The following is a 144,179-nucleotide window of genomic DNA, read 5'->3' on the forward strand; positions in this document are numbered from 1 at the left end:
TATTCTCTAAATCTATTGATTGGTCTAATACTGAGTTCAGGTCAAATACAATGACTACTGATCCATTACGGAAATCATGTATACAATGTATTTTCAAATATGTTTTTATAGAAATTAGCATAGCCAATTTTTCCTGCTGAAAGAAAACGTGCAGGCGACCCTGACTAATGTCACGGAAGCAGATGGCGGCAGAAGGTTCAAGCAAAGATAACGGTAGTACCTGCAACATGTCTTGTTTTGTATGCAGTGGCAATGACGGCAGTGACAAATAGTCTTTACAAATAAGCTCGGACTTCCGTTTATAAAGTCTTACGGCATTATTACGATGCCCGGCGCTGCCCATAACCAAATGTTCAATTCTTTTGATCCAAACAGTCGATTAAATATTCGTTGAGTTTGAGTGAAATGAAACATTGTCCAAAAGAACGAAAAACAACGATGCTTAAACACACCAGCACCCATGTTTGATTCATCAGGATGGTGCATGTGGAAGACAGACTTCCCGTTCATCTTGTTTCCTTTAAGAGAAGATACATACAGAACCGAAGTCTCACAAATTCTTCACCATGCCGCAGTGCAAACAATTAAACGCCACCGACAGAAGCAGGACCATTGGGATATCTGTCTTCCATATGCAATATCACAGCAGGGGACATCAGAAATGGGCTTCCGAATTGTACCCATGTGGGGAATCGAACCCGGATCTTCAGCGTGAAGAGCGAACGGTTTAATCACTGAGTTACCCCACTGCTCCCACGCGTTCCACCACACTACAGAATCACATGCTCCCTGAGCGAGTACAGTGTGAGTACAGTGACATGTGACAGCTGTGATTGGATGGAATAGTATAAGATGTTTATGTTTTTGAAAACACAACCACCCAGTAATTAAAAATGACCACGATCTTAAAGGGGCACTGATGCGGAGCGAATAATGTTTCTCGCCAACGGTCTAATTACGAAACCAAACCGCAATTTGGTCAGCGCCCGCTCCTTCGACCGTGACGGACAAAGGAACTGGGCTCCTGTCCATATTAGCAGAATTTTTTCACCTAAACAGTCAGGAGGCCGGATGCCCATCATATGCCATTTGTTTAAAAATATCCATGGTATTCCTTGTCCGATCGTAACCAAATATCCCAGCAGTGTAGTACTTTTCGGATGCTTGGATGGTATAGTTACTGATCTAATTTGATCCTATTTCTGCGTTTTTAACCTCGATATTTAATCATGTTACATGAAAATATTATGTCTACATGCACGCAGCAAGCCATTTGTTTCAGTACGGAAGATTGCAAAGCTTTATATTTAGGTAGTTTTGAGTGTTGGTTGAGCTGTGATAGCAAATATCATACGTAAATTTTGGTAGCTATGGTAGCTACAATGGTTTCTTATTTATGATAATAAAAACACACAGTTGATTTATTTGAATTCGTAAACAAAAAACGATGACTTTGCCTTTGGTAGAGAAATCTGAAAATTTTCTTACGTAAAAAAACCCTTATTTCCCATATTTACCAAAGTACACAGCAAATGCCAGTGTGTATTCCTTATGTAACGAAATTCCGTTGGTATCCTCAAAACAGTTTCGGCCCATAAGTGTTTTCAGGCTGCATGCGACACAGAGATTACATCTTCCTTGCTGTAACTCGCGCTTGATGGTGTAAATACACGTATTATTTGTCATCATTCCCTGGATGGTCAATTAATGATTTTTTAACAGGTATAATTAGTAGTAACACCACTTCGGTTACTCAACAAAGGTTCCCATTTGGCATTTCTCCTGTCTGGAGTAAATACTCAACATTATAAATTAAGGTCTGTAATGGCAAATGTATTGTATGTTATGTAATATGTGCATGTAAGTGATGCAAGAGGTTTTATCAGCTGAGTTACAAAAGCAAACATCGATCAAAGGATTAACCGATAACACACTGATTGATTAATTACTTTTATCTTCTAGCGGATTTGTCAAAAGGCAGTGTGTGTAGATGACAACACCCTGTCGTAAAGTGTGAGTGCAAAAACAACATCCTCCCTTCAAAGAATTATCCACCCTTGCGTTGATTGATTGATTGCTCATTATTGGTTAATTAAATTACTTAGAATAGTGGGCATCCAACAATTAGTTGCCAGGTGTGCTATCTTGGGAGACCAATGAGAGGTTTATCTGGTTTTCACCAGTGTGAAAGACGTGAAACGATGTGTTACTTTTTCGCAAATGAGACAGTTGTAAGACACGCGACACAGAGCAGGATTATTTACCAGCTGCAGATGAATGGAATACGATTTCTTTTACGTGGATATTGATGGATACACTCCTGAACAAGGTAGTAGCCTGACATTGTTGCTATAAAATTAGTCTGTTTTACATTCATTATTTGCATTTTGTTTTAATTTATTTGTTGTAGCATTCAGCAGAATCTGTATGACAGAAAACAGACACTAGATCGCGTATGTGTGTGAAATAGGATCCACATTGGCAATCTATACAATGTATAAATGTTGCTGTTATCTTAGAAATTTACTATGAGTATAAGCAGATCGTGTGTTCTTATATTAATTTTCAGAATCATACAAATATGACAATAAACTAATTAGGGTTAAGAGGCAAAATATAGAGACGTACATTGGCTTCGTTTTTTTCCGTCCTAATAGTTTTTTACCATTTCTACCACTGGCAGATGATTAACCTTCAAAGTGTTTAATTTGTTTTCATAATACATTTGTAATGAAGTAAAAAATGACTTCACCTCAGTTGATCTGTCTATAATTAAACTATCAGTTGCGCCTACGGACTGCGCAGCAGAGGTCACGAACCAGTCACGAATTCTGGGATATCATCCGGGTACTCACGGGAGAAAAACAATAACAAAAGTTTACACCAGTCCACGGAAATTGCTCCGCATTAGTGCCCCTTTAAGCATTTAGTGCTGTCATTTTTATCACCATGATTTATGTTTTGGTGAGTAAGAAGGTAAGAAGCGGTTTCATTTGGTGCGGAACTGGGCTTCTTGTGCTCGAAAAGTTAGCTAGACAAGTTGATCACAAACTGTTATTGTATGTTAAGACTGACTGTACCGGTATATACATTGACTGGCTGTTGATAGCCTGGACAAGGTTTCAAAAGATATAAAGTTACTATAAAAGTCTATGGGAAAACATCAGGAGTTGAGTAACAAGTAGGACATTCGTTGAGAGCTTTTCAAGGGACATAACTCAGTTGGACTCGCTTGAAATAATGTTCTGACGGTAGTGGCCGCGAGAGTCGATTTAATTCAACGTTGCATTAATTCATTCAATTTTTGATATTGTAATCTAAATACGTATTTTTGTTTAATAAATTACATGGTACCATTCCGTAAGGGCTGACAGCAAGTATTAATAAGAGAAATATAGTATTTAATTTTAGAGTGAGTTTAGGTTTACGCCGCACTCCACCTATATGGCGGCGGTCTGTAAATAATCGAGTCTGAACCACACAATCCAGTGATCAACAGCAGGAGCATCGATGTGCGCAATTGGGAACCGATGACATGTGTGAACCAAGTCAGCGTGACTGACCACCCGATCCATCTGGTCTATTGTACAGCGTAAAACTAAGCACACTCACTCACTCGCTCGCTCACTCTGCCTCTACGTGCGATTAGGGGCGGTGGGTAGCCTAACGTTCGCTCGTCACACCGAAAACCCGGGTTCGATTCTCCACATGGGTGGAAAGTGTGAAGCCTATTTCTGGTATTGCTGGAATATTACTAAAAGCAGCGTAAAAAATTAAAAAACAACAACACAAAAACACCCTCTTTGTGTGATAGTGTGTCCGGCATTTGTTGACGACACCCCATCCAATGACTCCTGACGCTTGCCGACATCTGGCAAGTAAGGCCGGGCTGTGCGAAGAGCTTACAGTTGCTACATCCGGGGCTTTCGCAACGGGCGCACGTGCAGTTGATAGTTCGTTTACCTTCCCGATGTGTGCGGTTGTGTAGCTGGTCAAATTCGAAGCACTGTATTACGGTATGTTTAGTCTGTCAATATGGTCATTGCAATGCATTTTCGAGTATAGTTTAGAAGAATTTTTTTTTAAAATATGCGCGTTAGAGCATAGTTTACTGACGAAATATTTCCCTCGTGTCGACTATTCATATCAACAGGTTCTGTCTTCTTCAGACTTAATCATTTATAGACCGCGTGGAAAGACTTCCGTCCGTATTCCCCCCTTAAATTACATATCCCTAACCCTACCCAATGATTTGATGTCTGTATGTACAAAGTCATGATAAAACTTACTTTGTCTTCTAGCCAAATCATTATCGGAATATAGGCATATTTTGTTCCTCATCGTTAAAATTCACAAATAGTCGGATGATGAAAAACATAATGGCAGGAGTTGGGGCTGTTGAAGTTTATAGTTGTCCATTTCATGTACTATTTTCCAAAGAAAGCATCACAATACTTTTCGGGAAATACAACTTCATGGACTATCACATTTCAAGAGATAGGATTTTGTAATATCCCAAGCCTTTCCATTATCCATCTTTGGAGATAATCTTGCTAATATTACACTCAATCCATCCCATATTCCTGATCTCCAAGAGTTCCCCCCGTTCCCCCATCCCAAAAACATGGGTAAGAGTTCCTCCATCCAAAAAAAACATGGGTAAGAGTTCATCCCGTTCCCACATCCCAAAAACATAAGTAAGAGTTCCTCCCGTTCCCCCATCCGCAAAACATGGATAAGAGTTCCTCCCGTCCTCCATCCCCACAACATGGTTAAGAGATCCTCTCGTTCCCACATCCCCAAAGCATGGGTAAGAGTTGCTCCCGTTCCCACATCCCAAATAATATTTATAATTTGATATATACTAGAATTATTAATAAAATCTAACATAAGAATTACCTAAATTAAGTACAGCATATAGAGTTGAACAACGTAGTTTTAAAATGGTTAATCTGAAATGCGACATTTATTTGTTTGTTTACTTTACTGTCTAACTCTGCACACTGCAAAATTCTAGCTATATGGCGGCGGTTTGTAATTAATCGAGTCTAGACCAGACAATCTTGTGATCAACATCTTGTATGTTTTATACCATAAAACCCCTCCATTCTGCTTCAGGTCAGGCATGGTTGCGGCGGACGCCCTGCTCACTCTTCTCTATGCGGTAAGTGGACATCAGTCATGGCTATTTACTGGACATATGGGGGAGGTGGGGTAGCTTTGTGGTTAAAGCGTTCGCTCGTCACCCGGAAGACACGGGTTCGATTCCCAATGTGGCTATAATCATAAGTGAAACCCATTTCTGGTACCTTCCGCCAAGATACTGCTTAAATGTTGCCAAAAGCGGCGTACAACCACATTCACACACTACCCGAGAGAGGAGGACTGGAATCGTCTTGGAAAAATCAATCAGCCTCTGCAAATAATTAATGAAACATGTTTGATTATCTGGTTAGACTAGAATGAATGAATTGTTTCTTGACTCTGCCCGTGACACACCAAAATTGCCCTTGACACCTACCTACTTAGGAGGTACTTCCTGTTCAGTGTGGATTCGGGTTTGAATTGATCTTCAGTAACAATGTTTATCGTAAGAGGCGGTGCCAGCTTTGGAGAGCGATTTCGCGAAAAGGGTCATGTTTTCAGCATGACTTCATTAATCTGACTGATTCATAATCGGTGCACCCGTGAAGGACCGGGGTAGAATAGGCTTGCCGTAAAAGGCGACTATGCTTGTCGTAAGAGGCGACTAACGGGATCGGGTGGTCAGGCTCGCTGACTTGGTTGACACATGCCATCGGTTCCCAGTTGCTTAGATCGATGCTCATACTGTTGATCACTGGATTGTGTGGTCCAGACTCGATTATTTACAGACTGCTGCCATATAGGTGGAATATTGTGTGCGGCGTAAAACTTTACTCACTCGCTCATAATCGTTGATTATTTGCACATATTCCTGTGTAGAAAATCGGCCGAGTTTTCAAAGGTTGGCGTCCCTTTGGCACACCAGGAATCGTTTGCGGTTTAGAACTAGTTGGCTCTGGTGTATTTCGGTTTGTCAACACCATACGCAAAGGGGAGGTGGGGTAGCAAAGTGTTCGCTCATCACGTCCAAGACACGTGTTCGATTCCCCACATGGATACAGTGTGTGAGGCTCATTCCTGGTGTCTCCCGTCGTGATACTGATGGCTAGTGATCCATTCTGTGTAAAACAATACTCACTCACCATTCATAGGATTTCAAAAAAGAAAGTGGTAAACGGCAGTTATCAAGTCTGGTTTCTCTCTCACATATGGCTAACACACCGTGACATGATTTCAACACTATTGAAATATAAGTCCAGCTCGCTCATTTCAGTTTAGCAGTTGAACTTTCAGTGTGTGTTTCACCATTTCAGTCAACCGTCTGGGCCGCCATTCCCAAAGGTTACATTTTGAAAGGTAGTATGATGTGTTTTCTTATGTTTGATGCTCAAATGCGAAATATGTTGGCGGGTGTGACTATTTAACTGAATAATTCAAATTAAGAATCTCCTAGATACCTGTATTTGTCTCTGGTCCCTTTAATGTTGTGCTGTCTAGGTTTGTCTGCTGTGTCCACAAACTCAACTGAAATATTACTCAAAGTGGTTTTGAAAATCTCACAGCCGTGAACATTCGGGTTAGAATTGGTCTTCAGTAACCCATGCTTGTCATAAGGGGCGACTCATGGGATCGGGTGGTCAGGCTCTCTGGTTTGGTTGACTCCTGTTATCGTATCCTAACTGCGTAAATTGATGCTCATATTATTGATCACTGGATTGTTTGGTTCAGAGTCGATTATTTACAGACCACCGCCACATAGCTGAAATATTCCCGAGTGTGGCGTTAAACAACCAACCAACCAACAAACTATCCCACACATACCTAATAGTTTGATTGGATCTGGTACTTGCCGATCTCTGAAGTCGTGGATGATATGAAGACAATTGCAGATACGTAATTTTAGATATTTCCGGAAGTTTCGGGGATACGAGACTGCGTAATGAAGGTGGTTTCCACGTCTAATGAAGGTAATGATTTCAGCGAAGCCAGCCTGTGGGCCTGACGGGATTTCTGATGCAACAATAACTGTGACCTCAGACTTGGAGGTCAAGGCCAAGGCTAAATGTGCCGGTGGACTGGTGGACTTCAAATACGTTGACTTTGCCAACCTCCAGCTGGTGGTGTCATACCCAGGTCGAGGGTCATCGAAATGCGTCTTTAAGGTAACGCATTTTTATTTTATTAAAATGTCATAAGAATCACTTTAGCAATGGCCCGTGAAGATCCGGGCCAGATTTGATCTTCAGCAACCCGTGCTTGTCGAAAGAGGCTACTTGCAGGATCGGGTGGTCTGACTCGCCGACTTGGTTGACAAATGTCATCGTAACCTAATTGCGGTGACATGTGCTCATGATGTTGATCCGAGGTGGTCCAGACTATAACTACAGAAATACAGCTGTAATGTTGCCGGGTTTTAAAACGAGAAGACAAAAAAATCTGAAGTTATGTGCAGTTTAGGGAGTTTTCTCGTCAGGCTGAAAAGCCCGGGTTTGATTTTGGTTTGATCACATGGGTTCAGCGTACAAATCCCATCTCTCTCCCACCATTGTCTACTCAGGCCGTCAGCCGATATTTTCATGACGTCGTTATTTCACAGGCAGTATTGCCGACAATTCAGTGCCATTCAGACAAGCTGACTAACTGGGCTCCGCTGCCGCCATACAGCAGGAAAATTGCTGGGTGGCCCATTAAAAAACAAACAAAAACGTGATGCCGAATGATACAAGCACTAAACTAGTACAGTGTACCCTGGTTCTCATGCTACGGTTTGTCCAGGAGAGGAAATAGCATTGTATGCAGGGTGGCACTATAACCAGGTAGGACAATTTGAGGACCTCTACAACCAACCAAGTGATTGCGCTGATGTTTTCTGCAATAGCTGTTTGGAGAACACCAGCGTGTATAAGGGGTGCGGGCGACTTGTTGCAGGTGGTAGGAAGTGACTTTGAAAAAGACCTTTGGCAAAAGGCATTATCTCCATTTATTATATCCAAACACATTATAACCAGGGTGCACTGTACTTCCATTTCAGCAACGTCCTGGTGCCAAGGTGTACACAGTCGACGTCGTGATGTCGTACGGGGAACCAAACAACGTTGTTCACCAAAGCACCGAAGAAGTCACTTTCACCTGCACTTTTGACTCCAAAGGCAAAAGCAAAAGCCCCTCCCAGAAAATGGCAGAAAGGTTAGTCCAAGACTGGCAGGGAGAACGTGCCAGCAGCGTTAGCCTAGTGGTTAAAGTGTTTGCTCATCAGGCTGAAGATCCGGGTTCTATTCGCTACAGGAGTACAATACGTCAAGACCATGGTGATGTTGCTGAAATATAGTTAAAATATTGTTAACTCTTTCCATACGAAGACCCGTGAAGGTCCCGGGGTAGAATAGGCCTTCAATAACCCATGTTTGCCATAAAAGGCGACTCAGCTTGTCGTAAGAGGCGACTAACGGGATCGGGTGGTCAGGCTCGCTGACTTGGTTGACAAATGTCATCGGTTCCCAATTCCGCAGACATACTCGTCCATCTAATCCAGAGGCCGGAACTGGAAAAATCTGGTCGTATTCAAGGGTTGTAGATGATTGGACGTAATATATCTCGTCCTTGGGTTATATGTGCAGCTGTGACAAGGTTTCAAGAGTTAAAAGTGATGTTAAACTACTCACTCAAGGTGGGCTGAACCAGTGAGACCTGGTAGTCTAGACTGTAATTTTGATATTTCTTCGACCCGCACTAGAATCAGTACTTTAGCAAATAGACTGTTCGTCTGTTCCTCACGATTTTAAATCGACCCAGTGGTGATTCCAAGCCAGACATGAAGGATTGATGAATTATAAAACTATTCCGTTAATGTAATCACTGAAAATATGGTCTGTTAGTATCAAAAGATGATTGTGGAGGGCGTGTGGTAAGCCCAAAAATATGGTTCGATTCTTTTCGGATTCCCTGCCATGACATTGCCTGAATATCACCATAACATTTTACGTCAAAAACATGTTAGATTTCGAACGGGTTGCATGTTAAGACACCTTGCATAATGAAACCGAATGACAGTAAGCTACGCATGTAACGAACACGCCTATAGTAGCTGGACGGACAAAACGAACTGATTCTTTGGTCACAGCCACTCGCTGAATATTATAGTCGAAATATACTGAACAGCAAAAGAAACGCAACACCGTTTTTGTCAAGTTTTTAGTAAGAAGATTTCATTTTTTCATTTTTCGGTAGCTGTTCAGTCGACGTATACTGATCTACGGTTACAAGTACTTGTCACTAGTGGCTCCTTTGAATTCTTATCTGAGATATAAAAGACGACTATGTTTGTCGTAAGAGGCGACTGACGGGATCGGGTGGTCAGGCTCGCTGACTTGGTTGACAAATGTAATCGGTTCCCAATTGCGCAGATCGATGCTCATAGTGTTCATCACTGGATTGTGTGGTCCAGACACGATTATTTACAGACCGCCGTCATATAGTTGTAATATTGCTGAGTGCGGCATACAACTAAATTCACTCACTCGTTATCTGAGATCTGAAGAGCAATTCGTTTTAGGCGTCATTTGGTTACAACCCCGTACACGTCCACTTCAACCACGTCCGCTTCAATACGAGAAATATCCTCCTGAACGTTGCTTCTTAAATAGGAGCCATGAGATAGCCTAGAGGTTAACAGCGTCCGCTCTGCACGCAACGACCCCAGCTCTATTCCCATTGGGTATGTGTAAACCACGCACGCTCGCACAAGTCTTCCAGCATATATATTGGCTCACAAAGGAGCGGGGGAGTACCTCAGTGTCCTAAGAGTTTGCTCGTCACTCGGATTACCCGCCCGGGTTCGTTTCCCCTCGATTTAGTGAAGCCCATTTCGGATGTATCCCTGATACTGCTAGAAGGGGTGTCAAACCACACTGGCTAGCTCACTCACTTGACCTTGTCTGCCTTTCATCACTAAGCCATGTTGATTTGTTCTATTGCAGTCTGATTGCACCAACACTTCTGCAGCAGAACGTGGGTGTGGAAGCGACACAGTCAACATTTGCCCTCTATTTGACCGATCTTACTGGTCACCCAGTCCAAGACCCTGTGAGCCTAGGTCGGGTTGTACAGTTGTATGCTACAAGCAGCGGTTTGTATTCGTGGTGGTCAATTCCCGGGGTAGTCTAGTTGTTAAAGCGTTCGCTTGTCACACTGAAGACCCGGGTTTTATTCCCCACATGGAAACAATGTGTGAAGCCCACTTGAGGTGTCCCTCGCCGTGATATTGCCCGAATATGGCTAAAAGCGGCGTAAAACTAAACTCACTAAACTAAACTTAAAGCGTTCGCTCGTCATTTCTGGTGTTCACCAAAGTTGTAAAGGTCTCAAAGTTAAATTTCATATGCCTTTCCTTTTGCATTAAGCCGACATGAGCAACAGTAACCGCAACCTATTATATACATATGTATATTCGTGGAAACGAAAGAGGGAAAGTACGAAAGAACAATTGTTCCTTTAATCATTTCCAGATTTTCGCCCACAGTGCAATCAATACAATCAACTTGCATTTCCGCATTCCGTGTTTCTCTAATTCGTTTCCAAGATTTTGTTACGTATTACTTTTGTATTAATGCTTCTTTTCAATCGGGGGCCGTTTGGGTGGCTTAGTGGTTAAAGCGTTCGCTCGTCACGCCGAATATTTGGGTACAATGTGGGAACCCCATTCCTGGTGTCCCCCACCGCGATATTGCTTAAAGTGGCGTAAAACTCAAATTTCAGGCGGTATGAATGAACCGGGTTTCCATCCAACGTCATGTGATGTTCTGGGCTCCAAACCTGGTTCACGATATGCCGTCATCAGAGGAGGGTAAGGCTGGACACATGAGCTCAGCTCTGAGATTTTTAACTCGCATCTGATAACTTTTATTGTACTTTTTTGCCGAGATTCCTAGGGGTATCTCGTATCTCGTGATTCTAGTAAGATCCACACCGTTGTAATAAAATAAAATATAAAAACAATGCATAAAAAAATCCATAAGTATGTTTTTAAGTTGATTATGGTATTTCAAATAACTTCCCATTCCTACAATTTAACCTAACTTAGCTGGTAAGTGATATGGTTAAAGCGTTCGCACGTCACTTTCAACCCTCGGGTTGATTCTCCACATGGGCGTAATGTATGAAGTACCGTTGTTTGTTCCCCCACCGTCATATAGGTGGAATACTGCTAATGGTGACACTAGACTTACTTAACAGATGTTTGTGTGATATATACAATTTACCAAGTTTGACGGGAAATTGAAATACATTTTCTACAGGTGCGGCGACGGAATTGTATTTCCCAAGAATGCAGGGTTTTATACATTCGGCCGAGAAGCGATAAGTCCGTATTTTACAGCGTTGAGTATAGATGGCAGTACAAACGTCAAATTCGAGTGCAACTTTACAGTGTGTACATATCCATGTGATGGGGTAAGTTGAAGCAAGTTTAGATACAGCATATCCACTTGTCCAGTTCTACAGAGAAGTTGAGGGCCAGCCTATATATCACAGCTTGAGCGATTAACACTAGCAATGTGAACGAATACTGTGAACCTTAACGTGGGAGTACTATGTATCACTGTTGCTTGGGTGTAATCAACTTTTGACGTCATAAAACCGTGGATGATGGCATGAAAGGCAGAAGATGTCGGGAGCGATGGAACGGGGGTGCAACGAGTTCGATGTTGCGAGCTCGATGTCGGAGCTCGATGTCGGGGCCCCGCGTAGCGAGTTTTGCATCCAGTCCCTCGTCGCGAGTTCAGCCCCGCGTAGCAAGTATCACATCCAGTCCCATGTAGCGAGTTCCACATCAAGCCCCGCATCTGTAGCACGTGCAGTAACCGTTGTTCTTCCTACCATTGTCTAGCAGACAATTTGGGTACGAGGCATTCAGTGCCATGTACGATAGTGACACGTACTAGACTCTTCCCGATGTTTTAGCTGTTTTGAATTCATCTATATCATTTAGAAACAAACGGACTATATACGTGCATTGTGGTTTATCTGGAAAAGCTATTTGCTGTGCGTTGAATTATGCTTCAGAGTTCCTGTGATTCAACCCGAAGACGCAGACATGCCCAAGAAGGTATCATAAAATATGGACTTCCTCTCAGATATACTGACAGCAAAAGAAACGCAATTTTCGAAAAATTGAAATCTCATAAACGTGAACGTTCATGTTTGTCTTCTATTTTAAAATAGCTTGACAAATAGCCAGAGTTGCGTTTTTATTGCTGTTCAGTATATTTCCGATTAATGTCATATTGTGTTCAACATTTCTCAGATTTATCAGTACTAATTATTGTTTGAAAGTTTCGAATATTTATTTCCCCGATCACGTGGCAGTGACTATTGAGAACCATGCTTTTCGCAAAACGCGATTAACGGGATCGGGGTCAGGCACACTATCTTGGTTGACACATCTTATCCCAGCTGCGTAGATCAATGTTCATGCTGTTGATCACTGGCTCGTCTGGTCCAGATTAAATTAATTACAGATTGCCGCTATTTACTAGTAACTGGAATATTTCTGATGGCGGCTATTAACAGCAGCAGCCTATTTCTGGTGTCACCCGCCGTGGTATTGCTGGAATATTGCTAAAAACGGCGTAAAACCATACTCACTTACAGCAAACTAAAATGGCGTCAGAAAGGGTTATTTGATTGTTAAAACACCATTGTTAGTCTTATCTCATCAGTTTATTCCTTCGAGATGCTGGTCCGTGAAGGTCCGGGCTAGAACAGGCCTTCAACAACCCATGCTTGCCATAAAATGCTTGTCGTAAGAGGCGACTAACGGGATTGGGTGGTCAGGCTCGCTGACTTGGATGACACAATGTCATTTTATCGGTTCCCAAGTGCGCAGATCCATGCTCATGCTGTTGACCACTGGATTGTGTGGTCCAGAGTAGATGATTTACAGACGGCCGCTATATAGCTAGAATATTGCTAACTGCGGCGTAAAACTAAACTCATTCGCTCGTCGTAGGTGCTGGTGCTGGACAAATGGGTATGACGGAGACGAAGCTGTATAAAGTTGATACACGACGCAAACGCACCTTATCACGTCGACGACGACGCCTCCCTTGGACATTACAAAGAGTATTGAAGCTGTGGGTGTAACAAGAAATAAAAACTATTTAAGAAAATATAATGTTGTCTGTAAGTTAGATTACCTTTTAAAACGTTTCACTGAGTTTTCCTCGGACATGGTTTGTTGTGAATCCAGTTGGATTACCAATTTCTTTCTAGTTTTTATCAAGTTATCTACTGGCAAACAAGGATACGTTGAGCACCGATCTGACAATTGACGCATATTAGCTTGCCACGGTGAGCGAAGGGGCCCCAGGGATCCAGTGTACTGCGGCGCTTGGAATCAATTTCATCGTTATGTACTGCATGTGCACTAGCCTACATTTGCTCTTCGTTACTCAAACCAAATGGGTTTTGCTCATTGTCGTGCAAAGCCTTCCTCTCGTAACCACTTTCTCTGCGCCGGTCCAACTTAACCTTGTTTGCCAGTACAACTTATCCTTGTTTGCCAGTACAATCGGGCATTAACTAAACATGTAAACAAGGATGACCAGTGAACGGACGAATAGGATGAAGCTCATATATGGGTGGTTTGGCTCGAAGATACGGTTTAGTGTGATTAACACCACAGTCTGCAGTATGACAGTAGTGTTGAATGGACAGTCCAGGTGTTGACACGAGGATCTATCGATGAAACTGACCCAGTGAAGCCAGCGAGTCTGGACACCAGACTCCATAAACCACCGATTACGCAAAACATGGGATACAAACGATAACCTTCAGCAAAAGTCATCACAGTGATCAAGTAGGTCTTTACGCCACTTACCCGTGAAGGTCCCGGGGTAGAATAGGCCTTCAGCAACCCATACTTGCCATAAAAGGTGACTATGCTTGTCGTAAGAGGCGACTAACGGGATCGGGTGGTCAGACTAGCTGACTTGGTTGACACATGTCATCGATTCCCCATTGCGCAGATCGATGCTCATGTTATTGATCACTGGATTGTCTGGTCCAGACTCGATTATTTACAGACCGTCGCCATATAGCTGGAATATTGCTGAGTGCGACGTAAAACTAAACTCACTCACTCACTTTACGCCACTCCTAGCAATATTCCAGCAATATCACGGCGGGGACACCAGAAATGGACCTCGTACATTGTACCCATGTGGGGAATCGAACCTGGGTCTTCGGCGGTACAAGCGAATGCTTTAGCCACTAAAACTACCCCACTTCTAGAGAGAGAGAGGTGGGTTTGTACGATATGGGTACTGCGAGTTTGAGGTGACTGTAGGTTGATAGTATATAAGTAGGTCACGTCACTTCGCAAGACCTTAGTACTTCCGGTGGCAACTGTTTCCTACCTTTTCGAATTCTCTCATGGGTTGACAGTTGACACTAAGTTATCAATAATCCTCGCATGAATGACATTTCGTATCTAACCATCCGCACATCATCCAAGTATTACGACTGTTGACAGCATTCGTAACTAATCGCCTCTTTCCGTGACCTCATCCGGCTTGCCGGAATGTGTCGCGATTAGTTACAAATGGAATCACCTTTGACCCGAAAGCGTCTGAAAACACCTCGCTCACCACACCCTCTGCTCATGATCTGAATTGGTACGCAATGTAGCTTTGGTAATTGGCAAAATAGAATCCCATGACTGACTCGTGGCAACCGATCATCGAAAATAATTGGGTAGCGTCATTTATGAAATTTTCCCGGTTATTTTTGTTCATGCAAAACAAAAGTGGAGGCTGTCCAAACCGGCATCTGTCCAATCTGGCATGTTGTCAACACTGGCGTAGAATCTGTCCCATCCGTAGCTTGTGCTTTTATCACCAGTTCTTCAATCCGGCACATTGTCTAAACAGGACAATTTCGCCAGTCCCAGTGAGTGCCGGTTTAGACAGGTTTAGGATGTTTGTCAGTTACACAAAATGCATATGCAAGTTTCACATATTTAAAAAGGATTTCTAGCATGTTAGGAACATAAATGTTTTGGAGTCATTGAGATAAATTCAATCATGACTAAGAACGAGCATGTGGTACGTGAAAACTAACCTCGTGAAAAATATTAATTCAAATAAGTTTTCCAGAATTGTTTGTTCGGTTATGAGAAAACATGATCGATTGCTTAGTCTTTTAATCACTACGGCCGTTCTTCGATTGTTTCAATTGATCCGACCATCAATAATACGAGACCCGTGAAGGTCCCGGGGTAGAACAGGCTTTCAGCAACCCATGCTTGCCATAAAAGGCGACTCAGCTTGTAAGAGGCGACTAACGGGATCGGGTGGTCAGGCTCGCTGACTTGGTTGACACATGTCATCGGTTCCCAATTGCGCAGATCGATGCTCAGCTGGATTGTGTGGTCCAGACTCGATTATTTACAGACCGCCGCCATATAGCTGGAATATTGCCGAGTGCGGCGTAAAACTAAACTCACTCACTCACCAATAATACGATGACGTTTGATTACGACTGACATGCCGCTTATTTGAAAGATTCGTAATACTTTCCTGGGCCTAGATTTTTTAAACTCTCTTAGCGCTAAGATACCCGTAAGTTAGCTAAGATACATAGCGTTCACTACATGAACGCTATGCCGCACCTCCATAGGCCGCAATGGTTTACAATTTACACTGACTGACCCTGCTCTTTTTCACTTAGTCCAATCATTTCCATAACAACCAAGAAAAATAAAAAATGAAAAAGAAATCTGCAAAAGGCACCACTTTAGACTCTGATCCATATTTATTCCAATTTATGCTGAAAAGTAACAACCGGTTTCAGAGCGATGTACATGTACCATTTCATATACTTATCATTGTTAAAGTTCTCAATATAAGTCAATAAAGTTTGCACCTTGAAAAGCATACTTTTCTGAACTAATACTTCATTGATAATTTGGAAATCCTGCTATTTTTGCTGTCAAAGAGGATGAGGTACTGTCATATTGCAAATGGAGTTTCTTCAACCGAGACTTCATTGAAGTATATAAGTGACTTAAAAATAAAACCTTTTCAATCAATGATGTATGAACAAGAGTTTCAATATGATATTTGCCTTTGTGCTGTAATTTGAATGTCCCTTCCCCATTTAAAAATTGCTTCTTAGATGTATCCCCACATTTTGGTATTTGTTTATAACTGAAACATAACAAACACTGTTTTGCTACTTGTTTGCTAATATGGAAAAGAAGAGATGTGCAGCATGGATTGAAGCTGGGTGATTGAAACCTAACACAACATGGAAATATTAAAAGTAATATTTAAGGCAGTAAAAATGTGAACTCAGGAATGTTAACGTTTTTTGTTTTTGTTTTTTAAGCATAAATGGAATTTAGAGATAATTATTTCGATAACTCATTAATTATTTAGTTCCTACATTCAATATGTCTTATTAGTAAACTATGTTTTGTAGTCAAACTTTTAGGAGTAGTACAGAAACACCAATGCATTGTCAAGGTGGCAGCAATGATCCAATATAATGAATATTGTAGAAAGCTTTGAAAACTCCAGAGCAATTCCTTTCAAAACAGTTGTTGAAAGGGCTGGGTGGTCAGTCAGTCTTGATTGGGAAAGAAAGTCTCCACACAATCCTTTTAATTATCTAAAAATGTATGAAAATTTGTTATAAACAAGCACCGAGGTCTGGAACAGGTGTGTTACTATTTTAGGGAGGGAATCCCTTCGCGTGATTTAAAATGGCGCCGCTCATGCGATCGATCGACTGAGATGTTTGATGGCTTGCAAATATTTATATTTTAAGATTTTTATAACGAAACTAGGGCGCACATGTAGGTATAAGTACAAAGATGCCATTCATATAAGTTTTTCGTGCGCAATAGTCGTAACGAGTGCGCGAAAGTGCGACAAAGGATTTCCACCATTGAGGCCTATGGAGGTGCGGCATAGCGTTCATGTAGTGAACGCTATGTATGTTACAGGCTACCCGTAAGTGCCATACAGTAACATTAACCTACGACTATCTTAGCTCTGCGAGCTTCGGAAATCTAGACACACTTTCTGCGAACGTACGCGAGACATTTCCCGTGAAGATCCGGGTCTCGAATCCTAAAACTGGCGGGAAAATAGCTCGTATTGAGCTCTACAGCGGGATGTTTGAACACGCGAGATTCACAAGACATCATCATTTCCTAGACATTTCCCGTGAAGATCCGGGTAGAATAGGTCTTCAACAACCCATGCTTGCCAAAAAAGGCGACTAACGGGACCGGGTGATCAGGTTCGCTGACTTGGTTGACACGTCGGTTCCCAACTGTGCAGATCGATACTCATGTTGTTGATTACTGGATTGTCCGATCCAGACTCAATTATTTACAGACCACCGCCATATAGCTGTAATACTGCTGAGTGCGGTGTAAAACAAAACTCATTCACTCCTTGACACGCCACAACTGTCTTACAAACTTTTGCCTCAAAACGACTGAAACAGTTAATTTTTTTCACGGGGCAACGTTAAGTTAATCTATAAGTGATCTTTCAAATCTACCTTCTTGACACAGTCAGATTAATTATATAAATTGAGTGAATAGCGAGTTAAGGCTTACCCATCTTCCAGACATTGTGTACACATGTGGGGATTTGAACTGGGATCTTCTGCGTGACGGGTGCGTTAACCACTTCAACACAACTAAACTCACTCAACACTCACTAAGGCTAGCTTAGTGGTGTGGCATTCACTGGTCACCCCAAAGGCATTGTCTGTTCTTGACAGGTACAATATGAGAAGCAGAATGTGTCCCTTGCTGTAATATTGATGGAATGTTGCTAAAAATGATGTGACAGCCAATTCAGACTCACTTCAGTTGAAATTGTTTTTATATCAATTCTGGACGTTGGGTTCGCAATCTCTGGTCACGCTAAAGGTCCAAGTTCGATTCAGCCGTCCCACTCTATTCGCTCACTCACTCAGCATAAGAATTTAATTCCCCGAATAATTTCCTTCACATATTCAACTAGTACACCCCTACTTATGACAGAATAGTTCCTTTATATAGATCCGTGAAGAGTGAGTGAGTATTGTAACAGTATCTGCAGTGTGCAACAAACCAACAACACCGACTTAACCTGTGACCCTCACAGTGAGAGTATAAGGATAAAACTGCAGTTAAAGGTATACACCACTATCATAAGGATGAAAGTGTGCAGGCTGAATTTTTTACCACAACAAAGATAAAAGTGCAGGTTGAGTTATTTCTTTGAGAACTACACTCCCCACTGCTCTATACAATACTGCATATGAAAGAAAAGTACAAACGAAATTGCAAACATGTATGATACAGTTTATTGATCTTCATTGTAATTTCAACTTAAATATGAACAAACCGAGCAATATATTAACAACATTAAATAACATTGGTTTGGAATGGCATCAGACATCACAGTTTTGGTCATAAAACTTCGAATATGTAAAGTCATCAAAACCTGGTGCAAAAGCACATTCAAGTAATGCTACTTCCAGAACATGGACGGAAGGTCTGTTACAAGCCAGATGTCCCTGTCTTGCATCTCAAATATAACAAACAGATGTATGTAAAACAATGACATGCAACGCTAACATAGCTAGATGTAATACTGTGAAAAGTCATAATTTTGTTTATTGTAAAAATAAGTTGATTTTTTTCTAGTTTTCATACAATCTTTAGTGCACTTCAATGTTAAATTCAAAGCGGATTCATGACAGAAATGATCAATATTGTACATTGTGCCCTTTGTTTAGTTCCCAACATGCATTTGAATAACTGGACGGAAATATGATAAACATTCATATCAATTCTCTTTCATGACTTGTATTTCTGTAATTACTATAAATCATAATAAAACTGGCCTATCAGAGGTCTTCCAACTTGAAAAATGCCAGACTGAATGACAAATTGTAGCATCAGTCTGTTCCTTAACATCTGTTAGTTTTTCATAATATTTCGTCCAGAAATTTCACCACTTGAGCACAAGTTCATTAGATAGTTTGTCTGTCCCACGCATTTGTTCATGAATCAGTGTTCCACTTGCACAAGTGCCGGGAATGTCCTCATCCTGAGTCTCTCAACCTCAGCCCGTAACACGGCAACCTCTTGTGCTTGTGCTTTGGCAAGGTCAACAAGCTTTCTCCTCTGTACAATCTCCTGGTATCGTCTTTCTGCCCCAGTGTCCATCCGACGGTCAGCTAAAACATGAAAGCATAAGTGTCATTGGTGATGTGAAGACTTTTGGATTGTTTTTGCACTGACTTGGTTTTTGTGTATCCTTGCACTGACATCCACACCTCACCATTGTCTTCACTTATGTGACTCCTCCAAATGACACACAGACATGTACTCAGATCTACACACACCTTAGCATTGACTTGATTACTTGAATTCTCTCACTGGTTCTCAACTCACCCAAACATAACTCACCATTGACTTGATCAATATGATCCCTCTCATTCAGAGACAAACTTAACTCACCACTAACTTGATCAATGATATCCCTCTCACTGACACATAAACGTAACTCATCATTGACTTGATTGATGTGGTCCCTCTCACTGACACACAAATGTAACTCATCATTGACTTGATTGATGTGATCCCTCTCACTGACACACAAACGTAACTCATCATTGACTCTCACTGACACACAAACCTAACTCACCATTGACTTGATCGATGTGTGACACACAAACATAACTCACCACTGACTTGATCGATGTGATTCGTCTCATTGACACACAAACATAACTCACCATTGACTTGATCGATGTGATTCCTCTCATTGACACACACATTGATCTCCTTGAGCTCGATATCAAGTCCAGAGTTCTCCTTGTCCTTAGACTGTATTGTGTGCTGTAATTCATTAAATGTCCGCTTCTTCTCTCTCATATTCTTGTCATGGTGCTGAATAAGAAGAATATATTCTGACCAATGTCACCTAATGTTCACCATTAACTTCCCTCATGTGTGTATGAACCAGGAGGAGATATATACGTTGTCTGGAAGTATGCAACAATTTATAGTCCTTGAAAAACTTCATTATAGTGAAGGACAATAACTTTACCTAAATTTACAGTTTTTAATCAACATTTTCATTTTTATTGCAGGAAAACATATTTCTGCAATACTGCAATCTCAGTACTGATGAAATAAGAAAATAATGACTGAAAACGTACTTTCTTCTGTAATAATATGGTCTGCTCCAGTATGGCAATTTCTTGCTGCTTTTTGGCATCATAATCAGCTTCATTGAGGAACTGAAACAGGAACAAAAGAGAGATCTGACTTGAATATTGTGAGAACTGGTTTCTATATAATTTGATTAATTTGAATATGATGTAAACCAACTGTACTGTCATCTGCCAGGAATGAGATCTGCATGTTGTACAGATTGTGATCTGACTTGTTTATTGTGAGACTTGACTTCTTTATAGTGAAACTTGTAAGCAAGACAGATCTGATCTGCATGTTGTACATGTCACATTGTACATATTGTAATTTGTACGTAAGGGATTTGCTTCATCTGGTTTGTATGTTGTATAGTCTGTGATTTGCAACTTGTCTGAGTGGCATTTTAGAACAAATAATACTGAACAAACTATATGGATAACAACTTCTCTTATTTCATAAGTGCGATGTTTCGATACAGGTTCTGTCTGGTACTGTATGGAATTCCTGACAACAGTACAAGAATCTGTATCGAAACACTGAAGTTGTTATCCATAAAGTTTGCATCTATATTATCAGATTTGCATGATGGACAGACTGGGATCTGCCACACAGTGAAATGCACCTCCATCTTGGATACTCACAGCCTGTATTTCCCTGGTGACCTTGATGAACTGAATGTCCTTCATCTTGTTCTGAAGGTCAGTCATCTGCATCAGCATTCTCTTGTGTTCCCTGCACACAAAACCCAACTTCTTGAAAGCAAGATATCATCTAACATGACGAAAACTACACCTCACTCACATACCATCTGTCACTTCCGTCATCAGATCAGGCAAAACTAGGAAAACTGGAAAAGTCCTTACCTGATAAAGTGCATAAGTTGGCAAAAGTGTTCATTCGCAATCAATGGCTTTTGACCAATTTTTTCAGTTATGCAGCATGTAATTTTATGAGTAAAATTTGTTTCGCGTCTGGTGTCCTATCAATATTGATATGAACCCTGAATAGTGAAGCTAACTTGTTCATAATCCAGTGTAGGTACTGTATTTGTTTGAAAGGCACGAAGAGTTGCCGTAGGAAAGTACTAACCACTCCAGCTGGATGATGCCTTTCCTGAAGTCCTTGCTCTCCACCATACTGGTGATCTTACTCTCGCCCAGTTGCTGTAACAGAGTGACTCTCAGTAAACAGTATACAGTCCGTTTGTATATGAATTTGTTTCTTCATTGACAAACTCGACAAGTAAGACACATACCCACACTTCTTTCAGTGCATTGGTTGATATAGATACAGTTGTGGATGTGTGACCTCCAAGACTAATAAGAATAAAACTGTATGTTATATTGACCGATATATGTGGACAGTGTGGATATATGTCTTATATCCCTCTCAGCCAACATCTACAAAACCCAGCTTGTTCCATATCCAAATGTTCTTTCTCCTTCATACATTTGCATCCCTACCTTAAATGCATCCCTACCTTAACTTCTTCATTTGCGGAAACCAAATGGCAGTATACATAAAATGTGCAGGTATGTGCCAGAGTATGAAGTGACAATTAACATTTTGATGGGTCTTAGCTAACCACACTGACATCTGACATGAGCACTGCAAACTTATTCACTTTTTGTATAGCTGTCAACAAGCTGTTTGTTGAGTGATATGAAGTATTGCAAGTTATGTGCTTGATTTTGAATTTGATGCCATAAAGACTTAATTCATCCAAACAAAAAGTTATGAAAAGGTTTCAATATACTCTAAGAATAGAATATGTGCTGAGGTTTCAATGTTTCAACACAAGGTATACAGACAAGTGAAAGGTTTGAATTTGAATTTGAGCCGTTGATCTTACCCTGACCGTGCTGTTGATCTTACCCTGACTGTGGTGTTGAGCTTACCTTGATGGTGCTGTTAAGCTCTTCTACCACAGTTCTGTGAGTCAGGACACTATTGGTGTAGTCATGGACGAAGGACCCAGCATCCACCTCCACCTGCCCCTGCTTCAACATCAGCTGTACTTCCAGGTTGAGGGTGAAGCGCTGACGATCCTCCTTCAAACTAAACAGAGATATAGTGTGATTGTTTCATACTGGAACACGCTCAACAGAGATGAAAGATGGCTATTACTGTCTATTATCATGCTAATATTTGTGTAGTACCGATGTCCAATTCAGTTGCTCAAAGGCACTTTGTTTTCCCTTGATAACTGGATGTCCATCACATTTCCAATCTCAACTACCCGAGGAGCATATAAGTCTCACTGCCTACTCACAGAGTTAATGTGGCTTTCCCAATAAAGGAGTTCTTTTAGTTCAAGTGTGAATGAGGTAGTTTTAGACTGTTTATAGCTATATTCCGGCAATATCACAACAGGGGGCACCAGAAATAGGTTTCACACATTGAATCCATGTGGGGAACTGAAATGGGGTCTTCATCTACAACCCTTAGGCTATCCCACCACTCTAATATTTGTTCAGGAATGAATTAGCATGGTTGATAATTTCACAGAATTCAATGATAATAAGAAACCAAGACTCACAACTGCATCAAGTTTGAGATTTGCTGTCAGTCAGCAGATCTTGGCATGAAGAAGGGACATAACCTGCAGAGCAAGTTGTGAGGACAAAGAGACCTGGAGCATATTGCTATGGACCACAACAAATCTGCAAATTTTAACAAAGCAAGTTCCACACAATTTGAAACGATTAGGAAAGTGAGAAAAGTCAAATACCTACCATATATTCCAAAAGAACAATGACACACCCACCTCTTGATCTGTTTCTCTATATCTCGGATCTCTTCCTCCAGCGCCACGTCTTCATTCTTCCTTCTCTGCTCAAAGTCGGTCATCTCGGCATATACCAGTGATTTCATTTTCACCTGCAGCCAGGATCAAACTTATCCACGTCAGAAGATATACCAAGTAAATCCGAAATTAGGGTATAATGTCTTGTTCAAGATAACTTGAACTGCTTGTAGTGCTTGTACAATTCTGAATCAGTGGTATGCCAGCCTAGTGGGTAAAGTGTTTGCTCTTCCTGCTGAAGACCTGGGTTCATTTCATGACAATGGTGAAATGCATGAAGCCAGAGTCTGGTAACCTGCCAATACTGCTGGAATATTGAAGAAAATTGCAGACCTTATTCACTCACTCCTAGTCTGGGTAAAGCAGGTTCTCTACTGCAAGCTCACTGAGATTAAAAGTCAAAGTTTAGAAAGGATACCCACAGATATATACTAACACCAAACTGACCGTTGTTTTCTCCCCTTAAAGCTGAACGTCAAGCAGTGTTACTTGACATACCGTCTCATAATGTCTCGGTATGAAGGTAGTGAGGATGGTATCACCGACAAGTTCTCAGGGCAGTTACTCTATCTATTAGTCTGCAGTTACTCACATCTATTACAGTAACCACTTATCTCGTTTCACACCACGAGCCAAGTATGTATGGTTAAATAAACCCATGGATTATTAAACCAGAATAATTCAGAGAGAATAAAAGTGTCTTTATTACATGGTTTCACTGTAAAAGGTATCAAGAACTTCACTTTCAGACAAAAGGAACATAAATTGTAAACAGGTCACTATGTATGACAAACTAACAGAATAAATAGTCAATTCAAACATTTATTACACTAAAACTGTTTTCTCATAAATGTACCACAAGTCTTGGGACAATGATAGACCTTAACAGTTGCCAATTTGTGTAACATTTCAGAATTTATGAATCCAATGAAACATGTTCACACCAATGAAACATGTTCACACCAATGAAACATGTTCACACAATAATCCATAAGTGCGCCAAAAATTGAAGGGGAGATAACTCTATTTGAGAAAGAAAGTGAGTGAGTGAGTTTAGTTATGCAATATTCCAGCAATATCATTGCAGGGTATACCACAAAAGGGCTTCACACATGGTACCCATGTGAGTAACTGAACCCAGGTTTTTGGTGTGATACTAGCCAACCCCACTGCCCCAACTCTAGTGGAACAGGTCTGTCATCTAATGGTTGTTACACATACCAACTGTTCGCTGTAAATCTTGTCCTTCCTGTATGTACACATCCTCTTCCACACGTGACCCTCCAGACCTTCAGGCATGTTGCTCTCTCGGTCCATCTCCTCCAGTGCTGCATTGATGGAGGCCTGGGCTGCTGCGTTCTGTCGCGCAGTCGATGGCCGCTCTGTGAATGGGTTGGCCGAGTTTACATCAAGAACAGGGGTGTCTACACCCTTAAATTTTTGTCCTCTGAAAAGAAGGAATATATTTTGCAGACGTAATAATCAAACTTCTTCCAGTGTTATTTTAGAACAGTACAATTCAGACAAACTTTATGCATATAAACTTCTTCTGTTTGGTGAGAGCTACATTTTGGCACAGACTCTAATACCATTGTCCCTTGCCCCACATTCTTGCTTGACGTGGTATGTGAATCTATACTGAAATGTCACACTCACAAAATGAAAGAACTTGTTATCCATAAAGTTTGTCTATATAGTTACAATCAAAGCAGAAAGTTTGTCAGGGTCCTTCAGACGTTTTTGAAATATCTTTAACTTATCTGAAATGTACACCTGGAGACACTATACTCAGGGAGAAAAAATGTACAAACATGATAAGTTGGTTGGTTGGTTGGTGTTTAATGCCACACTCAGTAGTATTCCAGGCAAATGTCAGTGGTCTGTGAATAATCGAATCTGGACAAGACAATCCAGAGATCAGCATTGTGAGCATTGATCTATGGAATCAGGATGAGATGACAAAAGTCAACCAAAACAGTGATTCTGGCCACCAGATCCCATTAGTTGCCTCTTACAACAAGCATGGGTTACTGAAGATCAATTTTAACCCAGATCTTCACTGGTTCAGTCAGCAAGTGTGACCATCACAACAATTTTATCACCTCTTTCTTCCAGCACAGGCTGCTGAAGGCCTGCCCAACCCAGACTCCTGCTAATGATGGTGCAAAAGCATCATCTCTCCCCCTTAAACATTACCAACCTTGGTCTCTTCCTGAACAGGCGATACAGCTGATCTTGCATGACAGCTGACACATCAGCAAACTCTCGCTTGAAGGATCTGTCCATGACTTTGTCCTCTGCTAACAGGATGTCATACTCATCCTTAAACTTGGCCAGGTTCTTTGATGATTCGGAGGCTGCCTCACTAGACAGTTGCTGGAACATCATCATATCAGGAATTGGATCAGTTCTAAGTTCATGAAATATTCATATTAAAACTGTGTTTTTCTTAACTTTGGAACATTTTAAGAACATTCCAATTCCGCCTGTCTGTTTTACTAACTGAAAACATACCCCTTGTAGCTATTTTTCGGTAATAATTGTATCGGACAATTAGTAAAGCTTATACACATTCATCAGAGGTCATGCAGAAATTCTGCATGATGTATATAATATCCACAATGACAAAATGAAATTACATTTGGAACTTATGGTTTATGTTCAGACTTAATAATCAGACGATAGGAAATGCAGGTATCATCAGATCCCAGTTGTTGTTTGGTGTTTAACGTTACACATAGTAAAATTATGCACCCAACTATATAGCAATGAACTGTAAATACTCAAGTCTGGATCACACAATCCAGTGATGAACACCATGAACATTGATCTGGACTCCTTGTATATGATGACATGTGTCAACCAAGTCAGCAAACCTGTCCACCTCATCCTGTTATTCACCTTACTGAAGACCAATTCTAACCCAGTCTGCAGCCTCACCTTGAGCTTCTTCTTGTGCTGCTGCAGGCGGACCAGCTCCTTTTCTCTCACCTCCAGCTCCTCCTCCTTCAGGAGTGTGAACCGCAAACGCTGGATCTTCAGCTCCTCCTGCACAACACAAGATTGCAGAAGGTCTATGTCAAGCATTTAACATAATCTGAGAAAATGCACTTCAGAAACGAGGATGTAGGATTAAGGCCCTGTTTGTCAGCTGGAAATATCATCTTTCAAAATTACAGGAAGCTTGGAATTGAATGAAAGTTATCGGACATGTTTTAGTGGGTAACTGGCAGCTTTTTCTCTGTTAGACTTACTAGTTTTGGACTTTTGACCTTTTCATATACTTCAGCTGTTAATAATGTTGCTAATATTAGCTAAAAAAGCCCATATCCCATGATTCAAATAGAATGTATCACTATACACTTTTTGTTAAGTGTTTTTGTTCACCTCTGAAAATCAGCTTGGGTCGTAGACTTGAACCGATGTTAGAAACAACATTCTATGAAACCTACAAATTTGTCTGTTTTGACACAGTTCATTGATGTTTGATGTCATTTGCATTGTACATGCCGCTCCAAACAAATCATCATCACTACACCTAGCCATAAATTATGACCGATCCCTTAGACCTGCCCCTTTAAAGAGAATGTGAAATGTCCATTGCATTGTCCACTGACCTGATAGATGACCATCATGACCTTGATCTTCTTGAGGAACAGAGAGTTAAGTGTCTCATCAAAGCCAGACATCCCATCCTGGATGATGCCCTGCAGCTTCCGCAGCTCCGTCTCCAGTTGCTGGAACATATGGACCAGTGCATGTTCACCATCCAAATGTAAACTTTGGCTAACAGTGTAGTATATTGGTGTAAACATGGATGAAAGGGGGCATGGAGTTTGAATAAAAAATGTTAACAACTCCACTTCGTGTTATTTTTTATTACTGCAGAGAAACCTGTCTGAACTGGCACTTCACGGAACTGAAATAAAATGCTGGTTTAGACAGGGTGCTGGAATAGATACTTACGATCGTTTTTCAACATGGGTGCCATTAACACTCATCTATCATTTTACCTGTTTTATAATCCTGATTATGTTGATTACCTCCTGACTGAATCTGACCTTCACATGTTATCTACTGGACAAGGTTCTGACACAGTAGGCCATTATGAAAAATACCAGCTATTCACCTACCTTCCTGTATTTTTCCCTCTCCTCGTTTAGATCCTTGACCTTCTTCTCATAGTCACCAGCCAATTTCTTCTCCTCCTCGGACCACTCTTCCTCTGCCTTGTTGATCATAAAGTGTGGCTTGGGAACATCCTGTATGAAGCAAACAGATCTAGTTAGGAAAGATCAATTGTTTGTTTGTTTGTAAAGTTGTCCATGTGTAGTGATCAAATAGTTCTGCCATTGATGTAGTGATCAAACAGCCCAGCAACACATGTTAACTGAGAGCATCTTACATTAAGAGGATGATGAATAAAGGCAGAGTCAAAAACAGCTAGCTGTACACAACGATGTGATTTTTTGAAAAATGATGAATCACCAAGATGTTGAAACATCATTTTGAACATTCACTTATTATTTTACTGACCTTCTTGAGTTCATCTTCTTTCTTGATCTCAAGGACACCTCCCATCATCATATCCAAAGCTCGTTCCCGAGCATTATCTCCCCTCTCCAAACGTCGCCGCTCTTCCTCTTGCTTCTCCTGTTCCTCTAACTTCTTGCGCTGTTCAGCTGTCAGGAACTTCTCCACCTTCACCTGTGGGCAGAGTGAGTGAGTGAGTGACTCACAGGGCCAGTTGTAACAGAATTTTATTCAGAACAGGTTGAGAACAAAAAAAACAAACAATAGTCATCAGAAGATGACATATCCCCCTGGCCCCCACATATTTGTGTTTATAGACCAAGTCTGAATTGTTTCCATGGAATTCATGAAAAATATAAATGCCATATATCTGTAATCAGAAAAAGTCACCATTTCAAGATCTGACAAGATCTTATGAAAGATATGAAATGGTTTTCGAGTTGTGCTCCGGGAACGAAGTCAGCAAGGTGTTCATGGAACCGAGGAAATAATACATCAGAAAAACCTCTAAATAGCAAAAGGCACCACTTTGGTGTCTGCCACACATATCTACCGAGTAACACTGACAGATATTAAGAAGTTTTTGAGTTCTGCTCCGGGAACAGAACACACCTCTCACTTTTGAGAGTAAGTCCGAAACGTTTCCATGGAAACCGATAAAGTAATAAATCACAAAAACCTGTAAGTAGCAAAAGGCACCACTTTAGGTTCCGACTCATATATCTACCAAGTTTTGCAGAAAAATATTGAACGGTTTTTGAGTTCTGCTCCAGAAATGAAGCCCATCCATCCATTTTGAGACTATGTCCGAAACATTTCAATAGAAACGGAGAAAATAATAAATCCGAAAAACATGTAAATAGCAAAAGGCACCACTTTAGGGTCTGCCACACATATCTACCAACTAACACTGACAGTTATTAAGAAGTTTTTGAGTTCTGCTCCAGAAACGATACACACCTCTCACTTTTGAGATTATGTCTGAAACATTTCCATGGAAACTGAGAAAATAATAAATCACAAAAACCTGTAAATACCAAAAGGCACCACTATAGGTTTAGGTTGATACATCTACCAAGTTTTGCAGAAAAATATTGCATGGTTTTTGAGTTCTGCTCCAGAAATGAAGCCCACCCCACCATAAGACTAACACCAAAAGGTTCCATGGAAAAACAAAAAAAAATATAAATGCCAAAAATCTGTAAATAGCAAAAGGCACAACCATAGGCTGAGATTACTATATCTATCAAGTTTGGTCTAAAAATATTGCATGGTTTCTGAGTTATGCTCCGGAAACAAAATGATTATGGACGGATGGACGGACGGACAGACGAGGCGTCAACTACATCCCCCCGCATTACATGCCAGGGGGATAAAACGAAATGGAATTTCTAGAACAGAAAAGCTGAAGGCACAAGTCTGATTCTCAAACTATATACAAGCATGGGCAGGGAACAGACAAATGAAGTATCACACGCAGCTTGAATCTTGTGTTGATTCAAAAACCTTAGGATCCTGGCTGCAAAGGGACAGAACTCTTTTTTGAATTGATAATTCTGTTAAAGAAAGATAATCAGGGATGGATGTCTTGAGCACAACATAGCTCAAGATAGCTGCTTTTTGATTCATTATACAGTCATTTTTAAGGTCAGTCAAAGTTTTGGGGGTTTTTTTTACCACCAATGGAGTTTCCCTTCTTTAGCAACAAGAACTAAGATCAGATTTTCATGAGAATGCATCTTTATCAAAATGAAGAGGATATTCTCCAAAACACCAGCCTGAAGCACTACAAACATGGCTGCCCTGTTAGTTCCAGCAGCCATTCTACACAGAGCCAAATTCAGTAGGGATAATGCTTTGGAGATTTATAGAGAGACTTCTCATCTTTACTCCACAGATAATGTTATTCAGTAATTGTGATATTTATTGAAAGGTATGCAAGCAGAAATAACTTCAAGGGGTTTCCCTACCTCACTGTCATCAACTGTTAGAAGCATTTCTGGGTTCTCCAGGGGACCAAGCTCATAGTCCATAATCTCTTCTGCAAAGTCCAAGTCTTCCATGATCTTTATGATACGCTTGTTCTTGTCCTTGATCTTACTGATTTCCTGTTCTTTCTTGGCAAAAACTTCATCAAATTCCTTGTTGAAAGTATTCTTAATACGATGGATGGCATCCTGAAGGAATGGAGTTATATATTACCAGTTATTTTGTTATTAGCTGCCATACAGTCTTTGTACTCATACAATTACGGCATTCAGAGGTCAATTCAGGATTTTGACAAGGAAGGGTGTACATGATACAAAGTCATGAAGTGAGTTGGTCTGGAGTGCACTTAACATTCATCTTACTAGTATTATTGTTAGGAGTCTGTCAGAGGAAGGTTCACAAATGTGAACTGTATCTGCAACTTGCATTTGTCGAGACACTTCAAGACAAAAATGCTTTATGATAATATTCTGAGAAAAATTGGATGATACTGAAAAGGAAATGGGAAACGGTCTAAAACAAGCTTGAAAATGGACACTAGGATCCTGATCCTCAAAATGTGCATAAACTCAACAAAAATATAAACTTTACACACGTTTCAAAGTCAATAATTTGAACATTTTGGAAAATGGGTTTGAAATAACGATTGTATTCAATGTTCTTGTCACTAAAGATGCTATAGCATACTGATCATGTTTGTCATGGAATCGGTTCCACTGGAAATGCGACTACTATGTCCATGATTAAAAACTGTGAGTCACAACTCAGTGAAATCATGTCAATATCGGTTGTGTCCTCCATGGGTGTTCACAACTGTGATACGTCTCCTCATGGATTGGATGATGCATCTGAACACAGCTTGAGGAATGTGCCGCCATGTTTGCACTAACATGGCACCAAGCTCCTGCAAGTTCTGTGGAGATTTCCTCCCTTGACAGAGCCGCCTGCCTAACACATCCCACACATGCTCTTTGGGGTTGACGTCGGGAGATCTTGAGGGCTGCTCCATGATATTGATGCCAGCATTCCTGAGGAAATTTGTTGTGGAATTGGCCGTGTGAGGTGTGGCGTTGTCCTGTTGGAAAGTCAGACCTGGGCCATGAGCTGCCACGAATGGCAAAAGCTCTGGAATGAGCACCTGATCCCTGTATGCTGCCACATTAAGGTTTCTCTGGATGACAATGAGTCAGGATTGAGCATGACCGTTGATAGCACCCCAAACCATAATGCTACCACCCCCCAAATCGATCCACTTCCTGTACGCAACACTGGGCATTACTTTCTCCTCGTCCTCTCCAAACTCTAACCCTTCCATCAGCAAAGGTGAACCTTGATTCATCACAAATTAACAAACAATTAACCATAAAACCATGTTTTTCTGAGATGACACTCTATTCTGCTACCGTGAAATCAATTGCATGTGTATCAATAGGTCATGTGACTTGTGGCACATGGAAATGTGATTTTAGCATGCAGTGCTCTCGCCTGTGCTACGTAGGCCTGACCAGTAGAATGAATGTGTGACATGATGCCCTTGACAATGCATTTAGTCATGATCATAACAAGAACTCTTTCAAGAAAACTTTTAAAACACTATTTGAAAAATAATGAGAGTCAAGTTTTTATTTTTGCTGAGTATAGGTTTAGGGCCCATTGTAACTCGGCTTATGGATGACATAATGTTTTGTGAATTGGGTCCCTGATTGATGAGGTCTAGATTCTACAATAATTATAATGACCACTGATGCTTAGCTCAAATACTTGCCTCCAGTAGAATGATCTGAGTTATCTTCTGTTCTCGAGTGTGGAGTTCAAACTGGCTGTAGAACAGATCACTTCCTCCACCAAACTGTGCACCTTCAGAGAGAGAGAAGCTATAATTATCTGTTTGTTTGTTTTTAATGCTGCACTAAGAAATACTCCCACTATCAGCTGTCTTTGACTGTCTGGACCAGATGCTCTAGTGTTGGTAATATAAGCAACATTGTCAGTGTACCACTACAATGAGTGAGCTTAGCTTTACGCTGTACTCAGCAATGTTCCAGCTATATTCTGTAACTAATTAAGTCTGGAACAGTCAATCCAGTGATCAACAGCATGAGCTGCACAACTGGGAACCAATGATGTGTCACCCAAGGCAGAGAGCCTGACCAACTGATCCTGTTAGCTGCCTCTTACAACAAACATAGTCGCCTTTTGTAGCAAGCATGGGTTGCTGACAGCCTAATCTACCCGGGATCTTCAGGGGTTGTACCATAACAGCAATCACAGGGCTTGACTAACCAAAACAACAGCTAAACTGGAATCCACTTGAAGTGGGTTTTTTTTCAAAGTTGGAAAGTCGTGCATTTACAGAAACGCAGTTTTCTTTTGTGTAATAAGTTTCACATGAAATAATGACCTTAGTCAGACATGGCTTAAAAAATTTGATAACCCTGTAAAAAGACATGCCAAAATTGTGATCGAAAATACAGAACATATGGATGGCTGTTTTCATTGTTATTAGTGACAAGATGACGTTGTCACATTTTCTTATTACATCTTCAGATATTCTTCATCGGATTCTCTGCTGTACTGACCTAGACTTCCAGTTGTAGAAGGAAGTTCTTTGGCATCCTCTTCTCCTTCTTCTCCCTCTCCCAGGTCATCATCCTGTTACAACCAATTCACAATCAGCTTCTTGAACTTAAAACTCCATGGGGCTCATGTTAACAAGCTCAGTGTTTCTAATGTTCAACCTACAGGACTGTGAACAGTGTCTTCATCAGAAACTTCAGTAAAATAGTACGAGATGTTGTGTTGTATCAAAACATTAAGGTATGGTGAGTGAGTGAGTTTAGTTTTACGCTGCAGTCAGCAATATTCCAGCTATAGGGCAGCAGCATGTATGTACTTAAGCCTGCATCAGACAAACCAGTGATCAACAGCATGAGCATCAATCTGTGCAACTGGGACCCCCTGACATGTGTTAACCAAATCAGCGAGCCTGACCCTTTGATCCCATTAGTCACCTCATACAACAAGCAAGTTTGTTGGTTGCTGAGGACTGATTCTACCCCGGATCTTCACAGAACATGTGTCCAGGAACCTAATCAAGACACTATTTACCACTGCACGATGCAACTTCCCTAACTGAAATTTTAAAGATAATTCCAAGTTATAAGGCGTAACTTGTAAAGGATGCCACAAAAACTGCAATAAAATTGGAGGTAGAAAGTATTATGGTAACTATATAAAGATTATTTATTTGTTACATACTTGGGACTAAAAGGTGGAACTGAGAAAAATTCAACAACTGACCAATTTGTAGATTCTGTGCAGCTGGTTGTACCTTCTAATGGTATTTATTGATCCATGAATCAAATTTGAAAAAATGTCTTTCCCATTGAGGTTATCATTATTATTTTTATCATTTATTATAATCTATTTATATGTACATTATATTTTGAATTATAATAAAAATCCAAGTCAGTAATGGCATAGAAACTCTTCATTAATCATCAGAAAGCCATATGGACAAACAACTAAGCAGATTGGTTTGACTGTAATAACAGTGAATGACTAAATATACAAAGTTTAACCTTTAGCATTACTGCATAAATTTTAAAACCCAAAAAACTAATGACCAAATGAAGAAATATCTATAAAATAAACCATGCAAAGAAAATGTAAACATGAAAACAGAAACAGATTAGCTTCTCGCAAGTAATGTTAATTATATAATTGGCTCTGGTGTTTATCTGAGATTCAAAATGGGCAAATAGGCAAAATATCAAATTTTCTTCAATTTGTTTTTAGATTTGACAGTTTTTGTTGCCTTCAGAATCCAGAATAACAACAAATGTAATACTAACAATGAAATAAAGCACTGCATTTTTTACATGGCGTTCAAAGTAATAATGTGCAACATGAAAAATTCCTTTTCTGTTTTGGGATCATATTTTCAGTCGCAAACAAATGACCTCCACAAAACTATCCTAGTTACACATATTTAATCCCCAAAACATCCCAGGTGCCTAAAAAATTTTAAAATGTGGACATTTACCAAAACCATAAACAGCGAGTTAGAATGAGACATACTTGTCTGCATGCTCAAATCACTGATGTATTGAATACTATGTATGAGGAAAGAAATAATTTTAATAACTCTGAAAAACACTATTTGCACACAGGAAAAAATATAGATGTTTGATAGGCATTTAGAAGTTGGTAGGGTAATACAAGACACTTGATATGGATGTGCGGCTGTTTTATTCTTTACACACAGCATTTCTGGGGTAATACTTGTCCTTTCATCAGGTGATTTCTGAAGGGACAAGTACTAACTCAGAAATATTGTTTGTAAATAATCAAGACATTACACATTTATATCAGATATCTTCTATTAGGAAAAATATTTATCTGGATAAATAGTGTGGAGTGTTAGTAGGAATGACATTGAAGTTGGTGAAATCATACATGCTTGTGGAAAAACATAAAAATAAAGGAAATGAAATAACATAATCTCATAACAAAATAGAGTTGTCACAACAATGACTCACAAACTCTGAAGCTCCGGAATATGGCCTTTGTTGGTATTTCAGCTTCATGATAGAAATTGACAGATGATTGACAGATGATTGACAGGTGATTAACAAGTAATGACAGGTCAAATATAAACTGATACATTTCCAGTACTTTTGTCTGATTTTATCAGATGCTGATAAAGTCATGACTGTTATTCCTTCTAAAATGAATGATTGTAGAGATGATACTGACGATATAAATCATGAATTAAAAAATACAATACCGCATAATGCTGACATTTGCTAGTTAACTTGTAATAAATGTTCTTTCCCCCAAATTAATAAGTTTATGGAGTGAATAGAGACTGAAAGTCCTCAATGTTAACAGCTTAAGGCTTGAAAAGTAATTTTCAAGAAATGGACACAGTGTCCAGTTGACTACTCTTGTTCAATGAACAGGTTTTCATGTAGAATGTAACAGATTCCACATAATCACATGAGAGATAATTTCATTTTGAGAAATATTCCAACAATATTATGACAGGAAATACAAGATATGAGCTCCAAACTTTATATCTATGCGGGAATAAATTCCAGGTTTTAGGTGTAATGAGTTAACACTTTAACCACTGAGATACCCCATCACAGAGCATCTATAGATATTGTTAAATTAGGTATTGTGAAATGAATGACACAATGGTAATATAAATAATTTCAGAACATAATATGTACATACGTGCGATGCAGGCTTTTGGCCTTGTTCGATTTCTTGTTTCCGTGCCTGAAATTTTGAAACAAAAATATGACACATCACTAAAAGTGATGGTAATGAGAACAGAGATGGTAATGAGAGCAGAGATGGTAATGAAGTAAGTGAAGTTACAATAAGCCCTTTTACCCAGAACAATAGTTGTAATATCAGACATGTTTTCAAGTCAAAATAACTGATTTAAGGACAGAAATTTCAACTTGCTATTTAAAACAAAGAGAAGATTATTTAAAAGATTACTGGTATTTGCCTGCAACATATCAAAATAAAGCAATCATTGTAAAATGAAATGTGACCTAAGTTAAAAGGGCAAATTGATAAATTGTATGTCTCCAGAATCTCTGATGCTGCCATACTTACAGCTAGCTCAGCAATCTCTATCTGCCTTCTCTTAGTGGCTGTTTCCAGAGCATTGACAACAGCCTCCGTCCTCTCCTTCATGGGAAAGTTGGACACCTCAAGGTTTGAGTTGAAAGCCTGAAATACATTGAATATTCACAATGGTAGAGTCAAAAGATTCAAGAAATGACCTTTTTTCTGATTATTCTTTTTGCCATTTTCCAATGCATGGAAATAAGCCCTATTTAAACACTTCCTGTTTTGTGATGATTCTTACCTGGAGTGCTCTCCCCTTGACCTTCATTTCATCCCAACATTCCTTCTTGATCATATCTCGGAGATACATTTTGGCCAGATTGTCAAACTCAATTTCTTCTCGAACCTGGATAGCAAGAAAGTTTCAACAGTAATTCAGTGCCTGTTGCTGAAATGAATGTTTGAAACATTAGATTACAAACAGTCTGAATACTGATATATCAAATACAATGTCCATACAATAATTCTATATCAGCCTATTCATGTAAGAACAGACAACTGGCTGATCCAGAAACAACACTGAATGCTGATCTTGTACTTGTAGAATCCTAGACAATAGATCTAGGAACAGAAATGTTTATCTTGCAATGCTCACGTTGATCTAGTAACAGCCCTGTTTATCCATTAGCAGCATCATCGGTTAGCAATCCTGCAGACCTTGCAACAAATTTGAGTGTTGATCTAGTAACACTCATGCTGATCTAGTGACCACTGTACTGATCTAGTGACCACTGTGCTGATCTAGTATCCACCCAACTGATCTAGTTACTACCTTGCTGATCTAGCTACTACCCTGCTGATCTAGTAAAGACCCTGCTGAACTAGTAACCACCTGCTGATCTAGTAACATCCGTAAAACACGTGCTGACCTAGTAACAGTGGTCTTCATCTTGTGACAACTCTTCTGATACCTACCCTCGCTATCTCAGCTTCTCCAAGACTCTGTAGTTTACTTTGTTCATCTACATCCAGATCAAACTCATGTCGTCCGAGTTTCTCTATGTCTGGCAAACCTTCATTGTTCTTCATCATTTCCTGAATCTGTGACAACACACACAAATTTCGTTCAGCACACTGATGATGATACACAAGGACACCAAAACAACTTACAATCAAAGATATATTAGTATGTCGCTTTACAGACAGCATTTATGTATCAGAAACAATGAAACATGTCAATACATTAATTGCATATCAACCCCCAAAATTTAAAGGGAGATAACTCTAGTTTAGTGAGTGAATTTAGTTGTATGCAGCTTCCAGCAATATTCCAGCAATATCATGGCTGGGAATACCATACCAGAAATGGACTTAACACACTGTACCCATGTGGGGAATCAAACCCTAGTCTTCAGCATGACAGCAAAAACAAAGTTAAAAACAAAGACTTATTTACAAACTCATGACAAACGTCACATTAATGTTCTCAGTGATTAGGTTTCTGAACAGTATTCACTTGGCCTATGTTTTACTAAAACCCTGTTGGGAATCCAGGCTAGATTGGTTCCATAGTAATCTATTCTTACTGTCTGATAAACAGGTTGATGTCATCAACCAGATGACTTGGAAGGTTGTTCATGACATCAATCACAGAATTTCTGGCCCCGAATTGACACAATTTCAGGCCATCCATCATATAGTTGGAATAACAAATATTAAATCTGAAAAGCCTGACTTCAATTTAATGTTTGCAAGATTCCTGAATATTGTTCTGAAACTCACAGTTCTCCGGATGTCTCTGATCTGGGTCCTAAGCTGTATCTTGGTGTCTGCATATTGTTTATCTTCATCAATAAGAGCCTGCAAAGTGAAGGGGATTCCAGAATTAAATCCATCCTGTCAATGTTGGTTCAATATTCAGCAAAAAGTTCAGACAAAACACAGCAATCAAATAATTACAATTAATGATGATTAATAAGAACAGAAATATTTTTCAAAACAACTTTTGACGTTATCAATCACAATTAATACATGTAAAAATAAAAAAAGGACAAGTATCATATAATCAACAGTGATACTGATTGTGCGTGAAATGACATAGTCACTTTAGCTTGCCAGCAGGTATAATCGCAGTGAAGTGATATTCAAAATGCAGCTGGATACATGTAACATATTACTAAAACATTATCACTTATTCTCGTCTGAAAAGGAATTTCGCATTAACAAATACATGAAGAATAATGACATCATAAACAATGAGAATTGTATTAGTTTGACGAGATAATTGTGACGTTGCATAACACATTTCAATATGCAGAAACAGTTTTTGCTGGCAAAGCAAAGATTAAGTAGCATGGCGTTGTCAGACACATATAATTCTCAAACCTCGAGTTCGCGCTCTTCTAGCCAAGTCGCATCTGCTTTAGGCGTAGGAGTAGGCGTTTTGTAGATAATATCTTGGTCAATTGCCTCCTGTTTTTTTCTCTCTGTCCTTTCCTGTGTGCAAAATAGTGATCAAACTCATGCATGAACAGTGCCCCTCTTGCAATCGCTTATTCAAATAAATTTTCTCTAGAAATGATAACGACATGTGCAATCATGCAACTACGATTTTGTTCCAAAAGTTGATAAAAAAAAACTATAAAGTTGCTGGGAGACATGAACACCTACATAAACTGGACTGAGTGAGAGTTTGGTTTTATGCCACTTTTAGCAATATTTCAGCAGTATCACAAGGAACACCAAAAACAGGATTCACACATTGTATCCATGAGGTGAATAGAGACCATGTCTTCAGCGTCTTGAGGCTTTAACCATCCCCGATAGACTGGAAACACAAGTGTCAAAATACTGGTGTGATGCATGTACATCTGTGCCTTTATTAGCCCAGAAGGGAACGGGTATCTGATGTGAGGTGGATGCATAAACCCTGTAGTGCCTGTAGACAGTTAGGTTTGTATAATGCCTGGGGAGTTGAGAATGAGAAATTGGAAGCAGCGTTTGAGAAGATACTGGTATCTGGATAAAGTGTGGAATACATCGACAATGAACAAAATATGAATAATAATACCTTTCACAAATGTAAGTAAAACGTAGATGATTTTTCAAAAGACATGCCTCTCTTAACAATATGATTTTGTTCAAAGGAGCATTTTTCAGCATAAAATTTTACATGAAGAATTGATCATCATCAGAATCTTATCATTTTCTTTTATTCCTGTAATAGATATAAGGTTCAGACCTTCATATAGTACTCCTTTGAAACCCAAACAAACAAATATGTAATGAATTTTCTACAAAGTGCATATTTACTCATTAGAATCTTAAATGTTCAAAAAAGAAAAACCATAAACACTGAATCTGAAATGGTGCAAATAGATATAATCAAACTCATGCCTCTAGCTACCTAGCAACACAACAGTCCCATGACCAAACTACTATGTTGTATCTGAAAACAGTTTCAACTTATAACATGAAGAGACCATGCAAACTCTGACTACAGACTGATAGATTGTCTGATCTCAAGCCCGAGATCTTCTGGTTTATTCAGATCTTTGGTATTTTTAGATCTTTCGTGAAATCTGAGACTCTCCATGAATGTCATGAATGAGCACAGCTGACTTGCTTGCACTTACTCTGTCTTCCTGCTGCAGAGCAGATGCAGAACGAGATGGAGGCTCAGGCATGTTCCAGTCAGTTAGACTCTGAACAAACTCATCCTCTTGTTGCTGAGACGTAATCAGTCGAGCCTTCCTGGACCGAACCATATCTATAGCTGACTTGGCCTTACTTAATCCTGTCGCTGTGAAACTGAAAGAAAAAGATAGTGAACTAGTTTCTGCTGATTTTAGAATATTAGTGAGTCTCTTCAATGATCATGGTTATATATATTAGACTTCAGGACCTAGATTTTGAAAGCTCTCTAAGTGTTAAGATGGTTGTATGTGACATACATTACAACTATCTTAGTTCTAAGAGCTTAAAAATATAGACTCATATCAGTGAGAGCGTGAACATTCTCAGCTCCCCGAGGAGGATACAAAACCAAAGGAAATAAGTGATCTGTCTTTTAGTTTAGGGAAAAATGAAGTCCCCCAAACTCTTAAGATTCAAGCAGTGGAATGAAATAATCTTCCTACAATCCTGTGTTCTGAAAATTGTAAAGTGTGGACCAGACAAACTGACATAGGGCGATCTCCCATTACTTTGAGGTACATGACATGCAGCCAGCCTTGCAAGGCTGACTCTGCACAACAAACCACAGCATGGTGGGACACTACCTAGAATCATTACTCTTTAATATTGTGATAGTTGTATATGCCTGTCACAATTACTCCAGTTAGACAAAAAGATTCTCAAGCTAATTCTCAATCATCCATCACAATTTACTGAACAATTTCCCCTTCATTATTGTTTGCAGATTTTGGATGACAGAACAACATTGGCCCTAATCATACCATCCCTGTTACTAGCCTGGGAGTAAATTTACTCAACATGGGCATGCAGAGTCCCGTTTCACAAAGCAATTATAGTGCTAAAGTGATCGTAACTCCCATACTTTACATAGACTTACAACAGTCATAGCACTGCAATCACTTTGCTGAAACAGCAACCTGACTAGCTGTAAAATTTGCATCCAGGACTAAGTACTCACTTCCATTTGTAACAGGCGAGGACTCCATCGTGGCTGGAAGACAGGAGGTGCTGACAGTCCTCGGAAAATGCAGCTGCATGGACACCATCCAGTCGATATTCGTGGGGCATGATGGAGATATGCCGATCCTGAAGAAATGTATTGTACAGTGAAACTAATCATCATGACTTTCATCAATGCCTTAGTCATCTGATACAATAAAGGTCTGTCAGTTTAAAAACATGAGCTTGGCTATGACAGTGTATGTGAAATAGCTGACCTTGACCTCTGCTGCATATGTAAAAGGGGCCATGACAGTATGTGAAATTGAGTGAGTGAGTGAGTGAGTGAGTGAGTGAGTGAGTGAGTGAGTGAGTGAGTGAGTCAGTGAGTGAGTCAGTGAGTGAGTCAGTGAGTGATACGCCGCACTCAGGAATATTCCAGCTATATGGCGGTGATCTGTAAATAATCGAGTCTGGACCAGACAATCCAGTGATCAACAAGCATCGATGAGCATCGATCTCCACAACTGGGAACTGACAACTGTGTCAACCAAGTCAGCTGCTGACACCTTTACAGTGTGTAGGAAACTGACCGTGACCTTGAAACCCACAGTGTACATGAAACTGACCATGTCCTTGACCCCACAATGTACATGAAACTGACCATGACCTTGACTCCCCAGTGTATGTATGAAACTGACCATGACTTGACCCCTACAGTGTATGTGATACTGACCATGCTGCCTTTAGCTCTGAGCATGATGTAGCCATCAGTGCCATATGACGCCAGCCACTTGTTGTGTGGGGACAGCATTATCTTTGCTCCAGCCAGCTGGTGACCTTCGAACTCTGTCTCGGCAGAAAGGTATGCCTCGGGGCTGGTCATCTGAAATAGAGGTCACACCATGAAGACACATTATGAACTGATGAAGGACATGTGACACTGATATTGGGAACAACCATCAGGCTTAGTGAGGGCTGGTAACATGGCTGATTACAAGTCATCATGATATAACAGCATCAACTGTTTCTAGCAATATTAATCACTGGATTTTCTGCCCAGACTCAAATATTCACAACCTGTTATCATAAAGTTGGATAATGCTGAGTATACCAGAATTAAACAACAAACAAACTCATTTTCATTTCTCTGTTGTAGGTTTTAAAATTCCAACAATTTACATGCCACATCCTTTAAGGATAGTCTTATTTTCCCCTAAATATGGACATATTTGTAAGGCTATGAGAAAAAAAGTGAAACATTTCTTGGGCATTTGAGCGTCGCTTTTACTTTGTATGTGACACTTTTGTATTGCTATTTTAAAAAAAAAATTGATTTTGACGCATCCCACTAATCCATTTGTCCACTATAAGAATGAGTGTCTGCAAGAACAAGTGTGACTCAATCTACAACTTATTAACATGCTAAAACTAAACGTGCTAAACATGCTAAACATTCCCAGCTTTATTTCTGAGAAGAAAATGTAATTTTCTGAATAATTTTCCACTAACTTCCAAATGAAGAAGGGAGACAAGCAATTAAGCATGAGTCAGGATAAGGAAAAACAATTAAAATGTGACCCTCCCTCATCATCCTTTTTCTATCAAAAATAAAAAAAGTACAGCCATTGTCACTTTTGAAAGAAATGTGCCTGTGAAACATTTAATTATTTTTATGCAGCCTAAGGGGGCATGATATATTTCTTAATGAGTTTTGACTCCCAAAAACATATTTCATGGCACTGCAAGACACTCAAAATAAACACAAACCGCCTACCTTCCTGGGTTTAGTTTCTGGTACTGAAACACTGTAGATCTTCTTGTTGCGTTGGTTGATGGCGTACAGAGTGTTGTTCTCACCAAACGCTACTCCCTCAGTTGGCACTGTCAGGTGGAACTGCATCTTGTTGATTGCTTCGTCCTTGAAGTCATTTTTCAGGCTGTTGTAGCTGATCTTCAGATCTAAACAATTATAATATCATATCATAATCACAATCAGAGTTGGGTGTATCACAGGTGGGAACATGTAATGTCAGAGATTTGGGTGTATCACAGGTGGGAACATGTAATGTCAGAGAGTTGGGTGTATCACAGGTGGGAACATGTAATATCAGAGAGTTGGGTGTATCACAGGCGGGAACATGTAATGTCAGAGAGTTGGGTGTATCATAGGCGGGAACATGTCATGTCAAAGAGTTGGGAACATGTCATGTCAGAGACTTGGGTGTATCACAGGTGGGGAACATGTATTATCAGAGAGTTGGGTGTATCACAGGTGGGAACATGTAATATCAGAGAGTTGGGTGTATCACAGGTGGGAACATGTAATATCAGAGAGTTGGGTGTATCACAAGTGGGAACATGTAGTATCAGAGAGTTGGGCACATCACAGGTGGGGAACATGTATTATCAGAGAGTTGGGTGTATCACAGGTGGGAACATGTATTATCAGAGAGTTGGGTGTATCACAGGTGGGAACATGTAATGTCAGAGAGTTGGGTGTATAACAGGCGGGAACGTGTAATATCAGAGAGTTGGGTGTATCACAGGCGGGAACATGTATTATCAGAGAGTTGGGTGTATCACAGGCGGGAACATGTAATATCAGAGAGTTGGGCCTATTACAGGTGGGAACATGTAATGTCAGAGAGTTGGGAACATGTAATGTCAGAGAGTTGGGTGTATCACAGGTGGGAACATGTAATGTCAGAGTGTTGGGTGTATCACAGGCAGGAACATGTAATGTCAGAGAGTTGGGAACATGCCATGTCAGAGAGTTGGGTGTATAACAGGCGGGAACATGTAATGTCAGAGAGTTGGGTGTATAACAGGCGGGAACATGTAATGTCAGAGAGTTGGGTGTATCACAGGCGGGAACATGTCTTGTCAGAGAGCTGGGTGTATCACAGGCGGGGAACATGTAATATCAGAGAGTTGGGTGTATCACAGGCGGGAACATGTAATGTCAGAGAGTTGGGTGTATCACAGGCGGGAACATGTCATGTCAAAGAGTTGGGAACATGTCATGTCAGAGACTTGGGTGTATCACAGGTGGGGAACATGTATTATCAGAGAGTTGGGCGTATCACAGGTGGGAACATGTAGTGTCAGAGAGTTGGGTGTATCACAGGTGGGAACATGTAATGTCAGAGAGTTGGGTGTATCACAGGCGGGAACATGTCATGTCAAAGAGTTGGGAACATGTCATGTCAGAGAGTTGGGTGTATCACAGGTGGGAACATGTATTGTCAGAGAGTTGGGTGTATCACAGGCGGGAACATGTCATGTCAAAGAGTTGGGCATATCACAGGTGGGGAACATGTATTATCAGAGAGTTGGGTGTATCACAGGTGGGAACATGTATTATCAGAGAGTTGGGTGTATCACAGGCGGGAACATGTAATGTCAGAGAGTTGGGAACATGTAATGTCAGAGAGTTGGGTGTATCACAGGCGGGAACATGTAATGTCAGAGAGTTGGGTGTATCACAGGTGGGAACATGTATTATCAGAGAGTTGGGTGTATCACAGGTGGGAAGATGCCATGTCAGAGAGTTGGGTGTATCACAGGCAGGAACATGTAATGTCAGAGAGTTGGGAACATGCCATGTCAGAGAGTTGGGTGTATAACAGGCGGGAACATGTAATGTCAGAGAGTTGGGTGTATCACAGGCGGGAACATGTATTGTCAGAGAGTTGGGTGTATCACAGGCGGGAACATGTAATATCAGAGAGTTGGGTGTATCACAGGTGGGAACATGTAATATCAGAGAGCTGGGCGTATCACAGGTGGGAACATGTAATATCTGTTGCTGCTGAATATGTGGGAAAAGGCTGGAATAGTCCCAAAATTACATTGTGAAACTGGTAAGAAATCTAGCAACATCATCAGGAAGCAGTTTTAAAGTCAAACCCAGAGTATTGGTGTTTACCAAACCAAAGGGACTTAACTCTGCACAACTAACTGCAGCAGCTACTGAGCTACCTGCATGTCCTTATAGTCATGAAGATTAGTTTAAAAATTGTTTTCAGCTGTGGTTTTCTACAAGAAAACCAAGGTACTCTTAGATTTGGGTATAAGAGACAGTACTGTCTTATATGAAACTATGGCAAGAGTAAGTTCAAACAGTACAAATTAGGGTTGAAATGGAATTATAACTGTGGTATTTTGCTTTTAGTTCAGTATGCAGTAATGCAATCCAAAAATTTTGCATTGTCAGCTTTCGGACTATCACTTTACTAACCTTTTCTAACATATCTAGAAATTGGATCTAGGCATCTTTTTGCTAGATGGATGATTTTTTCCCAGAAATAAGTCATATACCGAACTGACACAGATTGAGCAAAATGCCTTGTTCTGCAATATGCACTGTACCTCTCACACCATTCATAACCTATGACTTAGGGAGTGATGATGATTTTTATGGAGAAGGATGTACAATGTGAATAGTCTCACCCTAAAATTTATGTACAAAGTTTAAGTGACATCCCTATGAAAAAAATCAATGTAAAAAAAATCAATGAACCCCCTCCCCACACATGGGTGCTAAAGTGATGACCTCCCTACCCCCCCAGCACAAAATGGGTGTCCTCGCCCCATAAATAATGAACAGTCCCTTACATAGGCCTGTCACAGCTTTAATGCGTTATACAACAGCCAGACATTGCTCTGATAACACAATTCTGATGACACTTACAATAAAGAATTTGTATGTACCTTTGATCAGTGTGTCTGTTAGAGTGAAGATTGTGAGTTTGTTTGCCCCTTGTTCTTTTTCATGCTTATCGTTGGTAGTCACAATGACTTGCAATATCTGTCCATTGGTGAAGTTGGTGATGGATTTGATGCTACCGTCCACAACTGCAAAGAAAACAACAGAAATGGATGAACACAATGTTGGTGGTGCTGTTTACAGTATGTTCTGGAAAGTTAAGCAACACTAGTCATGGACAGTCAGGGGATATTATAAGTTATCACATTGTGTCAAGGGAAATATGGGGGTTTTATCAGTCCCGAGAAAGGTCGTATACAACCTTAAGAGGGACTGATAAAAACCTGTATTTCCCTCGACACGATGTGATAACGCATTTATCTAGGTGAATGTTTTCACTAAATCAAAACAAAACAACACGCATCGAATCGACTTGTGTTTATATGAGTGAGATGCCATTGCCACCTCAGTGCACCCCACGTTACTAAAGGGTTGTTGATGCATGCTTTTCTCACTTCCCGTCGTCACCGAGGCGTAGCGGGGTGATATGACTTTCGTAGCGGGAGTACATGACTTTTACACTCCCGCTCGCAGAGCGTGATGGATGGTCACGTGGACCAATCAAAACTCAGCATTCTTACATGAAGCTAGATAATAACTCTTGAGAGGTTTTAGACTTTGGTCATCCCCACACTGAAGCCCATAATGTACATGCAGCAGATAGTTTCATGTTTGCTGGTTTTTTTATACCACGCCTGAAATGAATCATCAAGTCTGGACCAGAAAAATAGTAAGTTTCAACCAAACCAGACCTCCAAATTAGCTGCCTTGTTGCGCATGTGGTGTCACTTTAGGCAAGTGATTTCCTTAAAAATTTGGCTTTGTGTAATTTGGTAGTCACGACGGGGTAACTTGCAGCATTTCACAACTTTGGTCATAATCTCTTGTATTCTGCCATGGGAACAGAGAATGAAATCTGTTGCACACTGACACACTGACCACAGTAATGATAAAGTGCTGTATGAAAGCTCCTGTGTTCTGTGGAAATATAGTGCCATATAAGTGATCTGTTTTCACTACAAACACAGACCTGTACATGCAAGTGTGATGACCTAGTTAGGATGAAATTCAGTGGGAGCTGTATCACAAACTTTTGAATTGTCATAATATGAAACACAATGCAACTTTCATAGAATACACCACTCATCAATATTCTACTTATGATTGATGCATATCAATAATCATATATCGCAGAATGTAAATATTCAAATCTGGACCATATAGCCTAGTTACTGAAATTATGAACTTGACAAATTTAAGAGCTAAATTCTACTTCAGAAACTGCTAAGAGAATTCAGTCCAGTATTCTTGAGTTTCTCATGAGTTTCTATCAAACGAAAATAGCAAGTGATTTATTAAACTGCCTTGAACAGTTTCACTTATAACACAGCCTGTCTGCTTGATGTGGAAAAGTCCTGAAGTGATCCTTAAATGTTTGCCACTTTTGTCAACAAGCTTTGATATGGCATCTAACTATAACCAAATTCTGGGCATATCGGAGATCTAAACCCATGACCTATATTTCAGGAATATGCATGGTATAAAATCTTCACATTTTCACATTTGAAACCAAGCTTTATCTGGGGATGGCATATAGCCCAGTTGATTTTGGTGACCTTCACATCATTTTCAAGGTCACACCGACACTTTGAAGGTTTCAGCAAGAGGTTTGATTTGATAATTTGCAGTGGGGGATTATGTCACCTTAGTGACAATGCTTGTTGAAACTTGTTTTCAAGTTTAAACGCGTGTTTTGTCATCACTTTTTATTATTATAGTGTTAAACAGTTTGGGTACAGATCAGTTAGGTAGATCTCATGAGTGTATTGTCATTGTGTCTGTTCTTCCAGATGGAGTGATCAGTCTCGCTGACTTTGTTGACACATGTCATAGGTTCCCAATTGCTCAGATCGATGCTCATGCTGTTGATCACTGGACTGTCTGGTCCAGACTGAATTATTTACAGATCACCGCCATATAGCTGGAATATTGCTGAGTGCAGTGTAAAACACAACTCACTCACTCACTCACTCACTCACTCACTCACTCACTCACTCACTCACTCACTCACTCACTCACTCACTCACTCACTCACTCACTCACTCACTCACTCACTCACTCACTCACTTACATTCAATTCCACTGTTGTGATATCACCTCTAGCTTTTACCTGTATAGCCCAGCACTTTGAACTTCTGTGATGGTCGTCCATCTGCGACAAACACCTCATCTCCCTCAGGTGCAGTCAGGATATATCTCCCATTCTCATCGAACCTGAAGATCACAAGAGGTATCGTTAAGTTTCCGCATCTTATTTTCACCTCAAAATGTCACAAAATAACATGATTAACCTGGACAAAACATAGTCTGGATTAGAATACTATAACCACTGTCACTAGTTTTTTTGTCATCAGAGTTCATTCCAAGGCAATACTCTTGCTCCATACAGTTATCTATTGTAATAACACCCTTTGCGATACCATTTTTTTTGGTTAAACTGGGGATAATCTCTGGTTCCCAATAAAAGGCCCAGCAATCACACATCTTCATGGCATCGGAAATAGCCTATCAACAAATGCTCGGTTGTGTTCAATTTAATCATATTATAAACAAGCGAAATTCAGAGCGGATTGTAATGAAAAGTATTCCTTGTACAAATCCTTGTATTATATATTTTCAGATACTTTAGAAACATTCAGGGTTTTCTTGATTAATCATATGGATAGCAGAGCCTCATACCAACTCATAAACGACAACTTTATAAAAAAAGACATACCATCATCCAAGTACTTAGTACTTCTTACAATGTTTGCTGTGAAGCAAAACACCATGTTACAGCACGAGTAAACAATGAAAACGTGATAAAATGTTTCATTTTATTGGATCATATTTAGTCAAATTTCCATTCATAAAACATTGTTCCCTGTTATATAGCAGTCGTGCAAAGCACAAGGAAAATAGGATTTTACTTGGCCTTTATTTGTGTTTCTTGCAATGCAGATATCTCACAATGCAGTGGTTCATCCATGGACCCTAAGTGATGGCATGGGATGACTGTAACTCCTAACAGACCTCGCACCAAGAATGAACACAACAGCCTCAGACATATTCACAAACTGCCATGGGGCAAAACTCTGCTGTAGTTGCACTGTTACTGCCAGAAATTGTATGCAAATGAACTTACTGTAGGTGAGTGACTGGCCCACCATATATGCGGAACCTGTGTACGATTCTCAGTTTCTCAACATCTGTCAGGTCAACACAGTAGATGTGCCCTGTCATCGAGCCCACCAGAGCGATGTGAGCTAGGGGACTACAAGCCAGGGCTGTTGCCTGAACAAACAGATATAATAAACAGGATTGTACATACAATAACAAGCTGTGTAAAATAATGGTAGAGTGAGCTGAAATCTGATTTCTTGTAAGACATTCTAAATTCTTTCTTATTTTTCTGATTACAAATTTAAACACAAATTTGAAATCATGTCATTCAGCCTGGTTAAATGGATATGATGTTCCAACCATATTAAGTGCAATCAATATTTATCAGGATAACTTTGATGTAATTGTTATATTTGATATTCGTCAAAACAGATGGATTCCAATCTCGCAGAAACATCAGATGTCACCCACTGAGTCACAACGTTGAGAGTTCAATAGACAGACTTAAACAATGACATAACTTTTGCATTTTACCACATTTTGTCCACATTAATTTTGCTTTTACAGATTTGCAGTGGCTTGTGAGTTGGATATTAACTGTCTTTAAGTCCAGTCTGTCTGCACTCATTTACATCATGTATGTGTACAGCAGTGAAATGTCATCAACTGGACATTTCTGCTGGTTACCATGGTAGCACAATAATGATCTTGGACTGCTCATTTGTGACGCCATTCTGAATATACATCACAACGTGATTTGAATGACATCACCACTGCTGATGGCACAACAATATGATTGTGCATGATATTGTATGTGTCAATACATTGTGAATAGTCAGGCATGTCATTTCTTGTGATGAGTCTGTTACCTGAGCTCCTATGCTGATAGAAGACATGAGCTGTCCACTGGTGACGTTCCATACTTGCACTTCCCCATCTTCACGAATACTCTAAAACAATGCATAAAATCTGATGTTGAGACAAACTCCCTCAACTTTATGAAACATTTAAAAAGAAAAGAAATCCAGTTCAGTTTAGTGATAAAAAGTCAAATGTTCTGACAAATGGAGGTAACTTTTCCATTTTTTCCAATTTGTTTATTGTTTACACTCAGCATAAACAACAGTCCATCTCCAAGATGGCTGTCCTTAAATAAATGAGTTTGGACCACACAATAGTTATTGCAACTGCAACAACAATGTATCGTCATTGGAGTATGATGACACACTATCACCCAGGCAACTGTTTCTGACCAATAAAGAAGCAGGTATCTCCACTGGGTAACTGATCATAAATTATGAAGTGAATTTAGTTTTATGCCACATACAGTAACACCCTGTTTATTTGAACCTCAGATATCTGGTAAAATTGCTCTCTGTAAGCAAAAATTCCTTAAAATTAATCCACCATGTTGTAAAATTAGCAACTTATTTGGAAATTTGGTTTACACAACCTGACGGTCATTTTCAAACACAAAACGCTAAATTATGTGCATTTTTGTCTCATATATTCGGATGGCTGAATACCTTTCATTATTTTTACACACGCAAATACCAACTGGCCTTGTGTGCCCTAACATGAAAGAAGACAGCAGTCTTTGAAGTGTGAGAAGACTAACTACCTGTAATTATCAAGGTGACACTGAGTTAATTTTGAGGCATGTCAATTTGCCCGTCAATGACAAAATGTTAATGGAAAAAGCACATACTTTGGGCGATAGCATAGGTATCACAAAATTCACTTATTCTCATGGCTGGTTAACATGGTTTAAGTCTAGACATAGTGTATCGAGCAGTGAACATGAAAGTGAAGCACTCAATAAAGATTATTACTCAACAAAGATTGGAGGCTTATAACGTTTGTTTCTTTGTACAAGCACATGTGGTCCGTAGTTCAGATATCCACCAATTTGTTTATCTGGACAATTTCAAGAAAAACACAAGTGTTTGGATAAACGGGGCATGACTGCATTACACTTATAAGGCAGCCATCTGCAAATAATTATGTCTGGACCACACAATCTAGTGATCAACAGCATAGGAAATGATCTACACAACTGGGACATGATGACATGTGCCACCAAGTCAGCTTGCCTGACCACCCGATCCCATTAGTCGCCTCTTACAACAAGCATGGGTTACTGAAGATCAATTCTAAACCAGAGCTTCATGGGTCAAATTATGAAAGAGACTTGATAATTTTGTACACAATCAGTCTGGATAAACTGTCCACATAACATACAAATCAGTAAGATAAAATCTCTAATCATGAGATAAATGGACAAAATGGTTGGATTTCAGGAATGATGAGAATCAAGACGACAGGTAATTACTTACAACAAATGTTTCAGATCCTGTTGCCATGGCAGAGACAGCAATGAACTGTCCATGGTGGAAATCTCTAAGAAGGTATAAGCTTGCAGGGGTGCCGGCTTCATACAGATGAATGCTGCCCTAGAAATGTCACAAAGATTAACACAGATCCTGGCAGTTTTTAAGTAATCATGATAGTAGAAATAACACATTGTCAAATCCACCTAAATATTCACAAACACTTCATACTATTTACAATTTGAAGCAAGCACATTTCTATTTTTGTATTTTTCTAATTTACTTCATTACATGTACAGTTTGTTATCTGACGATACATGCAGTAACATTCTAGTTATACACAGCATCATGTATAAACAATTTAGCTTGGATCAGATAAACCAGTGGTTGATGTTATGAACACCTGTCATAGGACACAGTGACATCAACCAAGTCCCTAAACACGGCCATTCCCTTGACCTTTATAACAATTACTGAGTGCTCTAGACTTATTCATACCTGAGCTATAACTAGGCTTGATAAACAACAAACAAATACTTGACAGTGTAGACAATGCTGGTAAAGGACCCTTCATAATTAATGGCTAGAGTATGGGGGTAATGAAACGAGGCATGCACAATGTGAATGACATCCCCACCTAATTTATGTACAAAGTATGTGATCCACGTGCCAGTCATATGCAAAATCAAAGCCCACCCACACCCCATAACTACCCCTCATCATCATCATCATCATCATCATCATCATCATCATCATCATCATCATCATCATCATCATCATCATCATCATCCATAAATTATGAATACTGGCTAAAGAATATTTTGAATAAACACCAATTGTTGCCTGCTTGGCCTGGTGGTTCCCATCCTCGATATCTCCTGGATATATGTTCCGATAAGTCTCCACTATACCCTGGATGCATCTACGGCTCTGCCAGATAAATTTATTACCTCCCTTGACTGTCTTTTGATCCAATCAGGTGTCTACGCTGGGAAGTTGAGCGAACCACTCACAACTCACTTTCGTTTTTTGAATTATCTAACCGATTATACTTGGCAACGGAAACAATGCAGAGGTTATTTGGAAGAGGTAGAAGGATCGAAGTTCGTGCATGTGTTGTTCTAAAGTTTCAGACCTGTCAATTTGCTTGTATTATTTCCCTAAAATCTGAGTCGCACTGCGAGCAAACCTTCGCAGTTGCGACTGCTACCTTTGTTGACACTGGCATGCTCGGTTATAACGGCGGCCTAGCTGATTGGCTACTGTGAGAAGGCGGGGCCAGCAAAGAGAGGTAATAAATTTATCGGACAGAGCCGTAGATGCGTCCAGGGTATAGTGGAGACTTATCGGAACGTATACCCTGGAGATATCGAGGATGGGTGGTTCCATACATGAGGGTTGTTCCTACAGACAATCTAGGCATAATTCTGTTGGTAGCCTCACCTTAGGAGAACACAGGGCCATTCTGCCAAAGCTGTGGGAGAAGGCCAGAGATGAAATGGGCACTCCGATATTACACTGCTCTGCTACCTTGAACTCATCACCGCTTGTCTCAATTCTTCTCAAAATACCATCCTGGACACAAACAATCAGAATTTGATATGACAGATATTAATAATAAGAGTACAAGAGAGAAAAGACCTGTGTGAAGCAGTCTGTGCTCAAAACATAATATTGACATAAATGGAACCAAACTTAATTTTACTAGGCTCAGACTTTGAACTATGTTGAATGACTAAGTTGCAGAAATCCAGCCTTGTGACATAACTGAAAGTATGAGGTGAGGGTAACACTATCACCCGACAACACAACAATGGCTGCCAGCTGTTCATATTGCACACCTGTCTACTGTGAAACAGCTAAAAATGCTTGGACTGTCCCCAGACAAAGATTTGGCCCCTTTCATTTTTTGGCATTTTTCTGCTTTATAATAGATTTTCACATGTTACACAATTCTTTTGAAGAAAGGCACACTCAAATTCCCAATTGTTTGTAACCATGAAGGAGAAGATTATCACAAGGGTTCTTCTCTCTACATTCTGAATCTGTTCTGAGACTGAAATATTTTCCAGTTGAGCTAAAACTTTCATGCATAACCTGCCAAGCAAAACATGCTTACAAGTACATTTGTTTATTTTTTTACAGATTTTGCATAAAGAATTTTGACATTCTGAAGTTAAAAGACCTTTGGGATCATCCATTTCATGGATAAATTATGTCTCAACATTTTAATAGTACATTATCTTGAATTGATGCTTACAGTTCCCACTGCATAGAGCCCTTTTCTGTGTAAAGCAATACAGTTGACTGATCCTTCTAGAACCATGGCACTGAGCTCATCAGCTGAAACAAGAACCAGGAACAGCCTTGTTCACAAAACCACAGAGAGCACAGGCAATGATGCAAAGATGGCCCAGACATCTTGGGCATTGACAATCACTGTGAGATTTACCTCCCTTCTGCATGTCAGAAACCTGCAACTATGGGTTTGCATTTCAGCTTCCAGGGTCAAGGTCATCTGTCATCATCCAATTGATTAGTGCCGGTGGGGTAGCCTAGTAGTTATAGCCTTCATTTGTCAGCCAAAGACCCGGGTTCAAATCCCCACATGGGTACAGCATGTGAAGCCCATTTCTGGTATCCCTTGCCATGATATTGGTGGAACATTGGTGAAACTGGCATAAAACCAAACTCACTCTTTCACTCACTCCAGTGAAATATATATTCTTTCTAATTTCATAAATGCAACCCTGGATCCATTCATCATCCAAGCTCTGCTCTGGAAGTGAAGGCACCATCTCAAGCTGAAACATCTCCAAGTTTGACAAAACCAAGTCTTTCAAAGTATATTTATATATACCTGTATTTTAACTGCAAAATATTTGTTCACTTTTAATCTCTTGCTAAACTTGCAACCATCACCAGTAACTTAGGGTAATAGTTAGCAGTCCTGCTGGGGTACCATAATGGAAGCTTAGGTCCTGTAGGACCCCATGGACCGTGAGTAAGTGGTGATCTTACCTCACATACTGGTGATCTGCAGTTCAGTTTTGTGTAAAATGTTCTAATAGTCAGACAATTTATTTTTCTATGGCTGATATATTACTAGGTATCATATTGTCTTTTGATGACAGTTCTTTATGGTATAGGAACTTGTTGAATAACTGAAATATTGCCAACATCATGGAATGTAAATTATAAATCACTCAATCTAAATTAGAATAGTGAGTAAGTGGGTACTTTTAGCAATATTCCAGCAATATCACAGCTGCCGGGACACCAGAAATAGGCTGCACATTTTGCACCCATGTGGGGATTTGCACCTGGGTCTTTGGTGTGATGAATGAGCACTTTAACAACTAGGCTACCCAACCACAAGTAACTTAGAAAAGAATTTCCAGGGCTCATTGTAATTTGATAAGATGAATATTTATAGTATCATGGTCTTCACAATGAAGCTAGTGGGGAATAGTTCCAGATAATGGGTGTGTCCATCATGATAGATGTCACAGTCTGGTATGCACATCCAATTCAGATACATCATGGTGACTCCAAGTCAACCAGTCCCTGCTTTCTCCCCTTCACCAGCAACAGGTCAGGTAACAACCAGTGTCATCTTTTAATATTTATAACACAACCAGGAAATGAACCACCAGTCTTCTGTGCACTGGGCACCTGCTTGACCCACTAGAACACCCACAAGATAGCTTAACTCTGATTATCCCCAAGTGATATGCATTGTCTTACCTATTGGCTGACTGTCCCCAATGCTGGTCTTGCTGTGTCCTGCACTGGTGGCGCGGGACCTGGGGGTCTCAGCTGCTGGGGGTGGATAGTACAGCACCCTAGCCTTCATCAGCTCCCCATCAATCTGGACACACAAACGTCACATTATTTAACTACCTGTGAAAATGTTTTGGGGAAAAGACAAAGTTGAATGAAAGATGCATTTCAGGCAAAAATTGTCAGACAATCACAAGCAACAGATTTATGTGTGTAACCTACCTTTAACAGGTGTCCGCCCTTGCATCCGACATAGATATCTCCTGTAGGGGTCCAAGTCTGTGACACTGGTGACACCCTGACAGTCTGATCTTGAATCTCAGACAACCTCTCGGCCATTTCTCCCACCAGTCCAGCAATGGCTGCTTTAGGCAGGTCTACTGTGTACTGAGTCATTCTGGTTGATGCCCGGGTCAACACATCCCTCTCCTTCTCATCCTCTGCCACATTGGGGTCTACAGGGGGCAGTTTCACATGTCTGGAAGAAAACATTTCATCCATATCAAATGTTACTGTCATGTGCTAGAATGTTAAAAATACACCTCTGTCACTGAAAAGGGGAGAAAGGAAAGACATAAACAGTGTGGGCTCACAACGAGATTCTCAGGTGAAACGTTACTGTTGATTTTCTTCTCTGGTAAGATCAAGTTTCTTCATTCGAGTCTCTCACACACAGGAATGTCTCCTAAAGGTGCACACATACCAAGGCAATCTGACTGGTTGAGAGCCGGTGACTTGTAGTACGACTTACAACTTGGCTGCAACTAGTTCAGTGTGATTTAAAACCATAACATTTGGATGTTCTGGTGTTCCAACTAGTTGAAACTGTTTCAAGTTACAAGTTGTTACTGCAAGTCACTCTATGGGAATGCATTTTTAAATGAATACAAATGTATTTACTGTGGCAACAAGATGTATTTGTCATCTGCCTGCTCCGTCTGCCAGACTGTGATGGCTTTGTCAGTTGTCACACAGATCTGTCTCCAGTTGCCAGGATTGAAGCAAATACTTGTTGGTGGGGTGGACCCGATCTTAACTGAAGCTAGCTTCATATTCTTCTCATATTTCCTAGAAAACAGAAATAAAATAGATAACAAGTTCTACTAAAGTTGTATGCTTGTTTCAACAGTTGTGCGGTCTGATGCATGCTTCTTTGTAGAAGTGTTGCCCAAAGCTGGTACTTCATTTCTGGTGTTATGAGAGTGAAAATGTCACCTAAACTGTTTTCACATAATGTCTTTACTTTCATGAATGCTGAAAGTACATGTAACACTCTTCATACAAGTAAGGGAACAAAACAGAACAAGATATCTTTATTGCAAAAATTATAAAACAAAGAAATTGTCTGGTCTTCACACAAAAAAATATATGGGAGTGGAATCATGAAAAAATGCATTAGGAAACATACCAGAGAGTCATTTCGAAATCTGGCAACCCTGAAAGGCTGAGAAGGTATTCACTGGCTGAGAACACAAGCTGCTGAAATTCGAGTTGAGCCCCACCTAAAATGAGAATACTATGATCAATACAACTGAACAGTGACAGTCTTTTTTTTTGTATATAATGCATTCGAATTTTGACCCCATTATGATGTTCACTGGCAGAAGATATCATTGATAAGGGATTATGAAATAATACATTCTCCTATGCAAAGATAGTGGAAATATAAAAACATACATGTCTTAGAGAAGCAGGTTATAAATTATTTTGAAGTGCACTGGTAAGCTATTCTTGAAAAGGTTTGTAACTCTATGAATTTCTTAAGCCCATTCTTAACACACTGGATATGATCAAAGTTAAGAATTCTTAGGGCTATGAACATTTCCAGAACAAGCGTGCTGGGCCACACGAAAGTATTTAACATGAAGTCCACAAAGAAATGTCCTTTTGTCAATTTACAACTCTCAGACTGGCATCCTAGGTAATTATAACGGATAGATGAAACACCAGTTACATACAACAAACATGACTTGTCTTTTGTCTGTGAAACAATTAATTGTTTTTACCATGTTTGCAAACAAGACTCACCTTCCAGGACACCAAGCTGTCTCATTGTTGGATACACAAACACATATATCTTGGGATTAAGACACTGTTCTGCCATTGCAAAACACTTGTTGATTTTGTGAGCTGTAAAAGGGCCCTGTCCATTGCCCTTGAATGCAAACACAGTTTCCAAACCATTTTCAGCCACAAATTTGATGCTTTTGCCACACTGGAAACAGATAATGTCTTTGTCAATGTAATGAGCCTCTGTGCCCTCATATCCTTGAGTCCACCTGAAAGGAAGAACATCCATCATGATGGGTGACTACAGAGGCTATTTTCACTGTTGCTATTAGCAATTTCACAATTCACAATGACCTGGCGCTAGTGTTGGGAATTGGTTAAAATCTCATAATTGATGATCGATTTATAACAACTGATCAGTCTTCGAAAATAATTGCTTAGCGACATCTATCAAATATTCCTGGCTCTGTTTGTTAATGCACAAAATACAAAGAAAAAAAAACACATACTTTTTTCGAGTTTTTTTTTTCAAATTGCACAAAATGCATTTGCAAATTTTACATCCTTGAAATAATGACTAGTATCTTAGAAACCTAAAGTTTCTGGGGTCTTCAAGGTAAATTCACAAGGCTGACTAAATGGAACAAGCTGGTAGTGCTTATGAAATTTAAACACACTGTCAAACAACCTTGCGAAAAATATTGCTAAAGCAAGTAAGTGTTAAAAAATTGTTTGCATTCTTTTATGAGAAAACATGATTAATTGACTGCTTGGTCATTTAGTCAGAGAAACTTTGATTATTTCAATTAATCGGACCACCACTACCTGGTGCATTGTCAGCAAGCTTTATGATACGATACATGATTAATTTCGGGTAAACTGCACTTTACGGGTCCCCGGAAGTGTACGTGACAGACATGCGCAGAAGCCATATTTACATCAAAGCGAGCACTAACGCTGACGCCATTTTTTGTTTACTCCGGCGAGTAACTGCCGCTGTTTTATGGCCTTGTTTGACCTATTAAATTACCTATGGGTTATAATCGACTAAACTAAACTTTTGCCAGTAAACACGAAAATGAACTCTAATTTTATCTAAAATGCCTCCTAACGGAGATCAGCCCGCTCTCGCGTGCTTTTCTTTTATATATGACGCGCAAGCTCGCGCCGAAGGCGCGTACACATTACTATAGAATACATTCTACTTCCGGGTGACTGCCGAAGGCAGGGACCCGTAAACTGCAGGTGTCCCTTAATTTCTTTTATTATTGATTCATATTGCCACATAGATCAATTATTACCTAGATTAACTGTAAATAATGGATGGGACAATGAGTTTTATTAAACAAGAAAGGTTTTCATTTTAATAGTCTGGGTTCTAGGAATATGACAATTTGTCAGAATGAGAACTGCAACCACCTGTGGCATATGCATTTGTCTTGACATGGCAGAGAGGAATGTTCTTCTGTGCATGACATTTCTTTGCTAAATTAATTTAAAAACAATCATGAAAAGGATGGACATGCGTTTTGGATGGAAAGATGTGTAAGTATGCGTAAGGATACCATCATAATTTATTTCACAACTAGGTGAACTGATGAGAACACGATGAGTGGCCACAGGTGCTCGAGCGTATCCAGTTCATTATATGAAGTTAATTATTCTTTCTCAAAGTATGCAATGAGTTTGGGGTTTGGTATTATGCATCAAACTCATCCGTGAAATCAAGAAAATTAAACTAAAGGAAGAAAACAGTGACAGGCCTATCGTAGGGAACGAGGCGAGCGGCACAAATTCAGTGTTTACATTTTGTATTTTTCATGAATAACGTATTTCTGGCATTTTTTAGACGTGGTCTTGTTGGTACTATTACCTACACGTTTCAGGTACCTATACTTACGCGAGCTCTAAGGTTCCAAACTGATCCATTATGCAAGATGTCTGGTTCAGTTCAAGATTATAGATGCATACGACATGAAATGATGCTCAATCCTCCATGTTGTGAGTGTGTGGTTGCCAAGGCTGTGACCTCTCGCGAGATATCGGGAGCGAGAAATGGAGGAAGTGGCAAAGGTCATATGAGAAAATGTTAGTCGATAAAATATAGTATGATTATTTCTACCATTATACATGAACGATGACAACAACGGTGTGATAAATCTACAATTTTGTAATATTCCTAAAATGTTTACTAGCACTGATGCAAATCAAGATTATACTGTGTTGTTGTGATACATCATATTAGTGATGTAATTTTATCGGTTGTGACAGTGGGAACAACCTACGTCCATGCGCTTGCATCGAAACAGTTTGGAGGGCATGGAGTCAGAGCGTGTTTGAGTGATCTTAAGATAACTTCACGGATTATTGTCACAATGGCAAGGGAATTAAAACTTCAGAACCTGTGGGTTATCATGAAACACATTTTGCGCTCGAGTAACGCAAAGGGAAAGGAATTATGTGTTCAGAAAACTGCCGACCGTCTTGGATATGGGTGTGCAAGGGCGTTATTCGGACAAAATTGGTCAACAATTCTTAAAGAACTCTCGGCAAACTGTAATCACAAGTTCACAGTGATCGCAGAATGTTTTGAGAAACAATGTAGTTTCTTACTTGCTCAGAGACTGAAAAGAGCGACTCAAGTTATGGCATTTTACAATAGACTCTATGGAGAAAAGCTGATCGATCAAGTCGGTAATTCTCTTTTACGTCGCTTTCACAAGAAATCCTTGTTTTGCGTGCTGGCAGCAACACTCTTCTCCTGGGAAGAGAACAAAATAGGAGACGATGTCCTCAACAGGTTTGTAAACAAGAGTGCAATATATCGGAAACATGTCTGTCAGTGTGCGTTACTACAGGGCCAGGAAAAAATACCGGAAAGATTGTCATCTGTAACTTTCCCTGCTTCTCGTTGAAGTTTGATCCTAAATTTGACAAGCTGACATTTTCATGTCCAGCATCATAGTTACGTATTATATTATAAGTATTTTAAAGCAAAACAATACTCCAACTTAAAGTTATATAGTTTGTGTATTTAATAACCTCACTTATCACCAGTCCCAGACCCACAAAGTTTGTATTATTACAAGTTAATGTAACTATACTGGCTGGCGACTAGTTATCACCAGTACCAGTTATCGCCAATGCTTGGCTATAGCGTTTGAGAAGACAGCTTGATTTGTATTTTCGTAGTATTTGACATATTGACACATCATGAAAACGATAGGCTACTAGAGATAAATCAAACTCTCCTCGCAAGCGCTACGCCCAGGTGTTCGTCATAACTGGCATGTGGTGATAACTGGTTGCTAGCTAGTATAGTTTATTAAGTGATTTATGGTTGTTACTCACTGCCAAACAGTTATCACTGTGTAAAAGTTATCGCCAATACATCAGATCACACATGCGCAGTTCCAGTCTTTTATGATTCCTTCATGTATTCTTTCCGGAGGTATTTGAAAATAACAAATTAAAGGACAGAAAAACATTCTTCACAGTAAGAAGTATAAAAGAAAAATAAAAGATAAGAACCCTATAAACATTTTTAACTTAGTCGGGGGGATGTCACACGCTCCTGCTAATAATAAGTCAAGTTTACGAAAGTCATTGTTTCATTCCCTGTCTATCTACTGTGAAAGAAGCCCTCAGCTAGGCGCACAATCCATTATTTGAGGATACTTTATGATATTAATATAGTAATACAAATGACAGGAAAAATGCTGAAATGGAGAGAACTGTTTCAGGTTGTTGTGAGAAACGACCTATTTATACTGCCATGGTTTTCTTTCACTGGATCATGTTACATTTTATAAAAACATGATTTGCAGCAGTGAACAGGGCCACATCGGTGATTAGCTAATTAAATATTAGTTTTGTTTCATTGATTAAATGATTGACAGGGTAATTTTGTAAATACCACTAAATCATGGCTATAACCGTTTTGCAACCAGTACAGAAACTTTCTGGATTTGTCCGCTGAAGCATCAGGGGACTATCTAGGAATGACGTCTTTGACAATCACTTGAGATCCTCACATAAGGGGGCAGTGGAGTAGCCTAATGGTCCAACCATCCTCTTGTCACGCTGAAGACCTGGGTTCGATTGCCCACAAGGGTACAATGTGTGGAGCCCATTTCTGGTATTCCCTGCCATGATATTGCTGGAATATTACTAACAGTGGCCAAAACTTCCTCACTCACTAGCTACTTGCAGAAGATTTCTTTAAGTAGCATTTTAGAAGTTGGTATGATGAGGATGACGACTTTTATGTATGGACAACTTCTTTCTTGCAGTGGATGCGACATTTCAGTGTAGATTCTAACCTTGTGCATATGTTTTGTATCAGTTGCTTGATAATGATTTATAATAATAATGGTTTTAGAATCTACAACAAAACGTTGCATCCACTGCAAGAAAGTTGTTGTCTATCCATAAAAGTCTTCATCGTCTACTTGCAGAGGATGCTTACTAAAACACTTCAGTCTTCACCTTGCAAAGGTATGTGTGTAAATGTGTGTGTACAGACATGTACTTCTGTACACATGGTACACAATGATCGTGTAGGTTTTGCAAATATGAAGGGAATATCAGTTAATATACTCAAAACTAGAGACATTTATTTTTCAGACAACTGCCATATGATACAACTATCACTACCCATATCATGTCGTACATGTTTTACTGTGAATGCCCTTGAACTGTGTATTTGTTGTCTTTCACTTGGTTAATGATAATCACATCATTACAAGTATTAACTGGGGGTGCCAGAACTCGGATTATAGGGATCATGCAGCATATACAGTATACATATACAGTATACATATACAGTATACATATACAGTATACATATACTGTATACATATACAGTATACATATACAGTATAACAGCATTCACCCTGCCTCTAAGTCTGATGATGTCAAGGGCATATATAGTGATTAATTGTTTGCCTTTCTCATTTGTTGTGTCTTGTGTAAATATTTATTCTAAAATTGGATTATGAACTCCAATCTGATGTGAACGTATTTCTTGTTATGAAATATACATGTGGCATTGCTGCAAGGGCAATGGACAAACTTCTAAAGATTAGTGGTTGATGTGTTGATTGGCTACATGGTTAATCACTGTGGATTTGTCAGATGCAAGTGTTTATGTACATGTATTAATCAGAGCAGACAGCAGATATGTCCATATCTGTACACTGATGTCAGAATAGATATGTTATCTATGCACTGATGTAAGCATAGACATATCTATGCACTGATGTCAGAATAGACATGTTATCTATGCACTGATGTAAACATAGACATATCTATGCGCTGATGTAAGAAATAGCTTACTTTGTCCAAGGGATAGCATGTTCATGGGTTATTTATTGTCATCAAACTAAATATAATATGATAAAACATATACATTATAATCCTTATTTGTCTTGGAGCAGATAACATAGGTGTATATCAGGTGTTACACATTAGTGTTATCAGTGGTTGTGACATGGATGTCACATGTGGTATCACAACTGAACAACTTAGTCTTAACACTAAAGTTTTGTAGGTTGTCACTTTAAAAGTAGAAAAGTTCTGTTTAACCATGTAAGCAATGAAATTCAGCTAAACGAAAAAGCTTATTTTAAAAGTTCTGCGACATGCTTTTCTTCAGGTTGTAGAATAAGTTATTCATGTACAGTTCTGAAAATAACTTGGTATGTGTTGCATTAATTAAGGCACAGAATTTGTTGTTTTCAGATATCTTAGCTTGTCATTTAATGAAGATCGAGAATAAAGCAGTTATAAGGTTTAGGTCATCCTTTAAGGTCCTTTGTGTTTAGTCACACATAGTTAAAACATATTTGAATAAGAAAATGTATGAAATGAGGATTGGTGAACAAGTCACCACCTCCACAAGTGAACACATGTCCTGTACAACATAAAGAGGAGAAAATATGAAAAATATGGTATAATTAGAGTATCATGTTTATATATAATTTTATTTCTTAAACTGAAAATTAAACAGTGGCAGTTGGCAACCAAAGTGTGGGCAAGAATAACTTACTTCAGTCTTTCTTTGTATTACCATAAATAGAGACAACTGGAACTGAAAGCTTATAGGGATGAGTTTTGATATACTGAACTAAGCATATCGACGAGGGTGACTGGATTAAAAGCAAGTGTTTATGAAAACTGAGATTACCAGTCAGAGATGTAACATGTTCATGAGTCAACCTATTGCCTCTTGTACACAAGACGAGTGCCCTCTTCAGTACTAATTGAAGCACTTTACCCTAATCATGCTAATTAATTCAGTCACTGTGGAACCGACTAAACTGGATGCGAACACCGCACAGGGTGATTACAATGTCCCATAAAATACCCAAAGATGATGGTTACATGACGGATGAAAAAACAGGGGATTTCACGCTTTTGCCATTTGCTTTGAAAAGATAACCAGTAACGAACCTACATACATTCAAAATCAAGATGTTTGCAGCTGGGGTCATGGGGGAGAAAATTACCAAATTGAGTTTTTTTCTTTTTTTACACAAATGTATTCTAATAATTGATTTCTAAATCAAACTTTAAAGCTGTTTTTCTGCAGTTTCTAGTTGGCAACTGTTTCATTAACTTTCAAGAAGGCATTCTTGCTTTAATAGCTCAAAAATGCTAAAGCTATGCTTCTTGCATGAAAAAACTTAGAGATGGTTTACTGCAGCCTGGGTGCAGGGGATTTCTACAACCATGACCCCCAAAGGATAAATATTTGGAAAAGTTATCGTTTCGTTTTTTCACAATATACGCTCTAATAACTGCTTTCCATCAGGAAAAATGAAAATGTTTAAGGTTCATTAATTAGTTGGAGGCACAGGAAGACTTTAACTTTGAAAAATGCATTGTGTCCAAGGGAGAAATCAAACTTCAAAGCTGTTTTTTCACACTTCCTAGTTGGCAATTGTTTCAAGGTGTTCTGGTAAGCAATTACTGCTAGACACATATTAGATGATCCTGCGCACTAAACGCATTTGTGACAAGAGAGGCGGTACAACGAATTGGGCGAGTACACTTGGCTGCTACAGGTAGCTTGACGATTATGCACGTGCAATACATGCTAACCGTGACATGAAATCAACACCGCATATTCCTTCGAATGATAAGACTGCAATTTCAGGCATAAGATACTGATATTCCATGCTAACCTTTAGTTAAGACGAAGACAAATAGATGATTGGGGCATTGACAAGCATTTTAGAGATTCAACAATTTCGTTTAAAAAAACTAGGAAAATGTCATTTGCTTCGTGAAATGGATCTGTGGTCCTAAACATATTTGCTAAGTATATTGTGTTGATTCAATTCGTTGGGATTGTACCTGTTCCCAAATCGAGTGTGCTATAACAATTCATTCGTGAAACGCACGGGGAAAATGAACTTCTCGATATTTATCAGACAACCTGTCTCCGTCTTGTTTCAAGTGGATCGTTCTGTGGGGCGTTCCCAAGTATGCAAATTGGGGTCATTTGTCAGGTCGTGGATCATCTTATATGTGTTTACCAGTATTAGAATGCATTTTGTAAAAAAAAGAAAAAAACTCATTTTTGTAATTTTCTCCCCCCTGACCCCGTTTGGGGGGTCACAGCGGGAAAGATCATCAGTCAAAGCAAAAGCCACTTGAGTTTCCATTGTAACTTGTAATTTGTTGATATACTGAGTGGAAAAAGTAAGGGATCACACGTACGCACAAATGTTCCCTTATTTTTGTCAAGGTTTCTCTACAAGCTGTACAATACAAAGCTGACGAAGAAACTTTGGAAAAAATAGAGGAACACTAATCCTTTCATGTGACCCCTAATTTTTTCCTCTCAGTATATCAACTAAAAATAAGTTGAATGAATGTAGGTTTCACACTAATTTTAAGAATATATCTCTCATATCACATTAACGTGATTTTTTTTTTTTTATGAAAACTTAAAATATGTAAGTTTTGGTTTGCATTACGATATACTGAACTGAAGGCAAAATACTGTGGTTCTGCATTCAGTATTTATGTTTAATATTTTAATTGGTGCCTTTCGCTATTGACAAATTGTTGTGATACATTTCTTTTTGGTTTCCATGAAAACGATTCGGACGTAATCTCTCCTTAAGGAGGGATGGGCTTCGTTGCCAGAGCATAAGATGAAATCCGTTCAATATCTTTGAACAGAACTTGGCAGATATGTGAGACAGATCTTAAAGTGATGCATTTTACTATTTACAGATTTTTGGCATTTTTATTTTTCCTGACTTCTATGGAAGTCTCAATAGGGAAGGGTGGGCTTTGTTTCTGGAGCAAAACTTGAAAGCCATTCAAGATCTTTCAACAGAACTTTGCATATTTATATGGCAGGTCTTGAAATGGTGCCTTTTGCTATTTACTGGTTTTTGGCATTTATATTTTTCATGATTTCCACAGAAACAATTTGAACTTAGTCTAAAATGACAACAAGCTGGACTTTAAATATCTGTCAGATGGTTTTATCTTTCAAATGTGTGGAGGCCAAGTGATTTGCCATCTTCTGATTACACTTGTTTCATATTAATTCAGTTTCGAAGACTATAGCTATGTAGTCAAATATGTGTGCATTTTGTGCACTTTTGGGCAAAATTTGAAGTGCAGTATATCATGTAACTATGGTAACAAGGAAACAAATTCAAAGTATGACCTTTTTTAAACACATTTAGTCAGGTTTAATGCATTTTTACATTTCTTTCCTTATCGGTTTTGACATGTTTGGGTTGTGTTTAATTTTGGGAAGTGGATGAAATCTTAAAGTTGATGATTTCCTCATTGCCACTGGAAAAAATTGGTGAGCGTTTATTTTTTATCAGATTTTCCTAACCAGGTTGTTATTGCAGATATGTATAACATGATGCAACTTACTAGTTTAAGATAATGATCAATATATCATGGAGGTCAGTCTAAGAAAACACATTACACTCCTACACTGGGTCTAACAAGACCTAGAAGGAGATCGTGTCAGGTAACCTTTGAGATTGACCTGTCAGAACACAAAATTCTTTGAATTTGATTATGAGAAAATGTGATCAACTGTTTGGTTGTTTGGTTGTTTGGTCACTGGACCAGTCATCGATTATTTTAGTTAATCGGAACACCACTAGTTGTCTTACCACAGTAACTCATCCGGAAAACACAAGCATTCTTTCATGGTCAGTTTTGACATGTTTTTGTTGTGTTACCATAGTTACACATCCAGAATACACAAGCTTTCGTTTCTGATCAGTTTGGACATGTTTCAGATGTGTGTACGACATGGTCCACATCCAGGAACTGGTCCAAAAAACTCGCAGTCAAGTTGTGGATGGGTCCTGTCCATGGGAGAAGGTCATTGACAGACCACACCTGATAGTGTGGAGAAGACCCCTTGAGTTTAACTCTAGCTTGTTCCAGTATAAAGGTAAATCATTACTAACTGCTGCTAGCCAATTAGGCTAGCTATGCCTGAAAGTTACTAGCTCACATAATAATTATCTAGCCAGAAATGTGAACGTAGAAACTAAGAAGAGATTGCCGAAATAGATGAGAACGAAATCCTGTCGGCATGACATCATTACGTTGCCAGTATGATGATTACTCTTATCAGGCCATAATCTTGCATTATATGAAAGTGTATTATGACTTAACAAGTAGGAGAGAGAAAATTCACTAGTCATTCTGTTTACTGATTTTCTGGTTCAACTGGATTTAGTAGCCCCAGGCCAGTGGAGTGGTGGCTTTTTGTACTATGGTACATAAGATCACTTTAAAATCAGCTATTTTGCTCCTCTATCTTATCTCTATTGATCATCGATGATGATACTGCAGTGTAATATTTTTACGGCAATATTGCACTAGTGTAATACTGCTTGACGTATGAAAGATCGATGTTGAAATTTCCAGATTGTTCATGTGAGTGAGCAAAGCATTAAAGAAAGAATGATGGATGATTTCAAGAAGACGACTACACTGAGTCTTACATCTCTATGCATAATTTTAAATGTAACAAATAAATTGAAAAAAAGCCCTAAAGAGACCAGAGATTCAGAACCTGGAGAAATGTAACCTTGTTCCATTTTGGACTTTAGCATTGCAGGGAGCCTTAGGTTGTCGGGAAAATATGGTTGAGGGACTGTGAGACAGGCTATTGTTAAAGCATTCCGACTAGGGTAGAATGTGTGAATCCCATTTCTGGTGTCCCCCTGCTGTGATATGACTGGAATGTTGCTGCTGAAGGGGATGTAAAACTTCACTCTCTCTCGTTCTCTCTTTCTGTCTCTCTCACTCTCACCCAGCTTTCACTCCAATTATGAAAGGGTCGTACTTCACTCACTCGGTCCCTCACTCACTCATGAAAGGGTGGTACTTGTCACCCTACCTGGCACTGGTTACCATGGTTACCACAGAGTAAGTATTAGCCTGGTCTGGTACAGGCAGGCACATGCTGCATAAACCCTGAAGGTAATGTTAAAAATGATTTGCCCCCCACCTCTAGAATTGTGATTGCATTCATAAGAGCAGGTCTTAATTGTTAAATACTAATTCTTAAACAATGCAACGTCTGTTGTGAAAATATTTTAATATATGTGTGACTTATTGTATTTTGTGTTCCAGTTTATGGGAAGTTTGATGACGTTTCTGCAAGAGCCTTCTTCAATACTCAGGTAACATATTTCCCAAACTAGGACTGAGAGGAGCACTACTTTTACCTTGAAATAACACTAAGCTATATTGTTCGTAATTGTCAGGGATGAGAATTTTCTTCAAATCTGCTGAATTCCATGTATTTGATGACGTTAGTGTCATTCATGCTCATGATGTTGATCACTGGTTGTGTGGTCAACTTCTTTATGATGAGGAGCACAAAATTTCAGAGTGTACTTATTCCTTTGTCAGATGAATGCTGACTGAGTAAGTGTATACTCCGGATTGAAAGTATCTTGTTCTATGTTTGCAATTACACTTTCTTAGTAGAGTACAGATTCTAGTACTTTTGTTTGGTTCAGTGTCATACAGGATTTGAACCCACACCCTCAGTCAGGCACCTAATTGCCAGCACACAAAGTCATCCACCTAACCTACTCAGCCATTGTAACTTGCACAGTCTAGACTACCAGTTGTCGGACATCCATGTGTAAGAATTGATCTTTAGTAAAACAGCTCATGCTTGTTGTAAGAGGTGACCTACAGGATTGGGTGGTTAGGGTGGCTGACTCGGTTGACACATCATCGTATCCCAATGCTCATACTGTTGATCACTGGATCATTTAGTGGTTGTCGCCATATACTAATAACTGGAATAATCCTGAGTGAGGCATAAAACTAAGCTCACTCAATCACTCTAGGAAATGGTTATGTTTCGTGAAGTGTTCAAGTGCTGCTTGCATCACAGGTTGATCTGGAGTTCTGGAAGCAGTGGGACAAGTTATCAGAAGACATCAGAATCATTGACAAGCATGAGGAAAGTGGTACTGAGGTAGTCCACTGGACATCAAAGTTTCCGGTAATTATCACAAACACCATGATTGCAGTTCTTTTACGTCCTGTACACACTAATTAATTGATTTAATAGGTGATTGATGGATTGGTTTGTCAGGCTTTGTGAGGTGTGACTATGATGTCATATCCTGATGATGTGGATTTTTGCTCATAATATCAACCACTGGGTTAGACTTAGCTTTTTTCAGGCTTTCTTCACTCAGCTGAAATTATTGCTGAGTCAGGCAGTAATCACAAACATTTAAGTTAACTTTTTCTTTCAATCTTACAATGTGAATATTATTATCCCGGATAGCCAAAGCTGCCTGTTAGGCACTAGAGGGGTATAGTCACATCACTCATACCACCAGGTTCTCATTTTCTGCTGGGTGAACAGCTATTATTTAAACAAACTCACTTGCCTAGGTGAGACCACATGTCTCGATTTCTTTGTTGAGGGGCAGGACTGAAGTCCTAGAAACTCTCACGAGTCTGCCAAACATCAGCACAGTCCACGAACAGTGTTGCTAACTTCATCTGATCGTGACCTGAATAAATGAGCTAGGTCCATCCAACATGTTGGGGACAGAATTTTTCATAAAAACGTTAAAGAAACCTAATTTGGTATGTGTTTTCAGGACATTGATGAATGCCTTGATGGAGATTGAAAATGGAAACCGTGTTACTATTTGTTACACAGTTACAGCCCTTGTTGTGCTTATCTTGACTTCTTCCATCTTATCCCCAATGGGAATAGATTTTCTCAAAAAACATTATAGATAGGGGCGCCAAGTTTGGTGTGTTTTCAAAACATGAATGCCTTGATGTAATTCAAAAATTCGAAACAATATTACAAATTGTTACAGAGTTAAGGCCCTTATCATGCTTTTCTTAACTTTGTGCATAGTTTCCCCAAGGGGAACAGATTTTCTCAGAAACTGTTATAGATAGGGAAACCAAATTTGTATGTGTTTTGAGGACATGAATGTAATTTGGAGTACTTCAGATTGTTGTGTATAAATTGTAGTGTTTTCAGTGATCTGTACGTTTTGATTCCAGTATCCGATGTACAGACGTGACTATGTGTATGTCAGAAGATATAAGGTAAGTTTGTATAAGGGATTGGACACATCTGTCCTGCTAATAAACAGATGACTTATTACATGAGTATGCTTGAAAGTTTTTTATCCCCCGCTGCACGTTCAGCTCAAAGCGGGGGATATAGTATTAGGCTCCGTCTGTAGTCTGTACGTGCAAAATGGAATGTCTACATCCTTTGCATATTTGGTACCTAGGTTCATCACAGTAAGAGAAAGGTGCTGGTCAGGTTTGGTGGTCATGACCTTCATTTCAAGGTCACAAGGGAATGTTAACATTTTACCCTTGTCAGCGAGAGAAATCTCAAGAACCGGTCGCTGAATTGTTTTCACATTTGAAACCAAGCTTTATTTAGGGATGGCATATGGCCCAGTTGATTTTGGTGACCTTCACCATCATTTCCAAGGTCTTACTGACACTTTGAAGGTTTCAGCAAAACATTTGATTTGATAATTTGCAGCAAGGGATTAAGTCACCTTAGTGACAATGCTTGTTGAAACTGAGTGTTTTGTCATCACTTATTATTATTATTATTATTATAGTGTTAAACATTTTTGGGCACAGATCAGGTAGGTACATCACATGAGTGTTTTGTTGTTGTGTCTGTTCTTCCAGACCTGTGAAGATCTGGGCTGGAGAAGGTCTTCAGCAACCCATGCTTGCCACAAAAGGCGACAATGCTTGTCGTAAGAGGCAACTAACAGGATTGGCTAGTCAGGCTCATTGACTTGGTTGACAGTGACACATGTCATCGGTTCCCAGATAAGTGCTTATGTTATTGATGTTGATCACTGGTTAGGCTACAGGCCACTGCCACACATCTGGGATATTTGCGGGGGCGGCATGAAACTCACTCACTCACTCACTGACTGACTCCAGGTTGACAACTCCAACAAGCTCATGGCAGTGTACAGTCAGACGGTCAACCATCCAATCTGCCCAGTCCAGGACAATGTAGTCCGAGTCACAGAGTTCCAGTCTGCTCTTGTCATCAAACCCTATTCCGACTTTGATGAGGTGAGATATCTGACAATATGAGGGATGAGAGGTTCATTCTTGTATGTCTTCACTTGTTTCTTGTGGTTTATGGAGAACCAAGGACAAAATGTGACTTAAGTGCCATGGCTTGATGTAAACATTTAAAACGTGTAGTGGGACATCCTGAAAGTGCCAAGATCGTTACAATTTCTCAGCATATGTACATTGATGCTCATGCTATTGATCACTGGATTGCCTGCTTGAGACTCAATTATTTACAGACTGCTGCCTCATAGCTGGAACAATGCTGAGTGCAGCATCAAACAACAAACAAACAAAAGCAACCTCAGCACATGTGCAACATGAACAGTTTGGTTTTGTGTGTTTACAGAATGGGCTGGAGTATGTCCTGACATACTACGATGATCCTCAAACAACCTTCCCGTCAGTATGCTACAACTGGATGGCTACAACAGGTAGGTGACCATCATCTTTTAGGCTACAACTGGATAGCTGAAGGTCATCTCTTGTGCTCAATGGCAGGTAATATGACGTGTCATACTGGCTCAGGTACGATGAGAAACATCTGTTAGCTATAACAATCATTATCTAGGCTACAACATGAAAGATGACAACCTCTGTCTGACTACAACACAACACAGCAGTGTGAAACTGCTACATTTAACAGTATCTGCTGGGCTTCAGAGGGCTTCTACATGTAAAATGATAGATTTGTGAGGCAACAGTGTATATCAATATTAAAGGCCACTTACAGAATCGGAGGGTCAAGACTCGCTGGCTTGATTGACACAGGTCATTTTATCCCAGTTGAGTAGATCGATGTTGTTGCTGTTGATCACTGGAATTGGTCCAGAAATAAACTCATTCACTTACAATATTAAATGACATTTGCTCAGCTACAACATAAAAGCTAACAATGTCTGTCAGGCCCCACTTCAACAGGTTAGTTAACATTCATGTTGACTTATAAGAAAAGTGACCAATAATTACCACTCAGTAATCCTGCAGGTATAGAGTGTCCTATTATTCCAGGTGTGCCTGAGTTTGTAGACAAGCTCCACAAGGCTTCCAAGATGATGCATGAGCGTACCCAGAAGGGCTACCGACCTGCGTACTACCAGAACCAGAACCAAAACAGCCACACTACCTTCACACTGAACCAAACTCAGTATGCATGATCAGAGCTCAGATAGACACCTTTTTCAAATTGCATTGCTCTCATTCTTGTCACTTCAGCCTTTTTTTGCTGGTTGAAAGTGTGAAAAATAAAAGTTCTATTGTGTACGTATATGGTACTTTCAACTCATCATTGTATTATTTACATCTTTTCAAAAATGTATATCCCCTTTTCAGCCTAAGTCCTTAGAACTTTGGAGTCTTTGAATATTTTTGCATTACTAAGTGCCAAATCATAGGCCAAATGAAAAAATGCAGTTGTTTCCATTACACGTCTTTAAGATTGAGGGTAGGGAGGTAAGATTGTTATTTTATATTTTATTCATTTTTGAGACGTAAATTATTTATTTAATCAAACATGAGGCCATTATGTTGACTTTCTCTATCAGAAGTACCAGTGTGTGTTGGATTTGGAGAAAACAATGAATGGTATTTGACTGCTTATTTTATTCATCATACCCTGAAAATATAGGGTCGGCACCAGAATTGAAGGGTGGGTCTGGTAATTGGAACCGTAGCCTTTTCATTTTTAGGCCCTATATGCTTTGTCAAATCTTATGTAAATCCTTTCTATGCAAGGCATGAACTTTTACGCTCTTTACAAAAACATTTTCATGGAAGATTTGATGTTGACAAGATTTGAAAAGCAAGTGTACCTATCAGCATTTATTTTCAGTATGAGGTACTGTTTTGATGTTTTGTGTGAAAGTGTATATATGAACTAATTCTTCAAAATGATTGAGCGCTGTTTTCATTTGTTCTGACAACTCAATGATCACAGGATTTATCACAGGGTCATGTTGAATTGACAACTTAGTAAAGACATCTCAGAATGCAACATACCGGTAGCTATCTCATATAATTGTTTCAGCAAAGTAATGAATAAATGATTTTAAATGATTTTTTTCTGGTATAATGAGCCAGTAAACTAAGTAGTACCTCAGAAGATGAGAAACCTAAAGGGTTTTCATATCAATGTACGTTAGAGTGGGAAGTCAAATGGACTGTTAATTTTAGTTTGTTGTAAGCGTAATCTGCAATGTTAATTTCAACAAAAACATACAACAAATAAACACCTGAGAAAACATATTCATACATCAGTTATAAATGTATTTTACAGTTTGTTTCAAGTTACTGTGGCAATTTGTATTTCTTGCAATACTGAACTAATAATATTTAAGTAATTTTAGGAATTATTGTTTCCAAAGTCAATGATTTAAGTATAGTCTTTTAAGTAAGACTGAAATACATATGTATTTTTTTCTTTGTATTGGACTAAAACAAAGTTGTCTTGGTCCTCAGGCATCATCATCATATATCCAGATCCCTAAACTGCTAAACAGAATTTTGACCAATATCAGAGTCAGTATTCTGTTGTCAACCGTTCGCATTAAAATAACAATTTAAATTGTCATTAGTGCACTAACCAAAGATGGACATTCAACAGACCCTGAAACGATCCTGTATATAGATGGGGACTATGACAATATTTGCCATTCCTGTAATTTCATTGATTTCTTCATGAATTATGTGAAATGAAGAGTTTCTTATGATGCTATACAGAGCAATGAATTGATTAACCAATTACAGATATGGGGTGATGGTTGGAGTAGTGTATTGTTACACAGATTCCTAGTCCTGTATTCAGAAACTGTTGCTTGTTGCATTTACTGTAAGACTGGAATATGTTGATGCATGTTTTGATGATGTGTGATATAGATTAGGGTGGACAGTGGTGTTCGAGTTGATGTTACAATACAGTGGAAAGTGCTCTGGTCGCATTTATGTGGTTCATCATTCATACTTGATATTTATATGTAGGACAGCATTTTCCATGACAAAACAATACTATTGCTTGCGATATCTTATTTTTGGAATCACTTTCATTTGATAGTCATTGGGTACTAAAAGTTTGCCAAATCTGTGTTGATAGCTTTTTTTGCACATGATTACAAATGTCATAAAAGTTTAGTATTGCCTCTGGAAGCACAATTGTTGGCATTTATTCTTAGAAGTGGTTTGAGATTGCTGTTCTACTCCACACTTAATTGAAATATTCTGAGTGTCCATGGCTGGAATAAATTTGGTCTGGATTTAGCTGCTCAAGGATAGTATTATGCCCAAATTGTATCCTGATGATATGCTTCAGGCATCTAGTTTCTTCTTGATGCTTATATGCTGATTTGTTGTTTAAGGATGAACTTAGCAATTTTCCAGCTATATGGATACTCAGAATATGCCCATCAGAAGTGGAGTATTGGATTGAAAATTTATAGGCGATATGTCTAGAACATGAACTGGAACTTTAGTGATGTCTGCCACTGTTGGTGAGTGGTAATTTGTTTGGAAGCATGTTTTGCACTGATTTTGTTTATTGTTTTCAATACAGTAGAAAACAGCCACTTTCTTTTCCACTGATCATTGTTGGCATCGTGTTTTAATACAATATATTGTCATTGATTGAAGTTTGTGCTTTTGTTCCTTCACGAAATGAAGCTGATACTCAAGGGTAAAAACCTTGGGATTTCAAGCACCTATTCCGTTCATATGTGGTCAACAGATTCCCATCACAATGGAGCACTGACTTGCAGCCATTTACAATCGCTGGCTGAGGTCGCTTCGTTTTCAAACCAAAATGACTGACGGGCAGCAGAAACAAAGAAAATTTGACTGGAACAAATGAGAAATGGGCCAAGGCAGCATGCATTCTAGCAATCCAAGTTTGTTCAACATCTCCAAAGTAGTCATGTGACAAACGTTTCTTCCTCCTCAAATTTTAACTCTCTGTTCCAGAAATACCAAACCCAACAAGTAAGAAATCAGTCAATTTTGACTCAGATAATAGAGAAGATTACAGTGAAATGTTTTCTGTCCATGAACTACGTACTGTGCTATGGAAGGCTCACGACACTGTGACAGGAGCTGATATCCATTATCAGCTTCTGAAACACCTTCCTGATTCAGGTTTGGTTTTTCTGTCCATGAACTACCTACTACCCTAGGGCAGGCTCACGACACTGTGACTGGAGCTGATATCCATTATCAGCTTCTGAAACACCTTCCTGATTCAGGTTTGGAAACACTACTGAATCTATTTGATGACATTTGGATGATAAACTTTCCTCCTTGACACGATGCCATTATCATCCATATACCAAAGCCTGGGCTGGATCATACTGATCTAACTACCGACCTATATCACTAACTACCTGCGTTTTGTAAAACCGCGGAGCACATGGTCAGCAAATGGTTAATCTGGTACTTGGAGACCAATAACCTCCTTAGTGACCTCCAATGTAATTTCAAAAAGTACCGAAGTACAACTGACAATCTGATGCGTCTGGAATCATTTATCAAAAATTACATTATCAACAAACAGCATACTGTATCCATCTTTTGCGACCTAGAATATACAACATGGAAATTAAGAATTCAGAAAGAAAAATTAGACTGAGGGGCAGACTACTTCAGTTTATATCTCAGTTTCAAGTACTGGTGGTTTCCACAATGTCTGAATATTTCCAGCAAGACCAGGACGTCCCTCAAGGGAGCATCCTGTCTGTCACACTTTTAAGCATAACAATTAACAGCCTCACTCACGTCTTCAACAATTGAGTTGATACGTCCCTTTTCGTGGATGATTTCAGTATTTCATGTCGTTGAAGGAACATGCACGCAAAGCAAGCCAGTCACAACTCCAAAAATGGGCCTACGAAACTGATACGTTTTCAAAATCCAAAAACACATTGTGTCCACTTTTGTCGTAAATACATAAAACACATGGATCCAGACCTTCAGATGGTACTCCCATGGAGGTATAATAAGACGAAGAAGTTGGTGGATATAATAAGACGAGTATATGGATGACAACTTCTTCTTATGGTCTAACACGACGTTTCTGGGCTACTTCTTGCCCCGTGTTAGACAATTAAAAAGAAGTCGTCATCCATATACTCGTCTTATTAAACTTCTAAATGCCTCTCAAGAATCTCCCATCAAGGTGGTAGAAGAGGCCAAATTTTTTGGACCGACACTTGATATTCTTACCACACATAAACACACATTACACTGTGTACCTTTGATGCAGCAAATCTTTTTAATATCGTTAAAAGACAGAAAACCATTTTCACCCCATGTATCTCGTAATGTATGGATACCTTTGTTAAACCAACCTTCCATCAACACATTACTATTTGTGAACTGGTGATTCAACCACAACGGTTGAGCCAAGATTTCTTCTGGCTGACAAATATTTATCTTATGTTGTTGTTTATAGTATTTACTCCAAATACATAAAACATCGCCCCGAAGTGGGTTATTACTCCTTACCTGACTGATTATGTGCACCAAGGAGAAATATTTTGTTGAAATAAACTGGGAATGTGAGTTGACGTTTTATTTACATACCCTCTGAGGCAGGATATTTGTAGTTCATTTATACAGGATTTAATATGTGTCATTCTTAATCCACTTTCTACATATTTTCTACATATAGTTGTTCTCTTTATCCTTCTTGCCATCCCACATGAAAATATATACAATATTCTTCAGTTGATTAAGGAATTCCTTTTAGGGTGATGGCAGCAAAGAAAACAAATGATCTAAATTTGATATTGTAAGAGTTTTCAAGAGGATGGACCTGCATGTACCTGCATGTGAAGTCTATGTGGTCTAAATTATAATAATAAAACTATGATGGATAAACAATTGGAGAACTTAATCCGGTAAATATGAACCTGGAACTGTTAATTCACTTTTTAGATAACCCATGTGACTTTCGCTACACATGTAATCAAAAAGTTACCTCCCTTTGTTTACACAACAGCGGTCTTTACCTCCACTACAGATACTACTGTGATGTTTTTATATTTACCCTGCAGTTACTACACGATTATAACTCTTTGGGCAACATCTGACCATGCTATAATTAAATACGGTGGTATGTATAGTAATGTCTCCGTTACTTGAGGTACTTTTACCTTTTTTGTCTTCGTTTTTCTTTCTTATTCTTATATCTGTGTTACTTTTCTTTGTCACATATGAAATTTAACAAGATAGTTGGAAAACCGAATTCGGTACACAGAAAATTTATCTTATTTATTTATTTATTTACCGATAAGATTAATATCCCAAATGATGCCCACTTCTGTTCACATTACAGAGGTTACGGTGATGTTCTATCTCATTACAAACTGATAACTTCTCTCTTAATCATACCGGGACCCGTGAACGTCCAGGGTAGAATAGGCCTTCACCAACCCATGCTTTCCACAAAAGGCGACTATGCTTGTCGTAAGGGGCGACTAACGGGATAGGGTGGTCAGGCTCACTGAATTGGTTGACACAGGTCATCGGTTCCCAGATCGATGCTCATGCTGTTGATCACCGATGCGTATTGGTGAAAACAATAACCCTGAAACAATCAGGTGTACAATATAATAAATGTAGCAATATACACATGCTATCAACACAGATATGCACATATTATTCACACATATGCTATGATGTTATAAAATAGTTGCTTCTGTAACCAATTACTGTGCACAAACTGTCTTCCATTTCAGTTACATCATACTAGTATATAAACAATACATAAACATACCAGGTGTGTGGGCCCAGGTGTATTTCACACCTGGGGACGCTGTTGTGTCTGTATCAAATGCTTGTCTGTAGAGAAAATAATAATACTAATATGTACAGACATGCTAATAACGAACATTTACAAAGAATCCCCAGCAATGATACAGTATTCAAACATACAATTTTGTCCTGAGCAATATTAAAACAATGCAAGAATAAGATCTCTCATTCATTCATTCATTCATTCATGGTTACAAAGCTATACTTATGTTCATCTGTTTATCACACACCTTGACATTTATTAATCATGTTATCAATATTACATTATAATGGATGCAGAGTATTTATTGGGTCACTTACACCGATACGAACATCAAATACACAGTACTATGCATTGGAGAATAGCAAACACTTATACAACTACTAGAAATGTCCAAATATGATATCACAAGAGCAATAAGTAAATAAAATAGCTAAATTACCACAGAATGCGATCCAAGACTTTGTCCAAAGATATGTCCCAGCAAATCAACATGCCATATCAACAACTGACGATTGAATGCCGAGTGACCACAAACCTTGTAATGTGTGGAAGGTGTAAAGCTTAGCTGATTGCCCAAGCTGGCTATGAAGACAAAGGACCCAAGTGGGAAGGGCTTATGTAATTGTAATGTGTGGTGAAGATGTGGTAAGCATGCTCAGCGAACTGGCTGTGAGTGATAGTTAAGGCAGGCTGAGTAATAGGTTAAGTAATATAACTAAAACTATGCAATGAATTTTGAAGAATTTATTCACATGAATTCTAATCAATATACAACATGTTAAAATATACAAAATCTGTCACTGCCACATGTATAATGTGCTTCTACAATTATTCATTTTTTTATCATATATATCTCTCGCAATGCAATTGTGCTATCTCTCTTTGTCAAGTATCCAGGTTGCTTGGAGACACTTGGAGAACTAAATTCAGTAAATATGAACTGCTGAAACATTTTCTATACCATGACTTAAGCTACACACATTAACCAACCGTTTCCTGCCTTTGTTTCCGCTAAAGACAACTGTGATGCTCTTACTGACCCTGCGGCTAATATATATTGATAACTGTTGGAGTTCCATACTGGTCAGGTTTCATATAAATGCTGAACTAAGGATGGTTGGTGTGTATAGTAATGTCACCTTGGCTTAAGGTGCTGTGTATTCACATATGTAAATGTTCACGTATACTTCAATGTATGATCTCTCTTTGTCATATATCAATTTTACAAATTTTCCATGTTTACATAAGGACATATTTTCTTGTTCAGAATTTTTATTCGTATTGTCTTACTTTATTACGTATCCAGTTTGGTTGGAGACACTTGGACAACCGAATTTGGTACATATGAATCCCGAAATTTTAACCCTTTTTTATATGTGTGTGACATATGCTATACAGGCTAACCAACAGTTACCTCCCTTTTTTTTCCTTCAGACACAAATGCAATGTTCTGATGTCTCTTCGTGCTGTTATGGATGGTTGGTGTGTATGGTAACAGCACCTTTGATTAAGGTGTTGTTTTACAAATGATTTTCATGTCCGTATGTTAAAAAAACCCCCAACTTTCTCTTCAGTACGTGTGAAGTCTCACTTTATTATGAATGAAATTTGCTGTATCATACGAAACATATTATGTATGTACTTTCTGCAAACGGTCGTCGGGAAAACAACACGTAAAAAAGTTATTAACTTGTGGCGAGAGCAACAGTTTTCTATTATATGCCTTCAAGACCTACACATCAAAAAAGAGGATGAGAACATTGTGAGAAATGAATCTCGGACAAAATGTGTAATTGTTCCTTTTACTTCGAATTCAGGAGGTGTTGCTATCCTATTTGATAAAAATACTGAAATAGATATTCATAATAAAAAAACTGTTTCAAATGGAAATTATATCGTAACTGACATTAGTATTGAAGGTATCGTGTATGAAACCAACTCAGGATGAGCCAGACTTTTATCTCTCGTTATTCAGTATTATTAATGGTTTTGATAACGAATCCATAATTTTCTGTGGAGACTGGAACCTTGTCCTAAATCCTGATGTGGATCAAGAAAGCTACAAAAATACAAACAATGCTAAAGCTAGAAATTTTGTTACAAAGATTCACAAAATTTGACAGATATTTGGAGAAACAAGAACCTCAATATTAGTTTTACCTTGTGGAAAAAGAACCCAGGGCAACAAGTTAGATTAGATTTTTTTTCTAGTGTCTGAAGATATTTCAAACCCAACTTTGGTAACAGCAATGCTGCCAGGATACAAGCCGGATCACTCAGCCATATCACTGTCGTTTTCCAATATTCAAAGTAAGGTAAAGGGTAAACGAAACTGGGAATCAAATACTTCTCTGCTTTATGATACAGATTATAACTAAATAGCGAAAGAAACGAAAGCAGAATATTCTTTAGACATCATTAATACAGGAATCGGTGATGATTTCGATCTCAAGCTATGCTGAGCGTTTTCATGAAACCTTTCTAATGAAAGTAAAAGGAAAATCAATCTCATATTCATCATATTTAAAGAAAACAAAAACGGGCAAATGAAATAATTTAGAAATTTATTGTAAATGTTTTAACTAAATTTCGGTTTCAGCCCAACATGATTTAGTGGATAAATATACCGATGCAGAACGCGTCTTCATGTGTTACCGAAAATGGCTATCTCTCCTCTTTCTGCCTTAAGGATCGGGGCTGTAGACAGGGTGACCCAGCATCACCATACCTTTTCATTTTTTTGCAGAAATCCCACGTACTATGACACAATATATATAGCAAAGCTATTTTACTCAATAAGGAAGCATATAAGTTAAGAAAATATGCTCATGACACTCAGTTATATTTAGATGAATCTGGGATTAAAGCAGCTCTAGAAACATAACATAAAATTTATAAAACGTCAGGGTTTAAGATGAACATTGAAAAAACAAACGCTATCTGGGTAGGTTCAATGACTGGTAGCAAAGCAAAATTATATGCAGAATATAGCCTAGACTGGCATGGGGGTAATTTCAACATCTTTGGTATATATCTTAATCCTAATTTGGAAGATCCATGGGTACAATTAACAAAATTCTTGCTAGTTGGAAAAAGAGAAAAGTAAACTTACATGTGAATTCAATCATTTCTATTAAAAGTGGATGTTTCCGTGATACGTTTTTGATCGCCTGAAGGCAAGAAAGAGAGTCTGAATAGATTATATATTCTTTATGTCAAGGGTGTCTTTGAATATATTTAAGAACCGTTAACATGGCGTTTGCTTCAGCTGTGAAAATAGAACTGCTATCTGGTAATCGAGAAGATATTGTTCTGCATCCAGTGATAGTGGTAGAAGCGACTTCGTCACCATCCTTTGACCCATCTGTAAATAAGGAGTTGTAATTGCTATATTTATTTTTTAACTGATGAAATTCTTGTTTATATTGTAATTCACTAGTGTCTGGATTTTTAAATGCAGTTAATTTTAGGTCAACTTGTGACCTAACCAATTGCCAAGGAGGAGAAGAAGGAAGACGGGAAGTAGTTATTTTTTCCAGCTGTATGCCAGCCGAAGAAAGAAATGGTTTAATTCTGTGCCCTAGAGGTGGATCAAGAGAAGATGTCTTGTTGTATGCCTCCTCATAAAGAGCATTGAAAACACAGTTACAGGGTTAGATTCATTAGAGCATAATTCGGTAATGTATTGTAAAGACAATTTATACGGCGTTGTGTAAGAGATGGGTTTGTGACTGTTGGTAAACACGAGGCCGATCGAGAAGCTTCGATACTTCGCTGGAATGTTCAAGAATCAGTGACTGTGTATATATAAGGGTGGTTTTTGTGTTGACGGGACACACACACGGACTTACACTCCAGTAATATTGGAGTGGTGTCATCATTCGGCCGATCTACATCTGTCTGCCTCTTCGCCTGATTATCAACTTCGACCTACATTCATCCAAGACTGACCGCTCGCCGTTAAAGATTTATTAGAACTGTTTCTCACTGAAAAACAATACTTTGGTGAGTTGATATTATATATGTGACCGATTACTTTAGGTTTGACTCAGTTGCATTGTACTAGAAACCTCTATTGTGAATCTTGCTCTTGTCTGCTCAATACATAACATGGAATATTTTAGACTTGCCCTTGTTATATTTTGCTGGTTCTGATGGGATTTCTAATACATTTTGTCACGGCAAATTATAAACCGTAACCGTACCTGAAATATGTTGACTCAAATAAACCCTTCCTAAGTTCGTTTTGTATCGTTTCATGTTGGGCATTCCATTTACCTACAGAGGTACTAAGAGTTTACATGTAGGAACAATCAAGCATGGCATGTGTTTATTTATATAAGACGCATGACTGATGTTTTATAGAAGAACAATTGATCAGGCTTTGCATGTGTTTATGCCCATGTGAGTAAATGAGTTAAAATCTATTATCACCATGGCAAAAATTCAGCTGCATCGTGACGATAACAATTAATTTCGTACAATATGTCAATGAAGGACATTAAATTAATTGATTATCACAGATTCGAATTTAAAACTAATAATGAGATCAAAAACAGTTTTACTATAGATGGCAATACATGGCTATATATTTCCAACAACTGAAGCTAGATCAAAATACTACAGGGACACATGCCCATGTTATCCTACAAACGACTCTGTTCTTGACAGATATGTCATGTGGATGTCGAAAGGGTTTTGCCGCTTGTATGTGTTAGGATCGACGAATGCTATTATTACACATGCCCGTTCATATTTACACATGATAACACGTCGGAGAGTATGTTTACATATGATATAACACATTAGGAAAAAGTTGCGTGTACTCCACACTTGAATAACAATATCACGGAAGAGGAGGGGAAAGAATAAACTCACCATGTTTGATTTAGGTTAACCTGGGGTTTGGGGGATATTGATATTCAGTCGGACAGGGAAGTTACCCACAGTACAAGTCTCAATCGGATCTTTTACAATGTAAATATCGGATTATTGCAATATAAATAATTTATCATTTACAATGTAAATGTCGAGTTCTAAAGCGCCCTGAACAGACAAGCTCGGTAATTTCGAGTTTTCATTTCCTTTCAGCCTCAGTGTGAAATTTATTGAATTTATTGTATATTTTCCACGGAACAGCGTGTATGCACACAATCTAGATTTATCTATCAACTCTGTGATCTGACAGCGCGTTAACGATTTGAAAATAGTCAGCGTGTCCGCACATTCAAACCGATTACCTTTCGTGCATTGTCTACACGGAAACTATGGAGGATCATACTACATTCTTCAGAGTCAAAATCATTGGGGATGAGAAGACGTCGAAGCGATGTCATCTTAAAGGTGCATATGGTGTTGCTGTGAAGGATACAAGCATGTGCCTGTGCGATGTCAAATTCAAACGGGTTATCTATGAATGGCCGTACACATGCCTCCGAAATTACGGAAAGTCTCGAACTCAGTTCTATTTCGAAGCTGGACGAAAGTCCATATCTGGCGAAGGTGTTTTTACTATGGAGACAGGAGACGGTGCTTCAATCATGAATAGTATCATTCAGAAAATAGAAAAAGTCAAAGCTGTTGAAGGTAAGAGGATTGATTTGCCTAAATATACTTAAATTTGTAGTGCAAATATAACCATAGCAACTTTGAACACACTCCAAACTTGTAGAAAGAAATCACCGTGTCGTTGTAGGCAGTGCGAATTCAATGCCTTGAATACTGACCTATGGAAATAATAATGAATCCTTTTATTATGTCAAATGTCCTTTAAATTCCAATGTAAATTTGTATGACAAAAATCTATGTGATGCATTATTGCCTGACACAAACTACCGTGAGTTACGTGGTATTAAAATAACATTAACTGCAGGAGAAGTTCCTCCAACTTCTAAATGCCTTTGAAACAACTTGCAGAAGAAAATGTTCAGAAGGAGAAACAGGAAATACAAACAATGATAACCTTGAAGACCCAGCTAAGTAACACATGATTGTCGACTGAGGCAACTGACGGGAACAGGTGGACGTGGTCAACACATGTCATCGTATCCCATTTATGCAGATGGATCACTCTTCGTAAGTGGGATCGATGGTATGTTGACCACTGGATTGACTGTTACTTCTATATTGCTGAGTGTGGCGTTATACAACAAAGAAACAAAACAAAACAAACAATGACTGCGCCGTTCATATAGAAACTAACAATCAAACCCTTTATCTAAAAAAAAGACTGTTGTTTTAGTTAAATATAACGCGCATCGCCATTCTAATAAACATTTATTATGTTGATTACATAGTTCAGTTCCAGTATACAAATCATTTATGACCCCTTTTCGTACGAATTCTCTGTAAACTGTGCCTACGACGTGGCGGTGAATACGTATTCGACGTGACGGCGTTTTGGAAGTGTTCGAATGTGTCGAAGTGTGATATAAATAACGTATCAGGTTTGTTGTGTTATAGACTGATACAGGTGGATCTTACGATTCCCACTGATAACAGTATGACACCCAGTTTAATCTAGTTTATTTGCAGTCTAAATAAACTTAGTCTCAGTATTATTTTTTAGTGAGTGGGAAAACATTTTACCAAAATTTTACATCACATCGGCAATATTACAACCGTATCATGTCAACACAAAGTCACAAAATTAAGGATAAATATGTCTAAGATTCGCACAAACAACTATATATACGAGTATATACATATATGTATATATATATATATATATATATATATATATATATAGAGAGAGAGAGAGAGAGAGAGAGAGAGAGAGAAAGAGTGTGTGTGTGTGTGTGTGTGTGTGTAACATTGGATATTGTATACACCTGTCGTCAAAAGACAGCCAAGCAACTAGAGTATCGCAATTATAATTACAACTAGTGTGGAAGCCACTCAAAGATCACCCGTGTTATCTTGATAATGTTCATATCAATAAAATACATTCCTTTTCGTTCTTTATTTTCAACAGCACAAGTAGAACGACCTGCAGGTGACAGAAGGAAAGGAAGCAGAGAAGAGAAATGCTTCAGAACTGAAGATGCTGATCACTTGTATGAAAATACAGGCACTAACACATACGAGAACATACGACTGTACAACAACATGGCTTAGTCTCTTGTCTGACTGGTGAGGCAGGATCTGGGATGTACAACTGAGCATGTGTTGGAACAACTGCTTCCTGGTGAACAGCATATCCTCGAGTTACCGAACACAACAACACTGAACACATCAACACTGAACACATCAACACTGAACACATCAACAAACTTCTTCATCACAATTACCTACCCTTTTCAAGGTTTCATGTACATTGTCTGGGAAGGGGCAACCGTTGGTCCATCGGTGTGACGTCCTTTTACGATACATGGTAGACGAATGAGCCAGTGTTGGAACAGTTGTTTCCTTGTGTACACAAAATGTCCTCACTTTGTTGACAGATAAACACAGAATGCATGTACAAACATCTGTCAGTACCTGAACCTACCTTGGTCCTGGGCTCCTTTCACAAACAGCTAAGATGATCGTAAGTTACTAACGTAACCGTAGCACAATGTTAAAGAATTGGAGTTACGGTTAGCCTTATTAAAGGTTCCTTCGTGAAAGTCCTGGGTTGCAGCTGCACAAAGCGACCTTACCGCTAAGGTGATCGTAACTTAAGACGAACCTAAGATAGTCTTAGCGCTATGGTTCTTTTGTACAACGGCATCCAGGTCTCATGTTCTGGAGTCTGGGAAGGGACAGCCGTTACGGTCTGTTGTGTGGATGTGACTCTAGCAGATACCTTGCGGACGATGCACCTTGTGTTGGAACAGATGCTGTTTTTTTGTGTTGCTGTACTTCATGGTAACGAACAGAGCAGATAGTATTTTGTTTCTTGTTTAAAGCCACTCGCAGCAATATTCCAGCTAAATGCAGAGATCTGTCAATACACGAGTCTGGATCAGACAATCAAATGATCAACACCATGAACATTGTCCTACATAATTTGGATACGACAACATGTGTGCATCAAGTTAACGAGCTTGACCACCCGATGCTATTAATAGTGGATTGAGGAACAGAACACATCATCTATATTACACTGATTACTTCTAGTGAGTGAGTGAATTTAGTTTTACGCGACACTGAGCAAATATTCCATCCATATGGCGGCGGTCTGTAAATAATCGAGCCTGAACCAGACAATCCAGTGATAAACAGCAAGAGTATCAATCTGAGCGTTTGGGAACCGATGGCATGTGTCAACCAAGTCAGCAAGCCCGACCACCCGATCCCGTTAGTCGCCTCTTGCGACAAGTATAATCGCCTTCTTATGGCAAGCATGGGTTGCTGAAGGCCTGTTCTACCCCGGGACCTTCACGAGTCTGGATACATGTACGTCCAAGATGCTTTATGCTACCAAGTGATTACGAGAGCCCCCTGCGTGTCTTTTATGCAATATTTGTTTTTATTAAGGATGGATATCCCAGGAACAACATCCTGGGAAAGAAGTCCCATTTCAGACCCTCGCTGATGTATATCGTTCGGTATTTTTCTTATATAAGCAGCTCGCAAACCCAGTGCAACTTACAAAGAAACATAACTCTTTCCGAAATCAATGTACAGTCATGGGACACAAGTATTCGCCAGTCGTCAAATTCTCATAGGCTTGCATGTTATTTTAGTACAGCTGTAATACTTTTCATCAGTTCAGTTTTTGTTATTTGGTTGTCAAATTTTGCAGGTTGTTAGGAAATCATCTTGGTCAGAGATACGTAATTTCCATGTAACGTTCCTTCAAGTATGCTCACATTACGTGGACAACATCTATATAACATTGTATATTCTTTCTCTATAGACCGCAATGTAAAAGATTGCCATTACCATCAGTGAGTGAGTGAGTGAGTTTAGTTTTACGCCGCACTCAGCAATATTCCAGCTATATGGCGGCGGTCGGTAAATAATCGAGTCTGGACCAGACAATCCAGTGATCAACAACGTGAGCATCGATCTGCGCAATTGGGAACCGATGACATGTGTCAACCAAGTCAGCGAGCCTGACCACCCGATCCCGTTAGTCGCCTCTTACGACAAGCTGAGTCGCCCTTTATGGCAAGCATCATTACCATCAGTGAAAGTGCGGTCATTCTTGAAATGCTGAATGAAAAATAAAACGGAAATTCTGTCACTGCAGCTGAGATGATTCGTGACACAAGTGCAAAATATGAAGAAGATCAAACGATATTCCAGCAATATCACTGCTGGAGAGACAAGAAATGGTCTTCGCATGTCATAGAATCGAACCCGAGTCTTCAGCGTGACGAGCGAAATTATTAACCAGTAGGCTACCGCACCGCACCACGAGGAATATAGTCCCTTTAAAAATGTATTCCTTTGAAACAGATTATCCAGATACGACTCACCAATATTTAATGTCCATTTTTGGCATTACTGAACTAGTACGTCCCAAAATAAAAGATTAAGTTAACTGTGTTTGTTAAAGTCATAATGTTAATACCACCTATCAATAAGCTCATATACATGTCTCTTATTACACGTTCTTTGTCCGATAAGGAGTTGATAACGCGAGTTCAAGTTTTACGTCACATCGGCAATATTTCAGCCATATCGTGACGACAAAAAGTTATGTACTAAGAATGACTACATTTATACTTTATAACCACCTGTCAGCGAATTTGTAAAACAACTAAATTATCACAGATTGATTAAAACAAGCTTGAGGTCAATATAAAATCGGGCTATAGATCGCCAGTAACTGAGGTTAGCTCACCTTTCTTGGGACGATGGGGACGTACATTACATTTGCTACTTTGCTACTCAAAAAAAATATTCAGATTTGGGATTCGGGGAAAAAATATTCAGATACGGGATTCGAATCCCGAATCCGTTTCTAACTTCATGTTCCTACTTTTCCTATGGAGCAAGCTGGATTTACATCATTTCTCCAGCTGTTCGCACATCAATTTAGCAATTTGGTCATAATTTAAAACTGCAAAAATTTGCGATTAACATGACCATATTAGGGTGAGTGAGTGAGTTAATTCACGTCACATCGGCAGTATTGCGGTCACACGGTGAAAAACACATTGTTGACATAAAAAGAAATACATGTATATCATATAAAACCTGTCGACGAAGGACAGTAAAACCACCAGAATCTCAGCACTGGAACTTAAACCAGCTTGGGAAAATAAAACTAATGGAAATATATACAACTTTGCTATACTTCGCCAATAACTATAGGTAGATCACCATACTAGGGACCGTAGGAACTTGCAGTACTTTTGCTACCAGCATGGGCCATAGCTGGGATTAACCATCCCTTCAGCTGTTATGTGACTACTAACTGGACTATTTTGAGAAACGACATAAATAATCATTAAATAACAGATACTTTGGTGATTAAACAGAGGTCATTCCTTGACAGTATCGAGGGTTCATACTTGAGACAGGGATTTCAGAACCAAGACTAAAGTAGACTGCGTCCATGCATGGCAGATTTCTTGCTCAGTAAACATGCTGGCCTTTAATGTGATATTGTTTGATATTACTTTTACCACGTCCTTTGATCTGAAAATTTCTGACGTAATGATGCTTACGCAAAATACTTATGTATTTTTATCTTGTCACTGACAACAACAAACTACAAACACAGGAAACTAACACTAACTGAATCCGGTGTGTGTGTGTGTGTGTGTGGGGGGGGGGGGGGGGGGGGGGTTACCTTTTCCACTTTATGCATACTACAAATTTTAACATCACCCGATAACCCTGCGTGCAACATTCTCTTCGGTAGCTTATATGAGTGTGTTCATATTTAACGTCACATCGGCAATATTTCAGCCGTGTCGTGACGAGAACATGTTCGATACTGACATGAAATATGTGTACATTATAAACACCTGTCGTCAAAGGACAGCAAAACAACCAGAATATCACAGTGACAGTTAAAACTAGTGCAGAAAGTTAAAACTAGTAGCACCATTTGGACGAAACAATATAAAATGCCGGCTATTCATCACCAACAACAGAAGATAGATTACCACACTAGGGACCATGGGGACTTACAGTACATTTGCTTCCTGCATGGACCATAGCTAGATTTACATCATCCCCTCAAACATTAGCAATTTAGGAAATCTAGCCATACATAAAAAAGAAACGTATTCTACGATTAAAAATAGATAACTTGTTTGAGTGGCATTTTAGAAGTTGAGGTGTACGAATAGGACAAATTGTTATCGATGATAACTTCTTTATTGCGTGATTGCGACGTTTCGATACAGATTCTTGAACCGTTGTCAAGCAGGAATGATGCATGAAATCCAGAACTTGTATATATATATATATATACCAATTAAAACAATGAGATAACATAGTATACAAAGAAAATACAATTGCCAACCGGAGCACCATAATGCCATGAAGGGAGGCAGAAAGCTGGAGAAGCCAGTAGTACACAAAAGATAGTGAATGGAAGCCAGACATGTACAAATAAAGGGGGTTACAATGAAGGAATTACAATGGAGGATGAGATGTTTATACAATTGATTGGGCTTGGTGGAGGAGTGTATCATAAGCAGATGGAATGAAATATCCTTGGTCACGGCTGAATGTGGGCTTGTGGCGTTTGATGTGAATGGCTTCAGTGAGCTTGCGTTTGGTTGTTGGCTAGGATTGTGATGTCAGACCACTCTGTTTGATGATGAGGGTTTTCTTTGATGTGGTCCGAGATGGCTGATTTGCTGTCCGAATTAGTAACAGAGACGCGATGTTCTTTGACTCGGGTTTTGAGGGGTCGTGATGTTTCACCAATGCAGCTTTGTCCACAATCACAGTATATTTTATATATAACATATTTGGGGTTGTCGTTGTTGACAGTGGGTTGTGTTCTTCCGTTAGCATGGAGGAGATTGTTGAGGCTAGGTGATGCTGAGAAGGTTGTGTCAATGTTAGCTTGTTGTTTCAAGAGCCGGCTGATCTGATGCGATATTTTCCCAACGTAGGAAATGGATGTCTTGATGGGGGCTGATTCTGGTTTAGGTCTTTTGGTAGGGGTTGACAGTGTGGCTTCAATGGTTCCGTTGACTATTTCAGGCGGGTGGTGGTTACGTTCTACAAAGACTTTAATGGGTGTTTAATTTCCTCATGTAGATTGACCAGAAGAGCCAAAAACATCTGCTCAACCAATGTAGAGATGACGCCGGTCTTGAGTTTGGGGGGATAGTTGGACTTGTAGTGGATGTATTGCTCCGTATGGGTAGGTTTTCTGTACAAGGAGGTCTGAAGTTGGTTGAAGGAGGTAAGGATACAAGGACATCGAGGAAAGGTAGTTGGTTGTTGTGCTCTGTTTCAATGGATGAATTTGATGCGGGGATGTTGTTCGTTGAGATGGGCGAGAAGCTGAATAGGATCTTGCTCAGGTTGAAGGACAACGGAGGTGTCATCCACTTTGTGGTGCCAGCAGGAAGGTTTGAAGGGTGCTGTTTCTAGAGCTTTATCTTCAAGGTCATATAAATTTCCGTTAGGATGTGGGATAGTGGGGAGCCCATAGGTAGTCCATGGACTTGTTCATAGATGGCATCACCCCAGGTGAAATAGGTGGAGTTGATGCAGGCGGAGGTGAGGCTGATGATAGAGTCGGTAGAGAGGCTGGTGTTGAGGGGTTGTTGAAGATTGTCTATTCTGTGGCGTAGTGCCCAGAGAGCTTCTTCACGAGATACATTGGGGAATAGATCCAGAACGTCATTACTGATGATGGGACCTGGGTTGGTGATGTCACGGATCTTGGTACAGACGTCGGTTGAGTCGCTGATGAAGGAGTTGGCAGATTTACCTAGAGGGGAGAGTACTTGGGTAAGGTGCTGTGCAGTACTGTAGAATACGGTGTCACGGGAACAGACTAGTAGACGAGTTTTAACGGGGTTCTTGTGGATTGTGGACAAAGCTATATTGGTGAAACGTCACGACCCATCAAAACCCGAGTCAAAGAACATCGCGCCTCTGTTACTAATTGGGACATCACTTACAAGTGTGCTAGTAGCAAGGTTCCACACTCTCGTGTTTGGTGTGTCAGTTCTAAGGTATGTACTCTTCGTGATTGGTTGATGTATATTGGTTGATGTAATAACTAGATGGTTAGAAAGATTGCTGTGCAACACATTGTCTTACACACATACACACTCACCAACAAAACACACAAACACACACACACACACACACACACACACACACACCAATGATGTGTAAGGCCAGGTTCTTAATTCTGAGATATAATAGATATTATCATTTTATTAAGACAATGTTGTTAACAATAGTTTCCAAAAGCTACTTGAAACAGACAATAAATGCCACTTAGTAAGACCCGACAATCCAGTTATAGAAATCGTGAGCAATAATCAACATATCTGGATAAGAGTGAGTACGAGTGGAATACGTTTTACACCTCTTGCAACAACATCACTACGTGGGACACAGAAATAGGCTTCACACCTTGTGTCGAGCTAGAGCGTTAACCACAAGGATGCCTCACCTCCCCATCAAGAGGACTGAATAAAGCAAGTCAATCGAAACTGACTGCTTAAAGCATCAGGTCTGATTATTAGATATATTCCACAAGCTCACGGTTGACAGCCAAAATCGGGGTATCTGCAAATCGTAGTATGATATGTTAGTCAATCTATCTCGTTCCACAATCGGCTAAATAATATATTTAGTTTTACATCCCATTGTTCAGCCGTACAACGGTGATGTTCGGCCATCGTGTTAATCGTACCCTGGACCAAGAGGACTCCAATAACAAGTAAAAGTAAATGATGTTGAATCTTGAGTGTACAAATCAGCCAGGTATTAGCGACACAATTGCCTCCACCTGGCAATCAGTGTCACAGAAAATATTTTTAAAATATGCCCTTGACATGAATGCGGATTATGCTTTAGAGGTCACAGGAACAACTTCTCATCCAAGTTGTCCGTGGTGAACGACGTCAGCAATGAGCACAACATGAAAATGCATATGCCATTGGATTTGTTCATTATCGTGGCAATCTGGTTACATGGCCAACCTGGGAGTATCGTTCTGATCTCAGCATGTTTACAGTCGACTTTTTGGACTAATGAGACCTCGCGAAACTTTCACAGTACTCAGGATTTGATCTATATACGTTACATGTATATATCGTTACAGAAAATAATATTTTCAGTTTCAAGAATGATAGTTCCATTGAGTCTCAGAGGAATATAGAATTTGGTAAAACATAACGACATTTGGGGTAAGACGTAATGTAAATTCACATAGGCGTAACCTGGTTATAAAATTAACGAAACAAAATGCAATACAATACCACATGCACTGGACATATACACTGATTCAACATCTCCAAATGAACGTCTATTGTTTGTTGTTCAACTCTACACTCACTATTCAGGCAAGACAATTTGTCAACCGTTTATTGTACATCTAAAATTTCCTTCGATAAATGGCAACGGTAACAACAATGTGCAGCTGTAACTTACACACAAATGTCAATCAATGTCCTCTTTGTGTTGTTGGCTTTGGTATCTTGTGAGAGGATGGACTTTAGCATGTCCAAATGTCCATAGGAACAGGCTATTTGGATTATGTCATGACCGTGATCATCTTTTAGAGAAACATCTCCTCCTCTCTCCATGAGTACCTCAACCAGTTCTTCATGTCCAGAGTATGCTGCTGCCATCATAGGTGTCCTCCCGAAACGCCCTCTGCTGTTAATATCCAGTTTGATATGTGAGAGGACATACGTCATCATATCCAAATGGCCTCCATAACAGGCTCTATGTAGAATGTTGTCACCTCCAGCATCCTTTAGAGAAACATCACCTCCTCTCTCCACTATTAGCGCAAACATTTTTTTGTGGCCATTGTATGCGGCATTCATCAACGGTGTCCTCTTGTCACGTCTTCTTCTGTTGACGTCCACGTTGCTCTGGGATAGGATGTACCTCACTGACTCTATGTCCCCACCGTTACATGCTAAGTGAATAATGTTGTTACCCAAAACATCTATTATAGAAATATCACCTCCTCTCTCCACGAGTAACTCAAACGCTATTTTATGTCCTTCGTTTGCTGCTACCATCAAAGGTGTCCTCCCGTAATACCCTTTGCTGTTGACGTCTAGTTTGGTATGCGCCAGGATATACTTTACCATTTCAACATTTCCTCTATAACAGACTACATGAAGGATGTTGTCACTATGATCATCTCTCAAGGAAACATCACCTCCCTTATCCATGAGTAACTCAAACATTCTTTTATGTCCAGATTTTGCTGCCAACATCAAAGGTGTCCTTCCGTACTGTCCTCTGCTGTTGATGTCCAGTTTGGTATGCGAGAGGACATACGTCATCATATCCAAACGTCCCCCATAACAGGCTCTATGTAGAATGTTGTCACCATTAGCATCTGTTAGAGAAACATTACCTCCTCTCTCCACAAGTAATTCAAACGCTTTTTTATGTCCAAAGTATGCGGCATTCATCAACGGTGTCCTCTTGTTACGGTTTCTTCCGTTGACGTCCACGTTGCTCTGGGATAGGACGTACCTTATTGTCGCTATATCTCCACCGTTACATGCCACGTGTAGAATGCTGTTACCCCTAGTGTCTACATGCGACAAATCACAACCTTTCTTCACTAGAAAGTCAAACACGTTTCCATGTCCTTCGTTTGCTGCCACCATCACTGGTGTCCTCTTGTATTTTCCCGTTCTACTGTTTATGTTCACCTTTCCTTCTGCCAAGATGGTCCTCACCTGGCACATATCCCCCTCGCAGCAAGCAGCATGTAGTTGATTGTCGACATCTCTGCTGTTCTTGTATCGTTTCTTTTGAAGGCACCTCTCTGGAGAGGACTGCTTCCCACCTAATAATGTAGATAATCAATTTACCAATGTTTCAACGTTTATACAATGTACGTGTACCTTCATCAGTAGAAGTGGACAGTGACAAGCTGTACTTACACTGGTTTTTGTTTTCACATGGCTTAGAAATTCAGTGCATCACAAATTAAAGGTATACATTTCCAGCATCGTATTTATTACTCTCTTAAATAAGGTGAAATATCACAAGGTTGTCATGTGTGAGTGAGTGAGAATTAACGTCATTTCGGCAGTATCGGCCATATCATGACGTGACGAAAACGTTTGATATTGACATGGAATGTGTGTATATTAGCAAAACAACTAGAATATCATAGTTGCAATTAAAACTAGCGTTTTAAAGTTTTAAAGTTAATACAAATACACTATTTGGACAAAACAATATAAAACACAGGCTATACAACGCCAACCGCTGAAGGTAGATCACTATACTTGGAACTACGGAGACTTACAATGCTTTCGCGACCTGCATGGATCCTAGATGGATTTACACCATCCCTTCAGTCTCTGGCGATGGTAGGGTTTAACCAGAATTTAAAAAAAAACAAATGTTCTACGATTAAAAGGTATGGTTGAGCAAAATTCACTTTGAAAGTTTTTTCTCAGTAGGACAATACTTTTTCGCTACTTTAACCCCCTTTGAGGGTACAGCCACCAACAATCGCAGCTGCACAAACAATTCATCTATATACAAAACATATCTACGGGGTTGCCATGGTAATGACAATTTGGCATACTAGGTATTGTCTTATTCTTTAATCTGCGATTAGAAATTAAATCAGTCTTGAAGTGAGCACGCGTGTTAGGAAAAAACAAACCCTGTAAAACGAAAGGTATTGTGATCGAACCTATCAAAACTGTACCTTTGTAAAGCGAGTGTCAAGTCACCTTCTTAATAGTGAGTGAGCGAGTTAAATGCCGTCACATCGGCAATATCTCAGCCATATCGTGACGTGAACAGTTAACACCGAAATGGAATATATGTATATTATAAAAATCTGTCAACGAAGGACAGTAAAACAACATGAATATCACAATTAGAATTAAAACTAGCGTGGACGGTTGGAATATCACTATTTGGACAGCACAAAATAAAAACAGGGTTATAGATCGCCAACAACAGGAGGTAGACCACACTAGGGACCATGAGGATTTACAGTACATGGACCCTAGCTGCATTTACACCAACTGCTGGCTATTGTAGGAAATGCTACCAACAATTAAAATACACGAATACTAAGTCTAAAACGTCTAAAATTAAATTTTACTTCAAATGTTTTCGGACTTAAGTACGTACCCTCTCAGGAGGACAATAATTTTACAGTACTTCAACCCCCTTTAAGGGTAAAACCAGTGAAATGCTCAGTTATTACTAAAAACTACCAATAACAAAATATTTAATCATTTACAAGTCAATCAACAAATCTAATTCTTTCAAAACGGTTTATGATTTATAATACTTATCCCTTGAGATGGAATATTCAACGCAGTCGAGTAAAAGATACTTGACCGCGATTCTTTGATCACAAGGGATACGAAATGGAGGATCTTTAAGCAAATATTCATGTGCAGATCTTGTGTGGCTAATGCGGCATCGTCGCATAAGGAACTCCTCAAATCTGGGCAGACAACCCATGGTAGGTGTAACTAAAATAGGGTTTTATTGCTTGTAATTCATTAATACCTACTTGAGTGCCCACCTCTTCTGCATGAGATGACGGATGTAAGATCTAATTATAACTTTTTAATCGGATTAAGGAATAAGAATTGGTGTCACAGATTTGTTGATCGCTGCCTTTTCAGAAATGCACACGTGGCTGGGTAACCAAGAAAAGATGATGTCGTATTGGCCAGTAGCAAGATCGTTATGTAATTCAATAATTTCTATTAAAGTGGATATTTACATCATACACTTTAATAGCCAGAAGGCAAGAAAGAGAGTCTGAATAGATTATACACTCTCCAAAAAAAAGAAACGCAAAACCCAAATATCCATGAAAATTTGGTGTTATTCAAGGACGTGTAAATCAGTGGAAAACAAAGATACATGAATGAATGGAGCAGTGCATTGCTATCTTGTATTTCATGAGAATAACAGTCATCACAGTCATAACTGCTGTCCACCAGGTGGTGTTGAATTAAGTTCCTCATATCACCACCTCCAGCTGCTACCACTGTCCGACACCTGGGTACTGATCGAATCAGTCGTTGGATGTTTTGTTGTGGAATCCTTCTCCACTCCTCCTGCAGCATGTGGAACAACTGTTGAAGATTCTGCGATGGATTACGATGTCGACGTACCCGTCTATCGATCTCATCACAAAGGTGTTCGATAGGGTTTAGATTCGGGGATCTGAGGGGTCAGGGAAGGGTACTGATGTTGTTATTGGCCAGGTAGTCCACGGTGGCACGTGCTGTGTGGGACCTGGCGTTGTCCTGTTGGGAGAGTTGCCGTAGACGGTCAACAAGATGAGGATGTGCGGACGGAGAATCTGGTCGATGTATCGATTGTATGAGATCTCCAACCACACCATAACACTTCCTTGAACATATTTGTCTACCTGTCTGATGCAGCTAGGAAAAAAAAACCTATATGGCGTCGTCTGTACCATCACGTCGCCTGAGAAGATAACGGGATTCATCGCTAAACCATATACGTCTCCAGTTTGCCAGGTTCCATGGCAGCACAGCGATACGCCATCTCACTCGTCGACGAAACATAAACAGTGTATAATCTATTCAGATTCTCTTTCTTGCCTTCAGGTTATAAAAATAATTTCTTGCAAACATCCACTTTTAATTGAAAACATTGAATTGTATATATCTTTCACTGGCCAGTGCGACATCGTATTTTGTTGCTTACCCAGCCATGTCGGAATTTCTGGTAACAAGATGGCCGATTTATCTGCCAAGACAGCACTCAACAAATGTGTGACACCACTTTCTATTCCATACTCAGATTATAAAGCCACTGTTAGATCTTTTATCCGTTATCTGATGCAGAAGTGGGACACCGATATGGGTATAAATAAAATACAGGCAATAAAACCCTATGTCGGTTATACCTACTTGGGTTGTCAGTCCAGATTTGAGGAGGTCATCATGCGACGATGTCGCATCGGCCACACAAGGTATACTCATGAATACCTATTGAAAGGTGAGGATCATCCGTTCTGCATCCCTTGTGATGAAAGAATTACAGTCAAGCATATTTTGTTTGACTGTGTTGAATATTCAATCACGAGGGATAAGTATTTTAAATCACGAACTATGAAGTATCTTTTTAGTAACGTAAATTATCATTTAATTATTGCATTTTTAAAAGTGATTTGTAAATAGATATATATTTTATGACTGGAAGTTTGAATTAGTAACTAAGATTGTTAGTGGCTGTATCCTCGAGGGGGTTTAAAGTACTGTAAAATTGTTGTCCCCCTGAGAGAATACGTAATTAAGTCCCAAAACATTTGAAGTAAATTTAAACTTGTGGCTAGATGTGACTAAATTGCTAACATCTGAAGGGATGGTGTAAATCCAGCTACGGTCCATGCAAGAAGGAAAGGTACTGTAAGTCCCCATGGTGCCTAGTATGGTGATCTACCTTCTGTTGTTGGCGATCTGTAGCCTGTTTTTACATTGTATTGTCTAAATAGTGATATTAGTTTTAACGTTCCAAGCTAGATTTATTTCAAATTGTGATAATCTAGTTGTTTTTCTGTCCTTCATTGACAGGTTTTTATAATATACATATAGTGCTTTTTATTGTTAACTGTTCACGTCACGATATGGCTGCGATATTGCCGAGATGACGTTATATAGTAACTCACTCACTCATTCACTCAATCGTCGACGTTGATGTAGTCGTGTAAAGAAGGGGGCAACTTATGGACGTTTGGCATGCATTTCTAATTCTCGTAGATGGTTCCTGATTGTTTGATCGGACACTCTTCGGGCTCCAAACTGTTCTTGTGCTGTGTCCCGGGCGGTACGATGGCGGTCACGTAGGTGGGTTTATCCGGATGTACCGATCTTGGGCAGGTGTCTTGACTCTAGGTCATCCTGATCTTGGACGGTCAATTGTCGAATCTGTTTGGCGACATCGATCCCACAGTCGAGTTATTGTGCTGGGATGAACGTTGAAGATCCTTGCCACCTCACTCTCTGATTCGCCAGCTTGCAATCGTCCAGTTGCCTGATTTCGATCGGCAGCGTTGAGACGTCCCATTTTCGTGTACAGTACTTGCAAGGATCGTGGATGAAATTGTGAGATTCATTTGGATCTTTTATAGTCACATACTTGCACGTGAGAAACAATCATTGTGCCTGATATTCGTCACATCATGAAAATCCTGATTGATAAAACTGTTCAAAATCATTTTTGGTTGCGTTTGGGCAAGCATGATCTTCTAAAACATTCCAGAAACAATGTGCAACACTAAAAAATGTGCACATATGTGTATATAATTGTAAGTATCACTTTTGAATTTCATTCTGCGTTTCTTTTTTTTTTGAAGAGTGTATATTGTTTATATACAGGATGTGTTGGAATATATGTAAGATATGGCGTTTACCTCAGCTGTGAAAATAGAGCTGTTAAATGGTGATTTAGAAGATACTGTTCTGGATCCAATGAGAGTGGCACAAGCCACTGCGCCACCGTTCTTGGACCCATCTGTAAATAAGGATTTGTAATTGCTGTATTTATTTTTAAATTGATTATATTCTTGTTTATATTGTAGTTCATTCGTTTCTGATTTTTGAAATATGGTCAGTGTAAGGTCAACATGTGCCCTAACCAATTGCCAAGGAAGAGAAAGACAGAAGAAGGGATGGATATGTTTCCAAGATCAATGCCAGCTGCAGAAATGAATAACTTTTTATCATACCGATCCTCGTGAGGAGTTGTAAGCAGGATTGGATTCATTAGAATATAGCTTTTCAATTTATTATGAAGACAATTTGAGTTTTAAAGAAGGCTCATCGGCCTGAGATTGTCAGTGTGAGAGGTTCTGAACGATCCAAGACAGAGTATTAGACCATGGTGATGTACAGAATCATGTAGTTTGAGGTTGCCTATGCAGGCCCCAACATATACAAAGGAACCGTAAACAGATTTCGATCGGACCAGTAATCTGTACAAATGAAGGAGGGTAGTTTGATCTCCTTTCAACTTTGAATTCGAAACAGCCTTTCACAAGTCGAGTGCCTTCAGGTATTTGGCTTTAAGATATTTGATATGTGGCAAATGTGATAAATGCGAGTCGAACATAAGAACCAGGAATTTAGTTTCCTTCACAGCTTTGATAGGTGGGGACTTTATGGAGTTTGTACTATCTTTAAAAATGGATACAGTTGGTTTTAGATTTAGAAACTTAAGCCCATGTTCCAGACCCCATTTATGAATTTTATTGTGACAAATTTGTAACTGTACTTTTACCACGACGTGAAACCTTAAAAACATCCCCGTAAAGGGATTCATCAGTCGAATCACCCAATACCTTTGAAAGATTACTTGTTTTTAATACTAAAGAGCGTGACACACAAGCTACTGCATTGAGGTACACCCTGATCAATAATTGTCTGTCATTTAAAAAGTTGGCTATGAATTCAGGCAAACGACCTCGCAAGCCGAAGTCATGTAAATCTCTTAAAATGCCATATTTCCAAGTTGTGTCATATGCTTTTTCAAGGTCAAAAAAAGATAGACACAGCGTGTTGTTTATTAATCAGAGCGGTATTTTTTACAAATGATTCCAAAGGCACTAAGTGAATGACAGTACTTCTGTTTTTACGGACACCGCATTGGATATCTGTTGTAAGGTTATTTGTTTCCAAGTACCCAACAAATCGACTATTTATCATGCGTTCCATGGTCTTGCAAACACAGCTGTTTAATGAAACTGGTAGATAATTGGACGGGTCGGTATGATCACATCCAGGTTTAGGTATTGGTACTGCTATGGCGTCACGCCATGAGGAAGGAAAGTTACCCGATGTTCAAAATTATTTAGAAGAGTTTCTAGGCAGGATTCTGGTAAATGCTTCAGGAGTTGATAATGTATGTTATCAGCTCCTGTAGCAGTATCGTGAGCTTGCTCAAGAGCAGTATGGAGTTCATGAATAGAAAATGTTTCATTATAATCTTCCCCATTATCTGAATTGAAATTAATAGTTTTCTTTTCTTGTTGTTTTCATATTGTTGAAATTTAGGCACATAATTCGAAGAGGAAGAGTGTTTAGCCAGAGTTTCAGCCAGTTTATTTGCAATATCTGATATATCGGAAAGTAACTGATCTCCATGTTTAAGCTGATGGACACTAGATTTAGTACCTTTACCTTTAATTTTCTGGACCATGTTCCAAACCTTGGACATGGGTGTCCGAGAATTTATTTTGGATACATAATTTTGCCAAGATTGGTGTTTATTCTGTTTAAAGGTACGCCGCGCTTTAGCATTTAAAATTTTTGGGATGGCGACGGAACTTTTTGGCTTTTTCCCTTGCCTTCCTAGCTTGTTTGCACTCATCGTTGAACCACGATTTTCGAATATGTGGAACTGCAGAGGACTTTGGTATGCATTCATCAGCTATAGATTTCAGTTCATCAGAAAAATATTTGATAGCGTCAGGAACATCAATAAAATATTCAGGTTGATGCTTGGCAGCACACAACGTTTCATATAAAGGCCAGTTAGCCTTTTTAAAATTCCGACTTGATGATGGAGGCACATCAGATGGAGTATACTTCAGGTTTATCTGTATCCACCCATGTCAGATCAGTTTGGCACAGTTGTTTTGTGGCTGATAGTGGAGGGTGCTCTCGCAATTGAGGCATAAGATGTACCTGTGTCTGGTGTGGAAACAAGAAGTTTCTTAGCTTCAGGAAAACTGATATTCTGTGTAAATTTAATTTTGTTAATCTCCATTTCCTGCTTCCAAATTGAACATTGTTTAGAAAAAGCAGAATGTGTCCCAGTGCAGTTGACGGATTTTAATAGTATGACTGCAGTCCTCAGTAACATGGGTTTTCTCACTACAATGAGCGCATGATACCGAGTTAGTACATACAGTGGCACCGTGCCCGTACCTTTGGCATTTGAAGCATCTCAGTGGATTGGGGATATAAGTATCAACACCAATCTTACAATATCCTGCTCTTACTGGTTTTGGAATAATTGGAGAAGAGAAGTAGAAGAGATATGTGTTAGTAGTTTTTGTTTATCCGAGCTGTAAATCTTTTAACGAAAGTCACCCTTGATCTTTCATTTCTGATACGATATCAAGTTCAGTCATATCAGCAAACAACTGATCTCGGTCTCTGACAATCCCTTTGCTCATGTTCAGAGTCCTGTGTGGAGTAACTGAAATCTGAACTCCAACAAACAGCTCAGTTGACAACAGGTTGGTCGATTGCTGTTTCCTGCTACATTCTACAAGTAGGGAACCTGAACGCGGTCGTCTGATATTTCGTACATCCCCTGCGATACCATGTATACCTTTTGATACCGCAAACGGGTTTAATTTGATAGGTGACTTGTCAAGTCTCGATCACTAGAAACCGTGGCCAGTTGTGAACGGTCGGATTAGACGCTCGTAGTTCATCATAATCATTTTCGAGTTGACGTTTGTTTCTTTTAATGGGGGTTGTGTAAGCTATAGTTTGTTTAAAATGGTTCATCATCTGAGCTCCCCACCCACCACGGAGTATCACAAGGACAGTGCTAAAAACAAGTGGGCCTCCGACTTGCAGCACCAAGGATACTCAGATGATATACTCCAGCAGAAGAAGAATAATAATTGATCCACCAGATTGGCCCATGAGCCTTCTGGGCATTAAGACTCTTGGCAAAATATATATTTGTTAAAGTTTTAAATCAGTTGAAATTCAGTGAAGTATTTGATCAATACCTTTATCAGGATCATTTATTTAAATCAAATATGTGTAATATCAAATACAATGCACAGGGGCTTGGGATGAGCAGCCGATTGGTTGAACCGGGCCCATTCAACCACCCGTCTAGGTGAAGTCAGGGCCAAAGTGGTGTGTTGAGCAACAAGAACAATGGTCCTGCTCCCATGCCCTCAAACACCAGGATCCCTTCCTCCACCGACTCAACCCACGGCAAACGGGTTGGTGGACCAAATATCCCCCCGGGTCCACAACGGGGATGAACGGCTCTCAGCGTTACCCATCACCCACCAGGACGAGGTGGTCGTTCACGGGTGACTCTAGGCAAGAACATACATGAAATTGTGTATTTGCAAATCCGAGTTCATAATATATTTGCCAAGACATATCATCTGATAAAGCTCAAAATTTGGTGCAGCAGTACAGAGTTGAACCCCAAGGCTTGGCACGACCAGCCGATTGATAGAATCAGGCCGCTTCTACTACCCGTCTAGGTGAAGTAAGGGCCAAAATGGTGTGTTGAGCAAAAGGAATACGGCTACAGACTCCTATTGCTCTCAACCACCAGAATCCATTCCTCCACCGACAAAGGACCACAGCCCATGGATAGCCCCCGGATAGACCCCGTGTCCGGTTGACAAACCCTTAGCGTTGCCCAGCACCCATCCCGATGAGGTGACATGTCACGGGTGCCTTTAAAAGAATGAGATTTGTTAATTGATTTGTTAGCTGATTTGTAAATATCTAAATATTTTATGAATGGAAGTTTGAATTCGTACCTCAGATTGTTACTGGCTGTATACCTGAGACTGGGTTAAAGTACTGTAAAATTATTGTCCTCCTTAGAGGGTACGTAAGTCCCAACACATTCAAAGAGCATTAAAACTTTCCGCTGTTTTTAATCGCAAAATGTGTGTGCTGTATAGCTATATTTGTATCCAGTCACCAATTGTTAATCCAGCAAGGGTCTTCTAGAGTTAAATGTTTTCAGATCTGACTACTGGTTTTAAAAGTTGACAGGTTTTTACAATTTACAATTAATTATTGTGCATAAAATTAATTGTTCTGAAATATTGCCGATATGACGAATTCACTCACTGACTAATTCACATAAGTTATTGTTATCGCCTGGGATCTATATCATATCAGGTCGCACAAATTAATCCAACCCCGGTTAGATGTTGTTTTCTTCCATTGAGGAAGAACACCAATGTATACTTGCATTTTTATTTTCATAAAATTGAAAATGGTTTTATAAAAAACGTGAATGTTCTCACGCGAAGATTTATGTGATATCAAGTGCATTGTGTCTGCGGTAAAAGTAATCCACGAGAAAACAATTTGCTCAGCTGCTGCTCAACAGCACGGAATGTGACAGAAATTTAAATGTATGGTTTCAAAATATTATATAAATCTCGAAACATTGAAAACTAATTTTTAAGCACAACCCATCTTCAAAACTATTCTTATACTCATTTTAGATGACAAGAATGCATTTAAGCTTTTTGAAATATGTTTATGTGACACCCACACTACACAGAAAATGATATGAATGTGGATTCTCCATTAGATGTTACAGATACAAATATTCACTCAATTTAGCCACCGCGGTCGCCATCAGCAAAGTGGACAACAGGCAGCATACGGCATTGAATGTCTTCATTATCGTAGCCATCTGGTTAGATGGCCAAGCTGGCGTTCTGAACTCATTATAATTACAGTCGCCTTCCGGGACTAATAGGACCTCATTAAAGCGTTCAGACTACTCAGGAGTTGGTTTATATACGTGACAGGGTATATAACAGAAACTTTGAGGAAAATTATATCAATTACAAGAAAAAGAGTTCCACTGAATTAAGATTTTGGTAAAACATGATGACGTTTTGAGTTTAGACGTCATGCAAATTCACATGGGTGCAACAGTTCACAAACATGACGAAACGTACTGATTCAATATGAATGTTTATTTTTTTCTTGTTTCTTGTTTGAACATAATTTGGTGTAGAATGTTGATGCGATGACCTGTGGTCAACCGTATCAGGCTCACTGACGATCCCTTTGTCGATCATTTATTGTACATCTAAAGGTTTCTTCAATGAATGGGAACGATGTGTTGTGCTGTAATTTACTCACATCCTGTGCCCTGAGAGAACAGTCTGAAATGTCCACGAGAGCAGGCTATCTGGATTGCGTCTTGACCGTAACTGTCTTTTAGAGACACATTGGATCCTCTGCCTACCAGTAGTTTAAACACTTTTTCATGCCCTAAGTATGCTGCCCCCATCAACGGTGTCCTTGCATACTGTCCTCTGCTGTTGATGTCCAGTTTGTTTAGTGAGAGGACATGCTTTACCATGTCTAAATGTCCACCAAAGCATGCTGTATGAAGGATGGTGTTACCATTAGCATCTTTCAGAAAAACATTACCTCCTTTCTCCACGAGTAAGTCAAACACTTTTTTCTGTCCCAAGTATGCTGCCGTCATCAAAGGTGTCCTTCCATAACGTCCTCTGCTGTTGATGTCCAGTTTGTTTAGTGAGAGCACATGCTTTACCAAGTTAAAATGTCCACCAAAACATATTATATGAAGCATGTTGTTACCATTAGCATCTTTCAGAAACACATCACCTCCTTTCTCCACAAGTAAGTCAAACACTTCTTTATGTCCAGAGGATGCTGCCGTCATCAAAGGTGTCCTTCCATAATGTCCTCTGCCGTTGATGTCAAGTTTGTTTAGTGAGAGGACATACTTTACAATGTTTAAATATCCACTGAAACATATTACATGAAGGATGTTGTTACCATCTACATCTTTCAGAGAAATATTACATCCTCTCTCCACAAGCATCTCACACACTTTCTCATGTCCAAAGAAAGCTGCCGTCATCAAAGGTGTCCTTTCATAATATCCTCTGCTGTTGATGTCAAGTTTGTTTAGTGAGAGGACGTACTTCACCATTTCAATATGCCCTCCACAACAGGCTACATGAAGGATGTTATCACCATTATCATCTCTTACAGAAGCATCACCTCCTCTCTCCACGAGTAAGTCAAACACTTTAATATGTCCACAGTATGCTGCCGTCATCACAGGTGTCCTTCCGTACTGTCCTCTGCTCTTGACGTCTAGTTTGTTTAGTGAGAGGACGTACTTTACCATTTCAATATGCCCTCCACAACAGGCTACATGAAGGATGTTATCACCATTATCATCTCTTACAGAAGCATCACCTCCTCTCTCCACGAGTAAGTCAAACACTTCAATATGTCCACAGTATGCTGCCGTCATCCCAGGTGTCCTTCCGTACTGTCCTCTGCTGCTGATGTCCAGTTTGGTATGTGAGAGAACATACTTTACCATTTCAATATGCCCGCCACAACAGGCAATATGAAGGATGTTGTCACCATCAGCATCTATCAGAGAAACATTACCTCCTCGCTCCTCGACTAATTCAAACACTCTTCTACGCCCATGGTATGCGGCATTCATCAAAGGTGTCTTCTTGTCATGTCTTCTTACGTTAACGTCCACGTTATCCTGGGATAGGATATAGCTCACTGACCCTATGTCCCCTCCGTTGCATGCTAAGTGAAGAATGTTGTTACCTTTAGTGTCTACATGTGACAAATCACAACCTTTCTTCACTAGAACGTCAAACACGTTTCCATGTCCTTCGTTCGCTGCCACCATCACTGGTGTCCTCGTGTATTTTCCCGTTCTACTGTTTATGTCCACCTTTCCTTCAGCTAAGATGTTCTGCACCTGGCACATATCCCCAGTGCAGCAAGCAACGTGAAGTTGGTTGTCGATATCTGTGCTGTTCTTGTCTGGTTTCTTTTGAAGGCACCTCTCTGGGGAGAACTGCTTTCCACCTAATAGATTCGATAATAATCGTATAATATATATAAACATATAACTGTTTAACAATGTTTCAACTTTATAAAAAGTACATGTACTTTTCACAGGCACTGACCTTTATAAAGGTATAACAGAGCAGTTAACTCTTGCATCTCATGTCTCAGTACATGTCAAGCAGCAAGAGAACCACAAGCGTGATAGTGTTATGAGGTAGGCTTAAACGCTGTTCAACGAGTTTCATCTGTCATATATCCAGTCACTCACTGAGAGGCACAGAGGATCTCCAGTTAGTCTTATAAACTTAATATATTTAAACTGAGAGCTGAACCTTACAAGACCCCTGCTCTATTACATAGAACATTATAGGAAGATCTGCTTCAGCGATCTTTCTTGCAACTTATGTTTGTGTATAGAAGGGGAAAAAAACTATTGACTCTTTGACATTCTTACATTGCATGTCACAAGAATACATGCATTGCGTGTAATGATCAACCACCCTATCACAACCAAGATACATACTGAATTACTGTTGCTGAGAGCTGAATATTAAACTTATTGTCTTTCTTACGCTTTTCCTTTATTGTACTGCCTCTGAATTTGTTGCACATGCCAATGTCATGGGATCTGAAACAGTATCTTCTCTATTGCCCAACATCAGCTCTATTTTCATAGCAGACGTTAACGCCTATATTAACAGCTCTTAAATATATTAATAAACACCGTAAATATAAGCAATACATAATGTTTTCCGATTCTATTTCACGCCTTCAGGCCATTAAAAACCTTTCTTGTAAACATCCAATAGTAAGTATTGAATTTGTATAACTTGTGTATTGCTAATGGCCAATGCGCCATCGCCTTTTCTTGATTACTCAGTCATGTTGGTTTCTCACAATGGCCGATCGTGCTGCTAAGGCAGTGCTCTACACTTCATATTCCATACACTGATTATAAAGCTACAATTGAATCTTATATCCGTGATCTGATGCAGAAGAAGTGAGATACGTAAGTCGGCATGAATACACTACACGCAATAAAACCTTATGTTGGTTACACCTATTTGGGTTGTCAGTCCAGAATTGAAGAGGTCGCCATGCGGCGATGTCGTATTGGCCGTACTAGATATACTCACTCAATACTTATTGAAAGGTGAGGATCCCCCGTTCTGCATCCCTTGTGATGAAATAATCACGGCCAAGCATACAAGTCTTACTTCACTGTGTCGAATATTCCAAAATATTCGCAAGGAATTAGATTAGACTTGTAAATAGATAAATATTTTATGATTGGAAGTTTAAGTTGATAACTAAGGTTGTTAGTGGCTGTATCCTCGAGGGGGGTTAAAGTACTGTAAAATAATTGTCCTCCTGAGAGGGTACGTAAGTACACACACATTCAAAGTCAACAAGCCAGGATCTTTTAATTTAGTCTTCTTGTTATTATTATTTTGGCTAACATTTTTTACAAATCAGCAGCTGAAGAGATGGTGTAAATCCAACTGGAATCCATTGCTGATGTGACGTTATATCTTAACTCACTCACTCATTTTGAATTTGTATTGCAACGGTGTTGAGTAATGTGCTATGGTTAGTAATTTGCCGTGACAAAAGGTATAGGAAATCCCCTCTGAACCAGCAAAACTATAACACAGACAAGACTAAAATATTTAATAATATATTGAGCAAACAATAAGCAAGTTACATTGAATCACGATACAGATTTCTAGTATAATGCAGTTGAGTCACAAGCTTAAGGTAATGGGTCACAAATATAAAATATCAACTCACCAGACTCTTGGAATTACAGTGAGAGAGCAGAAATTCTGGATGGAGCTAGTTTAAACAGTGAGTTGTCAGACGTGGAGTGTCAATCTTGGACGTAGGTTGTAGGATGACAGGCAGAGGCGGAACTCCAGAATACCGTGTGTTGTCGGACAACACAACAACCAGCCTTTATATATACGGCACACAGTCGAGAATATTCCAGCAAAGCATAGCTATACCGGCCTTTAGTCAGGGTTGCCAAGGGCAGGTATCCGAAGTCCCATCAAGAAGGCCTGCCACTCAAATTATGTTGCTATGATACGAAATGTGACCCATAATAACTATCACTCAAAACTCTAAACATTGTGCCCCAAAATAATTATCACTAAATCAATAAAAATACAAATTACATAAAACACTCTCTAGTAGCAAGTGATAAATATTTAATGATTTGTATTGATTTATTACTTACGTCAATTTACGAATACACTTGTATATTACAGTGCATATCTTTGCTGTTTGTTGGTTAAACACATGTGGTTCTACTGGGGACTGAGTCCCGACAATCCTAGGATAGATATTTCTGGATGAACATTCTCTTGTGTGTATGAGACCAACAATCCTAAAGAGGTTTCCTGAAAAAGTTTCTTAACCAACAAACGTGTCTCATGTGAAAGTCTAGTCCAGAGAGTGAGTAAGTTGTTATTTAGCGTCACATCGGCAATGATTGGATTTATACGATCCCCTCAGCCCCTGGCCATTGCAGGAAGATTTGGCCATAACTGACATTCTACGACTAAGAATACTAGTAGGTTTAAACTGACCTTCAATGCCTTGTGATGGCAAAATCAATACAGTGAAGCAGGCCATTGAAGTGTAAAATTTGACAAATTGTTGTAGGCAATATAAAAATGCAAACATGTTGCAGATCACCAAAAACTATAGGTAGATCACCATACAGGGGACCATGCAGACTTACGGTACCTTTACTACCTGCATGGACCCTTGCTGGATTAACAATTGGTGACTGCATGCAAATATAGCCATAAAGCACACATATTCTGCGAATAAACACAGCGAAAAGCTTTAGTGAATGTGTTGGGGCCGCCACACCCTCTCAGGAGGACGATAATTTTACAGAACAGCGGAAAGTTTTATTGCACTTTGAATGTGTTGGGACCGCCACACCCTCTCAGGAGGACGATAATTTTACAGAACTGCGGAAAGTTCTAATGCACTCATATATAATATATATATGCTAAGCGGGTAAATATATAATCACCAAGCAGACACGGGTATGGAAATAGGTTAATATGTTAATAGTGATGGGTCCTTAATATGAATACATGTACAGTGATTCACTGAGCAGGGTAGAGACTGTCAGTAACAGCAAAGCTTTGTGCTTATGGATTAACAGTGAGGGCGCTGATTTTACAGAATTTGAAAAGTTACAGTGTATTCGTAATAGCTGAAAAACAACCCAAAAATTATGGGTTGACTTATGGATTAATAATGCAAACTCTCGTTTACCATACTTCACATCCACACATACACACACAGTGCAAACAGGCATTACTGTGCCAGGAGTAACTGCAAGGCTAAATGCTTATGGGCTAATGGTGCTGACTCTTAATTTCCATACCTTATATAAATATTAACCTATACTATGCAAGGTAGAAACATTGCGTGATGTCAGCAAATTCACCATATCTTGCGACACATAGTGAGATTTAACATAAGACACAGGCGGGTATACATATTTCTTCCTACGATTTTCAAACGTTTCACAGACAAACAGTACATGCAGCTCATCTTCAATTAAATATTTGTCCTTACATTTACAAAAAAACCAAACCCTATCCTTAAATTCTTTCTTATTATATCTACCGGTTTCTTCAGCAAGACCAAAATTTTGGCATCTCAATCTAGCCAATGACTATTGTAAGTAATAAGGAATATCGCCTAACAAATATGATTCTACATTTAGCGGCGATTTAAACGGTCTTTAGTAATTACATTTCGAAGAAGTGTTTAAACTAGACTGACTACTGCAAATTATCTGATAGTCTTTGCCTGAACAAACAAATGAAAGATTTTATGCAACCAACGTGCTGGGAAACCCAGACAAAACCAAACCCGAATCTATATGGAATCCCTCGAATGTGTATGACCCAAGTGGTACGGCCTACATTATCGAGGGACATAAGCATCTGATAACACTGATTTTGTAACCTACTAGGAGGTACAGTAATATGCCGACACCAGTGTTTAACTGCTCTGGTCATGTATACCAGCTGTAGAGGCAAACGCCCACATTCTCCCAATACCATATTATAAGATGTACACAGATAAACTCTAAGAATCCACTTACAAAATTTCAAATGTGCTCTTTCTACATCTTTACTATAATATATATCCCATAATTATGAGCCACGGCACACAATTGGACCAAACATACTATCGAATATCTTCAACCCTCTTAGAACAAATTGACATAACAGCTTTGTTTGCTTGTGAGAGAAGGCAAAATTGTGCCCAGCTCCATGATACATTGGGAGTGAGTACATTTTCTAAACATCTATATGAAAAAACAGTATCTATTCGTTTTCCTTGAAAATACCATTCTTCATATGATCGAAGTGGACCACCATTGCCAAATACCATTATTTTACTTTTGTCCAAATTTACCTTCATTCCAGTTTGATCACAAAAAATGTTTCCAGACAAGGACTGGCTACCGGGGACACATCATCAACAAACATGAGAAGACTTAGGTTATCATATGTCTGGGAAATGAACACACCTCTCCCACCGCATTCTTGCATTATTTTTTTCTAATTTGTTAATAAAAATTATAAAGATCTGAGGACTCAAAATACAGCCTTGACGGGTGCCAATGTCACAACTGAAATACTCGGAAATTCCATCGGAAATTCTCACACATGCACAAGGTTTGCATACATTGACAAAATTACACGAAGAAACTTGCCACGAATACCAACTTCAGCGAGACTGGTCAAGAGTACATCATGTCTTATTGAATCAAACGCTTTAGAAAAATCAACAAAAGACAATAAAACCTACCACATTTACTTGACGAATATTTCTGACAAATCGAATGCAAAGCAAAAATGTTATCAATCGTTTGATATTTCCCCTAAAACCCACCTGCACTTCACTTAAACAATGTTGGTCATCATCACACCACTGCTTAAGCCAAGAGCTCATGACCGAACAGAACGTGTTACATAATACACCTATCGAGGATATACGTCGGTAATTATTTCGATTGTCTTTGTCACCAGATTTATACAATAGGCAGATAATACTTTTACCCCATTCTCATGGGAAATCCCCAGTATCAAAAATGTTATTAAACAGATTTGTCAAGCAAAACATGGTTGACCGTGATTCTTTCATCACAAGGGATACAAAACGGAGGATCTTCACCTTTCAAAAGGTACTCATACTCATATCTTGTGTGGACAGTACGACACCGTCGTATGATTGCCTCTTCAAATCTGGACTGATAGCCGAAGTAGGTGTAACCAATATAGGGTTTTATTGCAAGGAATTCATTAATACCCACTTGGGTGTCTTACTTCCTCTTCGGCATCAGATCACGGATATATGATCTAATTGTAGCTTTATAATCAGTGTATGGAATAAGAAGTGGTGTCAGATTTGTTGAGTGCTGCCTTGGTAGCAAGATCGGCCATTGTGTTACCAGAAATGCCAACGTTGCGTGGTACTAGCAACTACTAGCACTATTTGGACTGCGCAATATAAAAAAAATGGCTCTAGATCATAAACAACTGAGGGCAGAGCACCATACTAGGGACCATCGGAACTTACACGACAATGAAGGAAAAATCATAAATGTGATATTCAAATTCGAAAACTTTCGTAACATGGGTCAAAGGATACGAAGCGCCTACATCTAATTTTCATCATTAACAAACAAATTCAAGAAACTGAGAAATTGTCCCGTTTTGATATACCCAATACAATGTGATGACATTGAGTTTCGTGTCCCCTTTAATACTAGTGTGACAAACAAGAACCATGGAAACCAAAGCAGACCTCGCGATTACAATGTCACGACTCTGCTGTCCCTGTTCCCTTGTGTATGGTGCCACCTCCAAATGTATTGGTAGACATTGGGGGAGTTTCCGGATTGCTGCTAAGAACACAGTCTCTTTGGATACCACAGAAAACTTGTGTGTTGTCTTCTTTATGGCTTCGCGAGGCAGCAGTTTTAAGGAATCTTTGATGGAAGTATATTTTTATCACTGAATAATAATGATTAGAGTTATATTTGTGAAAACTGAGAATGTTTCTTGGGAAGGGTGTCCTTCTAGGGTCATAACTTGCCAGGGTCAGGTATATTTGGAAGTTATTTTGTATTATCTATCAAGCTGAGGAAGTGCCCCAATTCATTCTTTGTATCAATTACCTTTTACACACACATCTTTTCCGGACTGAGTCCTAACACACAGTGAACCTAGACGGCAAGACCTGGATCCACACACGCCCGTCAAGACCTGCAAACAGATAATATTGAATGTTTGTATGTGTCTTTATGGTCTGCTTTCGAGTTTAGTCTTACGCCGCTATATGGCGGCGGTCTGTAAATAGTCGAGTCTGGACCAGACAACCCAATCATCAACAACATGAGCGTAAAAGGGAACCAATGACATGTGTCAACCAAGTCAGCGAGCCTGACCACCCGATCCCGTTAGTCGCCCTTTATGGCAAGCATGGCTTGTTGAGGGCCTGTTCTACCCCGGACTTTCACTTGTCATAATGCCATAATGTTTTTGTACTGTAGAAACCTATTTTAGACAATATAATCTGAAAATGGACTATTGGTCGCCAACAACTGAAGGAAGATCACCAGACTCGGTACCACGGAGACGTATAGTGTCATGGCTACCTGCATGTGTTGGTGAGTGACTAACGTTAAAGCATTCAAGCGTCCTCGTGCTTTAACTATAATAGTTCGGGGCGGAAGTGTGATTTATTACTCTATACATGGTGGTCGAGCGAACTGTATTTCAGAAAGATTATATGTTGTTTATATTTAGGGTGTATATCAATACATTTTAACCTAATACAATGCATTTAAAAATAGAGCTGGAATCCGGTACAATAGAAGATGCTGTTCTGGATCCAGTGACAGTGGCACAACCTATTACGCCACAGTCAATGGATCTATCTGAAAACAAGGATTTGTAACTGTTATATTTATTTTTTAATTGATTATATTCTTGTTTATATTGTAAACTATTAGTTTCTGATTTTAAATGAATGTGTTCAGTCGTTTCACCAAAATGATCTTTATCCATGCCGCCAGCATGCACACGATAACAGGCATTTAAAAATATAAAGAAACTGCTTTGCGGGGATTTTGACTTTTGTTAAGACAAGCCTGACTAGAAAGCAATTACAAAGTGTTTCACTACTGTTTGCTATCAGTGCCAGAAAGTAGCAGTACTAAGTTCAAGACACTAAAAATACACCAGTAATTTTCTATATTAAATAAGGTGTGGTGCAATGCTGTTGTTGGAATTGTCAAAAGATATTTTATATTGAAGATAAACATATGAAATTTATTCTAGAAAACGTTCCACTGCAGTGTGCCAAATACAAACTCAAAATGTTCTGGATATATTCATGTCGCCAAATCTCGTCTAACCTACGTAACGTTTTAATTATCATGCGTGACTTCAACATACTGCCAGAAATAATTACATTTTTTCATTCAGAAGGGTTAAGAAATAGTCACTGAATATATGTTGTTAGCGTTAATATCAACATAACAAATCATATATCCAGTTTGAACTGGATTTTGTGAATGTTGCATTTAAGGACCCAACCTCCGTGACCTGTACACAATGAATATTGAATCATTTCCTTGTACAATGTATGTTCCAATATGTCGAGTAAAATGTCCATTAAGAACCCACAAAAATGCATTTACCTTAGAGTACAAATGAGATCACCACATTTAAGTGTATGTTTGACTATTAACATTTACAGTGTTCCCGACTTTTTGTTTGTAGCATATATAGCAAGGCGGACAGTATTTTACAGGGTTCAACGCATGCTGCTCGAGTCCTGTAGACACATGACAGATATACAGACACATGACAGTCAGTCTGACTTTGACAAAACAGCTTGCCACAAGTGTTGCATGTCACAGCATAAGTTGCTTTGGAGCTCTTAGAATTACCTTTTCTGAATTATTACATTGATATTAATGGTATTGTTTCATGTGTATGGTTTTATTGGAGAACTTCATACCAAATGATCATCTCAGTAACAAGGAGACGCCTATGTGAATTTGGCATTACTGATCATGTTGTTTGTTTTGTAGTTAAAGGTCAAAAAATCAAACATAATTAAAACACATTTATCACTTATTCATGACATATAATATACACTGCTTCTTTTAAAAAAACAAACAAACAAAATTATAAGTGTACAATCGCGATTCAAAAGTGCAATATGTTGTACTTGGGCTTACTTCCCCCGAAACGAAGCCCACGGGAGACCGAACCCAGTCATAGCTTGTGGATGTGCACTCAAGTGTAACGACGGCCTCTGATTGGCTGTTTCATTTGCTGATATGCTGAGGGTTCATTGTGTGTACAGAAAGGTGATCTGTTTGATGGGCATTTTAGAAGTATGGCGAGTCACATGAAAGTAAGATTCTTTATGGATAACAACTTCTTTTTGTGTACTTGATGCGTCGTTTCAGTATGGATTCATATACTGTTGTCAAACAAAATCATACACACTAAAAGAAGTTGTTATCCATGAAGATTGTATATAGAGATGCTGGATTTTGAAAATACATGTTCTCTGAATTTCCGGTCGATCCAATAAAAAATCATGTCAGTAAAGATGGTAAACTACTGCGTGGCTGGAATCTGTCATTCGTCCAAGTACAAAGCAGGACTTGAAACTGACAAGGGTTTGCACCAGTTTCCGTCACATCCAGTCATCCGAAACACATGAATGTAGTTTGCTTGCAGCCCACAGACATAAAAACATGTCATGTGTATCACACGTGCCTAGTTACATAATGTGGCAGAGACGGGGCTCGGGTGCACGAGTCATAAATCAACTCATTTTCTTTATGTCGTATAGTCTGATAGGTGTTAAGCTCAAATTGCACGTGGTCAATGATTGAAGCTGTGTACTGCATGTTGTCTTTAGCAGACAGGCAGGCAGACATATAGGTGTGAATAAACCAGACAATGAGCTTTCTCTGTGACAGAGACTGCTTACCACAATCAACAAGTTTTTTTTACGTAACGAGTAGATTATTTACTTGTTTGTGTACACAACCGAGATTAGACTACTGCTCACGACCTCAGGTGCTGGGCATGCATACTGTTTCAAGCTCCGTGAACCTATTCACTGCGCATGCGTTATGGACGCAGCGCAGCACAGCTGTTGAAACCAGTTTTCCCCCCAGCGCTGGGGGGAATTTAGTGAAACGTTTGAACTCCGATTTCGCGGGCTTTTTTTTCATCGCGTTTTTTTCAACTTTATAGGTTGAATTGGCATTTTTTATGATTTGTTTCGGTAAGTGCATACCTAAAGGTACCAGAATCTGCAAAGTTGTATTTTACGTTGCATGTGACCTTTAACTAAACGGTGGTGTTCTTGAAGTTCAAACATGTGACATCTTGTTAAAGTTATTTGTCAGTTGTTTCAAAAGATTATGGCGTATGTTTTACATAAACACATTTCGAATGAAACATTTAATTTTCGCGTATGGTTTTCATTAGACATGAATGTTCTCACTTAGAAGAAGATTATAACGGCTCGAGGTAATCAAAGGTTTTCGAGCTTCAACAGAATACATATCCCGCTTTGATTGGACAAATATTTAACTGGTTTATCATGAAAGGAAGAGACTAAATCTCACCTCTGTAACAGAACATTAAGAAGGTACATTTGGATGAGGCACATCTTGCAAACCAAAGCTATCTGTTCTGTTTAAAAAAGGTTGTTTTAAAAAGGTTGTATGTTTGTTGTTAAGAAATAAATATCCTTCTAGTAATTCTTTAAATATTCTTCTTGTGCTTGTGTAACAACAAGTAAGTCAGTTTTGCTGGAATGAGGAGGATAAAGAAGACGGGAAGGAAATATATTGTCCAGCTCAATGACGGCAGTAGAAGCGAATTCTTATTCTGAGCCGAAGAGGCGGCACAAGTGTAGTTTTCTAATTGTATGAATCCCCATTGAGGGAATCGAAGAATTAAATGTTAGATTTGTTAGAGTATAGTTTTCAAAGTATGTTGTAAAAATAATGTTTTACGTCGTTGTTTAAGACATGACTCATCTGCCTCGAAGTAGAAACTGTCAGCAGAAGTTCTAAAAGATTCAAGGCAAAGTCTTAGACCCTGGTGATGGATAGAATCTAATATTTTAAGGTTGCTTTTACAGACTCCATCATATACAATAGTGCCATGGGTTATCTGTACATGTGAAGTGGGGGTAGGTTGAACCGATCCCCATATTGAATTGCAAACAACTTTTAAAACGTCGAGTGCCTTCAAACATATAGAATCAACAGATTTAATGTACGGCAAAAATGCCAAATGGAAGGTCAAAAATAGAACCTAGAAACTTAGTCTCTTTAAATACTAGGTGTGCCGTTTAGAAATAATTCCAGGTCTTCCTGTGGTTTGTATTACCGGCAGAAATGCAATTAGTCATGGACTGAAAATTTAAACCATTTTCTAAACATCATATATTTATTTTGTTTAGACACAACATCACTTGCCATTCAGCATATCTTTACGGACAAGAAATATTAAAATCATCGACAAAAAGTGATCCATCAACTGAACTATTTAAAACCTTTGATAAACTGTTGATCTTGATACAAAACAGTCACAGACAACATACTGGTTTGTGGGACACCCTGACCATGATTCCAATGATCAGAAAGGGTAGAACCCACGCAGACTTGAAATTGTCTGTCGTTTAAAAGGTTGGATATAAACTGCGGCAAACGGCCTTGCAATCTGAAACCATGTAAATCTTTTGAAATGCCACATCAAGTTCTTTGACGTCCAAAAGGTCAAAAATTGTTTTGGGCATTACTGAAATGTAGGCACATACTTAGAAGAGGAAGAGTGCTTAGCCAGAATTTCACTCGGTTTGCGCGCAATATCTGATATATCGGTAAGTAATTGATCTCCAAGTTTAAAATGATTGACACTATATTTAGTATCTTTACCTTTAGTTTTCTGGAACATGTCCCATATTTTGGATACATAATTTTGACAATATTTCCGTTTATTATGTTTAAAGATACACCACGCTCTTGCATTTAAAGTTTAAGTGTATTTAAATAGTACACTATAGGATGGAAATAATGAGATGGGCGGTAGGATGGCGATGGAAATAACGTTTTTATCTGCTTTTTTCCTTCCATCTAGCTTATTTGCATTCATCTTTGAACCATGGTTTCCGGATATCTGGTGATCTACCTTCTGTTGTTGGCGATCTATAGCCTGTTTTTATTTTGTATTGTCCAAATAGTGATATTAGTTTTACCTTTCCACGCTAGTGTTAAATCTAATTGTGATATTCTAGTTGTTTTACTGTCCCCCGTCGACAGGTATTTATAATATACATATATTCCAGTGTTAAATGTTCTCGTCACGATTGGGCTGAAATATTGCCGTTGCCGCCCTTGTCTGTTGTAAAAGCTCGAACAGTGACCTTGGCTGGAAATTTGGGGTTCAAAATATTCGCCAAGACTTAAAAATTATCATTTTATCATTCTCAAAATTCGGCATATACTTGACGGGGCTTGACGTGACCAGCCGATTGATGGAATCGGGCCAATTCTACCACCTTTCCAGGTGAAGTCGGGGCCTTAGTGGTGTTTTCTGCAAAGGAACACTATTCCTGGAACCATGGCCCTCAGCCACCAGACACCCGTCAACCACCGACACAGGTTCGCAACCCACGGCAAACAGGTTGCCCAAACCGGCCTTATGCCAGCCGGGCCTATAGCAGGGGTTGAAGAGTGCCAAGTGTTACCCAGCACCCTCCACGAGGAGGTAGCTCTTTATGGGTGCCTTAAGCACTTGATATACGCGAATGTGTGACAGGTGTGAATGTATGAACTAAATATTTATAAGAGTATATATGAATTCATTTTCTATTTGTTTTGCTCACCTTGAGGGGAAAAGTAGAACCAGAGTTCTCCGTAAACATTGTCATTTCGCAACTTGGGAGTCGGCAGGTTAACGTTTGAATATCGTATTGGAACCTGTCACAACCACCTTGCTCAGCACATCTCCCTTGGCACATTTTTATGCCAATATCTGTAATCGTGATATATTTTGGTACCAGACTCCCTGCAACCAGGTCGCTTTTTGTGGAACCGTAACGTATCAAGTAAATGGATAACGCCAAGAACAATTTACCAACGTCACATAAACGTATCAGTATCATCTTGCAGTCACAAGGGAGCAGCGTCTTTAGGGATGAATCCGTAAATGTCTCTTTTCACCGCATCAACAATTATCCAGCCTCTTTGGCGCTAAGATGCGAGACTACTTGAAGGGTAAATGCAAGCTGGTTCTCACAACCACTTAAGAGTGTGTCGTTGTCGTATTGGCTACATTGGCTATATCACGTGTTGGGTCTATGGTCAGAGGTTACTATGACAACTGGAAGAACAAAAATAACCAACAAAGACAATTACGGAATTAGGTTTATTGGACCATGCTCCAAATGTTGGTGAAATCATGAACACTTTTGGCCTTAAAACAGTCTCTTCTTTTCGATCACCATTATCATCATCATCATGAATATTGTCCGCCGAACCATACAGTTATCATATTTACATTGTTGTTTATTCTTGTTTCTATGACTGCAGTTATTGCCCAATGTTACTTTATGTAGTTTTATTTCTATAAAGTAGAATATTTCTTAGTGTTTGAAAATGGAGTCTAGCTTTTTAAGACATGTCGCCCAAACGCGAACGTGTTGTTCATTTTTGGCCTAATACTTTAACCTTTCTTCTTCTCTCGCTTTATTATATAGAACAGTTGCTGAGTTAAATTTGTGGGGGATATATTGTCTTTGAGTAAGTCATATCGGCAATATTTCAGCCCTATCGTGACTAAATTAAGCTCATAGTAATTTAAAAGTAATGGTTTCATCAATGAGAAAATTAAAGTTCACGTTAAACAGAGACACTCTAAATAAAATTTATGTTGTATTTATAAGACCACATCTTGAATATGCTTGTGAATTGTGGGATGGTTGTTCGGTAGATTTAACTGATAAAATTGAAAAAGTTCAGTTTGAGGCCGCGAGGATAGTTACTGGTTTACCAAAGTATGCCACTAGAGAATCTCTGTTACGTGAAACAGGTTGGTAATTGTTAAAAGAGAGAAGAACATTTCTTAAACTGTCTTTATTCTATAACATCTACAACAAGAATGCTCCAGCCTACCTTTATGATCTTTTGCCTCAAACTCTTGAATCTAAGACAAATTATAATCTTAGAAACATTCGTGATCTTTCCCTGTCTTATTCCCGCACAAGTCTCTACAGTCAATCGTTTTTTCCATCATCTTCACAAATTTGGAATAATCTCCCCTTATATGTTAGAGAATCAGACTCACTTAAACGTTTTAAATCGCATATAAGCTCACATATGTCAAAAGCACCAGGATATTTCTGATTTGGTACTGTTTCAAAACATTAACAGAATTTGTAGCAATAGAGTACCAGCAAACCTACAGTTATTATTAAATGGCAGTGCAGATCTTCCGTATCGTGATAATATCCAGATTTTTAAAGAAGTTCAAAAATATATATTAAAATCTAAAAGGTTCAGTGATTGGATATAATGTTACTCATGTAAGGAAATGATGTATTCCCTATAATTATTTGTTTTATATGGCTTATTCTCCTTTTGTATATATCTTTCTATTCCTGTACATAGTTTGTTTCACTTCATGCATGTAAGCATTGTATATAGGAGAGGGTTTCACTAAGTTGGGATAACTTGTACCCAATCCATTCTCTGGAATAAATATGTTTAAAAGAAAAGGTAATGGTCAAAATGTGAAAAAGGACACAAAGAACAGTATTCTGTCTGATTCTTCAAATCTTTCTACCTTCGGTGCCGATGTTGAATTCCAAGGAAAATGTCTGTCTGATTTCTCACCAACTACTGAAACAGAAATTTGCAATATTATGAAGCAAGCTTCCTCCAAGTCATGCGAATTGGACCCAGTTCTGACTCACCTACCAAAACTGTGCTTGGACAAGTTGCTGCCATAGATCACCTTTGTACTGTCTACATAATCTTCCTAAATGGTTTAGTCAGATGATCAGCGGATGTACAGAGTGGTTCAACCTGGGATTTCTTGGACGCCCACTTCGAGAGCATTGGAAGCTTGTGTGCCATATGGGCAAGCAACAATATGCTGAAAGTCAATCAGGAAAAAAATGAATTAATTATTTTCAGTTGCAAGAACTCTAAAATTGACACCAGTGACATGCAAGTACAAACTGGAGACATTTCTGCTCAGTCAACTAATTCTGTGAAGAACCTTTGTGTTCATTTTGATCACAAATTGACAATGGAGCGACAAGTCATGCTACTTCCAGATCAGAAGACTATTTCATCCATACGCAGATACATCACAGAAGATTATTGTAACACACTAATCCACGCTTTAATAACATCCAGACTGGATTATGGAAACAGTTTCTCTATGGGCTACCTGAAACTCTCACCAGTCATCAGAAGGTGCAGAACTGTGCGGCTTGACTCACTGTCAAAACTAGCTGACATGAGGAGATTACGCCTGTGAGAGAGAAGCTATACTGCTTCCATGCTTCCAGAGATGCCAGTATAAGATCCTGATGTTTGTGTACAAATGTCTCCATGGTTTGGCCCCATACTGTCTTCAGGAACTTTTTGTGCCATATCATCCGACCAGGTCCCTCAGATCACAATCTGAATCTCGTCTTGTTAAAAGCAACGACATGGCCACAAGTATGTTTTGACAGCATTTCAGCTAATATTTGGAACATGTCTGCCAATTAGCCTACAGAACTCATATTCATTGCATATTTTAAGCAAGCTCTTAAAAATCTTATAAGCTGCTTATTTCACATAATGAATCATTGGTTTTATCACTGTGTACAATTTTACGCCTATGTGTTCTATCATGCTTTTAATATTTTGTCCTTCAGCATCGCTTGTATATCACCATACAGTATTTTATATATGAAGTGCCTTAAAGTGTTTTTAAAGAGCAAATAAGAGGGCTTTTTTCCATTAGGTCACACACAACTGACGTCATAAAGACAAAATGTCTGATGTAAACCTAAACCCCACCCGCCCCATACAATAAGTATAACATGGTTATGCCCGGTCATCACGGATCAAATATCATCGGTTAGGGTAAAAGATATAAAAAGAAGGCTCTATTGGTTAACTGTCTTAGGTGTTTAGTAACACCTACAGCTTCCAATGCGCAAAAGACATGCGCTGTCAGTTTAAGGTTTGACCGTCTACATCACCACTTCTAGCATATTACTGAAGGGAAGATAAATTAAGAAAGATCGACCTTTTTAATCCTCTCAATACTGCCGTCGAACCCATTCGACAGGAGTGCAGGATAATGACATCTCCAAATAAATCTTGCAATAATTATTCAACGAGTCGGATTTACGTGTCATATGAATTATGTATGGAATGTCCTAATTCACACCTTTTTAAATATATAATGTCGTTTATATACCTTAACACGAAACGCCCGCGAAATAAAAATGAGATCGCCGAATTTCTCGGCACGCAGTCGAAAATAACGGCCATTGTTGACATCCAGCGCACCACCGTCGTGTGGTACCCAGTCAAATATTTTCTTCATAATGAAATATTTTTTGATAGTTTAATCAATATTTTTTGTTCCTTGACGAAGAGAAAGCCCATAAGTTTCCCATTTTCTAAAAATTAGTAACTTTCGGCTCAAATAATTATAAACAAAACTAATCTCAATGTTACATCATCGATTGGACGAACAGGAACGATCATGGCAACGGCGGTAAACAAACAACTCCACATGTATCGTGATGCCGAAGAGAATGTGCCATCCTTTTGACATATCCAACTATTTTATCTGGAATTAATTACACGGTGTTAATAGGTAAATGTTATTGTCTCTGCACAGAAATTATCAGATTTAGCGATTTTATTTTGATTTTGTTTGATAAACCTTCCAACATTCACAAAGTTGACAGCCGTAGGTGACCCGAAAGGGCGTGGCCTAACTCGCGGTCTTTATAAGTGACAAGATACGAAGGTTGTTTGAAAAAACGCGTTCATAAGCTGAATCTGAACACATATACATTGAAAGAAAACGACTCAATACCTATATAATGCAGATCATGAAACAATATCACAATATTTGTAATTGTACCCACCCTTGATGAAACCGGAAGCACGTACACGGCATGGCACTCGTGGAAGTAAAATATGAAAGAGTTGGAAAACGACCATTGATACATTTTCGAAACTGATTCAAATTCCCGTAAGATCCATACTATACACCAGAATTACCTTTCAGTCATCCTCAGTTATTTACTGTTAGTTGTGTTCAATAGCAGTTGTCATTTGTTGCTTGTGTTGTAGTATTTCTCCTCAAGTTAGCCGTCGATGTGTTGATCTTTAGTTTAGCAAATCCGAAGTCGATGATTTTTGCGGTCTATTTTTTTCGAAGAATGTTCTGACACGGGGAGACTTATAAATTGTCAGTGTGTCGTTACAATAACATTATATTTTTCTGTGTATATCGTCACAAGAAGTACAATTTTGATGATTGAAGATGTCATGAAAAAAATCATTTTTCCTTTACTGCTTAGAAAACAACTGTCATCGTCTTTGTGAATCAACATTTATTTTAGACATTAAAACAGCTAAACATCACATCTTTTGTTCACGAATTTGGAGCAAAATTGAAATTGATTTTGTTACTCCAAACAGCAGAGCTTTCGGAGTTAATTCTACCTAGTACAATGCAGGTAATGTTTCAGATCAAATTGTTTGACGTATGTGCATATTTGTATTTAAAAAAATCATGTCATGTGGCTCAGTACGTGGCTCCATACAGCTTTTAGATATTGCATTAGTGCAATCTGAACTGCAAAATGTACCTCATGTTTATGGCCATACTTTTTAAAGTGTCTATGTTCATATTTTACTGTTATAACAGACTTCATCTGGGAAACAGACTGATGATCCAAACTCTTGGAGCAGCGGTTACACTGACAGTAATTGACAGACAGACTCATTTTTTTCTTGTGATGAAATTTCATGAAGTAATATGAAATTATCATACCAGACCTAGAATAATTTTGTTGTAGTGATGTTTTGAATATGGAATATCAAAACTACAAGTGACAGATAATTAAGTGTTGAGCAGGAAGTGCAACCTCTGTTAGTCTGTGGCATCAAGGTAATTATGTGGTGGCACCAGGGACAAGTAGATTTCTTTTTTCCTAATACTGAGCTCTGCGGTCAGTGGTTTTTGTTGTCCAGTTTGGAACTATTCATTGTGATTTCAATTTAGATTTTTTTCATTGCAATACTTATATGACAAAGACATATATATCAAATGCTTCCAGATCTTAAACCAAAGACTGCTCAGTCCTTGGCATTTTGTTATTCAAAGAAGACTGTTCTTGATGTTTCTTGTTTTATGATGGTTTAGGCTATTGAACACTAAATAATTGGAGTATCACCATCAGACACTTCAGCAAACAGAAACAATCCTTGAAAGTTCAATAGACTCATTTCATATTGTGACATTGCTCCTAAACCCAGGAAAAGACAATAAGGTAGAATAATATATATTTACCGAACATGAAGCCTGTTTACTTTCACCAGAGACAGTATAACTTATTATATGTATATGGTTTCTTTTTTTTATCAAATGATAACATTTTCTGATAAATATACTGTTACTGCAACAACACAAATGCTATTAGTCATGTGTGGTTCGAAATAATTCAGTAAACAAAGTGGTACTGTTGAAAACAAAAATAGCTCATCACCCATTTGTATTTGATGTACATTTTGGCACGATATTATAAAGAAATAAAATACAAAAACTAATATGTAACATCTATCAATATATTTTATGGCTTACATGTAGTTGTATTAAAGAATTGTGTAAAATTGTCAGTTTTCAACATTACTGAAAGACATTAATTAAAATTTGGTTATTTACACGTTGCTAATGCATCGACAGACTTTAAGTGTCTTTGCCCTTGTGTATTTTGGAGAGAAAAATAATTGTTATATTATTAATATCAATTAACATCTGAAAATATATGAAAAGATTTAAAGTTGTAACCAGTTATGAAACATAAAGCATTGACAAATCTATCATAATTATTCAACAAGAACGTTAATTTATTGCATAAAATTATGAATGTAATTCAACTTGTTCTGAAGTGAGACATATAATTTTTCTAATCAAGTAATATGAACACAATATTTATCAAATCATCTCCGATGTTATGTGAAACTATAACTGAAAATATATTTTAGTTTATAAAACATGTATACTGCAGTTGCGACTACACTACATCGTCACAAAAATAAAAGCATGAATGTTATTTTGAAACACAAATGCCACGCCCATATCCGCGCACCTGTTGTTGAGAATAATGTTTGTAAACGTTTTTGTGTCGGACCATGTGAAAAAAGGAATAAGCTGGGATCAACATGCATCACAATAATATCTTTTCTATCTTTATATTCAGTGGACAATAAAGTAATGGGCCTAATATGAACAAACATTCAAATAAAGATACTGAAAAACTTGCATCGGCAGTTTTGATCGACTACTGTTTCCGGGTCACGGGAGCATACAAGGTCAAACTGGTTCGGCTATTTGCGAATTCTATAGTCAAAAATACACCAAGAAAAATCTGTGAGCTCTGATTAATCATTTTAAAGATTTATTTGTGCTAAAGTTGGGTTTGTCAGACGAAATATCTCCAACTTGTCTGTTAATATTCAATAACGAATGAATTTCCTCAGACAATCCCTGCCTGTGACATCACATCCGGTGACCTTTGCATTTACTAGAAAACAAGTTAGATTTCACGATCTTAATTTTCATCTGTCTCTCGTCATACTAAACGGAAAATGATACATGGAACACTTGTAGAATGAGAAATTCTCCCTCTTTCGCCAGGTCTTACACAGAAGAGTTCTGTAATCTTTCTTCTGACCAAAAAAGCTATATTTTATGTAGGAGTTAAACGAAGCGCGCCATGTTTGTTTTGCGTACGTGTAACACGATCTAACACCGTCTTTTTGCGGGTTTGTGCAAAACTTAATGAACCATAACACTTGAAATTTGCACTCATGAATGTTTATAAATCATGTACTTTATTCGGCTATTTTCATGACATGACACGTTTAAATAAACGTAATAGTGCCATTTCAGTAAGACCTGTCATGACATCGAAAATATGATTTGATTACGACGAACGTTTTCGATTATTTTTTTTTCAGAATTAATTTTTAATTTGTCGTCGCGCGGATATTTGCCGATACAAATATACGAAATTAAAGTCAGATACTTATGAAATATCAGTAGTAAGAATATTGAAATCGGTTTGCGATAATTGGACAATTTATACGGCTCCTAATATAAAATGCATCCGGCTGTCAATCGAGCAGTTCAGTTAAATTCAATAAAATTTACTTTATTTATGTTTGTCTTGCAATTAATACCTGTACGCTTGAAATTGTCTGGATATTTTTTGATAATAATGTTTATTTTTGTATCTAGTATTGATGAGCTGAATATTTTTTCAGTCGTTCCTTATTTAGTGACACACCGACTGTTTGAAATCACCCACCCTTTTCTCAGCGCCTTATGCTGAAATTAATTCAGCAGGCTAAAGGTTAAATGCTTGAGAGAATTTTCAAAATATGATATTTTTTCAAGATTACTTTTAAGACACATTTTCCATTGTACTGGGCTGAAATTATTGCTGTTGGCGACATTTTGTAAAATAACAAAACAAAACATTGTTAGCTCCGTCAGAACTAAACTTGGGGTCAGTCGGGAGATGAGAAACACAGAAATAGTATCGACGGCCTAACGAGATGAACCAGATTGTTTTGGACTCATGATAGGAATAATTGATTCAGCACCCCTATTTCCAATTCACTACGGAATGTCAACAAGTACAGTGTCTACAAGCTCCACGGATATCCGAGATGCCCATACTCAGTGGTTTCACACTCCAGAGAATTTGACAAGAATAGCTGTATTTATCTGCCAATTTAATACCAGTCTGATTCGGTACTTTACCAGGAATTGGAGACGTACATTATTGAGAAGTCAAGATCATGAGATTGGCCAATGGGCCACCACCTTCTAACAGGAATCTAGACAATTACAGTGGGCTAAGATTTCAGTGTCAAAGCACAAATAGAATATATCACTGCAAAAATACGAAGGAAAATACGTTTGTAGTATAGGCCCTGTCACTCAGATGTGATAATAAGTGAATACATCGGTCTGACGTAAATCAATTTACCCGTGACAAACAGGTTGCCCACTTGGGTCGCCGTTTTAGGACATCAATGGCGTGCTGTGGACCTATTCTACTCCAGGTCCACATGGAAGAAGAGTTATTTGCGGTACCTAGCACCCACCACGTGGAGGTCGCTCTTTACGAGGGTCTCTCATTTCAAGTATCAGTGAAAATTGCCATATCTCTTTCGTATGTGATATACATTCATTCTGACATTCTATAAATTTACTTTGGTAACATGATAAGAATCCATGACATTTATGAAACAACTCACTAAGCTCGAACATTCTGTCAGCTTTGGTTTCTGAAATTTGCTTTTATCGGAACCAGGACAATGTATCTTGGTATTTGCACTCTCAGTACTACTTCCTTAATAGTCCCATTATCAACGTTAGTGAGACTTTAATTCACACACCGCTGGAGTCGAGGCCATTCACCAGGTGAGTATATGATATAGATATGATATAGGATATTTATATAGCGCACATATCCACGCATTAGTGCATTCTCAAGACGCTGGTATTTTCCCTCGATCACTGGATGTCAATATCAACAGCACATCGTATTTCAATCTCAACTCCCTGGGGAGTATACAGCTGTTGCTCCCACTTGGCGCACCGAGTTTATCTCATCCTAACGAGGTACCCATTCATAGCTGGGTGGACTGGGACACACAGTTCTTTGTCCAAGTTCGCTGTACGTTGCTGTACCCGCAACTATGTGTTTGCACGTATTCATGTGGCCACCATCCGGTCATATACCTTTCTTTAAAGTGCACGGGGTTGTGTACTGTACACCAGAGATTGTAACAACACTGAAAGAGTCTGCACACAAAGTTGACGCCAAGGTTTTTACACCCGGTCACAGATGGGTACGATCCCGACACCTCAACCTAGGTGAGGATCACTAGCTTGGTGTCTTAGCCAGCTCATCCGCCATGCCCCATGCATAATGGCATTCCCAAATATAGTTTGCACTATACAAAGTAGGATTTTTAGTATCATCTGACAATCTATGTATACAAAAGACGCGTCACCCTACAGACACTTTTACCAGATATGTTTCATCTTAATTATTGTTTCACTTTTTATATGAAAGCTAGACCTGGTTCACAGACAATGTTCAAGAATATTTGGCTTCAGATTCTGTATTTGATTAAAAAAAAACCTGTCTTCAGAACGCAGTTACTAAAGTAATGATGGGACGAGGTTTTCGTGAGAATTGCATGAAAATGACAATGCACGTGCATCTCAATGAGTCATCCCTAGGCCCCCCTAAGTAACTAAAGGAATAACGGCAAATTTGAAGGAATTGCATCTCAGATGTAAACAAACGCAGCCCACTGGCGAAACAATTGCAGCGATATCGGCAGTTTAGCGGTAATAACAGAAACACAACGCCCCTATCGGAAACAATGTCGGTAATGCTTGAAACTAGATCGGCCATTTTCGGAGATTTCGCTGCTCAGTTCCGTCATTTGTCGGTCGTGTCCTGAAACTCACACATCAAAACATGGCGTCACTAGAAGGAGCACCTGTCTCTTTGAGTTTTGTTTTTAGTTTCTACTGTTTTCATTTTCATAAGTGTCCATCATTGACCACCCATGGTGAATGCGTTTAGGTATGAGGTGTTGTCGGAGCTATAAATTATTTTTTTAGGAAAAGATCGTCATTGCAAAAGAGCGTCATAAGTCATGCCACCGGAGGTTGTTTACGTCTGAAGCATCTAGTGGGCTGCGTTTGTTTACATTTGAGATGCAATTCCTTCATATTTGCCGTAATTCCTTCCATTACTTAGAGGGGCTGATCCCTATAAGAAGAGCCAGGGAACATGCCCTGAATCATTCACTGTTCGACAGTAGCGACATGCTACGATTACCAAGGGAACAGTGGCACCAAGCCTAGGAAGACTAACTCAATCATGGGTATATATTTATTTCAGCAGTGTTATACCTGAACGATGTCGTTTGTAAACAGGTGGGGCCTGGACCATTAAACCTCGTCTTCGAATTCCGTAATTGTCCTTTTTGTCATTTTTTGTTTTTTCAAATTGCCATAATTATGGCGACTGTGTTTGTCGTAAGAGGCGACTAACGGCATCGGGTGGTCCGGCTCGCTGACATGGTTGACACCTGTCATCGCTTCCCAATTTCGCAGATCGATGCTCATATTGTTGATCACTGATTGTCTGGTCCAGACTCGATTATTTACAGACAGCCGCCATACAGCAGGAATATTGCTGAGTGCGGCGTAAAACTAAACTCACTCACTAACTCTTAAGTGGTTGTGTTAACCTTTTGTCCAGCATTTATCCTTCCAAAGAGGCTGGGTAATGCCAAAGACACTGGATAATTGAAATATTGGACATCTGGTAAATTTCCTGCATCCTGGCATGATGCCATAGTTGTTCCAATACCTGGCCGTTATCATATCGATCCATCTAGTTGCAGGCCTATTTCACTGACTAGCTGCGTTTGCAAAACCACGGAAAGCATGGTCAGTGACAGATTAATATGGTTCATTGGATCGAATAGTTTAATTACAGATATTCAATGTGGTTTTCGTGAACATCGAAGCACTACATTTGACCATTTGGTTCGACTGGAATCATTCGTTGCGAATTGTGAACAGACATCATGCAGTGTCAATCTTTTTTTATTTAGAAAAGGCTTATGACATTACATGGAAATACAGTATTTTAAAAGATTTACATGAATCCTTCTGCCTCTATTTATATCCGAATGTTTAACAGGCAATTTCAATTCCGCGTGAGTTAATTTGACCTTTCGACCTCATATCAAATACCTAACTAATAAATGCTGAAGGAGCTTGATTTGCTGAAGGTTGTTTCTAATACACAGAGAGGAGGGATCAGAAATCCCTCCTCCACCTGTACGATCTAAACTTGATTATGGCTCCCTTGTGTATGGTGGAGCCTATAAAAGCAGCCTCAAGATATTCGATTCTGTCCACCACCAAGGACTGACGCCAAGTTAACAGCTCTGAAATATAATAATTAATAATATAGTAATTAATATAAACATAACATAATCGTTCCCCTATGTTTTCTCCTTCATGCCTTCAGGCCATCAAAGCCTTTCGTGTAAACATCCACTTTTAATAGAAATTATCCAACTGTATAATGATCTTGCTACTGACCAATGACATCTTTTGTTGGTTACCCAGCCATTTTTGTTTTTCTGGAAACGCAATGGCTCATCTTGCTGCCTTGGCAGCACTCAAGATATCAATGAAAAGACCTCTTATTCCATACTCTGATTACCAAACTAGCATTTGAACTTACATCCTTGATCTGATGCAAAAACGTGGGACACTCAAGCAGGTGACATCACACTACAAGGAATAAGGCCTTAAAGTGGTTACATGTACTTGGGTTGCCAGTCCTGATTCAAAGAGGTCATCATGCGACGATGTCGCATTGGCCATGCTAGACATACTCACAAATACTTTTTAAAAGGCGAAAATCCTCCGTTTGTACCCCTTGTGATGAGAGAGTCACAGTCAAACATCTCCTGCTTGACTGTGTTGAATTCTCCTTCATAAGTGATTAATATTTCCATGTTAAAATTGTAAAGTATATTTTTAATACTGCTAATTTTCATTTACTTCTTGTTCTTTTCGAAATTGTTAATTAGAATATATTAGAATATCAATATATTCAATTTTGATTATTATGTTCTGTATACAGATATGTTGTAATGATTGATAGTTTTTGATTAGCAACTTAGTTTGTATCCGCAAAGGGAGTTGAAATATCGTAAAATTATTGTACCCCTGAGAATGTACGTAAGATACAAAATTTCCAAGCAAAAGTTAAACATACCAAATTTATAACTGTAGCATTTTGGTTATTTCAAATTTCGGCTAAATTTTCTGTAACTGAGGAGACGGTGTAAAGCCAGCTACAGTCCACGCAGGTAGCAAAGACACTGTAAGTAACCCATGCTCCCTAGTATGGTGTTCTGTCCTCAGTTGTTGGTGATTTATAGCCCAATTTTACACTGTATTGTCCAAAATGATTTTCTCCTTTTAAGAATATCTGCTAGCTAGTTGTAACTGAATCTGTGATAATCTAGTGGTTTTACTGTCCTTCGTCGACGGGGTTTTATAGATTACATGTTTGTCCTATGAACATAGAACTAGTTTTTAGTCACGATAAGGCTGAAATATTGCCGATGTGACTTTAAATCTTAACTCATGATAGATATATGAATCTATGAATCTATAACTTTCAACTCAGTCACGATATGACGGAAATTCACACAGATTCACTCACTCAGTTTAGAATCTTTTGGTTGTTAAGAGGTAAATTGTAATAACGCTGTAGGCCCGTGAAGGACCCGGGGTAGAAAAGGCCTTCAGCAACCCATGCTTGTCGTACGACGCGACCAACGGGATCGGGTTGTCAGGCTCGCTGACTTGGTTGACAAATGCCATCGGTTCCAAACTGCGCAGATCGATGCTCATGTTGTTGATCACTGGAGTGTCTGGTCCAGACTCCATTATTTACAGACCGCCGCCATATAACTGGGATATTGCTGAGTGCGGCGTAAAACTAAACTCACTCACTCACTCATAACGCTGTAAAATGTTATACAATCTACCCAGAGTACAAAAATCACTGTATCTGTGCCATCTGGGCTATTGTGGAGGTGTCACTTTGGTCCAGCTCAGATAATGGCCGTCACTGACCAGACGAGTGTACATACATATTGTCTCTCTCAGCGAGTTGGCTATTCTGAGAAAGAACGTACGGGACAAGCCAACCAGAATAAAAGAGCACAATCTTTACAATCTTTTCTTCCGTCTTCTACTCGGCCTCTCGGATGCTGGCGACCCAAAACGCCTCGCTCTCTCTCTCGGACCCGGAGTCCACCATGACAATTTCAAGCAAAGATCATAACCGATGCCTTGGCGGGGCCAACGACAGAAATACTGTAACTGTAGCAGTGTACCATAAACAATCCCAACATTCACTACAGCTGTGGCTATGTGGTTGCCTTTTGTAGGATATCGCTATCTCTCGCTTAGTCTTCTAGACTTCGTGGTCTGTGCATTCCAGTACAGGTCATGCTGATCCTAACGTCGAGTATCCCCAAGTTGATGAAAGTTTCACTTTAACAGAGTAACCGATGCTTACGTTGTTATGTGTTATTTGAGATTTCCTTAATATACAAAAGTTTGACAACGAATGACTGGATTTTGAACGTTTGACTGCACCGTTTCTAAGGTGGAATGTCTGCTCTAGGTGACTTGACCGTTCCACTGCAAATAAGAAATCGCTGTTTCAGTTACCATTTAGCTAGTGTGAATCCCAACATTTTACGTTCACAAATGAAAAAGGTATACAGACACAATCGGCCGCAGTTTTGACTGCATCATTCCTTCACTCCAGATTTAAAGCATTTAGTGTGGATGCCCATCGAGATACATTCGTTACCACGTGTTCGCGAGTTTGATATGGAGATTTATCATGTGTCCGAGTTAAATATAAAACATATCGTTCACGTTTGATATTAAACTCGGACACGTGATAAATCTCCATATGAAACACATGGTAACTTAAGTTATAATGACTAACACTGACAACGATTCACGAAGCATGACTGTGATTGTGTACTATCATGATGGCGGCTTGCCACAGTGATTCAGATCATTCACATTCCGTGTTGGCGGAACAGTATTGTCTTTTACTGTTGTACTTATCACAAGGATGTCTACAGTGTGGAAAGTGCCATTTAGAATTGGCTTGGGACGGGTTAACACGGAAACCCGGGTGGACCGGGTACCCGTCTCAACACCCAGACCTATTTTGATCACGTGATTGATAGGTTAAACAATAATGTTATCCTTTCATCCATAAAGGGTTGCATTGTATTTGAAGCTTTTGACATAGTTTACAGCCACTTTTTTAAAAAAAAATTATAACATGGTTTTGACATTGAAAAACTCGAGACTTTAGCCCCCGAGCAGGAGCATGTATTACCAATTCTTTCAAATTTAATATCAGGAATTAACATAACGGGTATCGGGTAGGGTAATGGGGTGGGGTAACCTGATAAAAAATCTGTTTAGAATATACCCTTATAGGTTACCAACTCGGGACTTGGTGTCTTCATCTGTCTTCTAAATCCACCCCGTGAATGTCGACACCAGGCAGGGTAGCAACAACAATGATCTCTCATCCGCAAATATTTCAAAATGTTTAATTCACCAACTGTTTCATTCTCTATGGTAGCCTATTAGTATCGTAACATTAAACAACATGAGCCGTCGGAATAGCTGGAATATTGCTGAGTGCGGCGTAAAACTAAACTCACTCACTTAAACAGCATGATGGACGTTTCAAGAAATTTCAAGATACTAAGTTGACAAAGTAAGATACCACATTTTAAGAAAAAAAATGAATGGCACTAAAATCTTCCATAAGCAACTGAAGATGAGAGTTGTATAATTTCAAGATCATTATCTTCATACCCTAAGTCCTGAATATTACGCTCTCACGCACACACACACAGGCACACACGTAACGTTAGGCACGCCTAGCCATTTTCTAGACACAGTGGCATTCACAGTTCCGATGCTTTTCTGTGGATCTGTGACAGTCGAGGAAAATAGTCGCATGTCATAGCAATGCATTATCATCATTGACAATTAAAGCTTATCGGCTTGGCATTGTTATGATGATCATATACCTTTGCAGCATTTAAGTAGTGAAATGTGGACATTCGTCTGAATGAAAGAGCGAATATCAATGTTGTTTGTGTCATGCCTATCGACTTGGTCGGTGTATAAGCACGTTTTGCCACATTGGCGTAGATGAGTGTAGGAGCTACACCTTAGTGGTTGTGTTCTCTCTGACAATGTATACGTGAAGCGACGGTAGGTACTTAAATGTTGTCAGGATTGTGTCAGTAATGTGTTTAGTAAAACTCCAAATGTATACGAGGTGTGTCCACGTCAGATGTGACCTGTGTCTGATACATTCTTCAGTAACTCTCTAAATGCATATTATGTAACCACCTGACCTCGCTTACATTAAAGGTATATTCGTCCAACGTGTACTCCTAGTAGTAGTTTATCTCTGCAGACAATGTGCAATGTTTCAAGGGGACATCGCGTACACAGGCTGTATGCAAAACTAGTAGTAGCGTATCTCTGCAGACAGAGACATGTTCAGTGTTTCGAGTAAATCATGCACACAGTCCGTGAGCTAATACAAGTAGTAGCGTATTTATGTTGACAGATATACATGTATGTACAATGTTTCAAAGGGACATCGCGTACACAGGCAGCATGCAAAACTAGTAGTAGCGTATCTCTGCAGACAGAGACATGTTCAGTGTTTCGAGTAAATCATGCACACAGTCCGTGAGCTAATACAAGTAGTAGCGTATTTATGTTGACAGATATACATGTATGTACAATGTTTCAAGGGGACATCGCATACACAGGCTGTATGCAAAACTAGTAGTAGCGTATCTCTGCAGACAGAGACATGTTCAGTGTTTCGAGTAAATCATGCACACAGTCCGTGAGCTAATACAAGTAGTAGCGTATTTATGTTGACAGCTATACATGTATGTACAATGTTTCAAGGGGACATCGCGTACACAGGCAGCATGCAAAACTAGTCGTAGCTTATCTCTGCAGACAGATACATGTTCAGTGTTTCGAGTAAATCATGCACACAGTCCGTGAGCTAATACAAGTAGTAGCGTATTTATGTTGACAGATATACATGTATGTACAATGTTTCAAGGGGACATCGCGTACACAGGCAGCATGCAAAACTAGTAGTAGCGTATCTCTGCAGACAGAGACATGTTCAGTGTTTCGAGTAAATCATGCACACAGTCCGTGAGCTAATACAAGTAGTAGCGTATTTATGTTGACAGATATACATGTATGTACAATGTTTCAAAGGGACATCGCGTACACAGGCAGCATGCAAAACTAGTAGTAGCGTATCTCTGCAGACAGAGACATGTTCAGTGTTTCGAGTAAATCATGCACACAGTCCGTGAGCTAATACAAGTAGTTGCGTATTTATGTTGACAGATATACATGTATGTACAAATGTTTCAAGGGGACATCGCGTACACAGGCAGTATGCAAAACTAGTAGTAGCGTATCTCTGCAGACAGAGACATGTTCAGTGTTTCGAGTAAATCATGCACACAGTCCGTGAGCTAATACAAGTAGTAGCGTATTTATGTTGACAGATATACATGTATGTACAATGTTTCAAGGGGACATCGCGTACACAGGCAGCATGCAAAACTAGTCGTAGCTTATCTCTGCAGACAGATACATGTTCAGTGTTTCGAGTAAATCATGCACACAGTCCGTGAGCTAATACAAGTAGTAGCGTATTTATGTTGACAGATATACATGTATGTACAATGTTTCAAGGGGACATCGCGTACACAGGCAGCATGCAAAACTAGTAGTAGCGTATCTCTGCAGACAGAGACATGTTCAGTGTTTCGAGTAAATCATGCACACAGTCCGTGAGCTAATACAAGTAGTAGCGTATTTATGTTGACAGATATACATGTATGTACAATGATTCAAAGGGACATCGCGTACACAGGCAGCATGCAAAACTAGTAGTAGCGTATCTCTGCAGACAGATACATGTTCAGTGTTTCGAGTAAATCATGCACACAGTCCGTGAGCTAATACAAGTAGTAGCGTATTTATGTTGACAGATATACATGTATGTACAATGTTTCAAGGGGACATCGCGTACACAGGCAGCATGCAAAACTAGTAGTAGCGTATCTCTGCAGACAGATACATGTTCAGTGTGTCGAGTAAATCATGCACACAGTCCGTGAGCTAATACAAGTAGTAGCGTATTTATGTTGACAGATATACATGTATGTACAATGTTTCAAGGGGACATCGCGTACACAGGCAGCATGCAAAACTAGTAGTAGCGTATCTCTGCAGACAGAGACATGTTCAGTGTTTCGAGTAAATCATGCACACAGTCCGTGAGCTAATACAAGTAGTAGCGTATTTATGTTGACAGATATACATGTATGTACAATGTTTCAAGGGGACATCGCGGACACAGGCAGTATGCAAAACTAGTAGTAGCGTATCTCTGCAGACAGAGACATGTTCAGTGTTTCGAGTAAATCATGCACACAGTCCGTGAGCTAATACAAGTAGTAGTGTATTTATGTTGACAGATATACATGTATGTACAATATTTCAAGGGGACATCGCGTACACAGGCAGCATGCAAAACTAGTAGTAGCGTATCTCTGCAGACAGAGACATGTTCAGTGTTTCGAGTAAATCATGCACACAGTCCGTGAGCTAATACAAGTAGTAGCGTATTTATGTTGACAGATATACATGTATGTACAATGTTTCAAGGGGACATCGCGGACACAGGCAGTATGCAAAACTAGTAGTAGCGCATCTCTATTGACAGATACATGTTCAATATTTAAGAGAGAGAGGGGGCATTAAGTACGCACAAGGTATGCTGATCTGGGATGTAGGTATCTCTGTAGATAGGTGCATGCACAACATTTCACCCCCTTGAGAGTCTTCTATTCGCGTTACCATGAATTTAACAAATCATCTTTAATGACCGGTCTGTAGCTGTCAACAATTGTCACTTGACAGGGTAATTATGAAAATAATACAAATTGATAATTGAATCATTGTCAGTCAAGTGATTTGACATTTCGGATCATTACAGTGTGACAATTTTAAGGCGACTAACTGGATCGGGTGGTTAGGTTGGTTGGCTTGGTTGACACGTGTCATCGTATCCCAGTTGCGTAAATTGATGCTCACGCTGTTCACCACTGTATTGTCCATTATTATTGTCCATTGTCCGATTATTTATAGATGATAGAATGGCTGGAATACTTTTGAATGCGGCTTAAAACTAAAGTCACTGATTCCTTTTGGGAAAGCAATGATGTGTTACGCCCCGTGATGATGACTAACCGGTACAAATGGCATTCCTTCACTTTCAGCCATCCTTGTGAAAGAATACAACAGTAAAATCAGCGGCCGGGCCTGTGCTACCAGCAAGCAGGAACAAACGACGTTGTTGATACGAATATCCCGCCAACACGGAACATGGAACAGGGAAAATGTGAGTCATTCTGAAACTGTTTAAGCAATCATAACGATAGTACACAATCATATTCATGCTTTCTCATTTATTGTCAATTGTACAGTTGGGCATTGTAACGCACTGTTTTTCCCATGCTGAATAGAGATAGTAGACGGCTTTGGTAGTGTTGTCATTTACCTCAGTCAGGTTTCCTGTTATACGATATGAGTGAGCGACTGAATTGCTTTACGCCGTTTTAAGCCTTATTTCAGAGATATCACAGGGACTTCGCACATTGCACCCATGTGAGAAATCGAACCCGGGTGACGCCACTAGACTACCCCATTGGCTCTTTTTCAAATGGCCTGAACAAAATTACTATTGACGATCCACGCAATTTGGATATGATGACATGTGTCAACCAAGTCAGCGAGCCTGACACCAATTCCGCTCTTAGGGCAAGCAGGACCAGAGCTTCACGGGTGTGATTCTTGAAGTGTCCGCCCCACTGGTGCTTCAACACCGTTTATCGTATCTATTTTGAGCATCTCTGACATGGCTTCTCCTGGGAAGTGAAGGTGGCCTTGTCACGATGATCTCACTCGAGAAACGTTGCTTCCCTTGGGCATGACAGGGTCCTATGATCGTTAGTTCGAATCCCAGATTAACCTTGGTAATATGATTATCGTTTTGACGATAAGATGTAGCACTATACAGTGCAGTGCTGACTGAACACACAATTATGTGAGGATAATGTGCATGTCATGATTAGTCGTAAATCACAGCCGAGTGGCCGAATACCAGCCTCTCATATGCTTGGCACAAGTACTGTGGCGGTGAGGTGCGTGCTACTATATTTGTATTCAGTAAAATGACCATATCGCTAGTTACCCATGTGGCTTTGATACATGTATACATGAATGACTGTTAGTGATCATGCCAAGTGATGTATTCTGCCCCACTGCTCATAAACACATACAAGGTTTGTCAATTTTCACTTGCAAAAAATAGAACACGTCAAAGTAGAAAATTACATCGAGCATTATGTTGTCACTGAAACTTTCAAATGTCTCCCACATGTCTACCATAAAACATTTTGAAAGATTACATGGGTGTCTGACACCCTTTGTATCTCAGAAGTCCACCAAGTCTCACATTTAAACAAATAAATGTTTCTCTACAATTAGATCCTGCATACAAAGTCACTATCACGGAAAAACCAACGGACCAACGACCTGTTCTGCATCAGGAATCTTACCGTCTAGTCATCCACGAGGAGGCCCTCAAACTTCAGCACCTGGTGTCTGGTGACGTCATACTAGAGTTGCCGTACGCCCACATAAGGAAATACATGGTAACATCCGATGCATTCTCAATAGAAGCTGGCCGCATGTGCATACTTGGAGAAGGTGTGTTTCGGATGGAAACCTTTGAAGGCAAATCAGTTCTGGACAAGATTAAGAAACGAAAAGAAATAACGATGGAACGCCGTGCGAAAATACAAAACAGACAACACGGTATGTTTTTGCTACTCATATTTCCACCTGATTCAATGATCATTATAATATACCTGTTCATTTCAATAGGGCTTCTCGGCCTCACAAATCTATGCATCTATGGGTCTGCTTTCACTAAATCTTTTGTCAAATCGAAATCAAACTGACTTAAAATCTTGGCCCCATTACAATTTTGATCAAGTTTAATGTACAGCCGCACTGACTGCCTCAAATCAATAATAGTCAGACGGAGTTACTTCTGAAAGGATAGTTGGGAAATGGTCACATCCACAAACAGACTAATCAAATTCATTCAGGAGGTTGGAATCAGTTGGAATATCAGTTGGTATCTAAAAAGATACAGTACAAATTTGCAATCGCGTCAGACACACTTTCGGTCACTGAGTTGTCAAATATAGAAATATCTTCGATATGTGTAGCTATCTTCATTCGTCACATACGAACATTTTATCTACATTAATCTATCCCGTATCTCCTGGTTCTCATCCAAAAAGCTGAAATGTCCTCAACGATTAAGTCCTGAATTTTACAATTATAAATCTCTTCTAACAACGTGGGTTCAAGAACATTCATGTGCAGTTGTGAGTCTGCAAAACCCACAATAAGACACCATGTATGTTCAATTCTACAGGCGAGGATGACTTCTACTCCGAGCCGTACTCTTTGGACACATGTAACAAGGGAATGAAAGCTACTGAAGTTACAGTTCCGCCTGAAGATCAGGGAATCCCCGTTCACGTCGGCAGGACCAGAAGTAGTCCAAGAGACAATATGGAAGCTGATGGAGTGACAGTCGTTAGATTGACGGAAGAATCTCGTCAAAATGTTGATGCAACAGACACTGGGCTACATCTAACTCCAAGGAACCTTTCTCGAGATTATGGGCACTTCCAGTCAGAGAAACTGTGCGACGTGGCTCAAACAGAGAGATATGTTAATTTGAAACCGAGATCAGAATCCGGTATATACTTGTCACCCACTCACTCTAACCGTGACAAAACAACGGGCAGAGAAGGACAAGTAAGAGACTCACCACAAAGAATGGATCAACAAAGTCGAAGACCTGATCCTCAGATGGACCAGGGCAGTGATGTATCTTGTCAGTCCAACGCAAGGCTCCATACAATGAGAGAAGTGGCACAAACACGTTCTGATGAGGTTCCAGCAACAGCAGCAGGTCAGTGGGTTGATAGGTGCCATCCAAACGTGCCATGCCTGTATCCGTCTTTTGTACCACATCGATGTGTCCATACGCACCAGGAAACACAGAGAAGACCAGTTAGTAATTCGCCCCAGACAAGAATCAGTGAGGAGACCGTTACAGTGTGCTTGACCCCAACTTTGGGAGGTCGTCATCGACAGAAAACTCAGTGTCTTCCCCCGAGCACAAGCCCAATACAATCTGAAGGTCTCGTGTTTTCATCACCGTCTGTGCAGCCGCGTTGTGAAAAATTGTCTGAGAACACACCTGGTGACAAAGTACCGTCACTGGGCAGAACAACAAACTCCAGTGGTATGGGCAAACATTTGCCCTTGTCGCCACCAAAGATGCCTCAGAGGTATTTCAACAAACGTGAAAGGAATAACAGCTGCAGCGATGCTGAGATGTATGTCAACGTCAAAATTCATCCTAAATGAAGACACAGAATCAGAGAAGAGTCGTGCTACGACCTTACCAAACAATCGAAAAATATTTCGAAACATTTGACTGAGCAGTGCAACAAAATCAGCTTCTTTAAGACATTATGTTCGAAACTAAATTGAAAAATAAAAATGGTCTATTAATCCTTATTGATTTCGAAAAAGCATTCGACACCGTCTCCAAGAATTATATTATGATGGTACTCGACAAATTCGGATTTGGACGCAGCATACAGAAATGGGTAAATATATTAATGTCAAATGCTTCTTCATGTGTTGTTCAGAGTGGACATTTGTAAACCTTTTTTGAAAACGAAAGGGGCTGTAGACAAGGTGATCCAATCTCCCCATATTTAAGAAATATAGTTCGTTCTACCACCATGCATAGTGTAATAAAGCACACTTTCGCCCTGAACTATTCTAGTTAAAGCACGAGGACGATTACGCTCGATTACGAGGGGGCAGACTGGAATGGCGCAGCAACGTCAACACATTGTGACGTAATGCAATTATTCTTACTTGTTGCAGAAATACTAGGGATAATGATAAGAAACAACGAAAAAATAAAAGGAATTGTGCTAAACGAAACGAAGCATATTATCAGCCAGTATGCTGATGATAATGAACTATTCTTGGACGGTTCGGAAACATCTCTTAATGAAGTAATGAAAACACTTTTCATTACAATATGTCTGGTCTAAAAATAAATATAGATAATACCAAAGCAGTTTGGCTTGGAGAAATGGCCGGCAATGAGACAACGTTATCCCGTGAGTCTAAGCTAGACTGGTATAGTGACAATTTTCACATTTTGGGAATAAACCTAAATGCAGACCTACAAAACCTCTGGGTGATCAATACCAAAAGGAGACTTGAAAATATTAAACGAATTCTTCTGAGTTGGAAAAAGCCAAATTTAACACTGATTGGAAAAATAACTGTTATACAAATTCTGACCCTATCTACTCTTGTTCATATCCTCTCTTCTCTCCCAAATCCACCAGACTAGTTTATAACAAACTTGAACAAGCTATAGTATTCCCAGAAATTATTGAGAATCATGTTGCGTCATGTAACTCATTACGTTTATTAACTTCTGGCGTTTTACTTACATAAACATGTTAAAAAATCATCCTTTTACAGTCTCAGTCTTGTTTTAGTACCTCCTCGCTCAGCAATGCATGCCTGAATACGCCTAGGCACACTACCCATCAAAGTTTGTAGGTAATCGTGTGACAGGGTATCCCAATATTGGACCACCTCGGCCTTCATATCTTCAATATTTCTCAGTCCCTTTTGGTTTATTCTGTCCTTCATGACTCCCCACACATTCTCAATTGGGTTTAGGTCTGGGCTGTAACTAGGCCAGTCTAAAACTTGAACATTTTCGCCCGACAACCACTGTTTTGTGTAGCGCGCAGTGTGTTTTGGGTCATTATCATGCTGGAAAATCCAATCATCTTCATACAATGTTTGTGCTGTCGGAAGAAGGTGACCATTTAGAATGTCAACGTATCTTTCTTTTGTCAAGTTTCCCGTGAAAACACACAATGGCGTCATTCCGCGAGCCGATATGCCACCCCACATGTGAAACTTCGGGCTATGTTTTGGTCGCAGGTAGATAGGTTTGACTGTATCTTTGGTCCAAATTTTCACACAATTAGGGAAAAGCCAAACAGAACTTTCATCCGAAAAGAAAACATTATCCCAATCTTGATTTTCATGAGCCCGACACCAGTTTAAACGTTTTTCCTTTTGTGCATCTTTCATCAACGGCGAGGGAATTCCACGTTTTTTCACCCAATTAAGTCTCTGTAATTCCTGCCTAACTGTTTCATTGCATACCTGAGGACTTCCTCTGCTAATCATTTCACTTCTGATGTTCTCAACACTTTTCAATTTGCCCCTTCTCACAATCTCACGATCCACAACACTGAATTTCCTAGGCCGACCTGCCCCTGCTTTGTGCTCTATCCCGGTTCCTGTTTGAATATTCTTCAAAGTTCTGTATACTGTAGACAGAGGAATACCATGTCTACAAGCTAACACTTAAGCATCAGCCTCACCCCTTTCAAAATCATCTAGAATGAGCTTTCTTTTCTCTCTTGCTGTAAATTCTGCCATGTCAACACAGGAAGCCGTCTGCTCAGACAAGGGAGATAACTCTTGACGTAATGAGCTGCCTTCTAAGCCTTCAAAAGTTGTCTCCCTTATTTAGTATGCTTAGTGCATAGTGAAAGCCCTTTTTCCAATCTTAGCATCAGGATGGTCGATGTAAGAACTTTTGATTCTTTTAAAATCTCTTGTTTAAAGACATATGTTTAAAATCAAACAGCGATAAACTAGCCGGTTTTCCGATAGAACATATCCTTTGGTTAACGACACTAACATAAACGGAATCCTTATGCAACCTCTTTGGTTAAATCAAAGAGAATATTTATCACGTGTATACTGAATGTCCAACCATTAGATTATCCTTAAAAGAATTCACCAATTTTGTTAATCATGTCCTGCACAGAACATTCATACTCTCTGCTCACGATATACTGTTTTGTGCTAATAATGATCATTTGCTCAATCACGTGATCATGCTGGCAAAGCGCCACATTTTTGTCATGAATATCAAGGGTATAAAAGCAAGTTTCACCACATATAGAGAGTTACTAAAGGATGTTTATGATATCGAGAAATATATTGCTCGAAACAGTTCTCAGATGAATTTGTTTGAGCGAAAATGGAGTTTACTTCAATATGCTCTGTGACTGTGTAAACAAAATAGCTTTCGCCTCAGTGTTTCTCCATCTGTCCCAGTTTTTACATGTCTATACTCTTCCCACCCACAAGCCCCCGTGGAAATTGTAACAAAGTCTTATACCACTCATATCATACCAATGTGAAATCTTTGCTCACTGATATTTTCATGTAATCTGTGTCCAAGTGAAAGTGAATAAAACAAATGGGAAAAAAAACTTCTTTAAGACCAGTGCTTTCTGAATATATAAACAATCTGTGTATGTACCAACACGATTTCTCGCTAAACGTCATGACACTGTCTTCCGTTGACCCTCTGTCTGTGGGCCGAGTGTTAACACACCGACGTGCAATGATGAGTTCACTGGAAGGAGTATTGCAGGGTGTGTTTATATTTGGATTGCATGCAAACTGAGTAGCTGTGTAACATGAACGATTAGCTTGTTCACAAATTTACATATTATTAGTGAAAATAATTATGTGTAAAAGTATTTCATGGAACAGTGTATGTAACAATTTATGCTCTTTTAACACAAAATCACACAACAGGAAGGCACTGGATCTAAGAAGCGAGGCTTAGTAAAATCAAGTCCAATGTAACGTATCACCATTTAGTGTGCAAATCCAGCATATCGTCCACAATTTCGTTTGTATATTTAAAACTTACTATTCTGACTTCATTTTATCGATAATGATACAACCCATACGATCGTACCAACGCATGAACCTACCTACCTACCTACCTACCTACCTACCTACCTACCTACCTACCTACCTACCTACCTACCTACCTACCTACCTACCTACCTACCTACCTACCTACCTACCTACCTACCTACCTACCTACCTACCTACCGTTGCGGTTAAGAATTTACCGTGACAACCATTTAAGAAATCTCCTTGTAAACCAGCAAAACAGAACAAAGACAAGATGTTTACGTTCAAATTATGTATTGTTATGTAACGAGAGCAAGGTATACAAAGTCACAAGTCTTTATAACAATGCAGATTTCAGGTACAATTCAAGGGAGACAAACTCACCAGAGTCTTGGTGTGAGAGAGAATCAACTATGGCAGAATGTCAACACATCGATCGGTGCGACAGCAGATAATGTAGATTCAGGCGTTGACGGGATTTCAGGTGTTGGCAGTAACTCCAGCAAATATGAATGAATATCAGTGTGAGTGTCGGCACACGGCAACCAGTCTATATATATATAAACTACGTCATTTCACGAACGTTCGGGCACAAACGAACATCGTCAACACTGTAGAATGCCCTAAAATAAGTCTCCCGGAAGTAAACATCGAAAACAAGGAGCAGATAAATTCCAAAAACCAGAATCCTAAAGGTGTTGACCAGATATTAAAACGAAATGTGACCCATCGTAACTAATATTAAAAAAAATAAACATTGTGACTAAATAATAATTAATGCTGAATTAATAACCATTCATACATGCACGCATACATACATACATACATACATACATACACACACACACACACACACACACACACACACACACACACACACACACACACACACACACACACACACACACACACACACACACACACACACACACACACACACACACACACACACACACACACACACACACACACTAGCGCCGGTGTTGAGGTCAAACGTAACACACTTGGGATAAGGAGGCAAGACAAGTGTGACGGCAAAGTAATTAACCTCAGTCTTGCAAGAACCTGGACAAGTACTCGTACTTAACTTCCGGTTACAGTGACCCAAGAGGCTGCTGTCACTATCGGAGGTGAGACTCATATATTTCTGGCCCAACTGTTTTATCAGTGAGAAGCCATATGTCTTACAATATTCTGCATTATCTTACCTCACACATAAATGTCGCTGTCTGAGCGCTCTTCGATCATTTTCAATGTACCCCGTGTACAGGCGAGGTGAATTGCAATTCAACCCGCTGCCTATAACAACTTGTTATTATCTCAAATAACATACAAAGACGCATGATGCAAGGAAAGTACCCTTGTTTTTGCGAATGGAAATCGATGGAAGGGAGACAACTAGCGATTGCTACGAAGACATTTAACACTCTTTCCAATGAAGTTTGACAAAACGTTCAAATGTAGTCCCTGTGAATATTGAGAGGGGAAAGATGCAACATTCGACTCCTTTGATTCGCACAGGTTGGCTGAAATGTATGATCCGACCCATGTATTAAAAATCAACATTGTGGTGTTCAATAAAATAAACACGTTGTTCACTGGTCCCTCGGGGAACATGAGTTGAGGTACCATCGAGCTCGAAGGGCTCAGGGAACATGAACAAACATCGAGGGTATCTCAACTCATGGTCCCCTTGTGACCAGTGAACAACTTATGTTGTTACCTGAATGATGATTTCTTAAAAGTAAGTACACTTCTTGGATTGCAGGAATCGATTTAACAAGTTGTTATTTTGGTTGAGTATATTTTGGGAATAAATTAGATGTGTTTCTTTTTATATAAGTCTAATCGATGATGTTGCCATCTTGTGCTTTGATTATGATAAATACTGGTTTGTAGAAAACATACTAATGGTTAAATTATATTAAATTTAAGGAAATGTGACTCACTCTCATTTTCGACTTGAGAATCGCGACAATAAATCGAGGTAGATTTGAAACAGAGAATATAATTTCAGCAACCCTTGCTTCTGATTACTGGATTGTCTGGTTCAAACTCTATGACTGACAGTCCGACACGTTATAGCCTTAATATTGCTGAGTTCGGTGTTGAATAACAAACAAACAAACGTTCCTAAAACGACTCACATATCCGACAGTTTCAGCGGCTGTCAATGTGAGACCTGACTGTGTTCATGGGAAGTAGTTAGTACTGTATCAGTTCTCGGGTGATCTTGGCTTAAATTGAAGCAGAAATGCTATTCCCAACATATATACGTCATGAAGTCACTCTGAAGTCGACAAGGCATTTCAAAACTACGCCAGTTAACGAGCTTGAAATTGACAGTGTTCAATAAAAGATAACACAGTTGTATTGGATATTTCAGATATATATAATATCAACTACCTCATCACTTTAACACAATTGTAGTATTTGTGAAGAGCATACTTCTCTTCGTCTTCTTTAATGGACCCATTATGAGAGTGAGTGATGCTATTATCCTAAAACCGTTGACGTAGAACCCAGCCGCCAGGAGAGCAGCATAATGACATCCCAAATATAGTTTACATTAAGATTTCAGAAAGTAGGATTTACCCATGAGGCTGTGTATGGCATGTACAAATGTTACCACAACAAACATCCCTCCAAACAAACCCATCTCAAATATACAAACAACATCTCGCAACAGCCACTGTGTACATGAAGACGTCCTAATTTTGCTTTTTAATGTTATTATTTTTTATTTGACCTAGATCTTATCATTATTTTATAAACTGAAAACACGGAATTTTGCTAGTTTCGAAAAAAAACCACCTCTCATATCGTGATATATACGAAAGTCTGTTCAAGTAAGTAGGGGCCGCACTGAACACATTAAGCACAGTTGATAATAATTAGTGAACTCAGGTAAGTGATAGAAAATAACCAAATATGTCATGAGGTATGGGATTAAAAAAGCCAGCAATTTAGTTTACAAGAAGTCATTTTACAATGGCAAAGGCACGTTTTCAATTTGTTCCCAGTTCTTGGGGTGGCTAGTGTTTAGTATTCAGTGCTTAGAGTGAAATCAGCAGTGAGTGATTTCTTTTTTAGAATTTATCGTCAC

At 39.1% G+C, this 144,179-nt stretch overlaps 4 protein-coding genes across 5 annotated transcripts; 2 read left to right on the top strand and 2 right to left on the bottom strand.

The window, feature by feature from the left end:
- The first annotated feature begins 3,849 nt into the window (after positions 1-3,849).
- LOC137265157 (vitelline envelope sperm lysin receptor-like) lies at positions 3,850-13,250 on the top strand. Its single transcript, XM_067800482.1, has 10 exons — positions 3,850-4,016; positions 5,119-5,164; positions 6,399-6,441; positions 7,066-7,247; positions 8,117-8,271; positions 10,062-10,210; positions 10,840-10,927; positions 11,379-11,532; positions 12,145-12,187; positions 13,091-13,250. Exons 2-10 carry the CDS (start codon positions 5,126-5,128, stop codon positions 13,222-13,224), a joined length of 987 nt encoding a protein of 328 aa, XP_067656583.1. The 5' UTR covers positions 3,850-4,016; positions 5,119-5,125; the 3' UTR covers positions 13,225-13,250.
- A 5,183-nt stretch (positions 13,251-18,433) lies between these two features.
- On the bottom strand, positions 18,434-57,934 carry LOC137265310 (cilia- and flagella-associated protein 43-like). 2 transcript variants are annotated; one of them, XM_067800674.1, is made up of 40 exons: positions 57,820-57,934; positions 55,938-56,188; positions 55,318-55,411; positions 54,810-54,977; positions 54,132-54,387; positions 53,874-53,997; positions 52,387-52,469; positions 51,570-51,701; positions 50,133-50,249; positions 48,666-48,746; positions 47,819-47,967; positions 46,805-46,908; positions 44,580-44,723; positions 41,641-41,825; positions 40,600-40,749; positions 39,883-40,010; positions 38,864-39,038; positions 37,614-37,724; positions 37,011-37,088; positions 36,204-36,329; positions 35,530-35,634; positions 35,274-35,390; positions 34,881-34,925; positions 34,181-34,222; positions 32,219-32,291; positions 31,405-31,496; positions 29,621-29,827; positions 27,654-27,824; positions 27,251-27,379; positions 26,735-26,854; positions 26,058-26,165; positions 25,318-25,493; positions 24,339-24,564; positions 23,079-23,191; positions 22,210-22,369; positions 21,401-21,474; positions 20,953-21,043; positions 20,317-20,397; positions 19,891-20,044; positions 18,434-19,329 (listed from the first exon to the last, which is right to left on the bottom strand). In XM_067800674.1, the coding sequence occupies exons 1-40, from the start codon at positions 57,846-57,848 to the stop codon at positions 19,160-19,162; spliced, it is 5,139 nt and encodes a 1,712-aa protein (XP_067656775.1). In that variant the 5' UTR covers positions 57,849-57,934; the 3' UTR covers positions 18,434-19,159. The 2 variants fall into 2 exon arrangements, with proteins under 2 accessions (XP_067656775.1, XP_067656776.1); XM_067800675.1 differs by lacking the exon at positions 34,181-34,222 and having other exon boundaries at positions 57,820-57,925.
- A 257-nt stretch (positions 57,935-58,191) lies between these two features.
- Positions 58,192-73,154, top strand: LOC137265840 (stAR-related lipid transfer protein 7, mitochondrial-like). Its single transcript, XM_067801302.1, has 8 exons — positions 58,192-58,719; positions 65,207-65,364; positions 66,558-66,607; positions 67,336-67,446; positions 68,481-68,525; positions 69,399-69,536; positions 69,889-69,973; positions 70,551-73,154. Exons 1-8 carry the CDS (start codon positions 58,295-58,297, stop codon positions 70,694-70,696), a joined length of 1,158 nt encoding a protein of 385 aa, XP_067657403.1. The 5' UTR covers positions 58,192-58,294; the 3' UTR covers positions 70,697-73,154.
- Positions 73,155-87,967: 14,813 nt separating this feature from the next.
- Positions 87,968-103,920, bottom strand: LOC137265046 (serine/threonine-protein phosphatase 6 regulatory ankyrin repeat subunit B-like). Its single transcript, XM_067800369.1, has 4 exons — positions 102,282-103,920; positions 90,842-92,224; positions 88,910-89,158; positions 87,968-88,437 (listed from the first exon to the last, which is right to left on the bottom strand). The coding sequence occupies exons 1-4, from the start codon at positions 103,918-103,920 to the stop codon at positions 87,968-87,970; spliced, it is 3,741 nt and encodes a 1,246-aa protein (XP_067656470.1).
- Positions 103,921-144,179: the final 40,259 nt, after the last annotated feature.

Source organism: Haliotis asinina, chromosome 15 (genome assembly GCF_037392515.1).
Source record: "Haliotis asinina isolate JCU_RB_2024 chromosome 15, JCU_Hal_asi_v2, whole genome shotgun sequence".
NCBI classification, from domain to species: domain Eukaryota; kingdom Metazoa; phylum Mollusca; class Gastropoda; order Lepetellida; family Haliotidae; genus Haliotis; species Haliotis asinina.

What these genes read in the sequence shown, in the direction of transcription:
- LOC137265157 (XM_067800482.1), top strand. Translation starts at nt 5,126, where the DNA reads ATGGTTGCGGCGGACGCCCTGCTCACTCTTCTCTATGCG. An exon ending in GTACATATCCATGTGATGGG is followed by an intron (nt 11,533 to 12,144) that starts GTAAGTTGAAGC and finishes ATTATGCTTCAG; the next exon opens with AGTTCCTGTGATTCAACCCG. An exon ending in ACGCAGACATGCCCAAGAAG is followed by an intron (nt 12,188 to 13,090) that starts GTATCATAAAAT and finishes CGCTCGTCGTAG; the next exon opens with GTGCTGGTGCTGGACAAATG.
- LOC137265046 (XM_067800369.1), bottom strand. Translation starts at nt 103,920, where the DNA reads ATGTGCCAGGTGCAGAACATCTTAGCTGAAGGAAAGGTGGACATAAAC. An exon ending in GAGGACATTGATTGACATTT is followed by an intron (nt 89,159 to 90,841) that starts GTGTGTAAGTTA and finishes TCTCCCCTCTAG; the next exon opens with GTAAATCTGCCAACTCCTTC. An exon ending in CTCCACCTATTTCACCTGGG is followed by an intron (nt 88,438 to 88,909) that starts GTGATGCCATCT and finishes AAGTCTTTGTAG; the next exon opens with AACGTAACCACCACCCGCCT.
- LOC137265840 (XM_067801302.1), top strand. Translation starts at nt 58,295, where the DNA reads ATGGCAAGGGAATTAAAACTTCAGAACCTGTGGGTTATCATGAAACAC. An exon ending in ACTGGACATCAAAGTTTCCG is followed by an intron (nt 67,447 to 68,480) that starts GTAATTATCACA and finishes TTTTGATTCCAG; the next exon opens with TATCCGATGTACAGACGTGA. An exon ending in CCTATTCCGACTTTGATGAG is followed by an intron (nt 69,537 to 69,888) that starts GTGAGATATCTG and finishes GTGTGTTTACAG; the next exon opens with AATGGGCTGGAGTATGTCCT.
- LOC137265310 (XM_067800674.1), bottom strand. Translation starts at nt 57,848, where the DNA reads ATGGATCAGTTTGGAACCTTAGAGCTCGC. An exon ending in AAGAAGATGAACTCAAGAAG is followed by an intron (nt 27,380 to 27,653) that starts GTCAGTAAAATA and finishes TGCTTCATACAG; the next exon opens with GATGTTCCCAAGCCACACTT. An exon ending in TCACCAGGGAAATACAGGCT is followed by an intron (nt 20,398 to 20,952) that starts GTGAGTATCCAA and finishes TTCCTGTTTCAG; the next exon opens with TTCCTCAATGAAGCTGATTA.